At 43.1% G+C, this 107,038-nt stretch overlaps 3 protein-coding genes across 5 annotated transcripts; 2 read left to right on the forward strand and 1 right to left on the reverse strand.

Moving 5' to 3' along the window:
• Positions 1 to 5,853: 5,853 nt before the first annotated feature.
• Positions 5,854 to 7,299, forward strand: LOC134569104 (putative protein CRIPAK). Its single transcript, XM_063428005.1, has one exon. The coding sequence runs from the start codon at positions 5,854 to 5,856 to the stop codon at positions 7,297 to 7,299; it is 1,446 nt and encodes a 481-aa protein (XP_063284075.1).
• A 13,858-nt stretch (positions 7,300 to 21,157) lies between these two features.
• On the forward strand, positions 21,158 to 76,110 carry ZSWIM5 (zinc finger SWIM-type containing 5). Of its 2 annotated transcripts, none has more exons than XM_063427703.1 (14): positions 21,158 to 21,656; positions 61,855 to 62,211; positions 63,320 to 63,468; positions 65,527 to 65,677; positions 66,283 to 66,456; positions 67,437 to 67,613; positions 68,162 to 68,308; positions 69,439 to 69,576; positions 69,953 to 70,213; positions 70,483 to 70,618; positions 71,201 to 71,358; positions 72,066 to 72,229; positions 72,884 to 72,965; positions 73,925 to 76,110. In XM_063427703.1, exons 1-14 carry the CDS (start codon positions 21,179 to 21,181, stop codon positions 74,785 to 74,787), a joined length of 3,435 nt encoding a protein of 1,144 aa, XP_063283773.1. In that variant the 5' UTR covers positions 21,158 to 21,178; the 3' UTR covers positions 74,788 to 76,110. The 2 variants fall into 2 exon arrangements, with proteins under 2 accessions (XP_063283773.1, XP_063283774.1); XM_063427704.1 differs by having other exon boundaries at positions 70,013 to 70,213.
• On the reverse strand, positions 55,704 to 92,278 carry UROD (uroporphyrinogen decarboxylase). 2 transcript variants are annotated; one of them, XM_063427705.1, is made up of 10 exons: positions 92,171 to 92,278; positions 89,536 to 89,648; positions 87,598 to 87,677; positions 85,684 to 85,746; positions 84,962 to 85,159; positions 84,720 to 84,881; positions 84,422 to 84,559; positions 83,863 to 83,963; positions 83,451 to 83,517; positions 81,762 to 82,122 (listed from the first exon to the last, which is right to left on the reverse strand). In XM_063427705.1, exons 1-10 carry the CDS (start codon positions 92,191 to 92,193, stop codon positions 81,967 to 81,969), a joined length of 1,101 nt encoding a protein of 366 aa, XP_063283775.1. In that variant the 5' UTR covers positions 92,194 to 92,278; the 3' UTR covers positions 81,762 to 81,966. The 2 variants fall into 2 exon arrangements, with proteins under 2 accessions (XP_063283777.1, XP_063283775.1); XM_063427707.1 differs by lacking the exons at positions 81,762 to 82,122; positions 83,451 to 83,517 and adding an exon at positions 55,704 to 55,720 and having other exon boundaries at positions 83,859 to 83,963.
• Positions 92,279 to 107,038: the final 14,760 nt, after the last annotated feature.

The raw sequence follows: 107,038 nt of genomic DNA on the forward strand, positions 1-107,038 counted from the left end.
GACAGTGTATCACTTCCTCCCAGCTCACACACCGAGACCGAGACGCGCGGCAGGAGGAGGAGGAGGGAGCTGCGAGGATGGGGCCGGATCAGGAGAGCAGGCCCCCAACTCCCACCAGCCATAACCAGTAGAAGGTAAGAAACTGCTGGGTGGCTTAATTTTTTAATGGGTGTATCTGTGTGTTTGTTTGTATGTATGTGTGTTTCTGTTTGTTTGTGTGTAATGTGTGTGTGTATCTGTACATAATGTACGTATCTGTGTGTTTGTGTGTAATGTGTGTGTGTTTGGATGTATCTGGGTGTTTGTGTGTATCTGTGTGTTTGTGTGTATCTGTGTGTGTGTAGTGTGTGTATAGTGTGTATCTTGTATGTGTAGTGTGTGTATCTGTTTGTATGTGTGTTTGAATGTATGTAATGTATGTGTAGTGTGTGTATCTGTGTGTGTATGCCTATGTGTGTAGTGTGTTTATCTGTGTGTGTATGTTTAGTTTGCGTATCTGTGTATGTGTAGTGTGTGTATCTGTCTGTGTGTAGTGTGTATCTATCTGTAGTTTGTGTATCTGTATTTGTGTAGTGTGTGTATCTGTATTGTGTAATGTGTGCATCTGTCTCTGTGTTGTGTGTATATGTATGTGTATGTGTCAGTGTCTGTATGTGTGTCTGTTAATGTGTATGTCTATGTACCTGCAGGCGTATCAGTGTGTGTGTACATCTGCATGTATGCCAATATTTGCATGTGTGTCAGTGTTTGACACATATACTGACACACATGCAGATGCACAGACACACATACAGTTGCACAGACACACTGATACATGTGCAGATATACATACACACATACAGTTGCACAGACACACTGATACACATGCAGATATACAAACACACAGATACAGATACAAACACGGTCACACATACAGATACATAGACCAACAGATACAATCCCTGACACTTATAGAGATACAGACACACAGATACAAACACTTACACACATGCATATACACAGACACAGTGTATAGGTAAGTGTATTGACTGCAGTGCACATACAGACACACGCTACATCCCCAGCACACACACAGACACACGTTACATCCCCAGCACACACACAGACGCACACTACATGCCCAGCACACACAGACATATACTACACCCCCAGCACACACGCACATACACATATTACATCCTCAGTACACACACAGACACAAACATCATCCACAGCAAATACACAGACACATTTCATCCCCAGCACACAGTTAGACACACACTTCATCCCCAGTACACACAGAGACACATGTTTTATCCCAAGCACATACATAAAGAGACACTACCATTGCAGAAACATGTTTGTTTGTTTTTTTGGAGGGGGGGCAGCATTTCATTCTTGGACCCAGGCAGCACAATGTCTTGGGCCGGCCCTGGTCATACCCATACTAAAAAAATCCACCCCTAGACCCGTCTTCCCTTTCCAACTATCGTTCCATATCCCTGCTTCCTTTTTCCTCATGTCTTTACTCGTATGACTCACTTCCTGAATTCCAACTCTCGCCTCGATCCTCTTCAATCTGGCTTTCGCCCCCTCTACTGAGACTGCTCTTATTAAATCACAGCTAAATCCAAAGGCCACTACTCCATACTAATTCTTTCTGACCTCTCTGCTGCCTTTGACAATGTTGATCACGTCCTCCTTCTCCTAACTCTTCAATCCCTCGACCTCTGTGACTCTGTCCTCTCGTGGTTCTCCTCCTATATCTCCCAACATTCGTTCAGTGTCTCCTTTGGCAATGACAGCTCCTCCTCTCGCCCTGTCTTGGTTGGAGTCCCCCTTCTGATCTCTCCCCCGCCATCCTGCAATGTGTCACCACTTGCCTTTCTTCAGTCTCTGATTGAATGTCCTCCCGCTTTCTGAAACTCTCCTTCGCTCTCCCTGCAAGTTGATGGTACCTGCCTCACCCCATCCTTGCAAGCTTGTTGTCTTGGTGTCATTTTTGATCCTGGCCTCGCCTTTGTGCCTCATGTCCAGTCTGTTGCTAAAACCTGTCGATTCCACATCTGCCCCTCTCTCACGCAAGATGATGCCAAGGAACTTGTTTATGCTCTGGAAATTCTCTCCTAATTGGTCTCCCCAGAAGCCGAACTGTCCTGCTACAGTCTGTAATGAATGCTGCCGCCAGGCTGATCTTTCTCACCCGTCACACCTCCCATACCTCGCCCCTCTGTCGATCCTTACACTGGCTTCCTGTATCCTACAGGAGTCAATTCAAAATACTAACCCTTACCTATAAAGCTCTAACCAACTCTAGTCCCTCTTACATTTCTTCACTGATTCATAGCTATGCCCCTTCTCGGTCTCTCCGCTCTGTCGGTGACCTTCTCATGGTTGCTGCTTGCACTCTTACTGCTAACTCTCGCTTGCAGAACTTCTTGCAGGCGGCTCCCTTCTTTTGGAACAGCCTGCATACCCAGGGCCGGCCTTAGGCATTTAGACGCCCTGTGCGAAAAATCTTCACAGCGCCCCCCCGTCATCCATGTATGCTGTTATGTTTGTGTTGTCTGTGTATGTAATAGTACGTGTGATGACTGTGTGTGATATGTATGCTATGTGTGATATTTGTAATGGGTATATTAACAGTGTGTGATATGCGTGTATTGGTTGTATGTGACACACACACACACACACACACACACACAGAGTCAGACGGCCATACACACACAGGAAGACATCCACACACACACAAGCAGACAGTCATACACACACACACAGGCAGACAGTCACACACACACAGACACACACAGGCAGACAGTCACACACACACACACACACACACAGACACACACAGGCAGACAGTCAGTCATACACACAGACACACACAGACAGTAATACACACAGACACACACAGAGGCAGACAGTAATACACACAGACACACACACAGTCATACACACAAAGGCAGACAGTCATACACACACACACGCAGACAGTCATACACACAGACACACACAGGCAGTCAGTCATACACACAGACACACAGACAGTAATACACACAGACACACACAGAGGCAGACAGTAATACACACAGACACACAGAGGCAGACAGTCATACACACACACACACCCACACACACGCAGACAGTCATACACACAGGCAGACAGTCATACACACAGACACACAGAGGCAGACAGTCATACACACAGAGGCAGTCATACACAGTCACACACACAGAGGCAGACAGTAATACACACAGACACAGTGGCAGACAGTCATATATACACACACACACACACACGCAGACAGTCATACACACACACACACACACACACACACACACACAGGCAGATAGTCATACACACAGAGGCAGACAGTCATACACACAGACACACACACACAGAGGCAGACAGTAATACACACAGACACAGTGGCAGACAGTCATATACACACACACAGTCATACACACACACACACAGGCAGACAGTCATACATACACACACACACACAGACACACACAGGAAGACAGTCATACACAGGCAGACAGTCATACACACAGACATACAGAGGCAGACAGTCATACACACACACACACACACACACACACAGAGGCAGACAGTCATACACACAGACACACAGAGGCAGACAGTCATACACACAGACACACAGAGGCAGACAGTCATACACACAGGCAGAGAGTCACACTCACATGACAATCACACAGTTACCTGTGGAGTTCATTGTGGAGGCAGTGCAGCTCCTGGTGACTGTTTGGTGGGGAAGCAGGGACTCCTTCCTGCTTCCCCTGCAGCCGTTTTCCGGCGCTTTTAGCTCCGCCCCTGCCGCACGGTAAGCTCCGCCCCCGCTGCAAATTTTTTTAAAATTTTTTTTTAATCGGCTGTGCGGCCGCACGGCGCCCCCTGCTCCATGGCGCCCTGTGCGGCCGCACAGCTCGCACACCCCTAAGGCCGGCCCTGTGCATACCCCCATCAGACTCTCCCCTAGTCTTCAATTGTTTAAGAAGTCCCTCAAAACGCATCTGTTCAGAAATGCTTATGGACTCCCAGAGTAACTTATCTATACCCATCCATATCTGTCGCTTGCTCTCCTAAGCCACACTCCACTCTCACCTCCAGTTCTGCTACTTTTCCACCTTGTTTGGTGTCTGTCACCCTTGCTGCCCTGTTGTCTATGTGTACCCCATCTCCTCTAGACTGTAAGCTCGTTTGAGCAGGGCCCTCATCGACCTATTGTTCCTGTGTCACTGTGTAATTGTCTCATTTATTGTAAATGTCTCCCCTTTCATAATATTGTAAAGCGCTGCGGAATTAGTTGGAGCTATATAAATATCAATAATAAAGCAATATTTTGGGTCATTTTCCTGTGAACTTACACTCTATTTAGTGCTGTGAATGAAATATAATACTGATTTCCAGCCATGCTTAAAGGGATTCTCTAGTGCCAGGAAAACAAACCCGCTTTCCTGGCACTGTACCCCCCTCCCTCCCGGCGCCCATCCGAGGTCGCTGAAGGGGTTAAAACCCATTCAGCTACTTACCTGAACCCAGCGCCGATGTCCCTCGGCACTGGTTCAGGCTCCACCCATGCAGGGCCGTCTTTAGCGCGGGGCAAATGGGGCAGCTGCCCCGGGCCCAGTTGCTCCTGGGGGGCCCCAGAGCAGCTGCCCCGTGGGCCCCGCGATTTGAGCAGCCCACATGGCAGAGCCGCACTGGCCCGCCAACTAAGGAGGCCCGACGGGTGGCCCATGCACTAAGGGCCACCCGGTAAGCATGTGTGAGCAGGGGCCGGTCGGGCGCTGTGACACTTAAACAGCGCAACCGGACCCCTTCCTGTACCGGCTGGGAGGAAGTGAGTGCCGCGCGTCACTTCCTCCCACCGGAGAAATAGCTGCGAGGGAGGAGAAAGGCAGGAGGAGGGGAGTTCTAGAGGAGAACTCCCATCTGCCTCAGCCTGCCACTGGACCCCAGGGAAACCACCCTCCAGGAAAAGGTAAGAACCTGGAGGGTGGCTAAATGTGTGTGTGTGTGTGTGTGTGTCAGTAGTATGTTTGTGTATGTCAGTATGTCTGTGTGTGTGTGTGTGTGTGTGTGTGTGTGTGTGTGTCAGTATGTCTGTGTGTGTGTGTGTCAGTATGTCTGTGTGTGTGTATGTCAGTGTCTGTGTGTCAGCATGTGTGTGTGTATGTCAGTATGTCTGTGTGTGTGTGTCAGTATGTCTATGTGTGTGTGTGTCAGTGTGTGTGTCAGTATGTCTATGTGTGTGTGTGTCAATGTGTGTGTTTGTGTATGTCAGTATGTCTGTGTGTGTGTGTGTGTGTGTGTATGTCAGTATGTCTGTGTGTGTCAGTATGTTTGTGTGTGTATGTCAGTATGTTTGTGTGTGTATGTCAGTATGTCTGTGTGTGTGTGTATGTCAGTGTGTGTGTGTATGTCAGTATGTCTGTGTGCGTGTGTGTGTCAGTATGTCTGTCAGTGTATGTGTCGGTGTGTGTTTGTATGTATGTGTGTGTCAGTATGTCTGAATGTATATAAGTATATATTTGTGTCAGTGTATGTGTGTCAGTATGTATCTGCGAATGTTTTAATATATCTGTCTGTGTGTGTATGTGTCAGAAGTGTGATTGGGGGTTGGGCGTAATTGGGGGGGGGGAGGAAGGGGCAGGGCCTAGGGGGCCCAAGAAAATGCTTTGCCCAGGGTCCTATTCATATTATAGACGGCCCTGCACCCATGTTCCTCCCCTGCCGACATCAGCCAGTGGGGGACACCTAATGGCCGCGCTCTCATTAGTATTTCCCTATAGGAAAGCATTATTCAGTGATTTCCTATAGGGATTCCGGCAACGCTGGAGTTCCTAATGCATAGCAGGGATCCTGCTCACACTACACTGGACCAGCAGGAATCCTGCTCACACTACACTGGACCAGCAGGGATCCTGCTCACACTACACTGGACCTGCAGGGATCCTGCTCACACTACACTGGACCAGCAGGGATCCTGCTCACACTACACTGGACCAGCAGGGATCCTGCTCACACTACACTGGACCAGCAGGGATCCTGCTCACACTACACTGGACCAGCAGGGATCCTGCTCACACTACACAGGACCAGCAGGGATCCTGCTTACACTACACTGGACCTGCAGGGATCCTGCTCACACTACACTGGACCTGCAGGGATCCTGCTCACACTACACTGGACCTGCAGGGATCCTGCTCACACTACATTGGACCAGCAGGAACCCTGCTCACACTACACTGGACCTGCAGGGATCCTGCTCACACTACACTGGACCTGCAGGGATCCTGCTCACATTACACTGGACCAGCAGGAATCCTGCTCACACTACACTGGACCTGCAGGGATCCTGTTCACACTACACTGGACCAGCAGGGATCCTGCTCACAGTACACTGGACCAGCAGGGATCCTGCTCACACTACTCTGGACCAGCAGGGATCCTGCTCACACTACTCTGGACCTGCAGGGATCCTGCTCACACTACACTGGACCAGCAGGGATCCTGCTCACACTACACTGGACCAGCAGGGATCCTGCTCACACTACACTGGACCTGCAGGGATCCTGCTCACACTACACTGGACCTGCAGGGATCCTGCTCACACTACACTGGACCAGCAGGGATCCTGCTCACACTACACTGGACCAGCAGGGATCCTGCTCACACTACGCTGGACCTGCAGGGATCCTGCTCACACTACACTGGACCAGCAGGGATCCTGCTCACACTACACTGGACCAGCAGGGATCCTGCTCACACTACACTGGACTAGCAGGAATCCTGCTCACACTACACTGGGCCTGCAGGGATCCTGCTCACACTACACTGGGCCAGCAGGGATCCTGCTCACACTACACTGGACCAGCAGGAATCCTGCTCACACTACACTGGGCCTGCAGGGATCCTGCTCACACTACACTGGGCCAGCAGGGATCCTGCTCACACTACACTGGGCCAGCAGGGATCCTGCTCACACTACACAGAACCTGCAGGAATCCTGCTCACACTACACTGGACCAGCAGGGATCCTGCTCACACTACACTGGACCAGCAGGGATCCTGCTCACACTACACTGGACCAGCAGGGATCCTGCTCACACTACACGGGACCACCAGGAATGATGCTCACACTACACTGGACCAGCAGGAACCCTGCTCACACTACACTGGACCTGCAGGGATCCTGCTCACACTACACTGGACCTGCAGGAATCCTGCTCACACTACACTGGACCAGCAGGGATCCTGCTCACACTACACTAGGCGAGCAGGGAATGTAAGCATGGGAGGAACATTCATACACAACACTAAGCCACACTCAGGTTCCCCTACACAAATTTCAGTGACCACACACACAACACATAACCAGCACACACAAACATACTCAGCCTCCCATACAGCTATCAAACATCGCTCAGCCACTATACACAGTACCACACATACCATTCAGTCAACACACACACACACGCTCAGTCCAGGGCTCAAGGAGGGGGTCCCAATCTGGCATCCTGCCTGAGGCCCTCTGCAACCTTAATGCGGTTCTTATTGTGGGACTCTTTGTTGTGATTCCTACAGTGTATTTTAACCCAACACAAGGAGTAAAATCGGCCTACTGTTTGGTTATCAGAAGATGTAATGAAAACCATTCCCTCTCTGAAAGCTACACCATCAAATAAGATATTGAAAAACATCTACAGCATACACATCATGTGATGCTCCATTTTCTTTAAAATGTAAATTAAAGATTTATGAACTGATAACACAATCTGGTGCAGTCCTGGCACGAAGAGGGCACACATTGCATAGGGAGAGGAAAAGAGAAGCGTTTCTGTCTATCTTTCTCTCGGTATGCTCTCCCTACGCTGACTGACGCGTAAAAAGGGCAGCGCTTATAACAATGATCAACACTCTACGGTTCGCAAATTCGAAGCTTAAATAGTAATCATTACAGGGGCACCTGCTCTTCCTTCTAATACTATAACCTGTTCTTCCTACTATTGCCTCCTCTCCCACATTACAAAGACATAGTAATATACACCAGAAAAAAATCAACGTGGGACATCTCATATTAATGGCGCTATCTAGCAGTCTGATTTCTTAATATGAAAGGAATTTCTTGGCCTGCAGTCTAACCTCTGAGATCATGTCTGCCGTGGTGACCAGGTCATTGTTGGTATGTAGATCGATCACTAGACTCTGGGATCATGTGTAACATAGACGTGGGATAGGAAGTGGCGCTATGATGTCACTAACTGTCCAGAACTCTGAGTGTATGTCTCAATGGGACCAATGTGCAGGACGTGAAGTAATACGTCCCCTGGCCAGAATAACTGCGCACTGGAAGGTATAGCTTCATGTGCAGCCAACCACTGGTATTACTTATCAGTCACAGTGCATTGGCAGTAATGGTACATTGAAAGTGGCTTTCTTTCTGTGCGTACCCTTGTTTTAATGCTTTGGGCAGACACTCTTTTTCAATAAATGTATATAAATCCAAACATATACCATATATCGGCTTGACAGTAAAACATTAAATTAATAACACTCTAAGCATCATAATTACTACAACTCGCTGCCGTGATTATTGTGGCGGAACAGCTGCCAGTTCGTGAAACTCCCTTCTTTTTTACATGTGTTCTCCCTGTATGTTCATTTATTGTGACAGCTCCCGCAAAGGGAATTCATTCATCTCCCAAACGCGGACCGCCCCCAATACCTCATTTAGAATGTTAGGTTAGAATGTTCCCACCTCGCAACATAAATGTGAAAACTGCAAACCACAAGGGAAACAATTAATGAGTGCCTCCATTCGTACAGCCGAACGTCACCAGGGGAGTATTCGTGGATTGTTTTCTGACTCGTTTGTCTCTCAAACAAGGACCTCCCAGTGCCCCATTAGAACGTTCACACCAATTAATCAGAATGTTCACACTTGCAACATAAGTGTGAAACCGCAAGGGCAGTAATTAATAAGTGCTGCCCTGGGTGGCTGCCGTTCGTATAGACGAACGCCAGCCAGGGGGAGCATTCATACCACGAAAGGAGACGCTTCCTGTGACAGATCCATCTGTACAGACTAGTATTGCTGGTTCGTCTGTTTGTCTTTATTTTGTTGGATTTCCTATCCGTATGCCCCTGTGGTTCCGGAATACCGATTGAAACTACCGAACGGACGGCCACCCAGGAGAGGAGTGTGCTGCTGGTTAACCTCTTGGCCCCAATTAGAACGTTGTGGTTAACCGCAGACACCTCTCCATTCCATCCGTATGGGTGGTCGTCGTTCGTATGCTGACCACGAGGCGGCGGCCATTTTGGGACACGAGGAAGATCAGCGGTGTTCGGTGTCGATTCTATGGAACTTTATCTACCGAACACCGCTGGAAGCTGCCGCCCGCCTTCTATTTCGTCGAGGCATACGAACACCGGTCCGTTCGGGAGTTTTGTAACGTACGTATGGACTTTCTATGTTTCTATTTCGTCAAGGCATACGAACACCGGTCCGTTCGGGAGTTTTGTAACGTACGTATGGACTTCACCCAGATAGCCGTCCCATGGAGTCAATCGTATGCCGAAAGACTTGTGAGAGACTTTGACTCCATGGCGATTGAACTGTGTACATCGGATCTGAGCGCTATTCGGTAGGAATATGCACTCAGATTGAGGCTATCTGGGGATACGTTACACTAACCATATTTATTTGGTATTTCCTCATTTATGTATTTTAATGTATTTTTCATATTGTATTTAAAATGGTGATTTGCCTCTATCCTTGGAGATAATTAGGTTTCTTCCCAATTATCTCCAGGATAGAGAGGAAGGATTTATGGGTAAAATGGGGAGGGCTTACACTTAAGCCACTGCGATTGGCTACTGTCCTATATGTTTTACAGTCTTCCACAAGGTCCCCTAGGGGAGTGTCCACCTTGTGGGAGACCTGCATAAATACCGGGCAGGTAGCCCTCATTACAGCAGAATCCTGTTTGACCCTCAAGACGGAGCTTGGTCTCGTTTGTGGGGAGAATTATTACTGGGAAAGCGCTTTTCTTATTTCTAGCTGTGAAAGGAGTTCAGATGATTTTATGGTCGGGAGTTGCAGCGTTCACGTATCCTCCGTTCGGGAGTTTGACGGTCGGCTGTACAGAACCTGTGTTCCTGGAGAAGGGGATTATTTATTAAACCGTGGCTTCATCTATTTGGCAGTGAGTGTCGTAACAATTGGTGGCAAACGACGGGATGAATCCCACCGCCCAGAAGGGCAGCTACACATCCCAGTTTGGAAATGCAGTATGAAGAGTTAAGGCGTGCTAACCTTAAAGATATATTGGAACGCAGAGGACGGTCAGCGAGTAATCTCAAGAAAAGAGAGATTATTGCTATATTATTGGAAATGGATGCAGCACAAGGAATGGAGAGAGCTACTGTGCCTGGCATACTGGATTTAACACCCGAGGAGATAAAATTTAACCGTGCAGTTCAGATAAGGCTGGCACACTTTGGCCCCAACCCTGCAACAGATATTGTGGAGCGAGTGCAAGCAGCAGTAGCAGCACACCAGGCGCTCCAGGGAAGAGGAGCTGCAGCAGCAGAGGTACCCAATAACAATGTTGGAAGGAGAAAGGTACCCTTTGCTGCATTTAAAAATTTTGTTGAATCAGAGGGAGAGATTGACGGGTTCCTGGCTGACTTTGAAAGGCAGTGTGCCCTACACCAGGTACCCGCAGAGGAATGGGTCACTATCCTCTTTGGGAAGTTATCCGGCCGCGCCAGTGAGGTGTTTCGGGCCATCCCAGAGGAGGAAATCACAAGCTACCGGGCAGTAAAAGATGCCCTTTTGGCCAGGTACGCCGTGACCCCCGAGGCGTACCGGCGGCGATTCCGGGACACCAACAAACAAGCTGGCGATTCCTGTGGAGTGGGCATGCAGAGTGCACCGCACAGCAGCCCACTGGATGGCAGGGTGCCAAGCGGTAACTGGGGAAGAGGTTCTGCAAGTGTTTTTGTTGGAGCACTGCTTTGATCGGTTACCTGCAGGAGTTAGAGAGTGGGTTAGGGACCGAAAACCCTCTAACTTAACCGAAGCTGCTCGTCTGGCCGATGAGTACACCGACGCATGGAAGTTGGACCAGACAGCAACCAAGGTCCCTACCCGAGTGGAGTACAAACCGGCAGCACCTCCAATCACTACTGTGTATCACCCCCCAGCGCAACGCACCCCCACGATACCACCAGCTAATAACTATGTTCAGCCAGCCCGATTCAACGCCCGGGATTGCTCACAGCCTTATTCGGTGCTTTGGGTGCAAACAGTTCGGGCACAAGAGACCGGAGTGCCCGTTGAACAACGCTAACCAAGCCCAGTCGTGGAGAAGACCAGCCGGCGGAAATCAGCATCCACCCCAGCCTGCTGCTCACTGTCTTGACCATGAGGAATTTTGGTGTATACTACATGAGGCTATTCCAGTACAAGCAGCACATCAGGACAACCGTCAGCAGCACAGGCAGACCGTTAAGCTGAATGGCAGAGTGGTCAATGGATTGAGAGACACCGGAGCCACTATGACCCTGCTCCAAAATAACCTAGTTTCGGAACACCAACACACTGGGGACACTGTGGCAGTGAGGGTAGCAGGAGGGGCCGTGTTCCGTCTACCTGTTGCCCGGGTTCATTTGGATTGGGGAGTGGGCGCTAGACATGCGGATGTGGGGGTCATGAAAGACTTGCCTGCCGATGTCTTGCTTGGGAATGATCTGGCCCCTTTGGTTTCTGCCTATGCTCCAATGGGACCTGCTGATGTTAACCCAGTGACTACCCGTGCTCAGACCCGTGCTACTGGAACCGGCTCGCCTGCTGCTAAGACCCAGGTAAGACCCGCTTCCCCGACTGGTACCCTAGATCAGACCCCTGTTAGCTGGGATTCTGTGTGTATAATATCCTGGGACAGTCAGTGCTCCCTGTATAGTCCTGCTCTCTGTAAATACAGATCTGTTTGTGTATAATATCCCAAGACAGAGAGCAGCACTATACAGGGAACAATGATTGTCCCAGGATATTATACAGACACAGACCTGTATTATACAGAGAACAGCACCATAGTATTATACAGATAGCTGAGCATATACCCCATGTCCCAATCTCTAGACTACAAGTACCTGTCAACAGCAGCTCCCAGATGCGTGTAACAGGGCTAAAGTGTGCGGCAGCTCACACAGATGATTCAGCGGTAAAGCGCACTCGCTGGCAAAGCCAAACTGGAAAGCAGCCCTGGAAAAAAAAAATGTATGCCATTCCTACAGGTCAATATATATATATATAGTACAGTGAGCACACAAGCTCACTGACATGCGCAAATAGGCTCACTGACAGACAAAAAACTCTCTGACTCGCGCACAGGCTTACTACAGACAAACTCACTTGTATAAACACAAGGCTCACTACAAAGAAGTTCAGGGACACACACGTGCTCAATAAATAGAAGCTCACTGACACACACAAGCAGTACCATCTTAACAGTGTTAAGGGCAAAGCAGTGCACTGGGGCCCTCCCTACACAACAACTCACAGGAATAAAATTTTTAATTATTGATAGACTGCTGAGTACATACACACAGTACACAAATACGAACACCGAGAAACTTCTAAATACACACACACAGACGTTGCTGAATGCACACAGGCTGATTTTCACACTTACACACAGACTGCTGAATCCAACACACACACACACAGACATACAGACTGCTGAGTCCATACACACACAGACTGCTGAGTCCATACACACACAGACTGCTGAGTCCATATACACACAGACTGCTGAGTCCATACACACACAGACAGACACACAGACTGCTGAGTCCATACACACACACACACATAGAGTGCTGAGTCCATACACACACACACACACAGACTGCTGAGTCCATTAACACATACAGACTGCTGAGTCCATACACACACAGACTGATGAGTCCATACATACACAGACTGATGAGTCCATACACACACAGACTGATGAGTCCATACACACACACACACACACTGATGAGTCCATACACACACACAGATACACAGACTGCTAAGTCCATACACACACACACACACACACACACACACACAGATAAACAGACTGCTAAGTCCATACACACACACAAATACACAGACTGCTAAGTCCATACACACACAGACTGCTGAGTCCATACACACACACAGACTGCTGAGTCCATACACACACACAGACTGCTGAGTCCATACACACACACACAGAGACTGCTGAGCCCATACACACACACAGACTGCTGAGCCCATACACACACACAGACTGCTGAGTCCACACACACACAGAGACTGCTGAGCCCATACACACACACAGACTGCTGAGTCCATACACACACACACACACAGACTGCTGAGTCCATACACACACACACACAGACAGACTGCCGAGTCCATACACACACATATACACACAGACTGCCGAGTCCATACACACAAACACACAGACTGCTGAGTCCATACACACACAGACTGCTGAGTCCATACACACACACACAGAGTGCTGAGTCCATACACACACACACACACACAAACACAGACTGCTGAATCCATACACACACACACAGACTGCTGAATCCATACACACACACACACACAGACTGCTGAGTCCATACACACACATATACACACAGACTGCCGAGTCCATACACACACATATACACACAGACTGCTGAGTCCACACACACACACACAGTGGGCTGAGTCCATACACACACAGACTGCTGAATCCATACACACACACACACACACACAGACTGCTGAATCCATACACACACACACAGACTGCTGAGTCCATACACACATACAGACTGCTAAGTCCATACACACATACACAGACTGCTGAGTCCATACACACATACAGACTGCTAAGTCCATACACACATACAGACTGCTAAGTCCATACACACAGACACACACACAGACTGCTGAGTCCATACACACACACAGACACACATACTGCTGAGTCCATACACACACACACAGACTGCTGAGCAGGGCTGCCATCAGAAATTTTAGGGCCCCTGACACAGCTCAAGATCTGGGCCTCCAGGGCCAGCCCCGAGCTGCCCACAAGGATGAAGGGTGTGTGTGTGTATAGTGGATGTAGAATGTGTGTCATGGATGCAGTGTGTATAGTGGATGTAGAATGTGTGTAGTGGATGCGGTATGTGTGTCATGGATGCAGTGTGTATAGTGGATGTAGAATGTGTGTAGTGGATGCGGTATGTGTGTCATGGATGCAGTGTGTATAGTGGATGCAGATTGTACGTTTTGTGTAATGTATGTAATGTTTGTATGCATGCATTAGATGCAGAGTGTGTGTGTAGTGAATGTAGGTGTGTATAGTGAATGCAGAGTGTGTGTTTTTGTAGTGGATGTAGTGTGCATAGTAAATGTAGTGTGTATAGAGCATGTAGTGTGTTTGTAGTGAGTGCAACGTGTGTAAAGTGAATGTAGTGTGTGTGTGTAGTGCAGAGTGTGTTTAGTAAATGTAGTGTGTAGTGAGTGCAGTGTGTAGTGAGTGCAACGTGTGTATAGTGAATGTAGTGTGTGTGTGTAGTGCAGAGTGTGTTTAGTGAATGTAGTGTGTGTGTGTGTGTAGTGCAGAGTGTGTTTAGTGAATGTAGTGTGTGTGTAGTGCAGAGTGTGTTTAGTGAATGTAGTGTTTGTAGTGAGTGCAGAGTGTGTTTAGTGAATGTAGTGTGTGTGTGTGTAGTGCAGAGTGTGTTTAGTGAATATAGTGTGTGTGTAGTGCAGAGTGTGTTTAGTGAATGTAGTGTGTGTGTGTGTAGTGCAGAGTGTGTTTAGTGAATATAGTGTGTGTGTAGTGCAGAATGTGTTTAGTGAATGTAGTGTGTGTGTAGTGCTGAGTGTGTTTAGTGAATGTAGTGTGTGTGTGTTTGTGTATGTGTAGTGCAAAGTGTGTATAGTGAATGTAGTGTGTGTGTGTGTAGAGCAAAGTGTGTTTAGTGAATGTAGTGTGTGTGTGTAGCGCAGAGTGTGTTTAGTGAATGTAGTGTTTGTAGTGAGTGCAGAGTGTGTTTAGTGAATGTAGTGTGTGTGTGTGTGTAGTGCAGAGTGTGTTTAGTGAATATAGTGTGTGTGTAGTGCAGAGTGTGTTTAGTGAATGTAGTGTGTGTGTGTGTGTAGTGCAGAGTGTGTTTAGTGAATATAGTGTGTGTGTAGTGCAGAGTGTGTTTAGTGAATGTAGTGTGTGTGCAGTGCAGAGTGTGTTTAGTGAATGTAGTGTGTGTGCAGTGCAGAGTGTGTTTAGTGAATGTAGTGTGTGTGTAGTGCAGAGTGTGTTTAGTGAATATAGTGTGTGTGTGTAGTGCAGAGTGTGTTTAGTGAATGTAGTGTGTGTGTAGTGCAAAGTGTGTTTAGTGAATGTAGTGTTTGTAGTGAGTGCAGAGTGTGTTTAGTGAATGTAGTGTGAGTATGTGTAGTGCAGAGTGTGTTTAGTGAATGTAGTGTGTGTGTAGTGCAGAGTGTGTTTAGTGAATGTAGTGCAGAGTGTGTTTAGTGAATGTAGTGTTTGTAGTGAGCGCAGAGTGTGTTTAGTGAATGTAGTGTGTGTGTAGTGCAGAGTGTGTTTAGTGAATGTAGTGTGTGTGTGTGTGTGTGTGTAGTGCAGAGTGTGTACTTGTAAGGATGCAGTGTGTGTGTAAAATAGGGGGAGGGGAGTATTTTTTTTATTTATTTGTGTATATTTAAATTTTTTCCCCCTCCCTGGTTCTTACTGTGCCAGGGAGGGGGGAGATCACATTCCCTGGTGGTGCGGTGGCATGGTGGAGCGAGCCAGCCGTGTTACATTGAAGAGGGGGCCCAGCAGCACACACTGTCTTCCTTTCCAGCTCCTCTCTGACTAACTCTCGCGAGACAGGTCTGCGTGCGGTGCGGAGAGTTGCCATGGTAACCCATGGCAACGCGCTGGCGGCCGCAGGGAAGTTAGACAGAGAGCAGCTGGAAAGGAGGACAGAGTGTGCTGCTGGGCCCCCTCTTCAATGTACAGGTAGCAGGGGGCCCTCTGTGCACATATATATAGCAAAAATTATATATAAGTGCACATAAGGAATGTGGGGTTCGGACTGCCAGAGTTATGCCCTGATGGCGGTCCTGCTGCTGAGTCCATACACACACACATACAGTGCTGAGTCCATACACACACACATAGACTGCTGAGTCCATACACACACACACACACACACACAGACTTCTGAGTCCATACACACACAGACTGCTGAGTCCATACACACACACAGACACAGAAGGAGAAGGAGGGGGGTGATGTGAGAGTGGAGGAGGGTGATGTGAGAGTGGAGGGGGGGTGATGTGAGAGTGGAGGGGGGGTGATGTGAGAGTGGAGGGGGGGTGATGTGAGAGTGGAGGGGGGTGATGTGAGAGTGGGGGGGGGGTGATGTGAGAGTGGAGGGGTGTGATGTGAGAGTGAGGGGGGTTGAGGTGAGAGTGAGGGGGGGTTGAGTGAGAGTGAGGGGGTTGAGGTGAGAGTGAGGGGGGGTAATGTGACAGTGGGGGGGGGTGATGTGAGAGTGTGATGTGAGAGTGAGGGGGTGATGTGAGAGTGAGGGGGGTGATGTGATGTGAGAAGGAGGGGGGTGATGTGAGAAGGAGGGGGTTGATGGTGAGGGTGGTGAGGGGGTGAGGCTGAGTGGGTGAGGCTGAGGGGGGTGAGGCTGAGGGGGGTGAGGCTGAGGGGGTGAGGGGTGAGGCTGAGGGGGTGGGGGGTGAGGCTGAGGCTGAGGGGGGTGGGGAGTGAGGCTGAGGGTGGTGAGGAGTGAGGCTGAGGGGGATGATGCTGAGGATGGTGAGGGGGTGATGCTGCGGGTGGTTGGGGTGGGGGGGTGATGCTGAGGATGGTGAGGGGGGTTATGCTGAGGATGGTGAGGTGGTGATGCTGAGGGTGGTGAGGGAGGGTGATGCTGAGGGTGGTGAGGGAGGGTGATGCTGAGGGTGAGGCTGAGGGTGCTGAGGCTTAGGGTGGTGGGGGGTGCTGAGGCTGAGGGTGGTGGGGGGTGCTGAGGCTGGTGGGGTGGTGAGGCTGAGGGTGGTGAGGGGGTGAGGCTGAGGGTGGTGGGGAGGGTGGGGAGGCTGAGGGTATTGGGGAGGGTGGGGAGGCTGAGGTTATTGGGGAGGGTGGGGAGGCTGAGGGTGGTGGGGGGTGCTGAGGCTGAGGGTGGTGTGGGGTGCTGAGGCTAAGAGTTGTGGGGTGCTGAGGGTGGTGGGGAGGGTGGTGAGGCTGAGGGAGGTGGGGAGGGTGGTGAGGCTGAAGTTGGTAGGGAGGCTGAGGGTGGTGGGGAGGGTGGTGAGGCTGAAGGTGGTGGGGAGGGTGGTGAGGCTGAAGTTGGTAGGGAGGCTGAGGGTGGTGGGGAGGGTGGTGGGGCTGAGGGTAGTAGGGAGGGTGAGGAGGCTGAGGGTGGTAGGGAGGGTGGGGAGGCTGGTTGAGGGTGGTAGGGAGGGTGAGGAGGCTGAGGGTGGTAGGGAGGGTGGGGAGGCTGGCTGAGGGTGGTAGGGAGGGTGAGGAGGCTGAGGGTGGTAGGGAGGGTGGGGAGGGTGGTGAGGCTGGCTGAGGGTGGTAAGGAGGCTGAGTCCATACATACAGACACACAAACTTCCTCACTAGCAAGCAGGCAGACAGACAGACAGACAGACACACACACACACACACAGACACAAGCACATTAAGCCTACCTGTCACTGGAGGCTGTTGCTGGGGGTCAGCCATCTTCCATGCTTTCCAGCAGCAGCATGGGCTGCTGCTTAACGGCGGGGGCGGGGCTTGTGTGCGGGAGGCGGGGCTTCGTTTGGGGGCGGGGCCTGTGCCTGGGAGCCTGTCAGTGCTCCCTCCGGCCCCAGACAGCACCTGACCCAGCGCTCCAGCTACTCTGCCCTGCATTCCCTCGGGCTGTAACAGGCTGTTACAGCCCAAGGGAATATAATTTAAACACATAGCCAGTAGGTTGCTGGCATTTGGGGGGGCACAGCATGATGTAGGGGGGGGCATGGCCCCCTCTGGCCCCCCCTAGCGACGCCACTGGTAAGGGCTACTGGCAGATTCCCTTGGCCAAGGATGGTATCCCCAAGTCGGCCTTCGTCACCCCATTTGGCTTGTACCAATTTAAGGTCATGCCATTTGGGATGAAGTATGCCCCGGCTACCTTCCAGCGTATGGTAAATAGACTCCTCGATGGCTTCCAGGAATTTGCTTGCGCATACCTGGATGATATTGCGATCTACAGTGGGTCCTGGGAGGAACACCTGGTACATGTATGGGTAGTACTGGACAAAATTTGGGCCGCTGGCCTGACATTGAAGCCAGAGAAGTGCCATCTAGGCATGGCTGAAGTACAATACCTGGGTCACAGAGTGGGGTGTGGGAGCCAGAGACCGGAACCAGCCAAGATAAAGGCGGTGGCTAACTGGCCCACACCTATCACTAAGACCCAGGTGTTAGCCTTCCTGGGGACGGCAGGGTACTATCGACGCTTTGTCCCCGACTACAGCATTGCTAAACCCCTGACTGACCTGACGAAGAAGAATCTCCCTAAGCAGGTCCTGTGGTCTCCAGCTTGTGAAGCTGCATTTCAAGCACTTAAACAGGCTCTTGTGAATGCCCCTGTCCTGGCTGCCCCAGTTCCTAACAAACGTTTTCTCGTCCATACAAATGCTTCCATGTATGGACTGGGGGCTGTGCTGAGCCAGGTCGGGGAAGATGGAGGAGAGCACCCTGTCGCATATCTCAGTAGAAAGCTGTTACCCCGAGAAGTGAGTTATGCGGCAGTGGAGAAGGAGTGCCTGGCCCTGGTCTGGGCATTGAAAAAGTTGAGCCCCTATTTGTACGGACAGGAATTTTCCCTTGTGACGGACCACAATCCCCTTGTCTGGCTTAACCGGGTCTCAGGAGACAATGGTATACCGAAAGACTTGTGAGAGACTTTGACTCCATGGCGATTGAACTGTGTACATCGCATCTGAGCGCTATTCGGTAGAAATATGCACTCAGATCCAGGCTATCTGGGGAGTCACAGGTAAGTATCTACCTGGTTGTCAAAGAAAGTATACTGTCAGTAGATTAAACAGGCCTTTTATTTATATTTAGCTGCCAGGATAAAGGCTTTCTTTACTGCTCTGAGCAAAGAACGTGGAGTTATGCTGACAAGAGGGAGGTCAGGAGAACAATGAAGGAACATACATAGCTTCACTCATGCTGTCTACAGGAAGCCCTGGGTCTGTTATCAATCCTTCATCAAGACATTCTCTGCTATAGGAAGCACTTGGCATCCCTGAGTTTTAAACATTTGGACATATTTAGCAGATTTTCATTTGAATAAGCTGAACATTCAACCTGTACAAACATTACAAAATGTATCATACTATTAAAAGATAGCAATTACTAGTACTTTAACTGCAACATCTTATGACTTACTAAAGCACAATATACGGTAGTCTTCATTGCTGTACCATGTATTCATAATATAGGAATTAATTAATTTATTTTTTGATACCCTTTTAAATATTTTTTTTTACATTTTTGGGGTATGCTTTTCAAATAGACTGTAGTGGTGATTTCGGTAAATAAAAGGTTTGAATTTGAAACGCTTATCCAAAAACATAAAATTTAAGTCATAATTTGTAAAGGGTCACAATCTAAACAATCATAAACAATAAACTGTGTGACTTGGAAAACCTTCTTCCTTGCTCCAAAAATAAAAGCCCCCCATAAACAAAACAAAACCCCCAAAACACATCTTATACAAATAATTACATGTTTTTTCAATGTCATTGAATGCTGTATTTGCAACCCAATAATATGATATTCAATAATATAAGGGATAAAGAAAAAAATTATTGTACTGAAATTTTGCAAGTGTATTCACGTATTCAAGTATTAATTACTCAATTTGTATTTAACATATTAGGCCACATCAGCGTATTTGGAAATAAAATCAATTGTCAATTTTGTATATTGGTGCGAATTTTGAAACTCACTTTGAATTCTCATTGTAGTATGTAGTATGTAGTTGGAAAAATTAGCCAACAGCTGTGCTATTTCAGCATACATTTTTCCATGTGGATTTTAATTTGCCACAATATGGTGTTTGGCGAATAAACTTTTTTGATGACATTTTAGTCAAAACATGGTAATATTTATCCTTCCCAAGCAGGCGCGCTGGGCCCCGTACGTTCTAGAATTTCTGCTATTTTACCCTCACCTGATTATGGCTACATTATAGGAAGTGTATCTGTACGAAGAACAATTTGGGGTTAAAGATGCACTCTACTGCACAAATACAGAACATGTACCCCCACAATTTAATTATGCATTATTGCAATGAGCTTTTATCTAAAAATAGTTTGTAAATAGCTGTAGATCTCATGTCTGCAGCCTTTGCAAGCCCTCCCCTTCTAACCCCGCCCAGACGTTCTGTGGCTATCCAATCACAGACTTCCCAATGCAGCTCAATGAGAAGTCTTTGCAAGGTAATTGGGCAATTGCTGCCTCTTCAGTTTATCTCCACTGAGTTCATGAAACAAGGAAGTAACATGAAGAGTGTCTGATTGACAGCCAGTGGGGGGGTGGGGGGGGGGGGGGTGTAACAAGTTTAATTTATAAAAGTGTTAATTTTTATTTAAATAAAATAAGAGCACAGAATATCGCACAAAAAAAAAAGTTTTCAGCAAGCTAAACTGCTTTAGGGATGTGGAGTGGAGCATTTGGCAGGACCATTCTCTAGGTTTCCATGGTAATTGCTCCAGAATTGAGCTCTATCAATGACCTCCATTGTGTTGGAGTCCAGACTGGCTCCAGGAGGGGGGAGGAGGAGGAGGGAATTCCATGACCTGTGTATAGCTCTCTATGAGGGCAGCCGCCAGGCGAGTTTGACAGCTTACTGAGTGGGCGTGGCCTCTCCCAGAGCTTTCATGTCCGCTAGCCAATGAGCGAGCTGTGCTGTGTGCACGCGCTGCCCCGGGCCGGCCAATCGCCGCTCTCCCTCGCTCGGCCCCTCCCCCCCGCGGCCGCGCGCTCCCTCTCTCGCGCGCGCGCCCCCGCGGCCTGCCGGAGTCAGTCAGTCAGTCAGAGAGCGGCCATGGCGGAGGGTGAGGGAGCTCCGCCGCCGCTACCGCTCCCCCCGGCCAAGCGGCTGTGCTCCCGGGTCAGTCCCCCGGCCCCGCTCCAGCAGCTCCCCCGAGCCCCGGCCAGGCGGCCCCCGCAGTACCCGCTGCACCAGCCCGAGTCCCTGCTGGACTGCGCGGCCAAGGCGGTGGCCGAGAAATGGGCCTTCGAGCGGGTGGAGGAGCGCTTCGAGCGGATCCCCGAGCCCGTGCAGCGCCGCATCGTCTACTGGTCCTTCCCCCGCAACGAGCGCGAGATCTGCATGTACTCCTCCTTCCAGTACCGGCCCGAGGAGCCGGCCCCCGGGACAGCCTCGGCGGCGGGGGCCACCGGCGGACAGCCAGCCTCGGCACTCACCGGACTGGGGGCCCCGGGGGCCGGAGACGGACTGCCCTTCCGCCGGGGGATCCGGCTCCTGGAGAGCGGCTGTGTGGAGAACGTGCTGCAAGTCGGTGAGTGGCCCCTAGGGGCGTGTGGGGCCCTAACAGGGGGGAGCCGGGGGCCCTGAGTGCAGTGACGGGGGATGGCAGGGGATCACTCGTCCAGGCCGGGAGCTGAGTGTGGCTGGAGTGAAGGGGATTCCTAGGAGTAGGGGGTATCTGAAACGGGGGGCAGAGGGTGCATCTTAGGAGTAGGGGGTATCTGAAATAGGGTAATGGGGGCATCCTATGGGTAGGGGGTATCTGAAATAGGGGTATGGGGGTATCTGAAATGGGGGGGGGGGGGCAGAGGGGCATCCTAGGGGTATGGGGGTATCTAAAATAGGGAGGGGGGCTTCCTAGGGGTATGGGGTATCTAAAATAGGGGGGGGGGGGCTTCCTAGGGGTATGGGGGTATCTGAAATAAGGGGGGGCTTCCTAGGGGTATGGGGGTATCTGAAATAGGGGGGGTTTCCTAGGGGTATGGGGGTATCTGAAATAGGGGGGGGCTTCCTAGGGGTATGGGGGTATCTGAAACGGGGGGCAGAGGGTGCATCTTAGGAGTAGGGGGTATCTGAAATAGGGTAATGGGGGGCATCCTATGGGTAGGGGGTATCTGAAATGGGGGTCAGAGGGGCATCCTAGGGGTATGGGGGTATCTAAAATAGGGAGGGGGCTTCCTAGGGGTATGGGGTATCTGAAATGGGGGGGGGGCTTCCCAGGGGTATGGGGGTATCTGAAATAGGGGGGGGGCTTCCTAGGGGTATGGGGGTATCTGAAATAGGGGGGGGGGGCTTCCTAGGGGTATGGGGGTATCTGAAATAGGGGGGGCTTACTAGGGGTATATGGGTATCTGAAATATGGGGGGGGTCTTACTAGGGGTATGGGGGTATCTGAAATAGGGGGGGCTTCCTAGGGGTATGGGGGTATCTGAAATAGGGGGTACATCCTAAGGGTAAGGGATATCTGAAATAGGGGGGCCCCAACCTAGGGATATAAAGTATCTGAAATAGGGAGAAGGACAGGGTGCATCCTAGGGTTAGGGGATGTCTGAAATAGGTACGGGGCAAGGTGGCAGCCTATGGGTAGGTAGTAAGAGGGTATCTGACAAAGGGGTCAGGGGGACATTCTAGGATTAGCTGAAATAGGGGAACTTGGGCATAATAGGCTTTCTGATATCTGGAGAGCAGTGTTGACAGATGGGGGTAATATGTTGTCTGAGATGGAAGGCTATGGGGTATTAAGCTGTCGGGGCAGATAGGGTAATGATTGTGTAAGATGGGGATGGTAGTGTAGGCATCCTTGAGGTCATAGGCTAATATGTGGAGGGGCATCTTTTGCTTTATCCAGGTCATATCATTCTACGCAAATGTGGTGGATTGCCAGGGTTTTTTACAGTCCTTTAGGGAGAGCAGCGTTAATGGGGGTCACTCTGGACATATTGTAAAGTATTTGGTTAGATGCTGAAGGTTGTGGAGGCATTGGGAATGGCAGTATATTGGTGATTGGTAAGAATCCACTCTTAGAATGGGATCTGGCAGTGAGCTAATTGATATGAGGCCTTGTGTTTGGATAAGTAGATATGTGCATTTGGTGCACAGTTTCTGAACATGTTTATATAGCTGTTGGGGAGGACTATCTGCAGACAGGGATTTTTAAGGAAGGGATGAAATGTCTGCAGTTGGGATTTTATGTTACTGTGGTCTGGATGAATGTAATTTATACACAGTTTCAGGGGGCTATTTTCTGTTAGAATATACAATGGGAGATGTATTTTCTCGTGGGAAAACATGCTGCAAATTGGGAATATGGATTGTTTGTATGGAGGATTTGGGCTCCTGAGGGAAAATAAGTTGGGTGGGTTACTGCAGAGTGGCTGCTCGCCAGAGCTGGACTGGGATAATAAGTTAGTTTTTAGTGTTTGTTGAGGTGGGGGGGAACAGTTTTGTTGACACCCTGGGGTGTGAATTTGGGAAAACAGTGACTTGAGGGTGGGGGGTGTCAAACCCTAATGGGGGAGATAATGGCAGTGAGGTTCTATAATATGGGACACCTGTGGCTTTGGACATCGCAAGATTTAGGCACTTTGTTTGTCTGGGTGGGTGCAGTTGGGAAATTCTTTTTATGTTTACAAAGTTGTTGCACTGGATCATTTGCAGACATGTTTGTGTGATGTGAAGACTGAAGAAAGGTTGGAATGTCTGCAGTTGGGTGTTATTACTGAGATACGGCTGCTAGAGGTTTGGGAAGAAGGGAGTGTACACTCACATGGTTTTTAGTGTTAGTGGTGGGAAAGGCGGTGAGTCTGATGACTAAGTGGGATTGTTACAGCCCATGTCTGGATTATCACTTTTGTGGGTTTTGTTTTATGTAATTTTTTTCATTTGTTTTTTTTTTTTTGTGTGTGTTTTTGATATGTACCTGTAAATGTTGTTCTCTGGCTAATCATGCATTTTAGCACTTTTTCTTGTAAACATGTTTAATACATAGCTCAACAAGCAATGGGTTCACTGGGTTTTTGTAAATGGCATTTGGCTGCGGATCTATACATGCCTTACCAGTGACCTTCTGCTTTTGGTCGATACATGCAGTTACACCATCAGGTTTGGGTTCACGTGAGGACATTTGACTCAACGTCTGAGTTATACAGTAGAACAATTAGCTAGCTTTTGTGGGTAATATTTGTCTTTAATGTTTCAATGTTTTTATTCTTCATATGTCCAATTACTCAAAACCATCCCGAATTCCTGTTCTTTTCAGCAATGACTTTTGTGTGTGTGTGTGTGTATGTATGTGTGTGTGTGTATATATATATATATATATATATATACACATACACACCATGAACACAACGCGTAACTTATGTGCCATTGGAGATACAAGTTGCTTGCTTTGGCAGCATTGGAGAAAAGTCTGTTATGGTTCACAGATTCTCAATTATCTGTGGGTCAGCAGCTTCCATTGGGGTTTGTTGATTACCAGTCGTCCAGAATTGGCAATCCACATTTATTGAACAAATAAATCGGACAAAATAACAGTCTGTCTGTTCATTTAGTGCAAAAGTGAACTACAATGTATCTTCTTTTACTAGATGTTTGTTGTTTCTACAGAAGCATTGTTAATAAATGACATTTTGCAGGCAAGGAGGGGGCAATGGATTCAACATTCAGCTAACCCTCCCCTACTTAGTAATAGATTGAGCCTTACAGGCTTTTGTAGAGGAAAATCCCTGTGCCAGACCATCACAGGGTTGTCAGGCTGACAAAGCATATACTCCATTGCCTGCAGTGTCCCAGGGCAATTTAATAGTATCTGAGCATTTTAAAGGGGCTGCTGTATTGGGGAGAATTCAATTAGAAATTAGGGTGGTCTTTTTTTTTTTTTTTTCTTCATATATGTGAGTTTTTGCCTGCTGCTGTTTACATAATAAAAAAAATACACATTTTATTTACCTTGAAAATAAGATCCCTGTAAGTTGGTGTATTAACCAACCGAGCTGCCACAATCATGTAGAATTAACATGCAATATAACAAGCTGTAACAGCTCAACTAAAACATTTTGTTTATAAAGTCCTGATTCCAACATTAGAGGCCACGTATCGCCCTCTGTTAAACTATACTCTTATACAGCGTGGATGATTTTTTTGTGTGTTCTTCCTGATTGCAATGTTGCAAAGGACAAAAAATCCTTCTACGTTTTTCGAGTAGAACGAGGGAGTTGCACATTATATTTCCTTATGACTTTTGCCATTACCACAAGGTCTTCCACTACATTTATGTATGTTGCTGAGGGCATGGTCTTCATACTACATCGCCCACATCTTTTCATTACCCGCACAGTACAATAAATCTTATTGTTCCAGTTTGTGTTCTGTTAAAAGAAAAATGCTGATTGGATTGAACATTTGCATTTTCAAACATTGTGAATTTACTCCCAATAAAGCCTGCTGTAAATGTCTGCTCTTGGCTGGGTTAGTTGACTTTGCTCCTTGCTAGTGAATTCAATCTGTGCTTTTTGATGCGTGGCATAGGCAGCACGCTTGCATTTGCATTTTTGCTGCATTTTCTCATATATTTCCATTTATTCATTTACCCATTGGTTGTCTGTGGTTGTTGTAACAAACATGTTTCCCCCGTGTCATTTGTTTTTAAATGTATATTTGTGGTTTTGTAGTATAGAGGAAATTTTAAAATGTTTTTTTTTTTATATTATTTAAAAAAAAATATATATATATATATATATATTTTTTATTTTTTATTTTTTTTGGTCAAAAAGGTGGATACTCTCTCCCGCCCCCGTCCTATGCTACTAACCCTCTGGAATTGTTACAAAACCCAGCAATGTGATTTCTCGTGGGCCACCATAGATGTTTAACCTTCCTATCAGTATAATTTTACATGGAGCCAATTCAGTAATTTAACTGTGGCAATATAAGCTTTGAAAGTTGTTAGAAAACATTATTGGATTTTTTTAAATCTTCTGTAACACTTCTGGTTCATCTAAGTTGACTTTTTGTTTTCCTGTATATTTAACAGGAAATTGTCTTTACAAGCCTATAGACCATATCACCTCCTGCAAACTTCTTTTAGTACAGTATCCCGTTTGGGATTCACCCTTTCAGTGCTATATATATATATATATATATATATATATATATGTGTATATGTATGATGGAGTCCAGACACTGGTCATTAAAAGGATCACTTGTTTGTAAGATAACACTCTTGCTGAATTACAGGATATTTTCTTGCAGGGTGACGGAATGCAACTAACTTCTTCCAGACCCCAGAAAACTCCCTAAAATACAACATTTGGCATTGAAGGTTTCCATGGGGAGGGATCAAGGGACTGAGGGATAGCAAGGCTCCAAAGCTCCGCTCCACCCGCTGAAAACTTTTAAATGCTGTTTCTTTCATCCCTCAAAGAGGATTTTTTTTTAATTCCCAGTACCAAATTCAAAGGGATTTAATTAGGCATTTAGAAAAAAAGGAAAGCTGGAACAAAGCCTCTCACAAAGAGGCCATCAGCGTTTGTAGTGTGCAGAGCTCGATGTGTGTGGAGGATGTGCTATTTCATGCATTTTTATCCTTTTTCTGTTCCCACTGTGCAGAAAAAGTGACATCAATATTGGGTATTTCCATTTGTTATATATGATGCAATGTACAGATTCATGGCTGCACTCTCATCAATGAGAATATTAAAGAATTGAATCAGGTGGGATCAGACTAGAGCAGAATTAGTGGCTGAACAGAGGAGGGGGATTAAATGGAGGCTATAGCAAGGTCAGCTGAATTGGACTTGGAGGACCTTGTGAAAAGGTCAGTTGCTTTTAAGAAAAGGATAGAACTATGGCTGTCAAGGAGGTATCTCGTGAATTGATGGGGAGGGAAAGAGGTGGCTGGTAGGCCATAATGAGTTAGTAATAATGTAATATGGGAAGTTTGACCCAGTAATATGTGTCTGAAAGAAAAATAAAATGATTGAATTTGTGATGGAACACTTGTAGTAACATCAAAGGTGCATTAATGTTTGTGCTGACGTGGATGTGTATACCAAAGTAAGTTGTGCTGGTGTTTGTCGTAAGGAACACAATCCATGATAAGGATATGAATCGCAGTGTTTTGTGTTTCAGTGATCTAATGAGAATTAGGGAGAAAATTGTGGAAATGGGTGAAGGTGTGGGAGTAGATAAGGAATTCAAGTTTTAGTAATTTAAAGTTCTCTCTCTCTCTCTCTCTCTCTCTCTCTCTCTCTCTATATATATATATATATATATATATATATATATATATATATATCTATCTATATATCTATATATTTTTTTTTTATAAAGAAATGTCAGCAATGAAGGTTATGTGTTTGTCCATAATGGAGGAACAATCTGTTTTGTGAGCGCCTTTGCACCAATTTACATGCACAAGCTTGTTTTAGAAATTACGCCACTAAACTCTGGTTTAACAGTTCAGTAGATCCTCTGAAATATCCAGGATCTGTTTTATTCCTTTTTCTTAAACAGCAAAATACATATTATTATTATTGCCATTTATATAGCGCCAACAGATTCCGTAGCGCTTTACAATATTATTAGAGGGCGGATTTAACTATAAATAGGACAATTACAAGAAAACTTACAAGAACGATAGGTTGAAGAGGGCCCTGCTCAAACGAGCTTACAATCTCTCACTAACCCAGAATTCTCAATTAAGCAGAAGGACCAGGATTGGCAGCACTAGGCCACCCATTGGTCTCATAACCTGGGGGCAGTTGAGCACACAAAGGACATTCAGATATAAAAATCTTCTGTCTGGTCTTTGTTCTATGTATTAAAGGGGCTCTTATCCACCTTTGAACATCACTTTTATCTGCCAAAATCATAAGTTGTCCAACCATCGCATTTACATATTTGCAGTCATAAAAGATTGGTTCTCAGTAAAGTTTTGATAAATTGTATCCCAAGGCAATTTACTGCACTGTGATTTAATGATAGGACCATAGCATTCTGGTTGGGTCACATGGATTACATGATTTCTGACTGTGAGAATCTTTGACTCTGAACCCGCTCATGTGTGTTTAATGACTACTGTTTAATTTGTCTTTTGCAATTTCTCATGGAAATGGTCAAATTGGTGGCTACAGTTTTGACTGAAAAATAGGTAACAGTCCTATCTGTGATTTTACAGAGCGGAGTTTTACCTGACACTTTACATATAAAGTAACCACCGCACAATTGTTAACTCCTTTTCTGGCAACTAGCGCAGATTATGACATTGTTCGGGCAAGTTTTTATCCCACTTTATTCTTCTCCTGGGCTAAACTTTGTACCAAACACATAACCACTTAAGTGTGTTTAGCAAATGGTGATGGCTGGGATCAAATCCGTATAATTACCAGGAAGGAGATAATTTAGGTTTCTGTAGTTTTGAACCATGTCTAGGACATTGTATTGTTAACCCGCTCACATGACCAGAAAGGGAATATTATGACTTGACTTAAACTGACATTAAAGGTACTGCAGCTAGTGCACTAACCAGCTGAGCTATCTTACTGGCTTCTTACTGGATGCCTGGAGCCCTTTCTGTCTTCCTGGAGGAGTGCTGAAGGCCTGGGGACGAGGCGCACAGGATGTATGAGTTCATCGGTTAACCAGCCGCCTGCTTTTTGCAGATGATTCCAGCATAACAAGTGCTTATTTTAGGTTGTTGTGGTCTAAAATAAGAAGCACATTTTGATCTCTGGTCTCCATATATTTGGAGACTGGAATCAAAGTGTAATGGTTTACGTGTGAGCCAGCTTCTGCCTTCAGTGACATTTCCCCATGAGAAGCCGTTTTGTCTTTGTGTCCATATTTAGACACAGGTCAGTCAGGACAAGGCAAGCCCCGGGGAAAAGAAAACGCTATGTAATGTGTATGCAATACAATTCTGCATGTTTGCTAACATTCAAATATGTTTTACAGTTCTTTGTCCAAATTTGAGGAAATGAGATCCAAGGCTACCGGATTGCTCTGTTTGGGTGCAGTATTGTTGGGCTGCTATTCTAGGTTTATGCTTCAGTGGTTTTACTGGCATTCCTCAAGAGATATCTACCAAGAAAAAGCAGCCTCATTGACTGACATCGATTTACTGATGGACCTGGAGTTGGAAAATGCCTCTTAGTTTTGAGGAGTTCAAAACTATGACACCCTCCTGCCCTTCCCCCCATGCTGTTGGTGCTATAATTATTCCCATAGTGCTTTGCCAGTCTGGCTGTCCAGAAGTTTTGGGAGCGCTGGTTGAGCTGTAGCGGAGGAGGCTTAGTTGGACATTCCTGCTTTTTTATACTGAGCATTCTGTGTGGCCCAATATTTGTGTCCATTCTCTTTGCTAGATACTTGCTTTATGACCTTTCTTTGTTGGCTTATCTGCTGTCACATGGTGTAATTATCTTTTTGTGGAGTTGTGTGACTTTGTTTTTCTTATTTTGATTTGTTTTCCAAATCTTTAGTTAAGAGTAATAATGGTTTGTTTTTTGCACAGAACCCATACTTAGCGACTAGTTTAGCAAATCTTGATGTCCATGATTAATTTCTGTAGTACATTTGGCCCTCATTTGATGGATCATGTGCAGACTGTGTGTGCGCCTCTGGACTGTTTGTAAATATGCAACTAGTTCACTCTAATACCATGCGGATTCATGGAAAGCGAACAAGCCCTTGAATATGGAGTGTTTCTCTCAGAAATTGAAGTACTCTGGGAATTAAAATAGTTATCTGGTTTTCTTAACCCTTTTTTTTTACTTTTGTGTTTAGTCCTTTGTTTCCTCCGTTGTTCTTTTTCTTCTTTGACTCGTGGTTTTATTGCTAAACATTATCTAATTTGTGCTGGATTTATAAACATTTTTGTTGTATCCTTTTCTGTATGTGCTGATGTCTGTGGATGCAAACGGTCATGACATAGATTGAATGCAGTAATCTATGTGTTTTTGGGTAGCGCAATGCATATTTTAGATTTCAATCCTTTTAAAGTGACACCACCATATTTTTACAAGATGGATACTCTTTCAATCTTCCCTGCTGGATACCTCTTTAATAAGCATCCATATTAAAGATCGTGTCACATAGTAGTACCTCTACACCTCTTCTTCCCCTAATGTTTTTGGTATACATGGATTTCTGAGAGAGCTTTTAGCCGGGCACCATTGGCTGCATTCTGGCTATCAATGGGTAAACCCGATCACAGCAAAGGCTTTTATATTGAATGTAAAGAATAATTTGTGATTGACCTTATCTGAAATAGATGGATTACCAGGGTTTGGGGATTGTGCTCTTGGGAATGTTAGGGAGAAAATGTAATGCGGAGTTTAATTAAATACCCACAGGTTATGAATATGTATGATCTTGGGGGGGATACTGAATCCTCAAATGGATCGGAAATCAAGTGCTTTAATCAAACACATTAACGTCTGTTACTGGTATAAGTGCTGTCTGGTGACAGGCCTGGCCCTTTCTATGATGTCAATGTAGTCCCTTTCTGCTTTGCTATTCAGAAAAGCAATTATTTACTCAAAATGAAACCTGCAGTGAATCGCAATTACAGGAGAATTATAACTAAACAGGATTGCCCTGCTTTATGTTGTTTTTGAGCTCAAACCACACAAGCTGGGAAATGTGGTATTAAAAAGGATGGAGTGTCTGATGTGATATGGACTGTCTAAACTGAGCTACCATTTTCAGTTTCCCCAGGTACTCTCTCATTATTAGTTTTGTTATACCTCGCACAATACTGCTCTTAACAATTTAAAACACTTCTACGTGTCTCCCCACTTTGCATTGAACTTGAATTAAATCATTCTGATGTGTCATTTATTTCATTTACTTAGTGACATGCTTGACTCCCTGTCATTGTACTGCATTAAAAATATGCCAAAAAACAAAGAGATAAAAACTTTCTCGACTTTTCTTACACAGTAAGTGTTGGTAGCATTTCACTAGCAAGAGGTTCCATCTATCCGATACCTCTCATTCTTTGGGTCTGCTGTTATCCCATAAATATATGTAAAACAATGACAGAAGCCTATGCTGAAAATATTATTTAATGTATCAGCACCAGGGAGCAGGCTTTAAACTGTTTTAATGTTTGTGTTTTTTGTGTGTATATATATATATATATATATATATATATATATATATATATATGCCAGTATGAAGGGTAGTAGTCTCTTCACAATTGCATGACATCAAGGGTCATACTGAGATTTTAATTGTTTGAGCTTGTACTTCTCTGAAGTTACTGGGGCCTTTATAGCTATCCTATTTTGTATTTTTATACAGGATACATCATGCAGTGATTTTAACGCATACATGCTGTACAATGGGTGTACCTGAAAATGTTAAATAGCCCTATACTTGGTAAAGAGAGTATGTGGACAATTTTTAAAAGCATCCTTTTTTTTTTTTTTTTTTAATTTTTTATACAGTTAATTACTATATGGTAATTCTTGTGATGCTCCAGTGAATTGTTCTTATCCTATTGCGCGTCGCTTGGAGCTGTGTCCCCCCAGCCCTCCCCTTTCCCACTTCAGGCTGCCACCCTAGGTCCACTAATGAGTTGTGGCGACCGCTTGGCTGTATGGAGAGTGCGCGTCTCTACAGATTATGGCCACAGTGACCCAGATCCTGACACTCTCATGGTGATAAACTGCATCTCTGTCTCTCTACATGCTACAATAGACAGCTGTATGTCGGCTCTCTTATTTCTAATCCTGCCCAAGCATCGCCAAGCCCAATGCAACTGTGTAGGTTTCTCATTGGCCACCAAGCACAGATTACTAGCCCTCCAATACCAAGTTGATTTATGTGGTTTTAGCACGTATCCGTCATTTGGCTTATGATATTAGCGTTGACTGCCTGGAGACAAATGGTGCTATACAGATCTAAGGGATAATTTATCATTTGTTGTGTTAGAAGTGAAATCTTTGTGGCAGTAATGTGCTTTCCGTGTCTCCTTGACTTTTTGCTTTCTGATTTGGAGATAAACATCTCTTGTCATCTGCTGGGGTTGATTCTAGTCTGTGAAATGATCATACGGCATCCAGTGCAATCATTGTTTGGTCACGCTTGCCTTAATTAAAGATCTGTCCTACATTTCATTTGTATGGAATGATTAACAAGGAAGCTGTGTGATGGCTGTGAATATTGGGGATTAAAAAAAACAATCCGTACAAATTGTATGTGGCACGATTGGACACTTTCTATGCATTAAACTTGCTTTTCTTTCCTTAGATATCAGATGGTCTCCTCAGTCCGGCCTTTCTAGAATGACATGTTATACCTTCAGACTCTTAAAACAAAAGACAGATCATGGAGATTTCAAATCGTTAATCCTAAATTCATTATTTGTTTCACATTACGTTTATACAAAGTACCGTAGTCTTGAATTTGAGCTTCTGGTTTTAATAACTAGCATCATTACCTGGACAAGGTGTTAGCTCACCTATGGGAGAGGGCTGGCTATGTGTCTAGCGGTTTGTTTTTTATGGTCAAGACTTACCCAGCATTATTTATTGTAAGCTAAATACCGTATGTTGGACGCCCCTTTGAACAACATAGTCATTTGATGATAAAATATACAGCACATTGCTTGGCTAATCTATCCTACTGATACAGTCTTCCTGGTGTCTCACAGCTATGACCCAGGGTTTGCTTTCAGTGAGATAATGAACCCTGCAAACTCTGGACACTGTGGGAATATTTGCTTATCAGTATTATTAGTCCTGGCAATTTATCAGATTCATCCTGAAACGGGTCTCCTCTGAGAGTCCCTAGACTTGGAGTCCATTGCTCTGTTTAGATTTATTTTGCAATATCCTCCTCTGCGCCAGCCCCATGGGAGCCTTTGAGATATGTGTGTGAGATCAGTTGTGCTCCCTCAGTTTGACACGTCCACAGCTCATCAAATGAAACCCACCCCATTACTTCCGAAATGAGAATATTAGTAAATCTGATTTGTATGAGCAGGTGGTACAGAAACGCACACTGTTTTAGTACTAAATTTGTAGCAATGCTTTCTTATATTCGTTAAAACCTTGGAATCCACGGGAAAGATCAGGAGTTTCTCCAGTTTGATTCTTTTTCCATAATCTCTTATGTTGTAAAGGCTTGTAGTTCTCGCCTGTCAAATGCTTTCTGTATGTTTCACAGGCAGTTCTACAGTATTCGGCTTAGGCTGTGTCACAGAAAAGTTGTTATAAGGCTGTATAAACCTGCTGAGACTTGACTGTGCAAGGGCTGGATAATCTGACCCTTTCACCTTCTTATTCTGGCCGAGGGTAGTGGGTAATCCATTTTAGTTTGCCCATTAACAAGTCAGATGTTACATGCTGCTGATAAATGGGATAGTAGCCATGGCTAATCTTTCAAACCTAGTTTGCTTTATTTTTGCAAGTATTGGACAATATTGGGGCAGAATGCATTGTCATTTTTACAACTATAATATCCCTCATCCTTCCTGAATACAAGGTTTTTGCAGGTATAGATCTGCAAGGGTCTTTAACCCCTTAAGGACACACGACATGTGTGACCTGTCATGATTCCCTTTTATTCCAGAAGTTTGGTCCTTAAGGTGTTAATACTTGTGTTACAGAGTGAGAACTCAAATATGAGCTAATGCCAAGTTATCACTTTGAAATCCTGCCTTCAGGAGACTTATGTGATGGGTTTACAAAGTGGTAATGCGGAAACTCCTCAAAAGAACCATTTTTTGGACAAACCGTGCCCTCGTAGTTCACAGTAGGTGGAAATCTGGAGGACTAGGCACATTTTATTGTCTCTCAAATTTTTATTCCAAGCAAAGATGATTTTCAACCACCCTGTACGACTACCTCCTTAGTTAAAGAGGAAATTTCACTATTTTTGAGTTTACAGCTTTAACCCCTTAAGGACCAAACTTCTGGAATAAAAGGGAATCATGACGTGTCACACACGTCATGTGTCCTTAAGGGGTTAAAAAAAAAAATCATCGAAGATCACCTAAAACTTGTGTTGACTTATTTTTTTTATTTTTTTGCATTGTATTGTTTTCCTTTAAATTATATTGATGTTTATCAACGTGTCTGAAAAGTGGTGGTTGAATTCTGCCATTATTTTGATCCTATTTATTAAAGCAGGGCTCAACAAATTCCAGGAGCCTGGTCACCATGGTTACTAGGAATTATGGTGTCAGGTTTTTTTGACAGTCCGTTAAGCCAAGATGGGCGAGTGGTCAAGTAGCCGGGTGAGAAAGGAGACTGATGGAGATGGGTGCGTGAGGGAGCTGTAATCTTCCTACTGGGATGCTGGGAGCCTGAACAGGACTTCATGGCCCAAGCATCACTAAATGAAACGTCAGGTAGCAGAGCAAGCATTGTTTACATTAAAAAGCCTGGAGGAACAGGCTATAGACAGCTGAACCACTACATGATGCTGTGTACTATACATCAACCTGTATAATATACATTACGCTGTAGTTGGTCTGGTGACTATAGTGTCCCTTTAAGAAGTGAACTTTTATCATTTAAAAAAAAGGGTTGTTTTTTTGGTTTTTTTTTAGCTGGCTTCTAGATTCAAAGTAAATTTGTCAACCCTTTTATTAACGTGACCTAAAAATAACAGTTTTTTTCATAGTAAATTCTGACGGTTTTCTCAGAAATTTCCGTTTTAGAAGATATTTATACTAGTGGGAAAATTCTGTCATATTTTCCAATAGACAAATCCGTTGCATCAGCGCATAATCATAAATGACAGGTTACAAAACATAAATATATAAATTGGAAAATCAGATTTAATTAAATGGAAATGGCAATTTTGATAGCGTCTCCATTGTTTAATTTCTATTCTTTTCTGTAGGCTGACTGCCAGGTGGAAAGGCCAGAGCTTAAAATGTGACTCTCAGGCAGGGGAGGGCTGGCAACTTGTGGCCTGGGGGGCAGAAGTTACTTAGTGGCCCATAGTGCAATTTTACCAACTCCGCCCTTTAGCATCAGGATAGACACAAACAAAATAGATGTGTTGATAGACCTATAAGATAATTGAAAAGAAAGAATTAAAGTGCAATGCACCTGGGCATTTATATGTGGAAAGTAGCTAGAGAGCTTCCCGGACAGCAATTGCCCTGCCCACTTGAACATCACTAATCCAGGCAAGCATTTAGTGAAATACGTTCTGAAGGATTTTCCAGCAAGGGAATGGATACACCTTGTATATCATGCCAATGAAAATTAAATACATAAACTAGGTAAATCATGTCAAAGAGCAGTAAGCCTGCCCCCGGCAGCTCTGTGCCATCGCATCCTAATGGCATCCCCAGCAGCTTGCTCAGGACCCCCCTGGTGTCTAGTGGGAGGCTGTGCACTGTGTATGTGCACAGACATCCTGTTGCCAGACTGTAGCACATTTAGTGAAGTCAGAGGTGGCAGGTTATGTGACTCGCGACCTCTGACTTCCCAAAACACAGGGGAAGTGCGAGAGACTGTGACAGGATGTAGACTGCACATACACAGGCACCGCGCTGCCTCCTTCACCCCGCTGAGGCGGCTGGTATCCAGCCACAAAATATACTGACAATGCTGCCGGTATATTCCTAATTCCGGCACCAACTGGCTTAACGGTTGGCAAATGGCTAGAACTCTTTGGGGCAACGGACTCCTGGCCCAGCCAGCCCCTGCTGTCAATGAGCTAAAATGAAAGAACCTGTGTGATAAAGTGATGTGGAGTTCAACATTTTATTTTACTTCTTACAAATACATTTGTTAAATATAAGGGATAAGTTAACATTTGTAATGAAACATTTTTTTGTTTTAAACCACCCTGTCACTCATAGAGGTACGTGTAACAGCATATTTATATGTCACACTACTGTATACGTGAGCACACACAATGTAACTACTAAATGTTTTCATACAGTGTTGTAATGTTAGAATGCAGGGAAACCCGGATTTTAAACCTGCTCAGACCACCTTACCAGTAATAGTCCCCTGGGCTGTTACATATGAGCTACTGTATATAAGACTGCCTCAAATCCTCATAGATTGGAAAATAGTTTTTCTTCGTATCCCCTTTCTACAAAGGTACAGCGCTGCGGAATATGTTGGCGCTATGTAAATTATGACATAACCTGCAAATAACAATGAAAATAATCGGTTGAAACGCATTGAAGATGTGTAAAGCAAAGGAAAATGTATAATTTAGTCCCTGCAGCAGAGCCCAAATATTGATCTTCCCTTCTGTGATTCCTTTATGCAGCAAATGTGTCTAGCACTAGGTGTTTTCGTGTCCCGTGCTCCCTCTCCGGCTAATGCTGGAGTATTGGGTCCTTCCATTCATGCATTGGTTATCTCGTGGCTCACCCTCTGTATCGGCTATTTGCCAGTTCAGCATTTTTGTCTAAAGTGCACAGCAAGAGACAAAGACATGAGCCACAGCAGGGCTTTAACAAAGCCTTTCGTCTCCCCTCCTGCTAATTAACGCAATTACAGCTCAAGTGAATATTCATAAATTACTCTGGCTCTAATTTGTATGAAATGACAGCCTGTTCACCCCCTGAATGATTGAAGAGGTATTCCATTTGATTCCAATCTCTTTCCCCTCCCCCTTCCACTCCTCTGACTTTCATTACTTTGTGTTTGTTTAAACTCTGGGCTGCAGTTTGCCTCTAATATTGGTCAGTTTCACCCCCCTCCCCGTGATGGTATGTGTTTTTGTTTTCTTAAATTAAACTTACTGAGTTTTTTTGTTTCTTAATATTTTTGAGATGTAGCACTTGAAGTGGTGTTTGTAGACATAACTCTGATGTGGCCCTCTTTTGCATTTTGACATTTTTCCTTTTTGGAAGGCAAATCACTGGTGTTTCAGATCAAATCTTTACAAAAAAAATGGTAAATGCTGCATTAGAATTTTGTTGATATCCGTAAAAAAAAATTGTTTCCTTATACTTTTCTGCGTATCTACCAGAACGTACATGTTTTAGCACTTAGATATTTACAAAGAATAAAATGACGCATTTTCAGGTGCAATTCACTGTGCAGTTTCCAATGCATGTTCCTCAGTTGTTAAATAATCCCTGTTTTAACTATACCTCCAATAACCCCTTCAGCCACTTAGCCAAATCCAGCGCCGATGTCCCTTTGCGATGGGTCAGGCTCCGTCCATGCTCCTCCCTCACTGACAGCCAGCGGGGGAGACCTAATGCACATGCGCAGCAATGGACGCGTGCACATTAGACCTCCCCATAGGAAAGCATTATTGAATGCTTTCCTATGAGGAACATCTGATGCTGGAGGTCTGTGAGGATGTCCAGCGTCAGATAATGGACCATAGTCTGTTAGAATTCCGGAAGCCCTCTAGTGCCCGTCTGTTAGACAGCCACAGAGGGCAGACTTAGAGCTGCAATTGCAGCACAAAGTGCAAAAGGGACACATCACCCAGACCACTTCAATTAGCTGAAGTGGTCTGGTGCCTACAGTGTCCCTTTAAGCATGTGTGGGATATGCATAAGGCATGGGAGTAACTAAGGTATTTAGAAAATTGGACAGACTAGAGGGGCAGAATGGTTCTTATCTGCCATCACATTCTATGTTGAGGGAATCTTACAAATGGCTATTTTTACTTAACATTTTAAAGTCTCTGGACAGTTCCCCTAAACACACTTGTTAATTTTTTTCCAATCATTCTGGATAGCCTGTCATGGGCTATTCTTCATGAAACACGCATTCAAAGGAGCAACCTAGGGATACATTAGAAACTATTCATCAGCATTCTGAAGTGGGGGATATTTACCAAACGGGCTGTATGTAAAGTGCCCGTTTTGTTAGTCATAATTTTTTTTTTTTTACAACTTTTAGTTTCCATGTCCACATTTTCCTGCGCTTCTTGTTCCATGAAAAGCCTGCAGTCTTGATTGTCAAAGACATTTACATGCGTGAGAGGTGCCCAAGTGTTTGTTTTGGTGTTACTCTGTGTTCTGCGGGTTGGGGGCCTTATTGGTTCCGTTGTTTCCCCTCCATCCATCCCCCTCTCTCTTTCTCCCTGTATTATGTCTCTCTGATTTCTTTTCTTGTCTCTGCCCGCACAGACCACTTGAACAACAATTGTACAGATTGGAAGCTTTCCATATGAGTGCTGCTGAATGCAGAACATTATACCAGCTATGAGGGCATTTAACCCTTTGACTGCTCGCTTTCTGGAAGCCATTCAATGCTAAGCTTTTAGTTTCTCCTTCCTACTAGCTGGTATAAAACTATGTATCCATGCAGCAATAAGGAGACTTCTGGGGGGAGGCTGGGCTGTAAACGGTTAGGTGCGAATTTGATGCTTCAATGACTAATTCATTGATATTCTTCTGGCAGGGCTTTGATATAGCATTGATGATTAGCTTTCTGCTACAGTGGAGATAGAAAAAGGGTAAAAATATCAGTGGACAATAGCGTTTATAGGTCTGTATGTATAGTATTTGTCTATGGTCAGACACACACAGAACAATACAGCAGTACCATATTAACACATTCACACAGACCGCTGGTCAGGCTGTCGTAATATCATAAAATTGCTCTGTTCCCCTTTCCTATCCACCCTTCCCCCTCCAAAATCAGTATTTCATAAAAATAAAATCTTTATGAAATATTCCCATTGACTGTGTTGGCATTTCACTGATATTGCAATGCAGTTAAGAGATATATAGTCAGACAAAGTCACGGCTATTTTCTTAGACTTGAAAAAACATGGAACTACTGCTGTCACAGTAATTGCAATTTTCCCACAACGTTCATCAGTGATTGCTGCAGGGAAAGGCCCTGCGGCCGTGAGGGACAGGTTCAGGTAAGTAAAACTCACTTTCCCCAGAACCCAACGGAGCAATCACTGCTGGGGGAGACTGTGACAGAGTGATTTACCTGCTGATAAATGTTTTACTGAGATTTCTTTGCCAGTCACTCTTCAACCCATGCCGCCATAACCTCAATGTGTGGTCAATCATTGCAGCATCCTATGCATGGAGCCCCGATGTTGTAGTGTTTCACGAGTCCCCTTAACAAGTAGTCGTAAAACATGTAGTTAGTTTTATTTTTTTAATGGAGTTTGCATTTTCCTGACTGTTAGTAGAACCAAAGGGCAGGATCTGCGTTGCAAAAATGTGTTCTGCCTCGGCCTATTGCTGACACTTCAGTGAGCTGAAAATGACTTACCCTGAGGATCTGTACATACACCCTGCCTTAATGATCTTCATGTCTACATTGTACAAAGCTTGCTTCTGACACCTCAGTCCAGAGTGGCCGATATCCAGTCCAGTGGTTTAGGAAATCTTAAACTTGTATTAAACCTTCAATCTTCTACTGAACGTCATGTGCTTGCTGTCTACCAGGAATGAGTGGCTGAAAGCAATGTTCATTTAATGAGTGAAAGGTGGACATTACTTCTGCTAGTGATTTCTCCCACTCTGTATAGTGCAGTTAGGTTCCAGCGGGTGATGATTTGCAATTCTGCACATCTTTTGCTTAGCCTGAAGAATTACATATTTCCATGGCTTTAGTTTGACTGCAGATTGCTTTATCCAATCTTATTATATGAAAGGGAAGCAACTTTAGCTTAATGAAGTAGTTTTGGTGTACAGATCCTCCCCCATGCAGTCTTACTGTTTAGCAGTTCTATGCCATTTAGGAGTAAATCACTTTTGTTTCTGTTTATGCAGCCCTAACCACACACCCCTGACTGAAGCCTACATGAAACCAATTTATATTTTTAATCTGATCTGACTGCACAGTGTGTTTACTTTAGAAGTTATCTCCTGCTAGATTAAACTTCAATCACTCATGACATTCCTGCATACTCTAGCAGACAATTAACAAATCTGGAGATAAGAAATTTTAAATTAAAAAGACTGTGCAATAAAGGAAGTGTAAACATTATATCTCTCTTTACAGGAAATGTGTAGGGAAACTGTGTAGGTGTGAATAGTGTTGCATAAACAAAGTGATTTCATTCCTAAATGGCAGATAATTGAGCAGTGAGACTGCAGGGTGATGATCTATACACCAAAACTGCTTCATTAAGCTAAAGTTGTGTTGTTGCTTATTGTCCTTTTAATTGCAGAACTGGCTCTAAGAGTCTAAGACTAAATAACTCATCTGATGCAGAGGTGTCTGTTACATTTTGACCCTTTCCCTGCCTGTTCTGGCATCAGTCCAAGATGCAGCAGTGATGGTTTTGTTTCAATGGAACGTCACCGTACTCCCCTTAAAAGTATATTTTCTCTCCTATGGTTTGTTTGTTGTCAGTGTAGATGTTGTGTCTGATATTTGGTTGCTTCCCCTTGAAGGGTCTCCTGGGCAGGACATAAGTTCCACAATTTATTGCAAAATGAAAACTAAAAATATAGAGAAATAAAGATCCTTGCATTTAATTTTTATTTTTTTTTTTAAATTTACCAATAATCACAAAAGCAGATAATGGTCGAAATTCTCAGGTAATATTTGTCCTCTCGTTGATTTTAGTGGGATTGCTGAGCCAGGTAAACGGCCAGCAGGGTAGCTCCGCAGTAATTGTATACATGGGTGAAATAACTGGGCAAGCTAATATGTCCTGCATTGTACTTAATATTTAGCAGGTTGTTTTCATTGTCTTCCATGAATGCAGCGCATGTTCCCAAATAGAACTGTATGAGTTATTTTATCTCAGACCGTGGGGCAATGTTGACTTCCTACATCATACATGCAATTTTACGCAAGTGTGTGATAAACATGGTTCTCTTTGTGATTGCAATTTTTTTATAGTGTGTATTACTTTGATGACACATGGCCTCTCACTACTTTCATAATGTTCATTTGAAAGAGAAATAAATAATGTCTTTATTAATTGGATCTGTGTAATGTTTTGTGCTCGGTGAGATGCTGGTTGTTGTGTGTGCAGGTGCAGGCAGTATTTATTAAGCTAATTGCTTACATACAGAAACCTCCATTAGCTGAATGAGTGAAATCTAACTGGGCTCTGTCCATTCAGTCATATAGCATTTCATAGTGTTTATTGCTGTTCTCCTGTGGATCTTTTTATTTATTTTTTGGGGGTAGTTCGTCTTGGGTTACAGCCTACAGCAGGCGGGTAGCTTTTTACCAATGCTTCCTGGCAGGTCTCGGAAGAGCAGCCATGGGTAGTGTGCCGAGTGCGCTCAGGAGGAATCGAGTTGCAATTTTCCAGGGATTACTAATGCAGAAAAGCTGTTTTCCCATTGAGTGGACTTCCCATTAACTCCGTGTCCAGGTCACCTGCGGAACAGAAAGGGCTGGCAGGCTAATGCTCTTATTGCTATAGTGATGGCTATTGAAGAGGAACATAAAACTTCAATAGGAAGACGCATGCGGCGTACTCAGACCTCACAAAATATTATCCATGTTTTTACGAGTCCAGTTCACACATGCTTTATACACACTGTAATAGTTAGCATTATATTTATAATTGGCAAATTGACTTACTCTGCAGCCTCTTTTATTCATTTAGAGAATTACTCCCAACAGTTTCGATCTCGGTTTTGCAACCCCCTATCAATTCACCACCTAATGAATGCCAGTGTAAGGATCGAATCAGACCATATAAAGCCGTGTTTGTGCAGTGTGATTTAGGTGACCAGATAACTATAGATTCCAGAATAACAATCCGTTCGTGATGGAGTAGAATTAATAGACTTTGGGGGAAATGGTTAGAAGTGCATCTAACTAGTTACTGTACAGTACTTTTAGCACATCAAATGGATGCATCTAGCAGAGTATGATCTATTGCAGACTGAGCATTATATCAGCTGAGCCTGTAAGCATCGCAAGTACGGCTAATACTCAGAAATCTCTTGCATCAGAATAGGCTATTTATAGTCCCAGGAATACTCCTTAGGATACATTATTAATGAAGTGTCTTCCAATTAAGAAAGATGTGTCTGCTCTTGTGGGTGTTTGTCAAGGTAAGGTGCCTGCTTAGTAAGCTGGCAATTTATACTATCAAGAGCTGATGATGAAAGAGCCACCAGTGTGTTAAGTCTTTGAATTGGATAAACAAGTTTTAGCTTTGCAGTACGTTGTTCAATGTTTACAACTTCACAGAGTTAATGGAAATTTATAGCCAGATACACACTTGAGGTCTGCATGTTGTATCATTCCATCTGATGTCACCGGCATCCGGGGCAGAGCTGCCCGCCGCAACCAGGGCAGACATGATACAAGAGTTCAGTGTGGCTGGACTTTGTTTAGTTAACCTATGTTCACTCGCTGCTTCATTTTTCTATATTTTATGCCCAGTCATCAGCTTGCTAAAATGAAATAAAGAGAAAGAAATATATTTTTTGCACTATAATATTCATTATGATAGCACCTCCATATAGTGACACACTCAATATTCAAGACCAGTGACTCCTTAAGGGGATAAACTGTGATATCCATTTGCTTTTAACCCTTTATTGCAGGAAGAGTTAGCCCCAAGGTGAGGAATTCCCGCAATGTCTTGTTCTTGAGAAGTCACTCAAGGTTTCCTGCAAGGTTAGCATTTCGAATCCATGCATTAAGAATTGTTCTGGCATTCTTCCCGATAGGTGATGCTTCTATTACAGAAAATTGACAGTGCATTAAATTATGGCTGTGAAGGAGGAAGATAGGATCTGTCACGCATCCTGTATTAAGCCTGGTTTCTTTCTAAGCTTCTCATAGAGATGCTCAGACACTAGCTAAGATATCCAACACCTAATACTTCACAATCCATTTGGCAGTGTGTAAAAATAGAATTAAAAAATGGTGTGCCAGCAAAACCCCAGACCTGAGCCCCATATCTGATATTTGTACTTTTCCATGACAGCGGGTGCTCTTGTTTTCTCCCAAAATTACCACGCTTGGATTCCTTTGAAGATAAAACACTCAGGCTGAAATAACTTTTTTTTTTTTTTTTAATTAACCAACTGCTTGTTTACTTTATATATACCATACTAGCATAAAACGTATAAAATTAAACCTGTCAGCCACCATCTAAGTATTTAAAAAGTAATCGATTTTTTCCAATTAAATGCTTGTTATAGGTGGATTGGTTTGTAATGCATAGAGATAAGCAGATACCCTTTCAGTGGGTATCCAGACTCACTCTAAATCCATGGGGGCAACCAACTTTAACTTTTCTTTGGTCTAACCAACACTTAGTAAACCAGAGACGGCATAGGTAGGCTGCATGTAAATAAAGGTGTTTGGCAGCTCAAAAACGTGCACTTTGTTTTAGGCTTTGACTGCACATAGCCTTGGACTTTACACGTTATTAAGACCGAACAGGATTAAAGCTGGTCATCCTTAAAGGGACACTCCAGGCACCCAGACCACTTCTGCTCATTGGAGTGGTCTGGGTGCCAACTCCCACTACCCTTAACCCTGAAAGTGTAATTATTGCAGTTTTTCATAAACTGCAATATTTACATTGCAGGGTTAACTCCACCTCTAGTGGCTGTCTACTAGACAGCCACTAGAGGTCACTTCCTGGGTTCTAGCACAGTTTTCCTGTGCTAGAGCGTCGCTGGACGTCCTCACGCTGTGTGAGGACCTCCAGCGTCGCTCAAAACCCCATAGGAAAGCATTGAAATGATTTTTCAATGCTTTCCTATGGGGAGACGTAATGCGCATGCGCGGAATTTCCGCGCATGCGCATTAGGTCTCCTCGGCCGGTGAGCGAGATTAATCTCGCCCACCGGCCGACGTAATCATTAGGAGGAGCGTCGCGGAGGCGGAGACAGCGGCGAGGGACATCGCCGCTGTCCCAGGTAAATGACTGAAGGGGTTTTCACCCCTTCAGTAACCAGGGATTGGTGGGTGGGAGGGAGAGGGACCCTCCAGTGCCAGAAAAATGGATCGTTTTTCTGGCACTGGAGTTTCCCTTTAATGAATAGATTACAAAATAATACACACAGGCTACAATAAATGCAATGTTAAATGGTAAATTAAAAAAGACCAGTTTAATCTGCAATACTTCCATAGTCACATTCTTATCAACAGTATATGTACAGGTGAAATCTCTGTACTTACGTGAATTTAGAGATTATATAAATATACACCCACCCACCCACCACCGTTGTTGTGGGGGGAAAAAGTGTGGAGGAAAACCTCTTCCACCTGAAGTAAGTGGATAGTTAATACATTGCTAAACACAAATGCACACACCAGTCAGGCCAGAAGACTTGCTTTTCCCACATAAATCTCAATTTAACAGCCTCCATTGCAAGCCAGTAACCAACCTCATGCTGATGAGTTGCATTAACAACGAAACAGCTGTCTGTGAGTGATTCACTGGCTTTGCTCCTCTTCCTGAGTTGTGTTTCAAAGCGGTTGTATACAGAAGACACATACTCCAAGGATAACTCCAAGGACACATACTCATGTATAAAGTGGAATTATAAGGGGAAAATGTGGTTCTTTGTTGAGCTCATTTGCATACGCCTACCCAGAATCCCTTGCAGTAGTAAGAGCACTGTTAAAGTGAGATTTCTGTGGGAAAAGCAAGTCTTATGGCTTCACAGGTGTGTGTTTCTTTGTGTTTAGCAATGTAGTAAATATATATTTTCATTTTTACTGTACTTATTGGCCCCCAGTAGCACCCCATTTAAGCAGGTGAGTGCAGCCAGCCCCTTGTTTTCAGATATATATATATATATATATATATATGTATGTATGTATGTAATCTATATAAGATTGATCAGTATTGCTACAGACCTGAGGAAGAGTTGAAAGCTTGTCTCTGAAATATTGTTACTTTAATAAAAAAGGTATCATTGCATACTGCAATACTCTGGTATTTTGGCATATATATATATATTATGCTTTGTGTGTTGTGAGCATATTTTTTTTTTTTTTTACAATTCTTTATTTTGTTCATGCAGAGATAAAACATACGATTTGCACTGCCACAATAGCTGGTGCAGATCGATTGGCATTCACATATGTTCACATGGCATCAGAGACATTGCACGTTTTTTTTTTTTAAAGCGAAAAAACAAACAGGTTTACATCGTATACTTCCTAACCACCTAGAAGAAACAGTCGCTTTGCCCACCGATTCATAGCGTGGCTTAGGAAAAGGTAGGGGTTAAGGTCATGCTAAAACATCTCTTTATAGAATTGAGTCGAGGGCAAATGGCTTTGTGCCTAGCTTCCTCATGTTAGTGCCTAGTGCGTTGAAACAAGAAAAATAATACAGAACAAGTTTGATAAACAACCAAGAGTTGGTGCAAAGGTATGACGGTACAATTTCTCACAGAGCCCCTACAACAATTGTCAGCGTTCTGAGTGACATATTAAAACTGTGTTAAGGCATGATATACAATGCACATTTTTATAGTTTTGGTGATAGACGATGAACATACTAGTGTTGATTGTCAGTGTGTAGGTTAGTGTGGTCATTAGGTTTGTCAACGGACTGTGTTATTGAAGAGGGATATGTCGCTTAATAGCCGCTTCATGCGGCTGGGAGAGGTACGCAGTGACGCTATGGCTTACAGCTATGTGTGTTGAGTGGGGTGCCATAGCCGTTGTGGTGGGTCGGTGGTAGTAATTATGTATGACTACGACTGGTGCAGCGTGTGTAGCACCCAGAGTGCAGTCAAACATGCTGTGCTCTGTGTCTAAGTGCGGTTGAGTTGCACATGAGACATACACTCTGACTCCTACACAAGGGAAAGACAGGGTAAAAAAATACTGTACAAAAATTAGGCAAAAGGCAAATGAAAGTGATCAAATGGCAAACATATGTCATACATAAGGCAAACCATGGTACATGTGAGGTCTCACTGCTGCGACCTTTGTATAAGGATCCATAGGAGATATCTTGTTGAGTCACCTTTTCAGCCTATTCCCGCTGTCGGAAAGTGGCTGTGTCCCTCTGACTGGTCGTGGGGAGCAGCCACCGCTCCAAGGTGAATTAGCGCGTCTTTCAGTTCGTGTGGGCTAGGGTGAGTAAAATGTGCAGGCTTGAGTACAGTCCCTATCGGTGATAGATGGCTTTGTGGGGCGTCCAAGCATCTCAGAGGTGTCTGCTGGGGTGGCTCTCATTCAGCGTCCAAAGATGATATAGTCCCTGGGGTGCTGTGCGTATTATGAGGTGACCGCAGCGTAGGATTCAGGGGTCGAGCCTCTTGGGATAAACGGGTTGATTTTTGCCGGGTCCCAAGTCTGCGCTGGGGTGGTCGGGTGAAGGAGTCTTTCCTGTGTGAGCGAGGTCTGTGGAATGCCCAGAGTCCGCAGGAGGTCAGGGGCTCCCTGGATGTCGTGAATCAGATGAGAGACCGTTCTTTGCTGGAAACTGAGGGTTCTGGGGTTCCGCCAGCGGTAGCTGATGTCGTGCCGTTGGAGCAAAGAGGTGAGCGATCTGCGCCAGGCTAGGGTGCTACCCGACAGGTCAGCAAAGAAGGTCTGTCCCCTGTTTTCATTCGCCGTATAACGTGCGGCAGGTCGGTCTCCGGTATTTCATCTGGGAGCCCTCTGACCTTTAGATTTTGTCTTCTTCTGCTATCCTCTTGGGACGCATAGCGGCGTTCATGTATCTGGTTCTGCCTCTGTAAGTCCTGTACCACCTGTTGCAGGGACGATAGGTCCTGCTGGTGTCCTTGTGATGTTGTCTCTAGTGTGCTGATGCGGCCTGTCAGGCCCTGCAGTTCTCCCCTGAGGGCAGTTACATCTGTCAATATATTCTTTTGAAGCTCTGCCAGTAGAGCTTTCATAACCCCCGTGGTTACCAACTCACAGTCGGTTCCCGTTGTCTGGGGCTTGGCCTTCCGTGTTATGGCTGGGGCTGTCAGGTAGTCGTCCTCAGCGTCTCCAGAGAGATCATCCGAGAAATCGGAACAGCCGCCGTGGAGAGCTGCCATATTAGGCTCCATCGTGCCTCGTGCTTGCCTCCACATTTCGCCCAGAGGTAGGCTTGTCTGGACCCGTTTTTTTATTTTTCTTCCCCATTGTGTTTTGCTTAAGGGGGGTCTCCGCAGTTGTTTGGAGGTCAGTGAATGTTATTTTGTTTAATTGAATCGGCTTTTCCGACGTTTGGTGCTCGGAGCTCTGGGTTCTTGCGACTGCTTTCCTCGGCAGTTCGGCCACCGGTGAGCATATTTTTATGATCAATATTCACTTTTTTTGCTGGCAATGTTGCGATTACAGTACACGGATTTTGCAGAAAATAACTTTTTGGGTGATCGGGACACTTCTTAGGGTGACATTTTTTGCCCTTTAGAGACTACACTGTCATTTCAACATGGCTTACTTAATAAACTGACCAAATGTTTCCCAGAATCCCTAATACCGTAACTATTGGTGTCTATAAACTCCATTCGAGTCCCCGTTCGTTTGTTACCATGTTACTTAGAGGAGAAGGGGCAGACTTTCCGACAAAATCTGCTGTTGCCATGCCATTGCCGGGGAAATGCTGCAAAGAATAAATTCTAATCACCATCGGACAATTTTCTTACCATCTGTGTGTATAATCTACGTTACAATATTCAACCCTTGTCTGCATCGAAACTGGAATTAAATGAAGGACTTAAAACAGGGCTATAACAGGCTAAATGACAGACAGCATGGAGGGTTAGTTTTGGAAATCTCCAGAAACACTTGATACTCTTCTCATTGTCATAGGTCAGTCTGGAACAAGGTGCTGGGGAATTTGATTACAGGCTCTACTGTTGGGTGTCTGACATTTGTAGAATTCTGGGATATTCATGCACTATACAGTGTTTTCTTTTGGTTAAAATATCAGGGCTTTAAATTGCATTTGTATAAGCATTCCAAAGGTATTCCGCTAGGTCGAGATATATTATTCTGTGTATAATGTAGCACAGATTTAGCCAGTCAGCAGCACAGACAAAATGACAAGAGGAAGTTATTCCTACCCCTGCCCTAAACTGTGAATTCAGGCCAGAAATGCTCTGCGTTAACTTTCCTTCTAAATAGCACTGTCCTCTTCCAGGTTTTCTTAAAGTAATCAAACGGTACACATCAAGGGCAGAGGAGAACAAAATAGTGAGAGCAATTAAAAGATAATCTCAATAGAGGCAGGTAACAAGGAAGGTAATAATCATTCAGATACAAGGAAAATAAAGGACAGTACTTCTTTAAAGATTGCAGTTTGTCGGTTGATCACAATTCTAACTGAATATAAAGCCTTTGGTCAGAGTTTTGGTCTCTTTTGTATTCCTGTGTCTCTTTATAGAGTTACAAAGAGAGAAAACTATTGCTCCCCGGCACATGTAAAGGCAGCGGAGTCAAGTTAAAATGAAGGGTTCATTGTAAACACCATATCCAATATAGATTATTGTGATTTTATGGCACAAGGACACCAATGGGTTTTTTAATTCTTTTTTTTTCAGCAAAAAAACCAAAAACAAAACAGGGCTCTCCTGGTACCCAAAGAACTGGCCAATCTGCTGCTTCAGGGACAATGCATATGTCGTTCACAGCAGCTGTACACTGATCAACAACATTAAATCCACCTGTGTAATATCCTGTAGGTGCTGCCAAAACAACTCTCATGGGTTGAGGCAAGGACTCTACAATGTAAATGTATCCTGTGGTAATTGGCAGCAGAGGTGGTGGCTCCATGGATCGGATTTGTTGTTCCAGCAGATCCCACAGATAGAGATCTGGGGAATTTAGAAGCCAAGGCAACACCTAGAACTCTGTCATGTTCCTCGAACAATTCCTGAACAATTTTTTGCAGTGTGGCAGAGCGCATTATCGTGCTGAAGGAAGACTTCCATCAGGGAACACCATTGCTATGAAGCGGTATCTGTGGTCTGCGGCAATCTCTAGGCAGGGGGTATGTGTCAACATAACCGCCACATGAATGTTATGACCCAAGGTTCTAAATGGAACATGCCCAGAGCATAACACTGCATACGCTGGCCTGTCTTCTTCCCATAGTGCATCCTGTTGCCATCTCTTTCCCATGTAAATGATGCACGCACCTGGCCATCCACCTAATCTTAAAGAAAACGTGATTCATCAAACTGGGCAACCTTCTTCCATTGCTCCATGGTCCAGCTCTGAGGCTCATGTCACCCTTATACCGCTTGTGGACTGGGGTCATCATGGGCACTCTGACCGGTCTGTGGCTACGCAGCAAACTGCAATGCATTGTGTGCTCTTATCTTTCTTTCATGGCCAGCCTTAAGTTTTTCAGCAATTTGAGCTACAGTAGCTCTTCTGTGTCATCGAACGAGGTAGCCTTTGCTCCCCAAATGCATCAATGAGCCTTGGGTGCCCATGACCCTGTTGCTGATTCACCGACTGTCCATCCTTGCATTACTTTTGGTAGGTACAAACTACTGTATACCAGAAACACCCTACAAAACTTGCTGTTTGGGAGATGCTCTGACCCAGTCTCTAGTCATCACTATTTGGCCCTTGCCAAAATCACTCAGATCTTTCTACTTGTCCATTTTTCCCGTTTCCAACACATGAAATACAAGAACTGGCTGTTCACTTGCTGCCTAATATCTCCCACCCTTTGACAGGTGCCATTGTAACAATATTATTGAGGTTATTCACTTCACCTGTCAGTGGGTTTAATGTTGTGGCTGATCAGTGTTAACAGTCTTAAGGCAGAGCAGTGATTTCACAACTTTACTGCCCTCTGATCCTCTGCCTCAGTCAGTCATGCGATTTCTGTCTAGACTGCTTAAATTAAGTAGAATAATCTGGTTTAATTGTATGAGAACCACCTTAATCTGATCTGATGCATATGTTTTTGTTTAGTTTGTTTTAATTAGGACTTTATTTAAAAGGGAGCAATCACTATTGAAAACGGCATTGTCACCCGCTCTCTGAAACATGAGTATTTCATAAAGAAAGGGGCTACTTTGTCTCTCTATATTTCCTTTGCCTGACTTTCTTAGACTCTGGCCAGAACTACAGTGTCAACCCGACAGCCATCACCAATGATAGCTGCAGGGAATTGTCTGTGGTGAATCCTGCGATCCTGACATTTCTATGGTTAGCAAGCCTTGAGATGATTCTGATTGAGTTGTACAAATGTTATTTTTTTTTTATCAAGTGGCATAGCTTGACAAGGTGAGGTTATTCTCTTACTATTCTGCACCCTTGGGTAGCTTTGGAAAGTGGCATATTTAAAGGTATCTTTATTTAGGAAGGACATATTCATTGGAGCTGTAAAATACCCATGTATACCGAGGCATGTGGCTGACAAAGACACCTTGCAATTGTCAACCTGCTAAAGGCAAGTTACGTAAATCCATCATCTCTTATGAAAGAAAAGGGTTGCGTTGGGCATTTGGCAAACTGCCTTTCTCACTTCCTTAAGTCTTGCCCTGCTGTTGCCATGGGAATAGCATAGCCAACATTCCTATAGGACCGGTATCCTAGACCAGAAGGTCAGGTAGATCATTGTCGTAGGCAAGGGAGGCATCTTGTTTAAATGTAAACATTAATCTCCGATTATAATTTAATTTTGTATCTCTCAGCGTCTGCTCTGATTGTATATTGTGTATTTACCGAAGTGGTTTGTCACAGAACTAAACATACAGCAAAACCTACATTCCATGACTTACTGCTCGCTTTCCATGTTGGCTAAGCATGCTGTGTGTGTGCTTCCCTGGTAGGTATGTTGACTTATGAAATTTGCATGTCATTTAGTTTTGCACATTTGATTGATATCTGATGGCTAATGACTGGGCACATGAGCAACATGCAATTACACAGGGGAGGCCTGCATCCACTATATCTGTGATCCAAATGGTAGATCTCCGAGATGTGCCTATTTCCATGTGGCTTTCATATTAAAGTATAAGTTATACATCAAGAGATCTAGGCTCCTGCGCTGTATATTTCAGCATTACCCAGATTGTACCCAGCACAGTACACACAACCACCTACAGCATATGACACGTGATGTTACAATCTGCTTGTATGCTGCATTGAACCATTCAGGTGGGGGAAAGTATTGTATGCTATGGAAGAAAAAAATATTCATTATTTGTACTATTAACCAGGATTCAGCGTGCAACTGTATTTTTGCATTTAGGAAAAAACTATGTTTATAGATATTGTGTAAAGAGTTAAAGGGACACTCTAAGTCCTCTAACCAGTACGGTGTATTGTATGGCTTTTTGGTGCAGAAGTGGCTTACCGGTTGTAGTTGCTTGGCTGAAGGTGCCCAGAAGTCAGAAGATGTATTGGGCTCTGGGCAGCTGCCTCTTCTGCCCATAAATAAAGGCAGCCATCTCTGCAATCTGTTCTGATTTAGGACATAGTTACGTAGTCCTTGCAGTGGTCACATGGAATTTTATGCTTTTGGTTCTGAGGGCAATAAACTTACTTAGAGAATCTCTGCAACAATGAGTTAAAGTAGAACTACCTGTGGCAAAGTGATTTATTTCCCCTGTGTAGCTGCTGTGTTTCTCCCCCAGTGATTAGATTTGGGAACTGCCAGTCTGCAGTGTATTCATACTGTTTAATTACTAGTATGGGAAGAAGGAGGTTGGAAGAGGCCATTCTAATTGCTTAACTAACTGTTCTGGGCAAACTTACAATGAGCCTGGGATTCAGCTGATCGGCCCCAGCGGATTTCATGCTGCTCATTGGCTTCTTTGGGCTGATGCAAGAACTGGAAACGTTTTAATGGCAGCCGTGTGACCATAGCCAAATGTCCCCGATAGGCCCAGTCTTTCCAGTGAATAGATATTGGTGATAGATTCATCTTTTATGCAACTCAATATAGGTTATTGTATTACATGTTGTTCAGTTTTATTTATTTAAATTTGTGCCCAAGTGTAAGTAAGTATTTTATGTACCGGTATTTTATTTTACGGCTCCTGTCACTGTTTAGAGGTGTCTCTTTCAGAGGCCAAAGATGCGACCCAGAACTTTGTGCCAGTCATCTTGGCTCAAACGAGACTGCTTTGATTAGATATAGTGAGTCGCAGTGTAGACTGACATTTCCAGAGGGTTTGTTATTGGTTATCCCATCTTTCTGTGACCCTTCATCTACTGACTGTCATTTCTAGAATGCTGGTTAGAACAGCATTATGTGACCCATGTTCTTGTACATGGTAGAGTACAGAAAGGGGGAGCATACATAATGACCCATGTTTAATTAAACCAGCGCCACTAACCTATGGTTAACATCTTTATCCGCTATCCTTGGTCCTGTGTCATCAAGCACCCCTGTTTCAGAGGTACCAAATCTTCGACTTGCTACTGTCTGTCTGTCCATCCTCAGTTGTAGAGCTTGTCTTGCATTCATGAACAATAAATCACCAGCAGAAGAGGGGGCTGTCTGCCATGTACGGTCAGTTGGCAAATATAGGAGTCACCAGTCAATGTTACGAGGTCAAAACGTATACTTCAGTGACCCGCGGAACCTGGGTATATATATATAAAATGTATATACTTTTGTGGATCTGCGGAACCTGGGTATATATATAATGTATAAACTGTTGTAGAACTACCTTGAAGCTGGCAAGTCCTCATGGGAGCTGTAGTTCTAGAACAGTGATATAGCCATTTTCTCCTCTTTGATGTGTAGTGCATTATTCAGTTACATCCAGGTAATCGGAGGGTTAATTTCTCTTTGTGTTGGAGCAGTGGGCAGTGAGTAGTTCCCCTCTAGCACATTGATGCATTTAGCAATAAAGCTGAATAATACCTTCTGTGCCCCCTCGGGGTTAAATGGGAGGATGCTGTTTCATTGTAATGTAATTTTAAGGCTTCTGTTGTAATGAGTAAGTGAAATGCTAGACCTTTTTGATGCTAAACCTTCAGGCGCATACCTCTCTCTGTTCCAAGTAGCCAAAGAGAGGGGCCCTTTTGTTTTATGGGGTGTGGTGAGGGGACACGGGACTATTTCAGGAATTTGGTTCTTTAGAGGAGACTAATTTATTAGCACATTTATAGCAGTTTTTACACACTTTACCATGTGGTTTATTGCATTCTGGGGTTCTCTTACACCCCACGCACATTACTGGGCTCTTAGAAATAGGCAGCGCTTTGTACAGCGCTGCAGAGTATGTAGGTGCTTTTATACACGGGACAGTTAAGAGCTTCACAGCATCTGATATCTTATTTCGGATAGTCTATATATATTTCATTTTAAATCTCCTCTTGTAAGTATGAGAAGAAAATGAAGCAACCTTGACACAGTGTTTAAATATTGTATTTGTAAAACACTGATTTCATTGTTCTGAACAAACACATCTGCTGATTGTGTACCTAGTGGGGTGGCCACTCTCCTTGTGTATTTTTTACAACCGTCCTATCTGTTTCAGTGTAACTTTCAGGGTATTAGTCTTAAAGGAACACTATAGTCACCTAAATTACTTTAGCTAAATTAAGCAGTTTTAGTGTATAGATCATTCCCCTGCAATTTCACTGATCAATTCACTGTCATTTAGGAGTTAAATCACTTTGTTTCTGTTTATGCAGCCGTAGCCACACCTCCCCTGGCTATGATTGACAGAGCCTGCATGAAAAAAAAAACTGGTTTCACTTTCAAACAGATGTATTTTACCTTAAATAACTGTATCTCAATCTCTAAATTGAACTTTAATCACATACAGGAGGCTCTTGCAGGGTCTAGCAAGGTATTAACATAGCAAGGGATAAGAAAATCTTAATTAAACAGAACTTGCAATAAATAGGGCTCTCCTTACAGGAAGTGTTTATGGAAGGCTGTGCAAGTCACATGCAGGGAGGTGTGACTAGGGTTCATAAACAAAGGGATTTAACTCCTAAATGGCAGAGGATTGAGCAGTGAGGCTGCAGGGGCATGTTCTATACACCAACACTGCTTCATTAAGCTAAAGTTGTTCAGGTGACTATAGTGTCCCTTTAAACAGAGGCCTGCTTTTTAATGTAGCTGGGCTGTTTTGATTTTGACGAGTTGATTAATAATGATCTAAAAGGATCTTTGGTCTTATTTGTTTAGAGATATTTATTGTAAGTACATGCATGTAACTCTAAGCTTGTCTGAGTAGGGGTGGCATCGCCTCTTCTTCCTGTATGTCAAAACTCTTGTTGCAATCAATTGTTATAAGCATGCCTCTTGGCCCGTTGTTCTGCGCTTCCGCATACGTTTCCCCTTTTATTAGAAAATCATAAACTCTGCTCAGTGTAATCATAGAAAATTGGAATATAAGGGATTTGGCTGGAATAGAGCCACCCCCCCTTTTAAATTAAAACCCCGGGAGTTCAGTAAATGAGGGATGTGCTGGATTACTGTGGCTGATTAACAGGATTAAGGCGGAGAGATGAGATTTGGGGCGCGGGGTTGGGGGGGGGGGGGAGTTCTTGTATTATATTTTTTTTATTTGTTTCTCAGTTTAACATACTGTATGATGAACACAGAATTGGATTTGTACGTTTCCTGTAGTGAGGCTGCATGAAGTTACAATTGGCGAAGATCTGTTTAATCCCTTTAAGAAGGCCGTGCTGTTTTCCCCTCTGCTGTTTTAAGGGATAGTCTGCAGTACAGTAACCATTTGTGCAAATGATTGCAAACCTTCTCACTCAGTCTGCCAAATGGCTGGCTGAGCATCCTGGGAAATGTATTACTCCATCCTTTCTTGGTCAGTAAACTGAATACTGTTACTTGTAGCCCCATGCAAAGCTAAATATTCTTTCCCTAGTTAAATACTCCTATATTATGATATGGATTTCCTTGGATTTAAAGGTTTATATTTGGCGCACGTAACCTTTTCCAAGGGATGTTTAATATCCTGATGGCCTCTCAGTGTGTAAACAGCCGAGGATTGTTAGGAGGGCCTGCATCCTGTGAGATTTAAAGAATGGTGCAGTTTGTACATGAACAATTTAACAAACAAATCCTTAAACTAGCAAGAGTGTTAAACCCCTAAACACAGACTTCTGATCGTTTGGACCCCCATTTCATTTCAGCATTCTGATTGCCTTGTCATTGCCATCTACAAAATGAGCAATCTCCTTTCACATAAAAGGACATTTAAATCTGAAATGAAAACCTAGTATTCACTCCTGTTACATTACTTTTGTAATTTATGAAAACTCACGTGGCATGACAGAATTGCCCTTCGTGTGATTTTGGGCTACAATGAAATTGTCCCAGCATGCACCAATTCTTCTTTTTTTTTATTTTTATAAATAAAACTGTCTCTCCCCACCACATCTCTACTAAAACAAGCAAATACCTGGAGAATGTAGATCAGAATCACTGGAATAATTTTATATTAAATTCTCTATATGTACCTTTTCTAAAGGTATCAGTTATGTGAGAGTAATAATTTTGTATTTAAGAAAGAAATGTGGTTAAAAATGAAAAGCATACATGAAAATTGTAATGACTGACGTGTAATGATTAATTTCATGTCCGAGATTTGAAAAATATTAGCAAAAACAACTGTTTTCAATCAGGATTTTTCTCTCTGATGAAAATAAAACGGTTTATTTTTTTCATCTCTGAGTAATGTTTTGGTAAAGACGTCTTTCAGTTTAACATGAGCTGTGATGCCTGTATTGGGCCGTATTAGGGAGTCTGTTGTCTGTTTGCAAATTGGGCAATTTTATCTCTAAAGACCCAGTGGCATGGATTGCAAGCTCTATTTCCAGTGACCTTTTGTTTTGTTTTTGTAAGTGCATTTCCCAATGTTAAGGGATTGGGATACAAGCTTGGCTATGTGAAAAGTGGGGGTTGGGAAGCCGATAGGAATGGCATGGCATCTGCATAAGTGAACACTGCACAGGAGGGGATTGAAGGATGTATTGTTCCTTAACTCTATTTCTGCTGGAACAGATGGGAAGCGAAGGGGTCCTTGCTGTATGAGATTAAGAACTGGACAGGGGCGCTCATGGCTGATTTGAGGTTAACAGGACTGGAAAGAAACTCATGGCTTTTTGCACAAGGTGTCCCGGGTGAGGAGCAGATGGTAAGGAGAGGCGTCACTCAGCTTACTCAGCTGCTCAGGGAAGCTTAGAGGCCTCCTCCGGCATAAACAAGTCGACAAGCATCTTGTGGGTTTAATGCAGAGTAATGGACAAGCTCGCTGTATAAAATCTCCCCCTTTCAACTCCTATATCGCCATCTGATCTACTGGGCCAGCCTTACAGTATGAAATAATCTTGCCACAATAAGTTTATCTCAGACTGTTTTAATAAAAACCCTTAATAGATGTAATCAGCTTTGGCGTTATCCAAAAGAACACAACGATTTGTGTGACGGCTACTTTTCATACAAAAAAGGCCTGCACATACACCTTACAAAGCAGCTGGCTGGGGTGGCCAAAGGTAGATCCTAGCCCGAACTATCCTTAATGTTATGCTTTAGTAGCCCAATCAGAGCTGTAACTCCAGAACTTCTAGAGATCTACATTTTGCCACCTTTGTCTTGGGGCCTCTCGAACAAATTTCCAGATAAGAAATGAGACTCACCAAAGGTTTTAACCTGGCAGATCCCCCTCCACCAACCAATGGGTTTCTATGCTTGGCCTGCCCTGCTACAGTTGTTGTCATCAGAAAATTGCTTTGAAGTAAAGTAAAGTACACGTTTTCATGGGATGAACTGATCTAATGGCATCTCTATATGTTCTTTAGTCTAATCTCAGAATGAAAGCCTGAAATTGATTAATTTCTCCCAAAGCCTCCAGCTAGTTTGAAGGGATGCCAAACAGAAAGCTTTTGTCAGAGCTTTGCCTGAAGGAAGGACAGAAACGAATGGCCTCTTTAGGCCCAGTGCTTTGCTTTGGATTTTGGGTTTATCTTGTTTAATTATTCTATTGCAAAATATTTAAGCTTTAAATTGACTCATACAGCAGGATAAAGCTGGTAACTAGGAAGCAGCATGTCCTTGGTTATGCAAAACAAAAAACGGTCATTAATTACTGCAGTTGCCCAGAGGTTTTAGGTCATTATTTACCCATATTTACCTTCCCAACATAACTGACGGGATTTTATGAGTACGCAGATGGTAAAATGTACAGAGGGCGTATAGAGACCAGGACAGGGGTTGGCTAGCTTGGGTCCTGCAGCCTAATTTACCCAACTCTTATTATCCTCAGCCAAGAGATCATATGAGGATCCCGGGTGTCTGCAACTAGTCATGGGATTTCGTTCAGAAAAAAATATTTACTATTGTTGGTAACTTTACAAACTATAAATATAAAATGTTAGAGATACTCTAATCACTATAACCACTGTGGCAAAGTCAAATTATTTAAGGAGTGGTTACCTTGTAAAAATCACACAAACGGCTTGGGACTTCATATCAGGAACCGTACACATTATACATCTAAATCACATTTACTGATAGTGTCATTTGGCTACAGCAAATTGTGAATTAATTTATTTAGCTGCCCATATAGACCGTAAGCTGTAGTGGTTATGGTGCTTGGCGTATTGCTCAAATCTCAGTCTCTTTACCAACGTTGGTTGAGGGCAATTTTGTTTCATCAGGCCAATTCAGTGGTATTCCCGAACATATGCCCAGATTTCTTATCTTCTATCTTATTACACATTTCATGCAGTAAATGTTGCTGTAAGTTATAGTGTTTTAGTGACGTATCTGATGATATCCTCCCAGGATTTTATACTAAGGATGGCTAATCGTGGTGCTTTGTTTCTCATCATGCTCTCACAACCTTTTATTTCCACAAAAACATCATCCGAGGGGAGTGAAACTTATTGTGGTGGGTGACGATTCCATGTGGTATTTGGAGACAGGGAATCTAGCAAAATCCGAAACAGGCCTGCTCCCTTTCCCCACGGTTATTGCTGGGAATTCTGACATTCTTTCTATGTCTCTCCAAAATGTAGGCAACTGATATGTTTAGTTAATGCTTCTTAATTAAGCTCTGACCGGAGTCTGAACTGAGTGTGTATATCCAATCCATTGCACGCTGTGTGTAGTCTGTGACTCAGGACGTATTCTAGGCTCTGTGTAAACAGAGGATCCTCGCTGACTAGATCTTCCAGACCTCTTACTAGGTAACGGCCCAATCAATGTGCGTATGGTGAGACAACTGTATTTACTAAACTATGGATGATGTTTATATGACTGGGCGATAAACGGAGCCCAAAATAGCAGAGTATGAACAAGTCTAAACTTTTTTAATTGGTCATTCATTAGCATAGAAAATAAATCAATAAAATGATTAAAGTGTCATCAGAACTTCATTATTTTTTTATTATTATTTATATAGAGCCAGCAACATTCCATAGCTCTATACGATGGGTGGACTAACAGGCACGTAATTATAACCAGACAAATGGCCGCACAGGAACAGAGGGGTTACATGCTTACACGCTCATGCTTTTATTTTGGGAATGTTTTTAAAATGTCAGATAACTGTACCCATCTATATGGGAAGCTCATTAAGTAAACACGTTTGCTCTCCGACACGAAGTCTAATAAGGGGCAATTGGCCTGGATGTAATACTTCAACAAGCTTTTTTTTTTATGTTAATTTATTAATATAGTGGTATAATTGATCTATGTAGGCTTTGAATATATTATTCGGCACAATCCCATATAACTTGCTTGCATGTGGTAGCTAAGTAGTCAAAGTGTTAATGGAAGGCTGCTATTAGTCTGTTCAGTATCCGCATTGAATGGGAATCAGAGAATGGCCTGTAACACGCTGCCTTACTCAGCCATAAACCCATGGCTAAATGATATACAGGCCTTTCTTCTTCCCTACTGCCAGATTTATTTAATATCCGCCTTGTGTTTCCATTGAGATTTCAGATGGGGAAGAGGCAAAGGCTCATTCAGTATTAGAAAGGATTTCAAACATGAAAGATTTCTAGACTTGCCGAAAAGCATTTGATTCTGACTTCTTGTGGCCACAGACCATAATGGGGAACTCTTTACCATGTGTTCTTTGTATCTGATTACTTCATTGCCAAATGGTATCACTTACTCTCACATTGATCATTTCTTCAGAACATATTGTAGTTAGCAGTATGTTAATATGTGCATGCTGCACTGCTAAGCATGGTCACCGGGCTCAGAGAACCTGGCAGTATAGGCCAAGGCCCCCGGGCTGAGGACACAGCCACTGGCTTTGCACCAGGCAGGCCAATGGCTCATTGCTGTGTTCATCTCCATCGGAGCTTTTAGGCAGCTTCTAAATATAGTACTTCTGTGTACTCCTTGCTAACCGCCACAGCTGGGATATATAGTCTGTCATTTGGAAAAACTAAAATGGGGCTTGGAGCCTGTTTTCCTGTATGCATTTACTGCATATCATTATATATGGATCGTTCTCACAAAGTGTTTGCTACACTGAGGTATATTTACTCCATCACCCATGAATATACATGGAAAATCAATTCTACTATTGTATTATTAGAGGCAGAATGGCCTGTACGATGCTGTGTACTAAATCTTTATTTACAAGGACAGTAACACTGATCTACTCCCACTGTAATACTTGTACTGTACCTGTGCCTGTAATATATCGCTTACACAAAGATATTAAATGTCCATATCTAATGTTAAGACACTGCCCCTGCAGTGTTATTTTATGGCCTGGATTTGCTGTTTATTTGTGAAAGCCAATCTCAGCGCTAAACGTATTAACTTGTCATTAACCTGTGATTGAGTTGTCTTCCTTTTGCCATTCTAGTAATTTCATTGGACACCTTTTAAAGCAAGATACCGTAATACAGCTTTAGCCGTATGAACATAACTCCCCTTCCAGTATCACAGAACATAGGAATGCTTTGTGTTAAACAGATCTATTTTGTTTTAACCCTGTTCTGTTGTCAGCATGCTTCGAGCACTCCAATGTTCTTTATATTCTACATGTGTAAATAATATTACAGCCTTTTCGGGTGGAGGCACTGTAACAGCACGTTAGAACCTTCATTGGTACAGGGACATTTTCCCAGGGTTTTGTGGGTAATCTGATCCTTTGGAAAGACATCATCTGAGATTGGTCTTTTTATGTTTTTATATTTACCATTAACTATGTACAAACTAGCTGGCGTGCCTTCGCTGGGGAAGAAAGGGTGTGATGCTGGCGTTATTGGCAGATAAATGTGGAAGCAGTTTCAGTGTTTGGCCCTTCATCTCCGTCTGGGCAGCATGCGTTGTTATCCACCCGAAGTGTTGCCAGATGCTTGTTACAAGCATTTTTCCCCTTCTTATTCCATTTTGATTTGTTAAACAGCTTTCTTAGTCTATGGGAAGTAGCGATGTTATGAGTAGTGTCAGCTCTCCGTAATCTGAGCTTATCTATTGGTCGCGAGATGACCTACGAGTCACACTAACCAATAGGAAGCTGAATAGGCTCTGCTGAATATCTGTTTTTTTTTTTTCTGACGCAGAATCTCATCAAGAGAGGGAATGTTAACTTTTTCCAATTTAGATACTCCTCACCCGTGAACATAAGGACATAATGATTGGTCCTTATTTATCTCCTAGATCCAGGGGTATGCAACCTTCAGCACTCCAGATGTTGTGGACTACATCCCCCATAATGCTCTTACACCCATAATGCTGGAAAAGCATCATGTGAGGTGTAGTCCAAAACATCTGCAGTGCCGAAGGTTGCCTATGCCTGTCCTACATATAAACATAAAGCAGTATGTGGGCGGTATTGCAGTGAAGCAGTATGTGGGCGGTGTTGCAGTGAAGCAGTATGTGGGCGGTGTTGCAGTGAAGCAGTATGTGGGCGGTGTTGCAGTGAAGCAGTATGTGGCCGGTGTTGCAGTGAGGTGCAGTAGGTGGGTGGTGTTGCAGTGAGGTGCAGTAGGTGGGCGGTGTTGCAGTGAGGTGCAGTTGGTGGGCGGTGTTGCAGTGAGGTGCAGTTGGTGGGCGGTGTTGCAGTGAGGTGCAGTAGGTGGGCGGTGTTGCAGTGAGGTGCAGTTGGTGGGCGGTGTTGCAGTGAGGTGCAGTTGGTGGGCGGTGTTGCAGTGAGGTGCAGTTGGTGGGCGGTGTTGCAGTGAGGTGCAGTAGGTGGGCGGTGTTGCAGTGATGTGCAGTAGGTGGGCGGTGTTGCAGTGAGGTGCAGTAGGTGGGCGGTGTTGCAGTGAGGTGCAGTAGGTGGGCGGTGTTGCAGTGAGGTGCAGTAGGTGGGCGGTGTTGCAGTGAGGTGCAGTAGGTGGGCGGTGTTGCAGTGAGGTGCAGTAGGTGGGCGGTGTTGCAGTGAGGTGCAATTAGGTGGGCAGTTTTTCAGTGAAGCAGTAGGTGCTAATATTACAGTGCAGTGAACCAGAAGGTGGGCAGTATTGCTATGATGTGCAGTTCGGTGGGCAGTATTGGAGAGCGGTGATGATTTAGCTATAGTAGTCCTATTTCCAAACATGGCTTCACTCAGGATGTATGTGTATGGCCATGCTGGGATGCTGTGTGTGTCTGCGTATTGGCAATCTTATTACTGGGCAGATTTGCTCCCATGCATTGTGGCAGCCAGTTTGGGGGTAAGTGCGGGGTGTTTAGTGATATGTTTTCATTTTTACATTGAAGTTTCCTTAGTACTGTGTATCGATTAAATGTGTATATACCTACCTACCTTGTAAATATCCTGTAAATCCTTAACATTTTATGTAATTGTGAAATATTCACAAATACACCAGTTTAGATCTAATGACTCCAGGTAGCTGAATAAAGAATATTTGCCGTTATGGCTTGGACAGTATGAGAAAACGCGGAATAATTCTTTGTGCTGAGTTGTGATATACTATTAATTCTGTTTATAGTATCCATTGGTATTAAGCCTTCTGTTTTTTTTTTGTGTTTTTTTGCAGGCTTCCATTTAAGCGGCACTGTCATGGAACCTGCAACTCAGTCAGAGCCGGAAGTCACCTACAAAGTCGCCATAAGTTTTGATCGTTGCAAGATCACCTCAGTGACCTGTGGTTGTGGTAATAGGGATATTTTCTACTGTGCCCATGTTGTAGCGCTCTCGCTGTATCGCATCCGCAAGCCGGACCAGGTGAAACTGCGTCTTCCTATCTCAGAGACCCTCTTCCAGATGAATCGGGACCAGCTACAAAAGTTTGTGCAGTACCTGATTACAGCACATCACACAGAAGTGCTTCCTACAGCCCAGAAGTTGGCTGACGAGATTCTATCCTCCAACTCTGAAATTAACCAAGTACACGGTAATTTTCCTATTCAGCTGATCAACGTAGTCTCTTCATGCTATGTGAGTATATCACTCTAAAAGCCTATAAAGAATGTACACTGTCAGACTAATAAACATCAGTACTATTGTACATGCGCGAGAGTACAACACTAATGTCTAAGAATCCCATGAGACTGGATATTATCTTGTGATGCTAGTGACAGCTGTGGGAAGTAGCAAAACCTGATGTCTGTAGGCCCTTACTTTGTCTTATGATATCTTTTGACAGCGTTGGAAGCACAATTTCACTTAAATCCATTTTAACCTTTTTATAAAGATTTTATATTGAAAAGCTTTTAAAAGTTATGTTCTAGGTGACCAAGCCAATTTAAATAATTTGCTGTACGACCAAAAATAAACATTCTAAAATGTTAAAATGGCTTTAAGTGAAATTGGGATTCTTAGACATTAGTGTTGTACTCTCGCGCATGTACAATAGTACAGTATTCTCGTGGGCTCCGGGAGGATGTTTGCCAGGAGCTGAAGAACAAAGATGGTGGCCGTGGCTTCTACGATGTTGCCTTGGGGAGTGGTGCCGAGACTCCACAAGGTGACAGAGCGAGTTTACATGCATGTAGCATAGCTAAATTTAAGGCACAAGACTATTTTCCCTTCCTGTTGTCTGCTTTACCAGTCATGCTTCCTATGTAAATAAAATTCAAAGTGGCGGCTCATGCACTTCATTTCAGGAAGCTGATGTTTATTAGTCTGACAGTGTACATTCTTTATAGGCTTTTAGAGTGATATTCTTACTCACAGACTGACTGCTTTTCCTTGAGCAAAACTTCTAATCCTGACATTTTGCATATAAAGGTATAAATCAGTATTTGTTTTGTGTGTGGATTAAGCGGTTACATATAGTGTACTTTATTATGTGCTTTTACCAGCCCAGAAGATACTGAGATAGCGATGTAAACAAAAATCCTCTAAAACAACCCTTTTTCTCTCTCTACCATTCTCCACACAATGCATCTTATTTGGTGTTGTAGCAGCTGCTCAGGTGTTGCCTATCCATGATGCGCATCATTGAAAATGTCATATTTGTCAGTTTTTGTAAATGTTTGATTCTTTGTCTTCCCGTTTAGGAGCTCCTGATCCCACCGCAGGAGCAAGTATCAATGATGAGAATTGCTGGCATCTGGATGAGGAGCAGGTCAGAGAGCAAGTGAAATTATTCCTGTCTCAGGGAGGTTATTATAGCTCTGGGAAGCAGCTTAACTCCATGTTTGCCAAGGTGAGATTTCGTGTGTGAGTCATGGCTCAAAATTTTTGTTAGCAATTGGTGAGATACCTAGATTTTAGTAAGGCTTTTGACACTGTTGCACATAGAAGGCTTATCAGTAAACTGCAATCTTTAAGTTTGGATTCCAATATTGTTGAACGGGTAAGGCAGTGGCTGAGTGACAGGCAACAAAAGGGTTGTAGTCAATGGAGTATATTCGAAGCATGGGCTTGTCACCAGTGGGGCACCTCAGGGATCTGTACTTGGACCCATTCTCTTTAATATTTTTATCAGTGATATTGCAGAAGGTCTTGATGGTAAGGTATGTCTTTTTGCTGATATGTAACAGGGTTGATGTTCCAGGAGGGATAAGCCAAATGGCAAATGATCTAGGTAAACTAGAAAAATGGTCAGAGTTGTGGCAGGTGATATTTAATGTAGATAAGTGCAAGATAATGCATCTTGGACGTAAAAACCCAAGGGCAGAGTACAGAATATTTGATAGAGTCCTAACCTCAACATCTGAAGAAAGGGATTTAGTGGTGATTATTTCTGATGACTTAAAGGTAGGCAGACAATGTAATAGAGCAGCAGGAAATGCTAGCAGAATGCTTGGTTGTATAGGGAGAGGTATTAGCAGTAGAAAGAGAGAAGTGCTCATGCCATTGTACAGAACACTGGTGAGACCTCACTTGGAGTATTGTATGCAGTACTGGAGACCGTATATTCAGAAGGATATTGATACCTTAGAGAGAGTTCAGAGAAGGGCTACTAAACTGGTTCATGGATTGCAGGATAAAACTTACGAGGAAAGGTTAAAGGAACATGTATAGCTTGGAGGAAAGACGAGACAGGGGGGATATGATAGAAACATTTAAATACATAAAGGGAATCAACACAGTAAAGGAGGAGACCATATTTAAAAGAAGAAAAACTACCACAACAAGAGGACATAGTCTTAAATTAGAGGGACAAAGGTTTAAAATAATATCAGGAAGTTTTACGTTACTGAGAGGGTAGTGGATGCATGGAATAGCCTTCCAGCTGAAGTGGTAGAGGTTAACACAGTAAAGTAGTTTAATCATGCGTGGGATAGGCATAAGGCTATCCTAACTATAAGATAAGGCCAGAGACTAATGAAAGTATTTAGAAAATTGGGCAGTTTAGATGGGTCGAATGGTTCTTATCTGCCGTCACATTCTATGTTTCTATGGGAGAAAATGTATTCCTTAGCAGAAATTTACCCATGAAGGGTCGACTATGGCTTGCAGTGCCGAGTAACTTTTAAAGCCCGACTAGTAGCATAACACTTCAATGTTAAGACTGCTGTATATATGTGTATATTATCAAGTGCCAAAATATTCCATAGTGATGTACAATGGGTAAAATAAGCTTCTGATGAACTAATCGTGCAGAGTATCAGAACTCTCACATTCTGCCTTTAACAGCGGGTATATACTGCTTTCAGACCTGGTGAACATGTTCAAATCACTGTCTGAATAACCTTTCCAATTATGCTGGCACTGCAGGTCCCCTCTCCCACCCCCGGTAGCTGAAAAGGGTCAAAACCCCTTCAGTGACTTACCAGAGGCAGCGACGATGTCCCTCGCCGCTGCTTCTTGGTCCGCCCACGCTCCTCCCCGTCCCCACGTCATCCGGCGGGGGAGACCTAATGCATTAGATCTCTCCATAGGAAAGCATTGAAAATGCTTTCAATGCTTTCCTTTGGGGATTTTAGCGACGCTGGAGGTTCTCACACAGCGTGAGGACGTCCAGCGACACTATAGCACAGAAAACCTGTGCTATGAATCAGGAAGTGCCCTCTAGTGGCTATCTAGTAGACAGCCACTAGAGGAGGAGTTAACCCTGCGAGGTAATTATTGCAATTAATAAAAACTGCAATAATTACAGTTGCAGGGTTAAGGGTAGTGGAAGTTGGCACCAAGACCACTCCAATGGGCAGAAGTGGTATAGGTGCATGGAGTGTCCCTTTAAGTATAAATATTCTATACCTGCCCGCAAGCTTTTATGTAAATGTTTAGTGAATGTAGCATTGTAAACTTTCCTCAGGTTCGGGAGATGCTGCGCATGAGAGACTCCAATGGCGCCCGGATGCTGACCTTGATTACAGAGCAATTTATGGCCGACCCTCGGTTGGCCCTGTGGAGGCAGCAGGGAACCAGCATGACTGATAAATGTCGGCAGCTCTGGGATGAGCTAGGTGAGTGTGAATCTTGTACCCAGAATTAACAGGGCTTAGTGAAAGTATATTTGAAACACCAAAATGGAAACCTGTAGCTTATAAAGTTTACTGGACTCAAGTTGCAATGAAATTACCGTTATTTGCATCTCTTGCATGCACTTGAGCATTCGTTTAGCTCTTGACGTGTTAATTTGTTTTAGAAATCTTTTTTTTACATGCAGATTATACTTTCACTGGAGGCATTCTTTGGTTATTATTAGTAGGTATTAGAATTTTAAGATACTTTAGAAGCATTATGACACTTGCATCACCTGCCTCTTGGGCTTCGCTTCTGTCAGGGTTACTGTCTCAAAGGATGGCGTTTACCCTCTTGTGTTAATCTAGCAGCTAATATTGTGCCTCATTAAGTAATTAATTCTTTCTATCTACTAATAGCCATACATAATATTGCGGAGTGCACTGTTCATAGTTGAGGATTATGTGTCACACAGCTGGCCAGCAAACCAGTAACAGCGGACAACTGGCTGCGAGCTGCACAAATTTCCAAACAAAACTTGTTTTCAGTGTGACACCACATCTTCCTGTGCACTCGATTTTATAACTGTTATGATTGTCCCATGCAGGGGCCCTGTGGGTCTGCATCGTGCTGAACCCTCACTGCAAACACGATGAGAAAGCCAGCTGGCTCCGGCAGCTCAAGAAGTGGGGCGACATGGACATGTGTCCATTGGAAGATGGCAATTATGGCAACGATCTTCCGAATATCACCAATGCACTCCCTCAAAGCAACGGCTATGGTAAGTTAGCTGTGGCAGTATCTGGGTACTGAAGGAGGAGAGAGTGCTTAAAAAAAAAACCAGAATAAACACCCAAACTTTCAACAACAGTTAATAGAGGAATAAGTTTGGTGGTATTGGCAGTATATGACAGATGGAATTGATTTTGTCAGTTTGCATTACTCATCGTCGCTGACAAATGTTGGCACTCTGGCTGCCACAATCGAGCTTTCACAGCGTTGTCTGACATTGACTGGCAAACCTTTATCTTGTTTTTGAGTACCGAGGAGCTTTTAAACTTGTTGACTTTATGATGAACCTATGATTGAGGGCTTACTTGTCATCATTGATGCTGTCTTTTTCATCTTTTGATAACGTGTAACAGTTATTTGAGCATTTTGTCTTGATGAACCTCTTCGAATTTTTATTTTGACCTGTGGAGTCTCCCCCTCCTCCTCCTGATCATTTGATGAGCTGTATAAATCAGGCTGGGGCTCTGTTAGGTGCACTTGTCCTGATTGCCCTGCATGCTATGCTCCTCCTAGGAGGACAGAAGCTTGATTAAAGCTCTGTATTTACCCCCCTGCAGCGATGACACAATGGTGCTCTGTTTTGCAAAAGACAAACAGTTTAACCCCTTGAGTGTATCTATGCTTTTAAGCATTGCACAGGCCTGTGTCACTGAATAGGTTAAACATTTCATTAGGTATTTTTTTCTTTCCAAGAGTTTGTTTCTGAATTGTCCTTTATGCTGAGCTCAAGAATTCCTTTAACTTCTCTTGGATAATTAAAAATTTACCTTCCTTGGTATTTATAGGACAGTAAGCCATGCAAGCAAAACCCAGAATCCATAACTAAAGAGGCATGAAAATATTACAAAGGGGGTCTGGGTCTATTTGCATTCCACATTATGTAATTTCTGGTTGAAAATGTTTCCAATGTATTTCATTAGCAAAGACACTTTAAGCAAGTTTTATCCCCCCCCCCCCCCCTCCTTTTAGATTCTTTAGTGCGGCCTCGAAGGACTGTTTTCACACGGGCGATTGAGGGCTGTGACCTTCACTGGCAGGACAGTCACTTGCAGAGAATAATAAGCAGTGACTTCTACGTTTCCCCTTCCTACCAGAGGGATGGTGAAAGCCTCCTTTTCAATGCTCAAGGCCAGCCGCTGTGGCTAGGTATGTTCCATGTGATGTGAATGTAGTATGTGTATATATAATGTTAAATCTTCGTTAGTGCATGGGATAAATGTATAGATTTTTAAAGTACTTTATAAACGGTTGTTCCTTTACCCATCTCTGTCACTTCTACAGCATATTCTGCATAGACCATATTCCAAAAAACTGAGTGATGGGGAAAGTAGGAGAACCCTCCTATAGGTGGTTCTCCTGCTCTGTCACATATATTTCCCCAGCAAGCGTGAGAAACACTTTCTTCGATAATGTAGGAATGACTTGAGTAATGTGCTAGCAGTGAATCCAGTATGTCAGCATTATCAGATAGGAATACCCTGTTTGAGAATGGGCCAGTCACTCTGCAGAGCGGTAGGGTTTGTGTTAATTTGTGAAACACCCATGGACCCTTCAGGAATAGCGGTGCCAGAGTAAGGGGCAGCGAGCAGGCAAGTCTAGAACAAATCCTGTAGCAATAAAATAGTTTTTGATAAATATTTGTTGCATTATACATTCCTGTGGTAAACCATCTCTTCTGCATGCTATATCTTTAGAACACGTGCCCACTGCATGTGCAAGAGTGGACGCCCTGCGATCTCATGGTTACCCCAAAGAAGCGTTGCGTTTAGCAGTTGCCATTATAAGCACCCTAAGGCTACAGCAGCAGCGGCAGCTAGAGATATACAAGCAGCAAAAAAAAGGTACTTTTCAAAACAGTTGCTTTTTGTAGTGTTTAATGTATGACATCCATTTTGTAATATATTGTTTTGACTGCCTGTAAATGACAGGCCCTTTTTGATGTGACTGACCTTAAGTAGCCAGTGGGTTATGGGCCAAATGGCTCGGTATTTCACACAACATAAAAATGGTGAAAATGTTTGTGAAAATTGAAAAAAACCATACAGGGAACTTCTGATCTCATCATGACACGGAATCTGACAGAAGTGGAAATGTGTTTTGTGCGGGGGGGGGGGGGCGGCGGCGAGGGGTTGTGTCTAAAATATTAAAATATGCAAAGGACAAATTAGATGTCACAGTACTGTGAAAAACAAGTCATTAATCTGCTGCATGCGACAATTGTGATCATTTCTGTAACATGTGGACAACCCTAAATGGAGAGACTGGAGAATTCCCTGCAACCTCTCTCCTTCCTGCTCCTTCCATTGGACATTCCCAGTTATTATTGAAACATTTTAAGCTCTTTAAAGGAACACTATAGTCACCTAAATTACTTTAGCTAAATAAAGCAGTTTTAGTGTATAGATCATTCCCCTGCAATTTCACTGCTCAATTCACTGCCATTTAGGAGTTAAATCACTTTGTTTCTGTTTATGCAGCCCTAGCCACACCTCCCCTGGCTATGATTGACAGAGCCTGCATGAAAAAAATCTGGTTTCACTTTCAAACAGATGTAATTTACCTTAAATAATTGTATCTCAATCTCTAAATTGAACTTTAATCACATACAGGAGGCTCTTGCAGGGTCTAGCAAGCTATTAACATAGCAGGGGATAAGAAAATCTTAATTAAACAGAACTTGCAATAAAGAAAGCCTAAATAGGGCTCTCTTTACAGGAAGTGTTTATGGAAGGCTGTGCAAGTCACATGCAGGGAGGTGTGACTAGGGTTCATAAACAAAGGGATTTAACTCCTAAATGGCAGAGGATTGAGCAGTGAGGCTGCAGGGGCATGTTCTATACACCAAAACTGCTTCATTAAGCTAAAGTTGTTCAGGTGATTATAGTGTCCCTTTAAGAGCTGCTGTAAACTGATTACATAGTTTTGGAGCCTTTCTTTTGGGAAGATTCTAATGACCTTTTCATTCTTGTAGAGCTGATCCAGAGAAATTCCACTACAATCACTAATCTAGAGGGTTGGGTGGGACACCCTTTGGATCCCATCGGCTGCTTGTTCACTACTCTCACAGAGGCCTGCCGAGCAGACGAAGAAAATGCAATGGAAGCATCTGGTAAGAACAAATTCATTTTTGCAAAGAATGTATTCACCAATGATTAGAGCCATCTCGCTGTCATGTACCTTTCTTAGTATAGCCTGTGTATAAATCAGCAGAATTTAAAAGCTGACACTAATTGAATATAATACAAATAATCCTGCATTGAAATAAGCTCATGTTCTCGGCACTTACAATATATCATTAAATAGTTACTGTAAGCACCATAAGCACTGAATACAGAAGTAGTGTTTATTTTGCTATTTGGCTGCAGGACTATGTCCCCTGGTTTAAAGTCAGACTGTTTTTGAGCTGTTTGCCAAAACCAAGGGTTCCCTTTAGCATTAGCAATGGCAAAAGTTTTATCCGGGTAATTTCTTTCCTTTTCACTCAGAGATTAGCGAGTCTCAGCATCCGATCTATCAACATGTCTGTGTACCAAACTCCTCCCCAGAGAATGGTGAATCCTATCTGGCCCTGGCATTGGAGGTAGCTTTAATGGGCATGGGCCAGCAGCGACTGATGCCCGAAGGACTCTATGCCCAGGACAAAGTGTGTCGCAATGAGGAGCAAATCATTGGCAGGCTGCAAGAGCTTGACCTAGATGCTGTGCTGGTGCAGACGCTTCGCAAGCAATGCATTCTTCTCCTGGAAGGTAAGGAGGTTACATGCATTAAACCATTGTATCTTAGTTCTAGATAACTTGTTTGGGAGCTGATCATTTGTTACCATAACTCCAATGATTTAGTTTAGGGGTGAGGTAAACGTTAACTCACTTTTATATATTTTGCAACAAAGCTTATGTTTTTCAAACGTTCACTCTGTTGGAAAGACCAGGCTGAGAAAGAAAGAAATGCAAAAGATGTTTATTGTAATTAAGGAAAGGGAGTTTTGTTGTCTGATTTGATGTTTCCTGGATTCTAGGTGGTCCCTTCAGTGGTCTGGGAGAGGTCATACACCGAGAGAGTGTACCAATGCACATGTTTGCCAAATACCTATTCTCTGCTCTGCTGCCTCACGATGCAGACCTGGCCTATAAATTATCACTGCGAGCAATGAGGTGCGTATTGGTATGAATACAGAGCTCAACTCTGGATAGAAAGCGGCATTGTTTGCAGTCAGTTCAGATATATGGAACTAGAACAGGCTCAGACTTTTCACTTCTTTAAAGATTATAGCCCCAAGCTTGGTAGGCAACATTTTCATTAACAACACATACATAGGTAGACCTACATGGACAACAATCAAACAAACATGCACACGGATACATTTATACTAACAAAACGAAAATGTTACCATTGGGGTAGCAAACTGTTCCTGTCTATTTTGGGCTTCATTTCCACTCCCAAGCTTTGTATTAAGGCAGCACATTAGAAGGATGTGACAACGTTTCATGTCCACTGGGCATCGTCAATCAGTTTGATGTAAGGGAGTGAGTGGAGAATGTTCTATCTACCTCTACCTGCTCTCTTGGAGTCTTTGGGGCACTGTCAGTGAGATCTAAATCCTCTCTTCCAACTGTTTAAGTAGTCTTCTATCTGAAGTTAGTTTATTGGTTTATTAATGTTTATGCTGTGAAATCATATTGTAACATGTACCCTACTGATCTCGGACTAATTATTTTTATTTGTTACTGTCCCAGGCTTCCCTTGTTGGAGAGCAATGCGCCCTCCGGAGATGGGTCACATCCACATCATATAGTGTCTGTGGTACCCAGCCGCTACCCTCGCTGGTTTACTTTAGGACAGCTGGAATCACAGCAGTGTGACCTGGCTTCCACCATGCTGACTGCGGCAAAAGGTGAGAGTAAGGGTTTTGTCATTCTAGGACAGCAGAACTAGCAATGCCCTCTACATTCTATAACAATCTCGTTTGTCTTAAACGTGGACTGTCCATCGTATTGCAGTGCTAATTTCCTGCAAGCACCGTGGTAGCAAAGTGGAGCTCATAACATGGAGTCCTGATATTTTTATTTTATACCTCTCGCTGTAGACTTCTGTTACTGCACTCTGCTCTGGAGAAGACATGATGACCACAGGGAATTAATATTAACAGCTGTCCTCTTACTTGCACCATGTGTTGTTGTGTGTCACGCATGTCATTTGAGGGCTTTCATGTGCATGCACAAAGCAAATTTTCATTTCATTTTGCAGTTATCTTTAAGGAGTTATATGTAAGCTTCACATCTCTTCTCACTGATACATTTTCTGGAATCTCTATATGCACAGCATACATAATGTGTATGCTTTCCTGACGATGATCGAAATTCACATGTTTTCTTGGATGATCGAGTCTATTTAAGATGCACGTATTTATCATTGCTAATGTCTCTCACTATGCATCGTAATAAATGTCAGGATAGTTGTTTGTTTTTCCATCTCGTACCACTGTTACATTCTCTGGTTGTTCCCCTTTAGTAATGATCTTAGGCCATCTCACACTGAGTGGTGTCTTTTCCTTGGTTGGTTAGCAGATTATGTTCTCACTGTGCCTTGTACATCACACAGGTGACATGCTGCGTCTTCGCACAGTGCTTGAAGCCATTCAGAGGAATATCCACTCGTCCTCCCTTATCTTTAAGCTGGCACAGGATGCCTTTAAAATTGCAACTCCAGCAGACAACAGCCCTGACACCACTCTGCTCAATGTCGCACTGGAACTTGGCCTGCAGGTGAGATCACACACACAGGGTCTGTTAGTAAATCTGCTCCATTCTAAAGGTGTTCTCTCCAACTGCATCTGCTGCTTGGGAGTGTTATTATCCTGGTCTTCACAAGAATTGTGGGAGTGTGTGTCTGGGTGTCACTGAGAATAGATGTTGATTACAATATGCAGTATGACTTTGCTTGCTGAGTGGGACTTCACCCACTAAGCCGTACAGAATTTAATGGAACACTCCAAGTGTCCTTGCTTTATTCTGTAGCTGGCTGTAATGGTTGTGGTGTGTGGAGTGTTCCTTTAAAACCACCTGGAAACAAGTTGAAATAACAGACAGATCATATAAAATTTACATGCATACAAAGGCTGCTTGTTCATGAAAATACCACCCATGTTTGGCACACACCTATCATCCGGCACATGCCTCGCAGTACAGGGAGTGTACAGGAAGTGAGTCTGTGTCAATCACATCACTGGTTTTCAGCTAAAAAAAAAATAATTATGTAATAGTTTTTAGTTTTTTTGCATTTCCTTAAAATCCACATCCTGTGACCTCAATACCTGTGGAAGCTACAGCAGGAAGTAAAAAGGAAATTGCTGTTTTCTTCAATGGAGCAAGCAGCATGGCTGTGAGTTGTCTAATATACCATGTTTTTCCTGTCTCCAGGTTATGCGAATGACTCTGAGCCCCCTGAATTGGAGACGAAGAGAGATGGTCAGATGGCTTGTCACCTGTGCTACTGAAGTTGGTATGTTATCATATTTTCACCAATAGCTTGCTGGGGCTAATTGAAGTTTCTATAAGAAGTAGAAATAAATAGTAAGAAGAGCTCCAGAAGTGATATCGTTCGTTATCACTGATTGCTGAGACCAATGTGGTGAGAGACTGGCATCCAGCTATGCATTCCTTAGTCGTGGCTTGTTCGGGTCTCTGCTTTGAGGTTCCACCTGTAGGGAATTTGATGAAGATAATTCCCCGGGGATTCGTCAGGCATAGGACAAATAGTTTTCAAGTCCTTGCTTGTTTTACCACAGGCTCAACTACCTCTTGGCAATTACCCTTTCAACATATTGAAGATTTACTTTAAATCACTACAGTGTGCTGTAGTTAAACCCAACAGGCAGTGATTATTTCGGGTCCCCAGTAGAGCAGCATTTATCAGGGGTTTGTTGAGATCAGGCTGTGGACACTGATTTATCAAATAGATAAATGGTACTGTACTCAACTCCACTTAACACCAGGTGCACTAAAGTAGGACCAGCAAATCCAAGACACACACAGAATAGAAAGTAAGAAAAATCCTCAGGCACTCACTCACTCAAAAAAAGATGCAGCAACTTTTTGACCTACTAAGAGGTCTTTGTCAAGGCCTTAGTAGGTCAAAATGTTGCTGCATCTTTTTTTGATCCTATAAATCTACCTTTGGATTTCATTTCGTGAGTGCCTGGAGATTTTTCTTACTCCTATTATACTGCTTTATCAAATGTTGGCCAAAGTCTTCTAGTCAGGAAAAATGTTTTATCTCTTTCTTAGTGCAGTTTTATCATGGGTTATGGAGATAATTCAAAACTTTTATTTTATATCTGAATCACCCAAAACATTTTTATTTATTTCAGTAATCATTCCTAACTCTTAGCAGTGATATTGGGGTTTAGAAGAATTGGCATGAATGTTTACTTTGTTTTAATGATGTCTTTTTACCTCTAGGTGTACGGGCCCTGGTTAGTATTCTACAAAGCTGGTATACACTTTTCACCCCTACGGAGGCCACCAGCATTGTGGCGGCAGCAGCCACGTCCCACAGCACTGTTCTAAGACTCAACCTGGACTATGCCCAGCGAGAGGAACTGGCCAGCTGTGCCCGGACATTGGCCTTGCAGTGTGCCATGAAGGACCCCCAAAACTGCGCTCTCTCTGCCTTGACCCTGTGTGAAAAAGACCACACTGCATTTGAAACTGCATATCAAATTGCAGTAGATGCAGCCTCAGGTGGCATGACTTATGCTCAGTTATTTACCATTGCCCGCTACATGGAACACCGTGGCTACCCTCTGCGGGCTTTCAAACTCTGCTCACTGGCCATGAACCACCTTAACCTGGCTTACAACCAGGACACACACCCAGCCATTAATGATGTACTGTGGGCCTGCTCGCTGAGCCACTCCTTGGGAAAAAATGAACTGGCAGCACTGGTACCACTAGTGGTAAAAAGTGTTCACTGTGCCACTGTACTATCTGATATCCTTCGACGATGTACTTTGACTGCACCAGGTCTAGCTGGCATCCCAGGTCGGCGGAATTCCGGCAAATTGATGTCAACCGATAAGCCGCCCCTTCGTCAGCTGCTTGATGCTGCCGTCGGTGCCTACATTAACACCACACACTCGCGCCTAACGCACATTAGCCCTCGACACTACGGAGAATTCATCGAGTTTCTCAGTAAGGCCAGGGAGACCTTTCTGCTTGGACAGGATGGCCTACTTCAGTTTGCCCAGTTCATAGACAGTTTGAAACAGATCTATAAAGGCAAAAAGAAGCTGATGATGTTGGTGAGAGAACGCTTTGGGTGAGGCCACTCTCTCCAATCCTTTTCCACTTCTCCGTTTCCAAACCACGTCTGTGAAGAGCTCCTGTCTGGGTACATGTGTTCATAGGGCCCAATATTCAGGGCCTGAGCCAGGACTGTTAGGAAAATAAAAAAATCCTCTTAAGTTGCATGAGACCCACCAAGCAGTTCATGCCTTCCCAGGGCATTGCTTCCTCACAATGCATGGATTCAGCTCTAGTCCTTTCAGTGCTTGTGACAACTAGCAACTTCTGTCCATAATATGATTTAGAGTGTTCATACTTGGCAAACTCTTGCTAGAGCTGTGAGGGGAGATTTCTGGGTTTGATTTAAGGTTGGTTATGAATAGTTCATGATCTGTGGATTTAATCTCCTTAAGTGTCTTAGTAGCAGGACACACTCTGCTTGGCAGGGATGAGCTATAGTTAATTTGTAGCTGGTGCATATAAACTGTATGTATTGCCAAGGCATGAATAGGCATAACTGATGGTGGGGATAGAGTGTCTAAATAGCTGGCCAGCAATGGATGAAAGCAATGTATTATTAATTGGCCTCTTCCACTTGAATATAGTTCTATTATTACTCCAAAACATTTCAGTTTTGTGTGCTGCTTGTGTCTTGGGCTCCACAATGTTACATTTTCAAAGTTAAAGGGATTGTCTTGGTCTAAAAGGTCCCTATATTGTTCTGCATTATAAAGATAATGCATTAAAAATAATGAAAAATAGTAAATAAAAAAATTATACATACTGCTAAACACTTATCCCATAGACCTGGGCTCAGCACAGGCCTACATGAAACCACACACTGCAGTGCCCAGAGTGTCGCTCTTATAATAAAAAAAACACCCCTTTTAACTTAACCTACACAGTGCATCTAACGTGTGTGGGAGCCTGGAGTGTCCCTTTAATAAAATAATCCCACCCAGTATAACTTTTTAACCTAACCTACACAGTGCACCTAATGTGTGTGGAGTGTTCCTTTAATAAAATAATCCCACCCAGTATAACTGTAACCTAACCTACACAGTGCATCTAACGTGTGTTGGAGCCTGGAGTGTCCCTTTAATAATATAATCCCACCCAATATAACTGTAACCTAACCTACACAGTGCACCTAACGTGTGTGGGAACCTGGAGTGTTCCTTTAATAAAATAATCCCACCCCGTATAACTGTAACCTAACCTACACAGTGCATCTAACGTGTGTGGGAGCCTGGAGTGTCCCTTTAATAATATAAACCCACACAGTATAACTAACTGTAACCTAACCTACACAGTGCACCTAACGTGTGTATGAGCCTGGAGTGTCCCTTTAATAATATAAACCCACCCAGTATAACTGTAACCTAACCTACACAGTGCACCTAATGTGTGTGGGAGCCTGGAGTGTCCCTTTAATAATATAAACCCACCCAGTATAACTGTAACCTAACCTACACAGTGCATCTAACGTGTGTGGGAGCCTGGAGTGTCCCTTTAATAATATAAACACACCCAGTATAACTAACTGTAACCTAACCTACACAGTGCATCTAACGTGTGTGGAATCCTGGAGTGTCCCTTTAATAATATAAACCCACCCAGTATAACTAACTGTAACCTAACCTACACAGTGCATCTAACGTGTGTGGGAGCCTGGAGTGTCCCTTTAATAATATAAACCCACCCAGTATAACTGTAACCTAACCTACACAGTGCATTTAATGTGTGTGGGAGTCTGAAGTGTCCCTTTATATAACTAACCTAACCTACACAGTGCACCAACAATCTGACCAATACATACGGTTGAAAGCCTGAATTGCCAGCTGTGATGCCTTTTTTAAATTTATTTTTTAGACTGTTTACCTTTATATGATATCATATTTTGAAATCTGAATCCATATATTGTTGGCAGTATTGAGTATTGGCTACAGAGGAAACACTAAAAATTAAGCCGATCACACTGTAAGTCAGTGTGTAGATGGCTTGTTCCATTGATAATTTGTCCACTTTGCAGCATGTCTGGTAATGAAGGATAAATATTTTTTAAACGTAGCTGGTTCAAAGGGCCATAAACCAACATGCCAAATTCTGCTGGAAACACTCTTTTGTGACGGCTATTCTTTAAATTTTTCATGTTTTCCAACACAGAGCTAAGAACCACTTACACAGTCTGTGACTGATCCCTTACTTTGACCGCAAGTCACAGAACTCTTGAAATGTAACTTTGACCCAGTTTGATAACAATGGTTAAAATTGTTTTATTTAATAGCCACTCTCTTAGGCGGTGAGGGAGAAAGAAGCAATGCATGATGGGGGTTCTCCTAAACATATATCCATTGTCTCTTTGCAAATGGGGATTTTTCTATAGTTCAACTGTGTGGTACAATATACTTTGAAAATATGCATAATCTCCTATATATCTGGGCCTGTGATGGTCCTTCCATATCTGAGAACTGAAAATGGACCAATCGGAATGGAGCTTAGCCTCAGCCCATTTAATGTGAGTGTGCTGCAGAGGTTCCCTGGGATAAACCAGACATTGAAGTTACTGGTAGCTATGGTTAATGGACTTTAATGAATGAAACATGACTGTAATGTGTACAATGATTGCTTTCTGTAGAAATGCTTATATTTATCCTGAATTGTGCTATAATACAAACTCAAGACCACAAAATGCAAAAACACTACACGTTTCCATTTATCCTAGAATGGGAGTCTAGCTGTAAACACCTGGGGTGGCTTTACCCAGTACTTATTTAAAGATGCATCGTTTAATATGTATTGTGCTTAATGTTCCCTGTTCACATCCACATTGCCTCCTAAATCCTGCCCCCTCCTGGTCACAATGGGAAGTGTCTCCTGAATCCTCATTGAAAAGACTGCAATCCAAACTCAGGGAACACTCTACACAAGTAAATAGTGACAAAGCATTTATTTACCTGTAAATATGATAATATATGTGGATTATGAAATGTAAAAATCTAATTATTTATAATAATTCTGTCTTTCTTTCCTGCAGGGCAATGGTATACTTGAAAGCTTTTGCTAGGATGTTGCTTTAAATGCTTTTGCTTTTCTCAGAGAGCTTTCTCAGGTGGAAGGAGGGAATTGGTTTGGGGATCATGGGGTTTGCAGTGGGGGGAGACCCTTCAGAATCAGGCCGTTGAGGATCATGTCTGTCACACCAAAAGAGAGCAAGAAATCAGTGGAAACTCCCAATTAATCTAGAAAACTGACTGTTTTAGAACTGGAAATATTGTGAATCATTCTCTCCCGCCTTGTTAGTGGGAGAAAACCATTAACAGCATTGTCCATATATCTCCACAAAATGAATTCGGGATAAGGATGACAGTAGTGGAGACATTGTTTTCCACGACATTAAATCCCCCGTCTGCTGGGTTAGAACAGGTCACAGCAGACGGAGGTTTAGCAATAAGCAAGGTGTAGCAGGGAGCTGAGGCCACTTAGTGCCCAAAATGAACAATGTCCTGTGAACGCTTTTCTTGCTCCTTTGCACTGTTATTCGTTCTTTTTATTTATTTTATTTGTATCGTTCTGTTTCTCTTTCCTCAAATTCCATAACCTGTTACTTTCTCGCCATGTGATTATGTGTGAGTTGCCCTCTCTGTTTGCTTTTAATTTGTCAGGTGCTTGCTTAGTTGGCGGTCTTCCTTCCTGCATCCTCCAAACTTCTTGGGAGTGCTGGGGGGAGGCTTTAGCTGGGATTTCTTGTGAGGTGTTTTGTTGGCTTTTTTTTCTCTTGTGTGTTTTTATTATTTTTAGAATATTTAAGTCTTTGTAATTCTTCCTAATACATCCTAGAATGAAAACCACACGCTTTCCCTCAGTATTCCTTGCCACGGACTTATCATGGTTTTATTTTATTTGTATGCTCTTTTATTTTGTTATATTTGTGCAACCTCTTAACCTTTATCGAGTGTCATTGGGGCAAGCAAACCTAGTGTTTTTATTTTCCCCGTGGCAGCCCACCCCACTGACATTCAGAGGGTTAATGTTTGTTAATATTAATAAGAAAATGATCCTTATTTATGTATTACCATTTTATATGAATTGTGTTGAAAATTTCAGTGCTTTTTTATGAATAAACTGTTGATCACAGAAGCTATTCTTGTTCTCTGTAATTGTGAATGTCAGAAAACTTATCAATGTAATGAGACATGGTAGGTATAGCCAGGCCGGGAAACTTGCCATAGCCAGCCTGGGAATCTGAGAGCCGGGCAACTTGTTATAGCCAATCTGAGAGCTGGGGAACTTCATATAGCCAATCTAAGATCCCGGGGAAACTTGTTATAGCCAATCTGAGAGCCGGGGAACTTGTTATAGCAAATCTGAGAGCCCGGGGAAACTTGTTATAGCCAATCTGAGAGCTGGGGAACTTCATATAGCCAATCTGAGAGCCCGGGGAAACTTGTTCTAGCCAATCTGAGAGCCCGGGGAAACTTGTTCTAGCCAATCTGAGGAACTTCATATAGCCAATCTGAGAGCCAGGGAACTTGTTATAGCCAATCTGAGAGCCGGGGAACTTGTTATAGCCAGTCTGAGAGCCGGGGAATCTTGTCATAGCCAGTCTGAGAGCCGGGGAATCTTGTCATAGCCAGTCTGAGAGCCGGGGAATCTTGTCATAGTCAATCTGAGAGCCCGAGGAAACTTGTTATAGCCAATCTGAGAGCCGGGGAAACTTGTTATAGCCAGTCTGAGAGCCGGGGAATCTTGTCATAGTCAATCTGAGAGCCGTGGAAACTTGTCATAGCCAATCTGAGAGCCAGGGGAACTTGTCATAGCCAATCTGAGAGCCTGGGGAAACTTGTTATAGCCAATTTGGGAATACGAGATCCAGGAAATCTTGCACTAGCAGCTGTAAGATAAATTTCATTATACACATAGAAAATGCCTTAAGGTTTTTTTTTTTCCAAGAAGCTAGACAAAACATAGCTAGATGTTCGAAGTCACACTTCCTTGTAATACATTAAAACTCTGCTGTGGCGTCTACAGTTGCTAACTGGTAAAGCAGGGACTATTTTTTATGCACTTTCTTTCTGAAAGACAAGGCCCAGTCAGAATGTTACTTGGTTTCTGGTGCTTTCAATCTGTGACATGACTGTCCATGTTTCAAAATAAGAAACTGACGCCTTGGATCAGTCTACGCTTGAACAATTTGATTTGTCTTCTAAGACTATGAATATCTTCACAAAACAAACTATACCAACTCAACACAAAAACCACAGACAAATGAATCATTATATATGAATGAGAGAGTAATATAAAAAGACTAGGCTTGATATAAAGGGCGACTAACTGAATGTCATAAATCCATATGGAAAGTTAGTTATACATAAAAACTGAAACACTCAAATCAACAGTTTAAAAAGTTCAAGCAATTAAATCAATATAATCACACAAAAGGGTCCAACTCAATAATATGGATATAAGGCACATGACCCCCACTGTATAATGTGAGTAATAATAAGCCAGTATCTGTAGTCACTTGATGATATTGAGTAGGAGATATAGCAATGCCTCTAATGGACTCTAAATATTTATCAGACCGTAGCTGGAAACCTCTTCTTATTGATGGCAATCCAGAAACGCTCTGATATCTTCTAACACTCCACAAATAAATCCCAGACAAATCTATTCTTTCGGGCTGAGAGTAGCAGGAATTTGATTAGTGCACAAGTCTAATTTCTAAAACTTATTTTAGTTGACATGGGAAATGAGGCTACGGGTGTAGTCTCTCCGTACTTTGTGTCAAAGCTTACTCGCTCAGCTGGCGTGATTTGATTTCCGTGTACAGGGTGTCAGGATTCAACAATAACCGCATCAGCACTGCTGACTTAAGCCCGCTACCTCTTACAGAGGGAGCATGTCTTGGTTCAATGGTCCCCCCAAGCCCCCTACACGGCTGTTTTTTCACATTGCACACGTTAGCAGGATTAGGCCAGGGTGCCAAGACAACAGTTTAAGCTACTTGGAGGGACTGGACCCAGAGAGCTCTTACACCTAGACCACTTCAATAAGCTGAGCTGATTTATGGAGCTTGGATTGACACTTACACGGTACAGGAAAATGAACCTGCAGTTGGCACTATTTGTAAGCTTTATATAAATGAAGTTAGCAAATCACAAATGTAACCAGTCTAAATCAGAAGCTGTATGGGCTGCAGCAAGCCTGTGCAGAGTTGTTTAATTTCTGTAAAATGGTTGAAGCTACCTCATTGTACAGGAGTTGCGAGTCAGTCTGTACGAGCTGTGCATAGAGCTATATTGTTTGTAGCAGAACAACACTAATAGAAATGATCTTAAGTTAAAATCATAGCTGTACTGGTGTGAATGCATTCCCATTTAAAACCTCGCCTGCTATTCATAAAGCAGATTGAATGATGGTTCCAGCTCTGCATCTATTTTTGCAGTCAGTTGTCTCCATGCAGCAGCAATATATTTCAATCTTACCTCACATACCTGTCTTTCGCTCTCCCTTAAAAGGACAGCACTCTATTCTCTCATCCAACTATGCTGTACTCCCACCTTGTTTGATTGCTACGTCCTGTCTGGTTTTACGCCCCACCTCGTATAGACAGGAAGCTCATTTGAGCAGGGACCTCTACAACCTATTCCTGTAATGGTCTAATTTATTGTTAAATCCCCCCCCTTTGATAATATTGGAAAGCATTACAGAATATGCTGTAATAATAAATACCAGTAATAATATCCTTAGAATCTTCTGGATATATAGCGTAAAATATATACAAGATATTCAATACCCTCCTCTGTCCAGTCCTTAAACAGGAACCTTATGGGTCATTTAACATGGATTCATGAATTAATTGCACACACCATAAAAAAAAAAAAACAAAAAAAAATAAACAACCGCAGGTTTGATATACTGTTATTAATAAAGTGAAAAGGGTTTGCTATAGTTTTTCCGATGAAACAAAGTACATTTTTTTTGTCCCTCTGTCCAGGTTTTATTTTCAGGTTTTTGCAATCTCAAAAAAGATTTAAGCATTTCAATGTGTTGTCTGGATATGTATTACATTAGTTTATTTGCTACAAAAAGTAAATGAACTGTAAATTTGTGAAAACATTCTCTATGTGAACGTATTAACCGCACTCCTGCTGTACAGAGCGATGTGTTCACACTGCCCTCCTCTTGGGCTTGTCACAGTGTCCGCTTCCAGATTACTTCTTGCATTCTGAGTGCTTGTGAACAGCAGCTATAAAGGCTCCAACATGTTCAGGGTCCATATCTGGATACAAGCCATGGCCTAAGTTTGCAATATATCCTCGACAGCCAAAACTTTCTATCATTTTCTGTACAGTCTTCTCAATACCTTCCTGCAGAGCACAGAATAGAAGAAACACTGGATCATCAGGTAGATGCTGGATAATATATGTAGAAACTGATCAAGGCTAGACCTGTATCTCCTAGCTTCCGAGTGCACACACTTAGCTAGAGTAGTCGCTGGTTACCGTCCAACGTAAGAGTCATTCAGCCTTGCGACTGAGTTTAAAGGACTACTCTATGGTCTCACATTAAATCTCCATGTAGGTGTCTGGGTGCAGTCAACCTGTAGTTATAATCTTACTACAGAGAACATTGTAGAAGGTGCAATGTTTACATTTCAGGGTTAAACACATCTCATGGGGTGGTCCCCCTGACCGTAACTAGCGGTGCCACACAGTCATGTGACATTCACTCCTCAAACACAGGTCATAATAAAGCACTGAATTCAAGGCTTTCCTATGATAAGTATCTGATTGGATGACACTGGAAGAGTAGCGGGGAGATACAGGCTGGGGTAGGCAACCTTTGGCACAGCAGAGTGAGGATAACATCTTACAATTTTAATACTGGCATAACATCTGGAATGCTTAATATGCCCTACAGCTGCTCTAGGCCATACTTCAATAACAGGAAGGTATTGTATACTGAATTCTACACCTGCTCTATTCATCTTCAGAGCTCTCGAGATAACCCACTAATAGGGGCTTGTGCAAGTCCTTCTGCACCATAACCACTGTAATAAAGTGCAGAGCACAGAACTTCCATTGGCAAGTGAAAATTTTGCCCTGTGAGTACATTTTTAAGGCCAGGCTACTAGTCTAGGAGTTAGATTTAAACCCTGATGTAGTGGTTTTGGTGCATAGATGCTGATCCTCTTCTCTGCTACTGTAAATGTAGGTTATTGGGAACAGTAATTCTAACATTTGCCTGAGGACACATTACTGATGGCTGTCAGAATGACAATCCCCCAATTCCTCATGTTCTGCCTATATCTGCCCGGATTAGGTAATGTCTCCGATATAATCTACAGTTAATATCTACTCCTTTTACAGAAACAGGCAATCTATGCACTACAACCACAACAGCTCCGTGTGGGGGTTATATTGTTAGTCTACCACTTCTGTATTCGGCATACTAATGTTTTCCAACTGACAGTGATGGTGGAGGAAAATGATAATGAAAAGTCTACATTATCAAAAGAGGCTGGGAAGAGGCCTGGCTTTTGTCAAACACTTCCAGTAGGGCCCAGCCCAGAATCTAAGCACTACCCTGAGTTGGAGTGGTTATGGTCTCTACTAAATAATGAAAACATTTACAGCCGTACCCAGGGAACACGGGATATGAAGAAGTACCGTATACACACACACACACAACATACCTTGCTAGCGTACAGGGCACAGGGATCCATGTTTCCCTGCAGAGTCACTCGATTTCCGGTCCGTTCCCTGGATGGGTCAAATATAAGATCACAGTCTGAATAAAAGGCATTAGAATTGAGTCCTGAGCTGTCTGGGAGTTGATAAATAATGCACAGAATCACGACTATCTGCCTTCCCATTCAATTACTTGTACAGGTTATTTTTAAAACGGTCAGATCCTCACCTGTACCCAGCAATCCATGAAGCCAGTTGTGTTTATACATTAAACAGTTGATTGGAGGCAACGGAGCTATAGTGCCAGGAAAACAACTTTGTTTTCCTGGCACTATAGTTTCCCTTTAAGATGCTTGGGATATTCAGGGCAATAAGCGGACCCTGGCACATTTGTCAGTAATTAGACTGTAAACTCACCTGGCTTCCTGGGGTCGGATTGTCCAGTCCAATCCCACCACTTCATAACCAGACTGAGACAAGTTTTCTAGTGCATAGTGAGCATCCTTCGCAAACACGATCTGTAAATGGGATATAAAGCTAATTTAACTGCAGGTTTGTCTGAGAAAGTTGCTCCTTCTAGTGGTCGGTTTAAATGGTTGCCGTTCTAAAACAACATGGGCTCCAAGAAGGAAATAGATCTACATTTTATTTTAAACATGAAATTCCATGCTCCACTTTTTTCATATTCTGACAATTTTGCCATAACATTTTCTGCAGTGATAGACATGACTGTATGACATTGCGAGAGAAAGGTCAAATGTAATAGTTTGTCCCACTACAATCAATGCATCGATAAAACAGGTGCTCAGCCTCACACCACAGCAGAGCACATTCATACGGAAATTAACCGATTAATACAAATTAAAGTGAAAATGGGTGTTCCACACGTTATTACAGCACTAGACTAATATTGTAAAGCGCTATGTTGGGGCTATATAAATGCCAATATTAATATTACAAAAATTATCTCACTCACCATAGGAACTTGCTCCAGCCCTTCTGCTTTTAGCTTCTCCTTCACTCTCCGGGAGATCTCCTGGAGATACGGCAGAGAGAAGTCTGCAAACTGTTGAGGCCCAAGGATTCCAGCATGAGATTCAAAAACTTGGAGAGCCTAAAAAAAAATAAATAGCCATGATTCTCTGTTTATGGGTGCAGAAGAATAATGTGAATTGCACTACAACACGTAGGCCAGCTGCGAGGACAAACATGGTCAATGCTTGCTCTAGAATGAAGCCGTCAGCATGAATTAGGAGTCCCTCATATCACCATACCTGGGCACCAGCTGCCACCTGACCCACAAGATATTCTACAATGATGTCCGTGAGCTGGCGCAATAGCTGGTGGCTAGCAGAGGGTTGCTGGTACAGCCAACGTTTGGCTTTGGACATGGTGTTCGAGCCACCTCCTTCTATCATATAGGTCATCAGGGTCCACTGTTGGAAGATTTAAGATGCTTAATTAGATGTTGGTGAATCCAAATAAAATTTTATAAATAAATAGCGGCAAAGCTCACCGGGGCCCCTGTGAATCCAATAAGGGGCACCTTTCCAGCTATTTTGTGCCGTGTCAGGGTGATGGCACGAAACACATAGCCCAGCTCCTGCTTAACATCTACTTTGGACTTAAGCTTCTGGAGGTCCTCTGGAGTCTGCAGAGGTTCTGGGAAGACAGGGCCCCTTCCAGGTTCCATTCGGATTTCCATTCCTAGTGCCTGGAAGGAAAAGATCAGTCTGAACTTGGCAGCAGAACACGTTAAAAATAAAATGTAGGCAATAACTAAACCATGTGATCTCATTTTTTTTTTATAATGTAGAGGTGTCCATCAAGCAGAGTTATTCACTAAATTTCAAACTGTAACAATTCCAAAGATCAAAACGGAGGCTACATTAACCAAGCTACGAATACAGAGGAGTTACTCACTTTTTCCATAGAGAGGCATTGTGAGACTAGGGTGCTAAACACTGCACTGGGTCAATCAAATGCTCTCTAGGAAAGACATTTCAGCTATAACACATTAACTTTGTTATAGCTGTGGAAGCACCTCTAGTGGCCATCTTCAATGTTTCTGTTGCAAGGTCATGGCACCCAGACCTGGTGAAGTGGACTCTGTGCCTACAGAGTCCCTTTAATTTACAATTTAATTTGTCCCTTCTCTATGTTAAGTGTAGAAGTGTAGATACCTTTCAACTAGGTTTAGTGAGTAATTGACAACATAGAGACTATACAATCACTTACCTGTGGTATCACTAGGATATCGGAAAAAATGATGGCGGCATCAAGAGGAAATCTCCGCAGCGGCTGCGTGCAATGTAAGAAAGGATAAAACAGATAAAATCTCGCTTTAATAAGCATCGCTTAACCTTTAGACATTTCCTGGAACTAGTGACCATTTATAGATCTTACTCCCAACACCTTCTTAAAATGTGTAATTTCGGATACATGTTTAAACCTTTAAAATTACTTTAGAGACGCGTGTGTGTGTGCGTGTGTGTGTGTGTGTGTGTGTGTGTGTGTGTCTGCCATTTAAGAAGTGGAGGGGAAGCAAACAATACAATCTAGCAATCAATATTGACATCTTTGTTTTTTATAAAAACAAAAAATATAAAAACCATATTCTAAGCACAAAGGCTACTTCAGTTAAAGTGACACCGTAGGCACCCAGACCACTTCAGTTCATTGAAGTGGTCTGGGTGCAGTGTCCCTTTTGCACCTTGTGTTGCAATGTTAAACACTGCAGTTCCAGAGAAGCCACTAGAGGGCTTCCTGGATTGAAACTGACCTTTGGGAGCAAACAGAGAGAAAAAAATAAAAATGTAGTACTATGTATCCAGTAAAGTTGTGCACTCTTTTGAGGACACGGTAGAAACAAACATTTCGGGCGCAAGCCCTTTGTCAGTGCTAATGTTAGCATTAAACGTCTGTACTGTGTCCTCAAATTGCAGTAGCACCTGCGTGTGCACAACTTTACTGGATGTGCAGGACTCAATTTTTTCCTGTGTTTGCTGTACTACACTGTTAGGACTATGGTGTGGAGCCTCTGCAGCTCAGGTTTAATCTTTTGTATTTTATACTAAGACAGTGCAGGCATGTGTTGTGACTCTACCTCATCCTATGCATACTTTCCTAGAGGGAGGTCTAATGTGTACGCGTCATTTGCCACGCATTAGCGCCCACTTGTCACAGGACATCGGAGGGGGCAGAGCGACGAACCAGCACTGAGCTCAGTTAAGTAAATAAAGGGATTTTAACCCTTTATTTACTAGGGCGTGGGGAGCTTGTATTCCTGGCACTTGTAGTATCCCTTTAACAAAGCAGTTTTGGTGTATAGATCATACCCTGCAGTCTTACTGCGGAGCTCTCTTGAAATTTAGGCAGCGCAATGTTTTACTTTAGAAGTTCGCATCTCCTGCAGAGCATAGGAGGCTGCTACGGGCTCTAGCAGGCAATTAACAGAGTAGGAGATTTTTAAAGAAAAAGGAAAAAAAAGGAAATCTAAAAACACACTGTGCAATAAAGAAAAAGTGTAGGGAGGCTGTGGGAGTCTCAGGCAGGTAAGGGGTAGCTAGGGCTGCTTAAACAAAGTGATTTAAAAGCAACACTATAGTGTTAGCAATACAAAGCTGTATTCCTAGCACTACAGTGTCACTCTGCTTCCACAGCCCTGTAACCCATGAAAATGAAAGCGTTAAAAACCCTTTAACCCCTTAAGGACACATGACATGTGTGACATGTCATTATTCCATTTTATTCCAGAGGTTTGGTCCTTAAGGGGTTAAGCACTTGTTTCCAGAGCAGAGTGTCTCCTCCGACTGAAGCGCGTGCATTAGGCCTTCCCCATAGGAAATCAATTTTCAGCATCGTTTCACGAGTTAAACTATGTCAACCTACAGGAAGCACCTCTAGTGGCTGTCTGGGAGGCAGCTACTAGAGGTGGTCTTTCTGTAAAACTGCAATGCTCTCACTTGAGCACCCAGACCAATTCACGGAGATAAAATGGTCGGGGTGGCTGTAGTGTCTCTTTAACTCCTAAATGGCAGAGGATTGAGAAGTAAGACTACAGGGGGATGATCTACACACCAAAACTACTTAATTAAGCTAAGGTTGTTTTGGTACTTAGACTGTCTCTTTAAAGAAATCTTGACATATTACCTGCAGGGTTAGTTCACAGCAGATCTCGGGGCTTCGGCACGAAGCGAAGAAATCCTGACTAGCGCGAGTCTCTCTGAACTCTATAACAAACCGTGATCAAAGGTCAAAAGAGGACATCATTGCAGCATGCTTAATGTTTAAAGCAATTATTAGGAAACAGACACTGGTGGCTTGTATCAGAGGCTGTGTGTTTACAGCAAGATTATTCAATCAAGTGCCAATTGTTGTGAATTTTAAGTTTTAGGGCAAAATAGCTGTGAAAGGATACCAGCTCTTGAAATCTGTAGACCAATACTGCAAAGCAAGCCTAAGAAGGTACACTCAGCACAGTCCTCAGGGGGACATTAACTCGCCAGCCCTGCAGAGATCTCAGATAACTTGGAGAATGTTTGCAGGTCGGGTATTTTGGCCTTAAAATTTAAATTAACTTAGAACTCCCATAAATTCCCACTTTAGTAACAAAACGACGACAAAAAATTAACATCATTATTCACTAAAGCAAGAAAATTAAAAGCGCCTTTCAAATTTAAAACCAAATTAGTTAAACTGGAGAAATTCTCCAAGTCAGCAATGCCTCCACTTCGGCTAGTATGACCTTAACTTTAAAAGGGACACTATAGTCACCAGTGCAACTACATGTATTCCTGAGCCTACAGTGTTAACACGACCATCTAGCCCCCCTGGGCCCCTCATGCCTCCATAAATATAGTAAAATCTTACTGTATTCAAGCCAGAAGCTGTAAATCTGCATGCTGTTAGACTCAGGAAAAACAAGCAGTCTGCTGACATGTGATAGCCTGATCCAATCACAGTGCTTCCCCATAGGATTGACTGAGACTGACAAAGAGGCAGATCAGGGGCAGAGCCAGCATGATTCAAACACAGCCCTGGCCAATCAGTATCTCCTCATAGAGATGAATTGAATCAATGAATCTATATGAGGAAAGTTCAGTGTCTGTATGCAGAGGGAGGAGATACTGAATCACAGGATGCTGTGCACAGCAGATCTGAGTGGATGGAGGCATAATTCATCAACTCTGAAGTCCCTCTGGTGGCAACTGGAGGTGTTCCTAGCTTTCAATGTAAACACTGTATTTTCTCAGAAAATACAGTATTTACACGAGAAAGGCTACAGGGAGCTATAGTTCTCACCTGAACAACCTCATTAAGCTGAAGTTGTTCAGGTGACTATAGTGTCCCTTTAAAATTTGTTTTCCAGATATTTTTTACTTTAGTGGATAGTCCGGTAAATATTTCTGAAAGGTATGGTGCAGTTTAGCAGTTAAATAAGATAAGATCTTTGAAGATACCAGGATGCAGCTGATAATAACTAACTGATCTGTCACGTGGACACATCACATCATTGTCATATTAACTCATACCGTTTACACAGTGTTCAAAGGCTTCCAGCTCAATGCACTCACTCAGCAGCAAATGGGGGAATTTCTTGTAAAATGAATTGAAAAGCAAGTCTGCTTATGTGGTATTCCACATGTGCATTCACAGACATATTTATATAGCGCCAACATATTCCACGGGGCTTTACAATTACAGAGAGAAGAGATTTAGAGGTGAAGAAGCCCTGTTTAAATGAACTTACAATCTGTGAGGATTCGAGGTAGGTAGATACAGAATACCCGATCTACGCAGACAGCTCGAGGATGCAATAACTTATGGGAAGACAAAGATCCATCACAACTTCATTCCAAATTCCGCTGAAAATCGGGTGTTATATGGGCAGAGCTGCGGAGGGTCTCAGCCCAGCTAAACTGCTAGATCTACCATGTTATAAAACATTTACACAGTAATCAATCACATCTCTAAGAAGTGTGACATAGCTGGGAATTAAAGGGGCTCCTACTTGGGAAGCCCCCAGTAACCTAATAAAAAAGAAAGAAATCAGAGTCCAATGTCTATATGTATAAGTGGTCCACCTACCTGGCAGGTATCTCCCTGCCTGTCTCATACACCACACAGGCACATGTTGGCACTCTTCACCCCGAGTTGCACGCAGGAATGTGTCATTCTGCAATGCCGGGAATCCCACCGGGCTGTGGAAAGAGAGGAGAATTAGGGTCATATGACTACACTCCATACAGCTCACTATGGCTCCCTTGTGCCATTACCCGTTTCCGTATTATAAATTAAGGGTCTCTTTAAACTTAGGGACCACCCCTATCTCAGCCACATTAATAATATGGAATTAACACTTCTGCATTACTGCCAATTTCATCCAGCCTGGAGGGTAAGGTTTCGTTGTTTAAAAATTGTTTTAAACAATTTGATATTAAACAAAGTGAAGGCACAAGGGTAGTCCAGGCTGTATAACCACTTCAGCGAGTGGCCGGAATATAAATTATTTATACAGCACCAACATATTCATTAATGTTGTACAAAGGGAAGGATTCCAATGAAAAGCACTCAAAAGATTCAATAAATGTATCATTATCCAAAAAAATAAATTAAAAAAAATTATATATAATAGGAGAGTGCGCTGGATCTTGTGTATTGTTTATTGTATAATATGGCCCCCAGCAACACCCCATTTAAGCATGTTCAGGTGAGTTCTTGTGATCCTGATGAAAGTCCACATGATGGACTGAAACGTCGATCTGTCTTAACCTACTGGAATACAAGTTATATTTTAAACGGAATCCGTGAGTGCCACCTACCATTTTTTCTAATATATATATATATATATATATATTTATTTATTTTATTTGGGAGTCTAGCCAACTCATTGGTTTTGCACCCCTCCCTGTTACAGGTGCCTCATCTCAGGTCCCTATTTAGGCTTGTACTGCAGAGAGCCTCAGACGGAATTTTTTCCCCAAGTAAGTGGGTTAATCTCATAAGAGCAGACATTAGGCTGTGAGAGTAGGACCTGCCAAAGATGGGGTACATTGACGTTGTGGCAGGCTTATGCAATGTATGATCATATAATGTAACTAAATCCCCATTATTATTTTGCCTAGATTAGGTGTTTTTAAAAAAAAAACTTTTAAAAACTAATAAAATCTGTCAACATTGAAGTTGCTGTTTAGTAGTGTTTTAGACAGGAGAGTGCGCTGATCTTGTATATGTATATATATATATATATATATCTCTATCTCTATCTATCATATTTTTGTATTACACCACACAAATGGTAATCTTCAGCCTTATCCAAGATACGCTGCTACCAGTTATGTGAATATGATAGTGCAAAAAACTATTACACAAAATATTAAAGTAAAATGTTAAGGAGGTTCTGAATCGCCCTCTCGAGTGACCCTTGCACCAGGTCACAACCTCTTTTCACTGTATGTAATTCTGCAAACGACCAGCTGTCCTATCTTAACTCGGCAGACAGAGTATGATAGGCAGTGAGATAGGACACATTCACAAGGAGTGTAATGTCCATCTCATTCAACCTTTCCCAAATTTAGCACATTTTTGAAAAAAAATTTTTTACCCACACAACTTTTTTGTGCCTCAGTCCATATCTTCGCTATCCATGAGACTAACTAGTATAAGAATATAATTTGCATCCAGTCTGAGAACTGATACTGGTTACGTTATCTTTCGTTGTCCCCTCGACACCGTAATCTCCTGTTCACCGCACTACACGTCATAATTTCCATCTTTGTTTTCTTAGCTTACCATGTGTCCTTTTTAAAATTTAAATTTTTGTGATATATCATTAATTGGTGATTAATGGACATATCACACTCGAAAAAAATATATAGAAAAAGGAACAAAAAGAGAGAAGAACTTGCTGACTTACGATTTTTATAGATGTACCAATGAAAATTGTGTACAAGTATTTCGTGTCATGCACAGCTCTTTTCTTTAAATAAAAATACTATTTAAAAATAAAAGCAATTCTCTGACGATCTCCCTCTCAAGAATAAAGACAAGGATGAGCCTCGTTATTTTTTTTTACTTATACTTCATTTTTTCAAATAATTCCTTTCAAAACTTTATGAAAGCATCGTATTAAAGAAGTTCTGATGGGAGTTGTCCTTCGGGTGAGATTAGCATTAACAGCAGAGAGTAAATGTTTTTTGTAATCAAAATCAGATTGTTTCATAACGGAGAAATCCAGAATAATTGAACACATTTATGCTGCAGCCTGTCCATGTTTGCAGTTTGATAGAAAAGATTCATAAATCTGTTAACTTTATCCTCCTGGATGTCACTAAATGCTTTCTAAGGTTAATAAAAAAAAATAAAGGGGACTATGATATATAATAATAAAGGGGGCTATAACATATAATAAAGGGGACTATGATATATAATAATAAAGGGGGCTATAACATATACTAAAGGGGACTATGACATAACATAAAATAACAATATATAATAAAGGGTTACAAAACAGAACATACATAACATATAATAAAGGGGGGATAGAACAGAACATATAATATAGGGTTATATAACATATCATAAAGGGGGCAATAACACGTGACCCCCTCCCCAGGGCTGGATGCCACCCCATGCCAGGAGCTCGCAGAGCATCATGGGAAGGCTGTCTCCAGGAGGCAGTGAGAGGGCGGCCTATCCTGCCCCGGTAGGTGGCCATACTCACAGCAGGTGCTCTGGTTGCTCCATGGAAACCTCTTCCAGGAAGTGTCAGCTCTGCAGTCAGCCAGCGCGCCAGCTACAAGCCCAGCCACGCCTCCACATGGGCGCAGCCATTGAGAAAACACGTCATGGACACGCCCCCGGTGACGCAGCGGCATGGAGCATTCTTATTGGATATCAGTTTGTCAAGGGCGTTACAGGAGCCCCAGGATACAGTGGGCGTTGCTAAGTAACGGGGAGGCGGGGTCAGCAGAACCCGGAAGCTGCCGCTCTCTCCCAGGTTACCGTATTCCATGTAGTGCAGGCGGTGAGGTTGTTCAGGCTGGGAGCCTCACACAGGGAATAGTAATTAATAAATATAATAAAATAAAATATTATATAATACATAGAATATAATAAATATAATATAATAAAATATAATACATAGAATATAATACAGGGATAGAATATAATAAATAAAATATAAATATAATACAGGGATAGAATATAATAAATATAATAAAATAAAATATAATACATAGAATATAATACATAGAATATAATAAATATAATAAAATAAAATATAATACATAGAATATAATACAGGGATAGAATATAATAAATATAATAAAATAAAATATAATACATAGAATATAATACATAGAATATAATAAATATAATAAAATAAAATATAATACATAGAATATAATACAGGGATAGAATATAATAAATATAATAAAATAAAATATAATACATAGAATATAATACAGGGATAGAATATAATAAATATAATATAATAAAATATAATACATAGAATATAATACATAGAATATAATACAGGGATAGAATATAATAAATATAATAAAATATAATACATAGAATATAATACATAGAATATAATAAATATAATAAAATAAAATATAATACATAGAATATAATACAGGGATAGAATATAATAAATATAATATAATAAAATATAATACATAGAATATAATACAGGGATAGAATATAATAAATATAATAAAATAAAATATAATACATAGAATATAATACAGGGATAGAATATAATAAATATAATATAATAAAATATAATACATAGAATATAATAAAATAAAATCTAATACATAGAATATAATAAAGGGATAGAATATAATAAATATAATAAAATAAAATCTAATACATAGAATATAATACAGGGATAGAATATAATAAAAATAATATAATAACATAATATATAATACATAGAATATAATACAGGGAATAGAATAAAAAATAAATATAATATAATAAAACAATATATAATACGTAATACAGGGAATAGAATATAATAAATATAATATAATAACACAATATATAATACGTAATACACGGAATAGAATAGAATACATATGATACAGGGCAGACACATGGAATAGAATAAAATAATAAATATACATTATAATGTAAGAGGCTCAGCTCCTCCATGTTTTTCTGGTTACATATATTAATGCTGCTGGACAGTGCAGGAAAAGTGCTACCGCATCTGCAATTCACATGCTGCCTGAGGGAATTCGATTAAAGGGACACTACAGACACAAGAACAACTACAGCTTATTGTATTTGTTCTGGTGAGTAGAATCATTCCCTTCGGGCTTTTTGCAGTAAACACTGTATTTTCAGAGAAAATGCAGTGTTTACATTACAGCCTAGTGATAACTTCACTGGTCACTCCTCAGGTGGCTACTAGAGGTGCTTCCTGGGGCAGTGCTGCAAAGTGTGACTGACATTCAGTGTCTCCTCCCTCTGCATGCAGACACTGAACTTTCATCATAGAGATACATTGATTCAATTCATCTCTATGAGGAGATGCTGATTGGCCAGAGCTGTGTTTGACTTTTGCTGGCTCTGCCCCTTATCTGCCTCCTTTACAGTCTCAGCCAATTCTATGGGAAAGCATTGTGATTGGCTGAGAGAATTATTTATTATTTATTTATTTATTAAAAATTCTTAAGAAAACGCAGTCTTATTACCCATAGGGTCTCGATGCGCATACCAGCAATAAAAACAGACAAAACAATATCCAGCAAAACCACAGCATTATAATCACATGCATTTGAACCAAGTTAAAAATTTCATGTAATCCCATACGCCTGAGCAAATAAAACTGTTTTTAAGCTCCGGCGGAATTTCAGTAGATCATTCTCAAGTCTTAATGTCAGAGGCAGGGAGTTCCAAAATTGCGCTCCCTGAACATCACTCGTTCTCCCTCCGCACTTTTTCTTTTTAAAATTTGGAATCTTCAATAAGGCTAAATCAGCCGATCTCAAGGATCGACTGGGAGCATAGCGTGTGAATTTATCCTTCAGATAGTCTGGTCCCATACCATGGATTGCCTTATATACCAAACAACCATTTTTAAACAGAACCCGTTCACGAACGGGCAGCCAGTGCAAGGCTCTTAATGATGGAGTGATATGGTCATTGCGGGCCACACCCGTAAGTAGCCTTGCAGCTGCGTTCTGTATCAACTGTAGCTTGTGTATGATGTTCTGAGGCAGTCCAAGGTACAGAGCATTGCAGTAGTCCAATCGTCTACCGAGGATGGCGTTGACCACCGAGATTTGGTCGGAGGGGGTAATGAATCTAAAAATAGACCTCAGAAGCTTCAGGTGGTAGTGGCAAGAGCTTACCACCTGATTAATCTGGGGCTTCAGTGTCAACCTGGAGTCGAAAATGACTCCCAGATCTCTGACCTTGGTGGCAGGACTCGGAGATGGAGAAAACGAGTCCGGCCATGAGGGAAAGATACTACTCACCTCCTGGTTACTGAAGATGATGCATTCAGTTTTGGAGCCATTAAGTTTTAGATAATTGGCTCCCATCCACGACTGGATATCCTGTAGGCAGGAAGAAAGATTGATTTGATCCTCCTTTTTCTTGGCCAGGCGAAAGTACAACTGGGTATCGTCGGCATAGATATGATAGGGAAGCATGTGGCGGCGGATGATATGGGTCAGAGGCCTCATATAGATGTTAAACAGGATTGGAGATAAAGCCGAACCCTGGGGGACTCCACACGTCAGGGAGATGTTAGAGGAGTAAAATGTCCCCAATTTTACCCTTTGAACTCTGTCGTGGAGAAACGAGATCACCCAAGCCAGCGCCCTGTCATCCACACCAGCCACAGTAAGTAGCCTCTCTGTCAATCTATCATGATCGATGGTATCGAAGGCCGCCGATAAATCCAGGAGTACCAGGGCAATTTCCTCCCCTCTGTCCAAGGCCCACAGGAGATCGTCGTGGACTTTAACCAGGGCAGTCTCTGTCCCTCTACCAGGTCGAAATCCCGATTGGAAGTCATCCAGAATGTGATTAGATTCCAGGTGAGGCTGAATTTGCCATACCGCCGCTCTTTCGATGATCTTGGCCAAAAAAGGCAAGGTGGAAATAGGTCGATTGTTGCTCAACACGGAGCGTGGCACAGTTGGTGTCTTCAGCAGAGTAATAACCACAGCCTGCTTCAGAATGCCAGGAACAACTCCGGTGGCAAATGACATACTAACAATGTCTGCAATATAGGGGGCCAAAGCATCAGCGGCATCCTTCACCAGCTGAGCAGTGCAGGGATCCAGCGATGAGGACGATGCCCTGAGAGACTTGAGGATGATCAAGATCTCAGATGTACTGACGGGTTTAAAATTCGAGAACATCGAACCATCATAGGGTGTAAGAATTTCTGCATCAGGTTCCACCACTATGTTGCTCCTAATTAGATCAATTTTTTGTTTAAAAAAGTGAGAAAGGGATTCACAAAACTTTTGAGATGTTTCTTCTTGAGGAAGCGAACAGTTAGGATTTGCTAAGAGGTTTGTTGTGCGAAAAAGCTCTGCCGCTGAGTTTTTCGCTTTTGTAATCTTATCTGTAAAATATTGTTTTTTCGTATTTTTAATACTAGATTTATATAATTTTAAAGATTTTAAATATTCCAATTTAAGGTCGGTATTGTAATCTTTTCTCCACCGTTTTTCAGCTGCTCGACATCGCCATTTCATCTCCCTGGTCACCTGATTAAACCAGGGAGGGTTTTTATCTACTTGTCTTACTAGACAAGTTTTTTTTCATCGGGGCTAGAAGTTCTATTGATTCTACAATCACTGAATTAAACAGTAAGATTTTCTCTTCTACTGTGTGGGAATCATGAAATTTAATAGGGTCCATTTTGCTGGAAAAAGTTGTGCTAAGAAGAGGTCCGGTGACTTTGGAAATATCTCGAGACCATGAGCAGATATTATTTCTTTTTGGGATGTGGGGGATTTTCTTCATTTCAACACCTACTGCCTCAAACTTGATCAAGTTATGATCACTCCAGGCCGTGGGTTGAGGAGTGGCAGTCGAGCAAATCAACCCATTGTGGAAAATCCAATCTAGTGTATGTCCGGTTCTATGTGTAGGGCCGGATACTGCTTGGTTATACCCTATGGTTTTAGCATAGAGTATTAAACTCTGGGCATGAGAGTCCATAGGAGAATCAGCCCATAAGTTAAAGTCTCCCAAAATAATGGAGGAGGTAAACTTAAGACTTATAGTAGTTAGCAGTTCAGATATCTCCTCCATAAAGACGGGGGTACTAGTATTAGGCGGATGATAAATAAGAGCTAGACCTGCCGTTTCCCTCTCAGTGCGCTGCCATAGGAGAGAGAGATATTCAAATGTGGTGAAGGATGTCACCTCCATCTCAATTTCACTGATTTTAAGATGTTTTTTAAAAATAATCGCAATCCCCCCGCCTCTTCTTGTGGCCCGATTACACATAAGTATGTGATATCCAGGGGGGGCCAGTTCATCAAGACGAGGTGGGGTTGAGGGAGAAAACCATGTTTCTGTTAAAAACAAAAAATCAAGGTTGTTATCCTTAATTACAATATTGATGGCCTCAGCGTTCTTAATTGCTGAGCGGGCATTCAATAGAGCACCCTTAAAAGACGGGCCATGATTACTCTTTAGAGTATTATTAGTCTTGCTAAGGTTGCTAGCCAAATTAAGAATAGTCTTAATCTGGGAGCTTCCATAGTGAGATAATATTTTATTTTTCTTTAATTTGAGGGCAGTACGAATATCTATTGGGCCATTAGTATTTAGAGCCTTCAAATCAGAGGCAGAATAATTCAAGTTACTGATCAAGCAGGCAGATCAGGACAAAAGTAAGATTTTACTATATTTATGGGTTTCAAGGGGGGGGGGGGGGGCAGGGGGATTAGATGGTGGCTTTAATACTACATGGTCAGGAATACATGTTTGTGTTCCTGACCCTATAGTGTTCCTTTAACCCCTTAAGGACCAAACTTCTGGAATAAAAGGGAATCATGACATGTCACACATGTCATGTGTCCTTAAGGGGTTAATGAAACAGAATTTGTGTATAACTCCTAAATGGCAGTGAATTGAGCAGTGAGTCTGCAGGGGCATGATTTATACACCAAAACTGCTTCATTAAACTAAAGTTGTTTGGGTGACTATGGTGTCCCTTTAAAGAAGGACAGTAATTGGGCTTATTCCTAGGGGTGGAGAAAAGTACTAGATGTTACTGGGAGCACCCCTGTCACTGTCTGGGGTCTCTGTGTAATTTGCTAAAATCCTGGATGGTGACATCGTTGCTGGGTGTCCGGGAAGGGTAGTTATAGTTACTGGAACCTATCCCTCGCTGCAGTGATATCAGACCACAAGATCCTCCATAAACAATGCCTTTTACCCCTAAGACATTACTAGTAACGGACGTGAGCTTGACAAATGTTAGCTCTGCCGCTTGTCAAGAATAGGACAAATACTGAGGCAAAGCAGTCCCACTGTATCTCAGTATATGTTTTGACTATATTGTATTTCAGTAAAACAGAGTCAATGTGAGTATTTTATAAAGGTTTTAATTTTACAAATAGTCATTTTGTGGCTGTGTGTGTGTGTGGGAGGTGATAGCGCTGTTTGAACTACATCTCCTATCATGCTTTTCCAAACATTAAGGGTCCCTCTAAGCAAAGTAACCTAGCTGGACACTGTCTGCCTTAGTAATGTCAGACCACTCCTAGACACTTTATTTACGGCACCTGCATAGCCATACTGGTTATGTTGCTTAGAGTTTCTCTTTAATAGTGGCAAAGCATCATGGGAGATGTTCAATAAAATATCTGCTTTTGGTGTCTTTTGTGAGTCTAAACAATACATTGGCAAACTTAGGCAAAACGTGTTTATCTGGAAAAAGAAAATGTGAAATAAATTTTTCAATTCACTGTAAGCTTTTGGTATTTAGTGAATATACCCCCCAGTGATTGCCCTCCTGCAGTACATATATACTATATTAGAGTGTCCTACTAATGTCCTACTAATCAAGTATAATCCAACCGTGTGAAGGTGCAATATGCTTCCAGGCAGTGGCATAACTACCACAGTTGCAGCGTTGACCGGTCCCGTCACTCCATGAGGCATGGCCGCCACTGCGACCCCTGTGACCGTGGGCCGCTGGCATACCTTCAGGGCCGGTGCACTGCCACACCGGCCCGGGGCATGCGCTCCCAGACTAACTGGCAGGAGGGAAGCCATGTGTTGTGATGCTCCACTCCTGCCGTTGTGTGTAGCGCAGCCGAGCAGTCTGACAGGAAGTGAGACAGAGCACTTCCTGTCTGATCCGTAGTACCGCGGTGAGCTGGTCCACGAGGCAAGGAGAAACACATTAAGGGGGCAGGGAATGAGATACATGGAGGGGCTGGCAAGGAGGGAATGAGACACATTGGGTGGGGGGGGGACAACGGAAGTTTTTGCAACGAGGCCCAGTGGTTTCTAGTTACACCTCTGCTTCCACGAAAACATGACATATCTGGTTATTGTAACGTGTCCTAAAATATCCAGTGAAGGTCTGCTAGCAAGGTAAATTATCTCCATTTTGGTAACATCACCACATGTTTTTCTATGTTAAACACCATTTTTTTACCTCAGTCACAGTAAGGCTATATACAAGAAGGTGTGAATTATTGGTAATTCTGAAGGTTTTTTTCACTAAACATTGCATTGCGTTGTAGTGAAACGAAAACAAAAATGCAAAAATAGCTGCTTTGGAAAAGTAAAATATCCAGTTCAGCTGTAGTCACATCTTGGCTATTGCCTGTTTTTTTTTTTGTTTTTTTTTCAATTCACTCCAATTTTGGTATTTAATGTGTGAATTCAAAGTGCATTTTCTTGTAATAACTGAACTGAAAAATTCTCACAATAGGGTATGTTATAGGAAAATGTTTTCGGTTTTAATGTTTGTGGCCTAAAACTTGAAGTTCTCGCCTAATTCACAAAAATGAAAGTTAATAAATCACTTTTCAGTATTTCATAGAAACATAGAATGTGACGGCAGATAAGAACCATTCGGCCCATCTAGTCTGCCCACATATATTATTTATGAAATACTGACTGCATTGAAATGTCATTGAAATTCGAACGCAATCCAAAGATACCGTAACACAAGGTAGGTTAACCAAAGGCTTAGCCGTCATGTTTTGCCCAATCCCGGCAGCCATCACTAGTGACTTGTTCGATGGATACCCTCCTCCGGTCTCACATCCTCCGTAAATTTCAGTGTTGTACATTCCTGCATCACTAGAAAAAAGCTGTCAGAGGCCGCAAAGGACAGCTTCAGTTAAGTAAAATCTACATTCCCCTGAACCCTGTGACCACCGGACCCACACCAAATCTACTGTCACTTTTCGGGGGTCTTCGCAAAATATGTAAAGACCCCTTAAAGAGACAGATCCACATTTACAGTTTATTGAGCTATGTTTCTACATTAGCACACTGTATAACTAGAATTGTACGTCCTACACATCTCATTGTTGGAAAAATCTTTCCAGTCAGCAGTTTGAAGTTTGTCTCTTTTGGCATAAAATTTGAAATTCATTTGGAATTCCTGACAATTCACATATTTGTGAATAGCCCTGCAAACATAGCAAGGATGCAGGCCAGATCTGACTGGTGATTAATGGCTTGCCCTCCCTGTGTGTTTGTCCTTGATAAGGCATCTTGGGTCCAGATTACTCCTATCAGTAATTGCTGGTATGGGTGGGACCGCCATGTGCCAACTGTGAGCACTGAGACATCTTTTGACTGGTTAGAATGTAACTGCTTACACAATGCGAGCCAGTTCTGCTGGCCAAGCTCACAGATAAGGGGCCTTGCTTCATTTACACATCGCTGCAGTTTGCTTCTAGACATTGCAGCCCAAAGATTTCACAGCAGAACCTCAAAAAAGTAAAGCTACAATCATAAAAAAATTTAATTTTTTTTTGGGAGTCAACTGAGGTCTTTATTCACAGCTTCTAGTATTTATGCAAGTCCCCATGCAAGGGGTTTCCTTACTGACATAGCAGGGGTAATACAGTAGGGGACTACATAGGGGACTTAACATTCTGAGCATTTCTCCCATCAGGCACTGCTGGACGAGAGGGATACTCCCACTGGAATATACCATTAAGTGGATTATCCCTCCGTGCAGCAGAACCGGCATTTTACATTTAAATCTATAACTCTAACAATATTCACGTTATTTGCACGAACGGACGTTCGGTAGATAGCTGGGGTCTGAGTGTACATTTCGTGTGAATACCGCTCAGATCCCAGCTAAAACAACCGAACGCCGCACGAAATTGACTTTGCCATCGAGTTCGTCTAAAAGTACCGAACACCGATGGGGAACCACAATAGGGAACGGTCAGAGTTCCCGAACGGCCGGTAAGTCCAGCGGTGTTCGTGCCGTCGAGCAGCCGTTTTCAGTTCCACGCGCTCGACGACCAAACACCGCTGTTGAGACAAAGGATCCAAGATGGCCGACCGCCACGTGGTCGGTAGCTGAACGACAGCCACCTAGGAAAGCCTTTAAGCCTTTTACCGATTGCAACAATGTTGCAATCGGTTAATCAGTGCCACACGTCCCTCTACGGGTGGTCTATTAGGGGGGGGCCTCATTCGGTTCACGAACAGCCCGTACAGTCGCTGTTCGTGAAACAAAATACATGAATGCTAGTGGCTTACGGCTGCTAGCATACGAATTCTATACACACCACAATATACACCAAAGTTATACACATATCACAGAGATTATTACAGACAACCTCTTTATACATATAGTCCAGTATCCTAGAAGTGGCTAGGTTTGCCACATCCTGCATGAGTTTTATTGCTATGGAGCTCTGTTCCCGATATGGTATCTGTTCCCCATTACTATATATTTACCCATGCTGTACCTGATCTCCATTCTGAATATATAATTCTACCCTATATCCCTTTATATTATATCTGCTCCCCCGTGTTATATCTCTCCCCCATATTGTATCTGCTCCCCTGTGTTATATCTCTCCCCCATTTTATATCTCTCCCCCATATTGTATCTGCTCCCCCGTGCTATATCTCTCCCCCATATTGTATCTGCTCCCCCGTGTTATATCTCTCCCCCATATTGTATCTGCTCCCCCGTGTTATATCTCTCCCCCATATTATATCTCTCCCCCATATTGTATCTGCTCCCCCGTGTTATATCTCTCCCCCATATTGTACCTGCTCCCCCGTGTTATATCTCTCCCCCATATTGTATCTGCTCCCCCGTGTTATATCTCTCCCCCATGTTATATCTCTCCCCCATATTGTATCTGCTCCCCCGTGTTATATCTCTCCCCATATTGTATCTGCTCCCCCGTGTTATATCTCTCCCCCATATTGTATCTGCTCCCCCGTGTTATATCTCTCCCCCATATTGTATCTGCTCCCCCATGTTATATCTCTCCCCATATTGTATCTGCTCCCCCGTGTTATATCTCTCCCCCATATTGTATCTGCTCCCCCCCATATTGTATCTGCTCCCCCGTGTTATGTCTCCCCCATATTGTATCTGCTCCCCGTGTTATATCTCTCCCCATATTGTATCTGCTCCCCCGTGTTATATCTCTCCCCCATATTGTATCTGCTCCCCCCCATATTGTATCTGCTCCCCCGTGTTATGTCTCCCCATATTGTATCTGCTCCTCCGTGTTATATCTCTCACCCATATTGTATCTGCTCCCCCGTGTTATATCTCTCCCCCATATTATATCTGCTCCCCCGTGTTATATCTCTCCCCCATATTATATCTGCTCCCCCGTGTTATATCTCTCCCCCATAATATATCTGCTCCCCCGTGTTATATCTCTCCCCCATATTGTATCTGCTCCCCCGTGTTATATCTCTCCCCCATATTGTATCTGCTCCCCCGTGTTATATCTATCCCCCATGTTATATCTCTCCCCATACTGTGTTACCCCATGTAATACCCCCATACTGTATGTTACCCCATGTTATACCCCCCACCCCCACACTGTATGTTACCCCATGTTATAACCCCCACATTGTATGTTACCCCATGTTATACCCCCCACCCCCCACACTTTATGTTACCCCATGTTATACCCCCATACTGTATGTTACCCCATGTTATACCCCCCATACTGTATGTTACCCCATGTTATACCCCCCACCCCCCATACTGTATGTTACCCCATGTTATACCCCCCACCCCCCATACTGTATGTTACCCCATGTTATACCCCCCACCCCCACACTGTATGTTACCCCATGTTATACCCCCATCCCCCATACTGTATGTTACCCCATGTTATACACCCCACCCCCCATACTGTATGTTACCCTGTGTTATACCCCCACCCCCACACTGTATGCTATACCCCCGATACTGTATGTTACCCCATGTTATACCCCCCATACTGTATGTTACCCCATGTTATGCCCCCCACCCTTCATACTGTATGTTACCCCATGTTATACCCCCCATACTGTATGTTACCCCATGTTATAACCCCCACCCTCCATACTGTATGTTACCCCATGTTATACCCCCCATACTGTATGTTACCCCATGTTATACCCCCCACCCCATACTGTATGTTACCCGATGTTATACCCCTCGACACTGTATGTTACCCCATGTTATACCCCCCACCCCCATACTGTATGTTACCCCATGTAATACCCCCCATACTGTATGTTACCCCATGTTATACCCCCCACCCTCATACTGTATGTTACCCCATGTTATACCCCCCATCCCCATACTTTATGTTACCCCATGTTATACCCCCCACACTGTATGTTACCCCATGTTATACACCCCACCCCATACTGTATGTTACCCCATGTTATACCCCCCACCCTCATACTGTATGTTACCCCATGTTATACCCCCCACACTGTATGTTACCCCATGTTATACCCCCCACACTGTATGTTACCCCATGTTATACACCCCACCCCATACTGTATGTTACCCCATGTTATACCCCCACCCCCATACTGTATGTTACCCCATGTTATATCCCCCACACTGTATGTTACCCCGTTATACCCACCCACCCCCATACTGTATGTTACCCCATGTTATACCCCCCAACCCCCATACTGTATGTTACCCTATGTTATACCCCCCATACTGTATGCTACCTCATGTCATACCCCCATACTGTATGCTACCCCATGTTATACCCCCATACTGTGTGTTACCCCATGTTATACCCCCCACCCCCCATACTGTATGTTACCCCATGTTATACCCCCCATACTGTATGTTACCCCATGTTATACTCCCCCACCCACATACTGTATGTTACCCCATGTTATACCCCCCACCCCCATACTGTATGTTACCCCATGTTATACCCCCCATACTCTATGTTACCCCATGTTATACCCCCACCCCCCATACTGTATGTTACCCCATGTTATACCCCCACCCCCATACTGTATGTTACCCCATGTAATACCCCCCACCCCCCATACTGTATGTTACCCCATGTTATACCCCCACACTGCATGTTACCCCATGTTATACCCCCCATACTGTATGTTACCCCATGTTATACTCCCATACTGTATGTTACCCCATATTATACCCCCCATACTGTATGTTACCCCATGTTATACTCCCATACTGTATGTTACCCCATATTATACCCCCATACTGTATGTTACCCCATATTATACCCCCCATACTGTATGTTACCCCATGTTATACTCCCATACTGTATGTTACCCCATATTATACCCCCATACTGTATGTTACCCCATGTTATACTCCCATACTGTATGTTACCCCATGTTATACCCCCCACACTGTATGTTACCCCATGTTATACTCCCATACTGTATGTTACCCCATGTTATACCCCCCACCCCCATACTGTATGTTACCCCATGTTATACCCCCCATACTCTATGTTACCCCATGTTATACCCCCACCCCCCATACTGTATGTTACCCCATGTTATACCCCCACCCCCATACTGTATGTTACCCCATGTAATACCCCCCACCCCCCATACTGTATGTTACCCCATGTTATACCCCCACACTGCATGTTACCCCATGTTATACCCCCCATACTGTATGTTACCCCATGTTATACTCCCATACTGTATGTTACCCCATATTATACCCCCCATACTGTATGTTACCCCATGTTATACTCCCATACTGTATGTTACCCCATATTATACCCCCATACTGTATGTTACCCCATATTATACCCCCCATACTGTATGTTACCCCATGTTATACTCCCATACTGTATGCTACCCCATATTATACCCCCATACTGTATGTTACCCCATGTTATACTCCCATACTGTATGTTACCCCATGTTATACCCCCCGCACTGTATGTTACCCCATGTTATACTCCCATACTGTATGTTACCCCATGTTATACCCCCCATACTGTATGTTACCCCATGTTATACCCCCCATACTGTATGTTACCCCATGTTATACCCCCCACCCCCATACTGTATGTTACCCCATGTTATACCCCCCCATACTGTATGTTACCCCATGTTATACCCCCCATACTGTATGTTACCCCATGTTATACCCCCCACCCCATACTGTATGTTACCCCATATTATACCCCCATACTGTATGTTACCCCATGTTATACTCCCATACTGTATGTTACCCCATATTATACCCCCATACTGTATGTTACCCCATGTTATACTCCCATACTGTATGTTACCCCATGTTATACCCCCCACACTGTATGTTACCCCATGTTATACTCCCATAGTGTATGTTACCCCATGTTATACTCCCATACTGTATGTTACCCCATGTTATACTCCCATACTGTATGTTACCCCATGTTATACTCCCATACTGTATGTTACCCCATGTTATACCCCCCATACTGTATGTTACCCCATGTTATACCCCCCCATACTGTATGTTACCCCATGTTATACCCCCCATACTGTATGTTACCCCATGTTATACCCCCACCCCCATACTGTATGTTACCCCATGTTATACCCCCCCATACTGTATGTTACCCCATGTTATACCCCCCATACTGTATATTACCCCATGTTATACCCCCCACCCCCATACTGTATGTTACCCCATATTATACCCCCATACTGTATGTTACCCCATGTTATACTCCCATACTGTATGTTACCCCATATTATACCCCCATACTGTATGTTACCCCATGTTATACTCCCATACTGTATGTTACCCCATGTTATACCCCCCACACTGTATGTTACCCCATGTTATACTCCCATACTGTATGTTACCCCATGTTATACTCCCCCACCCACATACTGTATGTTACCCCATGTTATACCCCCCACCCCCATACTGTATGTTACCCCATGTTATACCCCCCATACTCTATGTTACCCCATGTAATACCCCCACCCCCCATACTGTATGTTACCCCATGTTATACCCCCACCCCCATACTGTATGGTACCCCATGTAATACCCCCCACCCCCCATACTGTATGTTACCCCATGTTATACCCCCCATACTGTATGTTACCCCATGTTATACCCCCCATACTGTATGTTACCCCATGTTATACCCCCCACCCCCATACTGTATGTTACCCCATGTTATACCCCCCCATACTGTATGTTACCCCATGTTATACCCCCCATACTGTATGTTACCCCATGTTATACCCCCCACCCCCATACTGTATGTTACCCCATGTTATACTCCCATACTGTATGTTACCCCATGTTATACCCCCCATACTGTATGTTACCCCATGTTATACCCCCCACTCCCCATACTGTATGTTACCCCATGTTATACCCCCCACTCCCCATACTGTATGTTACCCCATGTTATACCCCCCACTCCCCATACTGTATGTTACCCCATGTTATACCCCCCCATACTGTATGTTACCCCATGTTATACCCCCCACACTGTATGTTACCCCATGTTAGACCCCCATGCTGTATGTTACCCCATGTTATACCCCCCATACTGTATGTTACCCCATGTTATACCCCCCACCCCCATACTGTATGTTAACCCATGTTATACCCCCATACTGTATGTTACCCCATGTTATACCCCCACATACTGTATGTTACCCCATGTTATACCCCCCATACTGTATGTTACCCCATGTTATACCCCCCATACTGTATGTTACCCCATGTTATACCCCCACATACTGTATTTTACCCCATGTTATACCCCCCATACTGTATGTTACCCCATATTATACCCCTCATACTGTATGTTACCCCATATTATACCCCCCATACTGTATGTTACCCCATGTTATACCCCCCATACTGTATGTTACCCCATGTTATAACCCCATACTGTATGTTACCCCATATGATACCCCCCATACTGTATGTTACCCCATGTTATACCCCCCATACTGTATGTTACCCCATATTATACCCCCATACTGTATGTTACCCCATATTATACCCCCCATACTGTATGTTACCCCATGTTATACCCCCATACTGTATGTTACCCCATATTATACCCCCCATACTGTATGTTACCCCATGTTATACCCCCATACT

This window comes from Pelobates fuscus, chromosome 7 (assembly GCF_036172605.1).
Source record: "Pelobates fuscus isolate aPelFus1 chromosome 7, aPelFus1.pri, whole genome shotgun sequence".
In the NCBI taxonomy this organism is placed as follows: Eukaryota; Metazoa; Chordata; class Amphibia; order Anura; family Pelobatidae; genus Pelobates; species Pelobates fuscus.

What these genes read in the sequence shown, in the direction of transcription:
- LOC134569104 (XM_063428005.1), top strand. Translation starts at nt 5,854, where the DNA reads ATGCATAGCAGGGATCCTGCTCACACTACACTGGACCAGCAGGAATCC.
- ZSWIM5 (XM_063427703.1), top strand. Translation starts at nt 21,179, where the DNA reads ATGGCGGAGGGTGAGGGAGCTCCGCCGCCGCTACCGCTCCCCCCGGCC. An exon ending in TTAACTCCATGTTTGCCAAG is followed by an intron (nt 63,469 to 65,526) that starts GTGAGATTTCGT and finishes AACTTTCCTCAG; the next exon opens with GTTCGGGAGATGCTGCGCAT. An exon ending in CCCTCAAAGCAACGGCTATG is followed by an intron (nt 66,457 to 67,436) that starts GTAAGTTAGCTG and finishes CCCTCCTTTTAG; the next exon opens with ATTCTTTAGTGCGGCCTCGA.
- UROD (XM_063427705.1), bottom strand. Translation starts at nt 92,193, where the DNA reads ATGGAGCAACCAGAGCACCTGCT. An exon ending in ATCCGACCCCAGGAAGCCAG is followed by an intron (nt 83,518 to 83,862) that starts GTGAGTTTACAG and finishes TGACCCATCCAG; the next exon opens with GGAACGGACCGGAAATCGAG. An exon ending in GTGCCCTGTACGCTAGCAAG is followed by an intron (nt 82,123 to 83,450) that starts GTATGTTGTGTG and finishes TGTGCTCTGCAG; the next exon opens with GAAGGTATTGAGAAGACTGT.